This window comes from Dendrobates tinctorius, unplaced genomic scaffold, assembly GCF_039654945.1.
Source record: "Dendrobates tinctorius isolate UK_male_01 unplaced genomic scaffold, ASM3965494v1 ptg000070l, whole genome shotgun sequence".
Lineage (NCBI taxonomy): Eukaryota > Metazoa > Chordata > Amphibia > Anura > Dendrobatidae > Dendrobates > Dendrobates tinctorius.
In genome coordinates this window covers 55,025,783-55,169,961 of record NW_027361738.1, presented here as the reverse complement: position 1 = coordinate 55,169,961, position 144,179 = coordinate 55,025,783, and the positions used below count along the sequence as shown (strand labels likewise).

The 144,179-nt window shown below is 45.5% G+C and overlaps 1 protein-coding gene across 4 annotated transcripts; it reads right to left on the bottom strand.

The window, feature by feature from the left end:
• Nucleotides 1-41,726: 41,726 nt before the first annotated feature.
• On the bottom strand, nucleotides 41,727-124,096 carry CUL2 (cullin 2). Of its 4 annotated transcripts, none has more exons than XM_073581659.1 (21): nucleotides 123,649-124,096; nucleotides 104,708-104,848; nucleotides 96,066-96,168; nucleotides 95,030-95,124; nucleotides 92,953-93,058; nucleotides 91,137-91,219; nucleotides 88,970-89,066; nucleotides 88,746-88,856; nucleotides 87,200-87,362; nucleotides 77,840-77,964; nucleotides 77,063-77,170; nucleotides 74,740-74,799; nucleotides 72,165-72,293; nucleotides 62,370-62,456; nucleotides 61,312-61,464; nucleotides 60,052-60,129; nucleotides 57,956-58,022; nucleotides 57,475-57,677; nucleotides 55,972-56,073; nucleotides 50,340-50,456; nucleotides 41,727-42,414 (listed from the first exon to the last, which is right to left on the bottom strand). In XM_073581659.1, exons 2-21 carry the CDS (start codon nucleotides 104,824-104,826, stop codon nucleotides 42,283-42,285), a joined length of 2,238 nt encoding a protein of 745 aa, XP_073437760.1. In that variant the 5' UTR covers nucleotides 104,827-104,848; nucleotides 123,649-124,096; the 3' UTR covers nucleotides 41,727-42,282. The 4 variants fall into 4 exon arrangements, with proteins under 4 accessions (XP_073437760.1, XP_073437761.1, XP_073437762.1 ...); XM_073581660.1 differs by having other exon boundaries at nucleotides 123,785-124,096; XM_073581661.1 differs by having other exon boundaries at nucleotides 123,789-124,096.
• Nucleotides 124,097-144,179: the final 20,083 nt, after the last annotated feature.

Sequence of the window (144,179 nt, the reverse complement as noted above, 5' to 3'; positions counted from 1 at the left end):
TGTGACACTGCCCTAAGGCCGCTTTCACACTTCAGGCTTTCGGTATCCGGCATGGGGCGGCGAAAAACTGGACTAACGGAGAAACGGAGCCTTCAACAGATCCCATTCATCTCCATTGGACCAAGATGCAGCAGTTTTTCACCTTTCATTGCATAAGACCAAAGTGTTCAATCAAAGATCGTGAATTGATGTCCAGCAGTTTCAGATCGGTCTTGAGGACTTTGGGTTAGAATAGAAAAACAAACTGATACAAGTTAGTGGATTGTAAAGGATGCCTAATAACAACTGCTAACTGTGTGACCGGCACAAGATGATTGATGAATCTTATATTTTTTAGGACAGTTCTTGGGTTTTGGAAATGTGTTCCATTAGTTGTCATTTCCTTACGAATGGATGAGGCTGTTACTGACTGTATGTTGTGATCACAGCATTTATTAAGCTATTATGCAAAAAAAAAAAATGCATGGGCAGCCGTCCACATCAATGATATTTGCAGAGATCTGAACAATTTATTGTTTTTGTATTGGGAGATTTGACAGCTCTTGGGAATCCAGACGTCTCCTCATGTTTTCGGAGAGCCTCCCAGAGATTTGGGGAGAATGAATAAATCCAAGAGCTCTAAGGGATAACGCTTCTCCTTGTAGAGAGTGACATACCGGTTCTGGCATGCCAATGCAAGGAGGCTTATGCTCCTCTGGGAAATTAAATATGCAAATTGCCTCTTCAAAGAGCAAGAGGACTAGAACTCTATAGCGTCACCTGTTGGAAGCAGCAATCCTACAAGTCCCTATCGGTCCTTTAACGAGCCTTGCAATATGACTAATAAGGATAAAAGCCAAAGCAGAATCTCAATTTTCAGATCAAGGCTTGTTAAAGGGTTGATAACAATTTTTAGGATTGCTGCTTCTAGCAGGTGGCACTATAGAGTTCTAGTCCTCTAGCTCTCTGAAGAGGCAATTTGCATATTAAATCCAAGAGAGAATCTTAAACACAGGGAGAATGTAATGGAAACATGTACACTTCTTTGCACACCGCACTCCTAATCTGGCCTCAAAATAATGGTGCAAAATACTGTCCAAACCTGTGTGAACATAGGCTCAGTTATCTGCAAAAAAACAACAACTGAGCTTTACTTAGGCCGTGTGCACATGTTGTGGAAGGTGCTGCTGATTTTTCCGCGTGGATTTGGAAAAATCCGCAGGTCAAAAGACCTGCGGATTAGCCTGCAGTTTTCCCTGCGGTTTGACACCTGTACAATGGAGCTGCAGACTCCGCATAAAGAATTGACATGCTGCGGATTTGAAACCGCAGCAAATCCGTGTGGAAAAATCCGCAACATGTGCACTGCGTTTTTTTTAATTTCCATTGAATACAATGGTACTGTACAACACAGCAAAATCTGCTGCGGATCCGCAGAGCCAAAAACGCTGCGGATCCGCAGCAGAATCCGCAACGTGTGCACATGGCCTTACTCTCCCTGTGGTCTCCCATTATGTTTCTCTGACGCCGCCCTAGATTCTGATGATTGGCTGCAGTGGTGATGTCACATCAACAGCGATTATGTCAAACACTCGCCATCTACATGGGCAGAGCTGCTGACCTCAGTGATTGGCTGCAGTGCTGCTGAAAGGATGTCACCATTGCAGCCGATCAACAGAGACCAGAGCAGCGACTGGACCAAGTTAGGGTTTTTTTCACACATAAATGAGCCTTTGAGAAAAAGTTTGTTAAATGTGGAAGCGTCATCTGTTTTTTTTTTTTTTTTTTATTGGTTAGCACTCGGACCAATGTTATTCAATGGGGCAGTGATGATGACTGATTTTTTTTTTTCAGTGACCAAGTCTATCAGTGGCAAAATCGCAGCATGCTGAGATTTCACTTTGAAATCGGATGCCACTCACCCATTCAAGCCTATGGGTGCATGGAAATCATCGGACTGCACTTGGATGACACCTGAGTGCAGTCCTATTTCCGAGGATTCACAGAATTGAGAAAAAATAGAAATGTTGTTCTCCATCTTCTCCTTACACTCTGACAGGGTTTGATTAGAGCATCATTTGCATAATTGGCCCTATTCTCTCGTATGAGAGAATCTACGGCCGTCTGACCATAGTCTAAAAAGTAAGAGAAAAAAAACCTAGGAAAGCTCAAACCTTTTTTTCTTGTAAAAGTGTCCTGCCTTGATATTTTTTAAGCGTTCTTCTGGTGCTTATTGAAAACCTTACTATTGACATGTCAATTCTTTCTGCGGATTGAAAACCGCAGATAATCCGCGCGGAAAATTCCGCACCGTCTGCATTGCGTTTTTTGATTCCCATAGGGAATCATGGTACTGTACACCGCAGCAAAATCCGCAGCGTGTGCACACAGCCTAAACCTCTTCGTATTTCCAAAAACACTAAACAGTTAAAAGAAGTGATCTGACCATTCTTAAGGCGATTTCCACTTGGAAGATGCTCAATACCAGGGGCGGACATACCACTGATGCAACCTGTGCAGCCGCACAGGGGCCGAAACGGTAAGGGGGCCCATTTCTACCTCCAAAGCGGGTGAAATTTTGCATTTTTAGGAGCTCTTGGGCTGCAAAGGGCCCTTATGTTGTTCTTGCACAGGGGCCCTTTTCTGTCTGTGTCCGCCAGTGCTCAATACTTTACAACAGATGGCAATGGGAGCCAAGTACATGTACTGAAATGCCACTTTTCTTTCTTTTTTTTTTTTTTTCATTTTTGATTGAATACTGCATTGTTTGAAATGATTACTGCACCACTTATATTTTTCCTTGCATGAATCTTATGACAGTTTATCGTATTACATATTCCCTGTGCTAAGTCGCATATTAAGATAATGATGCAGTGGGTGGCTCTCTACATCATTGCGTTTGAGCTGAAGCATACATTAGTAGCTATATTATATGTTTCATTCTTGTCCGTGCTGAGTGTAGATAATTGAAATATAGATTATTCTCCTTTTTAATGTTTTATATTCATGTAGTTTGGTTTGTTAAATGCAGAAAATGGTATAAGATAAAAATATAATAAATTATCCTGTAAATTTACTTTGCTACAAGCTGCTGTTCCCCTGTTTTGTGTGATGTGCTTGCAAACATCGCAGCTGAGGCCAGTGATTGGCTGCAGCGTTCTCGTGAATGATACATACGGTATCATCACTGCAGAACTAGAACTATCTAAATATTTTTTTATTATTTTTTGTAAGACTCTTTCCTGGTTGTGGAGACATGGGGGTCAGCGTGTGCTCTAGTCCACTAACCTGAAACCGCATGGACCAGGGATCATCCCACCGAACGTCCGCTCTCCTCCTTTTACTGTGGGCATAATACTACTCAGACAACACAGCGTGAGGGTAAAACAGTGTGGCAATACTTTATTGAACCACTTAGAACAGTCCCAACAAAATATCCAAGATGGTGCAAAATTGCAGTCTCAAGCTTCCGCAGCCTCGCAGTGATGACAGCAGTTGTGGCTTCAGAGCTTCCAAGGCTGACTACCTCTACCTGTGGAACGCACAGAGAGGAGGTAACAACAAGCTGAGGAAGATGACAGTACATTGAGGTATGAGGCCAGGTGACCACTGGGTCACAATCTGGCCTCTCCGAACGTCTACATTGAGCCAGGTGACCGGCTGGTTCCAATCTTGGCTTTCTCATATGTATCAGTGGGGCTCTGGTGACCTGTAGGTCCAAATCCTGACTACTCCCAACGTATCCATGGGTTCAATGATGGTCAATACAGCAGATATAAGAGGTAAATAACAACCATTCATTAATTCACAAATATCAATTTAACTTACATGAAGAGTCAACATTTCAGACTCTTGACCAGCTGAATAAAGAAACACATACTGTACATTCAAAAGTCAACATATAGATAACAGTCTATTCCGCCTGGCTTACTGAAAATAGATGTCTGGATAATTAAGATAAAATGCTGTTTTGTCACACTGGTCTAAGGCATCTTTCCAACACAGACAATCTCATTTAGGTGTAAGATGGATGAATTCCTAGCATTTAGGGTACATTCCCACGGTCAGTAAATGCTGCGGGTTGGACGCAGCATCCAGATAGATTTCAAGAAATCCCATCTCCACTATGCGTGCTGAGACACCTGTGGAGACGGACATGATCGCAGCATGTCAATTTATCTTGCGGAGACGCGAGTCACCCGATAAATGTCACCCATACAATGTATTGAAAGTAGTTATTCCACACGGCTCAGTGATCACATATGGAATCACCTGTGTTCAAAAGCCGGCAGCGCTTTAGATGCAGCGGACATGTGCTGCGTTTAAAGCGCTACCGATTCCTGACCATGGGCACATACCCTAACAGCTGCGGTCACAATGACGTCTGGAGTTTCATTTTTCTGTTCTATTATAAGAGGAAAATGGAATTATTGAAAAAAAAGGATCCTATGTTAGACATAAACTGCACCAGACAGACAGATTGGACTTGTACTTAGGTAACTGTCATAACAGAAACTGCGCAGCATTCAGTAAAAATGACCGAATCTCCAGCTGACCCTCCTTACTGAGGTTCTAATGCATGTGTGAATCTAGATCAGGGATTGGTAACCATTTTTCTGCCAAGGGCCTTTTAGATATTTATACTATTCCTCGTGGGCCGAACAAATCGCATGCTAACTCCACCCACAAAGTACATCCTGTTGCTGGCACTGGTCTCAGGACGTAATGTTTCATTGCATGCACCTCAGAATTCAGTAGTGAACGCTGTGTGCGCATGCTCACAAAGCAACGAGAAAGTAAAGGACTGGTGGCCGTCAAAAACACAGCTGCCAGCTCAAACACTGCGGTCCCCAGAAATCTGGCCTGAAGCTGCGGAAAAAGTCATTGTGGGCCATTTACCTCCCACAAGGCCTGAGGTTCCCCATCCCTGATCTTGATCATACATTCTTTTAATTGCACTACTAAGTTTTCATCCTTCCAGGGTCATACAAAAGAAATTGAGGGACCATAAGCGAAGGTCTAGATTAGGATCCCCAATGGATCCCCAGATGCCATTAAAGAATCCATCAGATTCTTGCTCAGCTTCTACTGAGTAAATTGTTTACTGCCGCTAAAGTAATGATACCAAGGACTCACTGTCTGGATGGGAAATAATGTGATTTTTGTAAAGTTTAATTGCTCTATTTATGAGCCTCTCCAGAATCTCTCCTTGCACCCAGGCATATGAGAAGAAGAAGACAGACTGGTACGGCAAAGACACGATGTGCAGAACGAGAAGAAAGCAGCTTTTCATGTTTGAAGTTTGAACATGTTACTAAGCAGAGCTCTGCTCCTTTGGCAGCATTGTTCCAAAGTAAAGTTTGTAGAAAAGTTTGAGTTCAACAGCAATAATTATAGGGCGCCAGAAAGCTGCAATAACGCAGTAAAAAAGAAGCAAAAACACAAGCGAAGTCGTGATTGGAAATACATTAAATGTCAGATTAGATCATATATTTATTAATTCCTGATGGAAAATTATTAGTAGATGTTCAACTTCATATGTATAAGTTATAGACAAGAAATGCTATAAGAAATGTCATATTACTAGGAGGAACCATGATTAATTTGGAGGGATTTTGCCATTGGGGTGATTGGTCATGGACACCCAAATGGCATCTATCTATCCTATCTATCCTATCTATCCTATCTATCCTATCTATCTAAACAACAAGCTAAAAAGGGAGTATAGGATTTGATATGTATTAAAAAATATGCTACAATTTGTTCAATAACAATCATATAGAAACATACATATGCCGCGTTAATGCAATACAACATTACAAGAAAGACAAAAAATGGGGAGATAAAAATGCCCAAGCACGATAACCCATGTCCAGAACCAGTGACCAAAGAGGATTTGTCCCAAAAATTGGGGGTAAAGTATCCAATATGGTTAAGCCAAAGAAAGCGGTGTCGTAACGAAAATTGCCAAGTAGAACATACCACATATCCAAGTGGCAAAGAGAGGGCTTACCAAAACGGGCTGGACATGCAAGAGCACGGGGGTTGGGGGGTGTAGAGAGCCCCGACGCGCGTTTCACATCTGTACTGGTCGCTTTCTCAAGGGGAGTATCTATCTATCTGTCTATTATCTCATATCTATCTATATATTATCTATCTATCTATCTATCTGTCTATCGTAAAGCATAAAAGCCCAAACCTACTGTAATGCCTGCTGCAGCGCAGTAGCACACAACCTCCACCAGGGGGTGCGGGTGAAGGAAAAGAGGTACACTCACCGTGAAATCACAGAGCAGCAGGCAGAAGCCACTAGGTGGCGGAAGAGTAGTCAGAAAAGCCGGGTCAGCAACAGAGAGGGAACGAAGTACCAGAGGTCACAGCAATGCACGTGGTCAGAAACAAGCCAAAGAAGTCAGAGCCGATCGGGAGCAGGAAAGACAGAGAAACAAGACTGTCAAACAGGTCAGAATACAAGCCAAGTCAGAACCAGGGAGTCAGCACACTAACTGAGAACACAGAGTCAGGACAGAAATAGGGGAAAACAGAGACACGGGTTCAGAGAGCAAATGCAACAGGACTAATCAGAGCAACCAAAGTCAGCTACACCAGTCCTAAAACTATAACTGACATCACCTGCAGGAAGCAGCGGCGATAAATACTAAACCTGAATCCAGACTGAGGCTGAGACAGGTTAACCCCTTCATGACCAGATCGGGAAAAAGTGAAAACAGGACTCAAACCCCGGTCTGGATCATGACACCTACGAGTGTACTGTTTCTTTTTTTATTTTGATTATAAGAAGGGAGGAGGAGGAAAGTGATGAATAGGCAAAGGAAAAGTAGGGATACATTAAAGGGGTTGTCCGGAACTTTAACTTTGATGGCCTATCCTTAAATAAAAATCCCAGCTTTTGCTAACCATTAAACAGACTGTAGGGATTCAACTCGCTTAAGTGCGATGGGAGACAACCAGGAGGCACGTTCCTTTAAAAGTTCATAGGGTTTATTGCTCCATAACCCATAAACCAGCACATAACATAAGGAATAGCCTTTAGCTCAGGCGAAAGCAAGTATGTGTCCATGATTTCAGGCTCAGTCCTGGAGCCTCAGCAAACACAGGAGGCTTATCCCTCCTCACATACAGCCAATATACATAGGCCTCCCCGGGTAAGCAGCCTCAGCACGGGGTCTTCAGGAAGGTAGCACACCTTCTTCCACCTAGGCCTGCCGGGACCTTCCACATGGCCCAATCAGATCCATGCACTCTCTCTCATGTGACCTACTCTGGTTACCTTATATGGTCCGTAGCCACGCCCACCGGGTCACATGGCTATGACCTCATCACAGGTCCTACAAGCATTCATACACGCTATTAAGGCGTTCTAGACACCGCCCCTAGGTGGGTTTGTAGGTAGCGCTCGCTGACACAGTGTAACAACAGCTCAGCAGTGCCTTTGCTAATCAACACACATATTCAAGCTTCCATCCCAAGGCCACCTACCTTGGGATACATAACGGTCATTCAGCATCCTATACCCATTACCACAATGGATATGCCTGTAGGCCCGTCCTGGGACACCCACACGGCGCCCCCTAGCGGACATAGTGGTCACTACACCACAAGACGTTATGCATGTACTGTGCTATCAGCAAAAAGTCACAGACTTGTGAAAAGTCCAGTAGATTACAAAGTGTACATTATGTGTGACAAACATGGATTGAAAGAGTACCTGTAGAAAGCAAATCAAAATGACTTTGTTCTGATGCAGGGTCTGTAACGCTGATCTCTCTTCTTCTGAAATCTTCTTAGTGTATTCATACCCAAATCAAAGTATAAGAAGTCAAGTTAAACATTTTTTTAACGAAAAATGGATGCATGTACGTACATTAAAGCAAAAGATTCCATATGGTCTACATCCTTTAGGGCTCACTCACACGAGCGTAAACATCGGACTAGTGCTATCCGGGCCTATGTTATTCAATTGGGCAGTGAAAAAAAAACCAGCATGGTGAGCTTTCACTCTGAAATTGGATGCCGTTCACCTATTCAAGTCTATGGGTGCTTGGAAATCATCGTACTCCTCTCAGATGACATCCGGGTGCAGTCTGATTTCCGCGGAATCACACAATGGAAAAGATGGAGAAATTTTGTTCTCCATCTTCTCCTCAGTGTTCTATGGTTCTGTCATATGAGAAAATCGGATCACACTAAGCTGACACTCTGAGTAAACTCTGACCAGAGTTTGAACAATGTCAGTAGATGAGAGAATCTACCGCCGTCTGATTTAAAGGAAGTTTATCAACACAAAATGACCGCTCATATCAAGCACAGCACCTTGTAAGGGACATAGCTCTGATAAAAAAAGATAAAGCAATGGGTTTGGACACTAAAGGTTTTTTCCAGAAATTGATTTTTATTCAAACATGCTAATGAGGCACTTGGTACACCCTTGGCGTGGTCGAGAAGCTTAGGGCATCTTTTCACCACCTTATTTTGTGGAATTCTCTACCCTTCTCTTCTTGATTGACAGTTTTGGCTTTACAGCTAATAATGTTTCCATACAGGCTAAAGGGAGCTTTTGGGCTACGTAGGTTCCAGGACAGGTGTGATTGTAACCCCTGTACCTATTACTTAGTTACTCAGATTGGAAAAAGACCTAGGTCCATCAAGTTCAACCTTTCTCCCCCAATTATACATTTTATCTCTAAATTATTTATAACCCACAATGTCATTTGTACTGAGGAAATCACCGAGCCCTTGTGCTCAGACATTTCACATTCTGACTGCTCTAACGTTGCAGAAACGCTGCAGAAATGTCCGCAGCATTTCCGCAACTCCCTGCCACGGGTAAAACGCATGCGGAATTCGCATGCGTTTTCCCACAAAACACAAGCATTTTGCAAGTGTTTTTAGCTTGCAGAATGCTTGCGCTTTCCAAGCGATTTGAAGCATCGCTTGGAAAGGTGATTGACAGGTTGGTCACACTTGTCAAGCATAGTGCTTGACAAGTGTGACCACCTTTTTACTATTGATGCCGCCTATGCAGCATCAGTAGTAAAAGATAGGATGTTGAAAATAATAATAAAAAAAAAAATAAAAATATGGTATTCTCACCTTCTGACGGCCCCCGATGTCCTCAGCGGCGCTTCCAGTACGTTCCATTCCCATTCTGTGCGCGAAGGACCTTTGTGACGTCAACTCAAGTGATTCGCGCAATGCATTCCAGGGAACGGAAGATACTGGCAGCGTGGCGGACAGGCGGGAGGACTCTGGGGGCCGACAGAGGGTAAGTATATCCCTATTTTTTATTTTAATTCTATTTTTTACAGGAATATGGTACCCAGGGCATGGAGGAGAATCTCCTCTCCTCCAGACCCTGGGTACTATCCGCACATGAAGCGCTCACTTTACGCATAGTGGGCATAGCCACATGCGGAAAGTGAGCGTTTCAATGCAATCTTATGGCGGCGGAATCGCCGCGATTTCTCAGAAATAATGGACGTGCTGCGGATTTTACCGCTATGCAATTCCGCAACAGTAAAATCTGCAGCATTGGCACAGCAACTGCGGAATCCCATAGGATTGCATGGGAATGCGTTTTTAAAGCGTTTCCGCTGCGGCAAAAACGCGGCGGAAACGCATGAAAAACGCAAAGTGGGCACACAACCTAAAGAGCCCTTTCTTATTTAGCTCCTGGGATCGCCTTTCCCCCACCCGTAATGAGTGCCCCTTGGTCCTTACTTACGTCTTTGGATGGAATAAGTCATGTGCCAGTCCTCTATACTCACCACACATATATTTATACATGTAAATGGTATCTCCTTTGAGGCGTCTTTTTTCTAAGCTGAAGTAGCCTAACTTTTCCAACCTGTCATCATATGAGAGGCCTTCCACTTCTGGTAATAATTTAGTTGCCTGCCTTTGTACTGAATATCCTTTTTAAAATGTGGAGCCCAAAACTGGATCCCATAGTCTATATGTGGCCTCACCAGTGATTTATAAAGGGGTAACAATACGGTGAGATTGCAGGATTTTTTCTCTCTTTTTATACACAAATCTTGTTTGCTTTTGCAGCTGCTGCCTGACATTGAGTACTGCTGCTCTGCTTCCTTATAATACTATTATAGTTACACCCCTGGGTAGAAGTATGACTGTCATTCTTAACCCCAAAATGCATCCATGTGTATTCTAACTAGAGGGGATATTCCTATTTTGTGGAACCCTACATGCCCATAAAGTGCCTTATACAGATTGCATTTTTTATCGATGGCTGCTAATAGCAGGTTGTACCAGTCGCACTACTATACTTTACATATGCCTACAGGAACTAATATGTCAAATTATACAAATAAATAGCAATCTAGTAACAATACGGTGACTTATTTATTTATATGGATATCTGATGAGTACTTTTTATATTTTATATATATATGTGTGTCTGGGCACATTTTGATTAGAGAATATTAATATGCAATCTTGACATTAAACGTGAAGGTGACATACAGTATAACGTGGGCATTAATATAGGAGGGACAATAACTTGGCGAGTTACTGCCAAATCCTTGAGCAGCGCAGAGAAATCTATGTAAAGATCGATAGAAAGCGACTAGAGTAGGATCAGCTTCCGCTACAAGAACCTACAGGTGTAGAACAAGGACAACAACATCGGCGACGAAGAGCTGTACACAGTGTGGATGTCAGCCTGGGTCTGGGCACGGATACAAAGAGCCGCACAACTCAGCAGTAATTGTGACTCCATTGCTCGGAGAGACAACATGATGAAGAATACAGCTGCAGAGCGTTTCAGGCCTTGTCCTATATTTAATAGGATGCACTCTGCACTTGTGCCCTAGTTCCCACATCTTCACACTTGTTTCCTTCAACTCAATTGTGAAAGGTGCAATTATAAAGGAGGGAGGAGAAAGTTGTAAGAGTCACAATTTTGGATTTTCACCAGTTTTCTTTATCTAATCTCTGAAGTAATGGGCAACTGTTTCCTTCTAGAATTTTCAGGAACCCCGCTAATGAGCCCCGTATTAGGCAGGGGTATCGCTATAGAGGTTGCATAGGTAGTGGTTACACCTAGACACTGGGGTCTAAGGAAGGCCAAAATCAACATAAGAAGAGCAGTATATTCATTGGGACATTGGTGGTGGAGGCTCAATTACAGGTTCTGTTTAGAGACTCAGAAGCTTTTACAAGTATTCCCATCTCCAAGATCCCATCCCAAAATGTAGTAGGTGTAATAATGACAATATTAGCAAAAATACCTCCCATTGGAAATGTAGTATAGTTCTTCTGATTCACTTTGTCGCTTACCCAATGTGCAGGGCATTGTCGTAGCTTAGGTATCCATGGTTACAATCACTAACAACTAACTAACTGTGAATATATGAGTGGTTATAGCCGTGGAAATCTAAGCTACTGCAATGCCCTGCACATAGGGTAAGCGACAAAGTGAATAAGTAGAACTATACTACATTTCTAATTGGAGGTATTTGCTAATAATATTATTATTACATCTTCGATACATAGAGTATGCTGCATTCTATCAATTCAATGTACCGTATGTCTTTTTCCATTGCCTTCTCTTTAGGAAAATAATGTATGGGACAAAAAAGAAGCCTTGAAAAAGTTTGTAAAAAATGATTGAAGCTCATTTGGTGGTACGGTTGTTTAGGATACTTGTCCATCAATAAAAATTAGGTTTTTTAGAGATCCAATGTGTCAGTCATACAACATTTCCAAATGCACATCAGCCTTTAACAAAGCAATCCAAGTGCATTGACACGCCCCCAGTGCACTTCCAGACTAATTTGCATTTCTCATGACTGGCATGTCAGATCTCTGCATAAAAAAGCCATCATTTTTATTTGGACACGAGCACCTACACATCGATATCACTACTTTCATGTGAAAACGTGCCAACAGATTTTTTTTTTTAAAGGAAGAATTAATATAGATTACAACAGTGTATATTTACCTATCGGCAGTCGTTTAGTGGACGCTGATCAGTCTGAGTAAACAAACCTAAAGTTTTTAGAGTTTTTGCTATGGAGTTTAGGACCTTTAAAGGAAATCTGTCTCCATGTTTATGCTGCCCTATCTGAGAACAACCAAATAATAAATGCCGAACAGATGGTATCACAAAATATAAATTACAGTATCAGTATTAGTCAGTAAAAGGCCTACTACTGAAGGCGCCTGTGTCTGTCATATTAGTACACCAATAAAGCCCATATATGTAATATAGCGCAAATATGTAATAAAAAATAAAAAGTAAAAAAAAAGAAAATTATATCGATGTTAAACTTTAAAAAAAAAAGCCTAAAATGCGCTTTAATATTTTTTCAGAAATCAATAGTAGACGTGAAACTGAGAAACATAATATTTCTTATGAGAGACATTCTCTTCTTTCTCCTCCTGGACTCATCTTTTATTCTCAATTCACTGGTGAAATCTATATTCAGTGAATACAGATTTTCCCATTACTGAGAGAGGAGATGACAGCTGGTGCTCATAAATATTTATGGAAAACTGTAACTGTTGTTTCAGGAGAACTTCAACAAAATTTCTATTACTGTCTCTAGTTCCTCCTCGCCCTCCATTTTACCTTTGCATAGAATTTTAAAAGCACCAAATGTCATTTACTAGATCTAGCTCTGTAATGTGAAAATCTTTATCCACTGAATACAGACTAAGGTCTCGCACTCATCTTTGTAAATAAAATCACTCCATTGCTGTTTTTGAAAAGACAAGTGGCATGCGCAGTGGCGTAATTAGAGTTAGATGTGCCTCGGTGCAAAAGTTGGACAGGGCTCACCCGCCATGTTGGTCAGATGTATGGGCCCCTGAAGTGTTCTAATTCCTAGGTCGAAATTCTATAAGGACTTACGAGTTCCCCCCCTCCACTATTATGTAGCAATGTCATCCTGGGCCCCTTCTAGGTATTTATGCCCCCATCATGGTCCTTTTCCTGTTATATATGTCCCCATCCTGTTATATTGTCACGTACAATGTAGGACAAGCTAAGTGCAACACAAAGGGATAAGGGGAAGGGGGACCCAACACTAGGGAAGCAGGGAGTGGAGTTTACTAGGCAGATGTAACATCACCTTGTCTGTCCTTGGAGACCCTAAATAGGTTCTGCACCTATCGCCGAGCAGGATACCTAGGCCCTGTCAGACCCTTGCAATAAGCCCTGCATAGGGAAGGAAGTGGTAAACGCTGGTCGAACCCCACTAACACTAAAGAAAGCTAGGATACACAAAACAAGGGGAAACTTAGCTTTAGTAGACTCAGAGAGAAACACCGGTGTTCTTCAAACTCAAAAGAGGACGCTAGACGACTGCTGCAGCTCCAAGCCTCAAGAAGGCAGTGCATATAGAAAATATCTACCGCAACTCTCAACAGCAAGTTGGAAGTTATAAACACCCAGATCCAGGTGTGACCATTAGAGTCGGAGAAGGTGGCAACTGGTTGAAAGCGTCAGAAGGACCAGGCAGAAGTCCGCAAAGCAAACTGCTGAGACCTTCTGCAGACAGATGCAGTGCAGCGGTCTGCAGCATCTGACACATTCGTGACAGTAACCCCCCTTCTACGAGTGGCCTCCGGACACTTGACCAGGTTTCTCAGGATAAGAGGTGTGGAACGAATGAACCAGCCTGGGGGTGTTCACCTCTCATGCAGAAACCCACATCCTTTCCTCTGGACCATAACCCCTTCAATGTACCAAGTAATGTAAGGAACAACCTTGGGGGCGAGAATCTCACAATCCTTGAAAGTTGAAACTCTAGGTTTCCATCAACCATTATTTGGGGAGGCAGTGGGGGTGAGGGCTCAAGGGGTTCTATATATCTCTTGAGCAAAGACCTGTGAAAAACATTGTACTGTAGATCTTAAGAGCCTGAGGTAGCTCAAGACGAAACTCTGCTGTAACAATGATGGCGGTTATCTTATCGGGACTAATGAATCTAGGTCCCAACTTCCGGGAAGGAACCCTCAATCTGAAATTCCTGGTAGACAACCACACAAAGTCATTCACATTCAGGTCTGGACCTGGAACATGTTTAATGACAGTCATATGTTTATAGCTGTCTCCCCTGACCTTGTTAGGAACAGATAGTGGCGAAACAGGACTAGATGGATGGGTATGCGTTACCTTAGAATGTGCGCAAAAACTGCAGGAAGCCACTTGTTCAATGGTACATTGGCAATTGCGGACATGGATGTGAGGTTGATGGCAGCTTTGTAATGTCTGCTGACATCAATCCCAGGGGTTAGCAATGGAGAGGCATCTGTCAGAGACCCCCATTACTAAACCGGTAGTCAAAAGAAATAAACACACAGAGATAAAAAGTCCTTTCATTGTAAAAAGCACTCCCCGACAATTACCCTCTTTTGCCCATTTAATACCATAGAAAAAGTGATCCAAAGGGTCTGCTGTAACCCATAATATGGACATCCCGCTACTATCCTCAACTCTGCTACATCCGGAGACTGTGACCGCTCTTCACCGTCGCTGGAACACACCGAGAATAGCGTGAGAACCCGGCTGCAGTGACGAGTGGTGACGTCATTAATGTTACCGCAGGTCACAGCCGGCGGCCTCTGCGTGATCCATCAGCTATGAAATGCTTTAACTGCTGAGATTCAGAAAGTCGTATGGAACCCAAATTTTCAATGACAAAAACTCTGGCAATGATAAAAAAAAAAGCTCTGATAACTATCAACCAAAAAATAAAAGTTAAAATAAAAAAGTTAGTGTTCTTGCACGGTGATTTGTCCTTTTCAGGCTTAATGTCTGTACATAACATATACCAATGACTTTGTCTTCTTTCTATATCATATGTGAAATGTCAGAGCAGTGTAATGACTGTCTACTTCATAAAATGGGAATGTGACTCGTTAGACAGTCACACCGGTGTAATGTGGTGCCGTGCTGCGACATGCAATGCCTGGACTATTCCCTTGGCTCCGTACGCTGCAAGCTGTAAGATTGTATGATTGCTATGTTCTTAAAAGTAAGTGGGTGTTACACTGAAACATTCATACTATGTCCAAATGGAATCGGAGGCTCGTTCTTTCCATAAAATAAAGCCTCCCCAATGCAGTACACCTTATAGGGCTGAACTGTCACGTAAAATCAAAAGACAATACATAAAGAACACAGAAAGGTTAAAGATGTTTACAACAATTGAGGAACTTTTTTTTTTACTTAAATGCATGTATTTGGGTTTTAAAAATAATTTTTGCACCATTTGAGTCTTACAAGGGTCTTTGTGTCCCTGTACATTCAACTTTGATGTGGCCGAAGGTCATAAATCAGCTAAGAGGAACTTCGAAAAAGACAGAAAAAAGTCAAAACACTTATCACCAGATCAGCATAGCAGGCTGACTGACAGATTCTTAGTTAACTCGTTCTGCATCCAGACGGAGCAACACAAAAACTATAGAAGACAAATAAGGCAACATTTTCAACAAAACTTAATGAATTATTTTAGCCCCAAACATACTTTTAAAGAAGTACTCCTCCCATCCAAATTTTTGTCCTCTTAATATATTTCAGTTATCATATTTTATGGAACTGTGGACTTACATTTGCTCATTTTCCCTTCTGCTCCACTAATTCTTCTCTTTTCCGTTAGGTCTATGACATCACGTCATTAATAACTGACTGTCTGACTCCTTCTAAGCTCTATGTAGAAACAGGAGGTCAATTTTCCCTGTATGAATCATAAGTCACTGCAAAAGTCAATGGCAGAGGAGGGAGCAGGTGGGTCAGAAGGTGAAGAGGAGGATGATAAATGCAGGGACAAGAGAATTCATGTGTCTACAGATAAAAGATAAGAATTTTCTGGGTAGAAAGGCAAAATGAGCAATTGTAAGTACACAGTTCTGTATAATATGATGATTGCAATACTCTGATTAGGGTGTAGGGAACCTGTCACCCCCCAGGCGGCTTTAAGTAAAAGAGCCACCTTGTGCAGCACTAATGCTGCAGTCTGTCAAGGTGGCTCTTTTATTTAGCGTCCCTTCCACCGCAGAAATAATCGTTTATAAAATTGGTCAGACATACCAGAATCTTGACCGGGGGGCAGGTCTTTCCCTCTCTGACACCAAAGACAAGAATAGAAACGTTAATGGTTGGCTTAGGAATAATGGCTGTTGGCTAGAGTTGGTGAAAATCGTTTCAGATGATCTGGACTTTCGGCCACGTCAGTAATCTGTTGCCGTTGGATCGGAGCTCTGAGGACCTCCTCCTACTTGACAGCGTGTGTATTCTCCTTTTGATTAGCAGGTCTGGGGTGACATCACATGTTCATCATGTTGCCAAGATGATGTCACGCCAGGCTGGCTAATCAAAATGAAGATCCGCGGATGCTGGGAGGTAGGAGGTGGTTCCTAGGGTTCTCGTCCAGTCACCACAGATTATTGAATGGCCTATGTGCTGGGTCCTGTGAGTTGATGTGCATCAACTTTGGCCAAATGACGCTTCTACTAACAGCTATCCATTGTTTAAGGCAGGGTTCCCCAACTCCAGTCCTCAAGGCCCACCAACAGATCATGTTTTCAGGATTTCCTTTGTATTGTACAGGTGATGCAATTATCACCTGAGCGATACTAAGGAAATCCTGAAAACATGATCTGTTGGTGGGCCTTGAGGACTGGAGTTGGGGAACCCTGCCTTAAACAATGGATAGCTGTTAGTAGAAGCGTCATTTTCTAAGCACTCCGTGTTCAGTAAAGTGATTTTTTTAGGCTGAGTTTAAAGCACATTTGGGTTGTTTGAAGCGAAGGACGCGGAGGGGTCCGATGTGCCAGGTGGCATATAAAGCCTCGCACTTGGTTTTCAGCACAGTACAAATGATGACTGGACGCATTCAGCTGTTCCTGAAATTCTAAACATTTGGCACTACATCTGGTCCGTGTAATCCGGTCCCCGGCGTGCGTGGCTTCCAGTATCCACTGGGTGCGATATACATTGCAGATCACATTCTCCATTCAGATGCCTGGGTATTGAAGGGCACATTCAGGAGATTCTCATTAATCCGGTAGAGTTTAAACTAGAAGGGCAAGTTTCAAACACTATTCACTTAATCTCTTGCATGAATTTCAGGTTCTGCTGCTGGGTTTGGTGGAAAATTAACTTCTGAAAGCTGAGTAAGATTCAGGGTCATGAAGGCTGCTATACAACGTAGCTTCATCATTCATAAATCCACTGAACTTTGTGTTTAGAAAAGTTTTTTTTTTTTTTTTAAAGCCCTCAGAGAATCTTCACCAAGAAATCCACGGCTCCAAAAAGACAACTAGGCGGTTCTTTTAGCATACTTCCAGATAGAAACAACTCAAGGATGGCAATGATAAATTTGTGATCACCCCCCCCCTTTAGCAGTGCCTCCGAAATGTGACTTTCTTAAGTGATCAACTAATGGTGACAGAATCTATTGCCAATCTAATGTGTATGAAGACAATCCATGTCTGTGTAGGAAGAAACAAGGATCAGCCGCTTGTACTTTAATTTGCCTGATCGTTTCTTCGGAGATAAGAGAAGACAGAAAATTTTAAAAAAAAATGTATATTTTTTCCATTTAGCAGTTCAGGCAGATCAATCCAGCTAAAAATATTTGGGAACATCTTGGGGAAACTGATAGCAAAGGTCCTGGGCATGTGCCCATTGTGTCCTCCTTAACATTGGAAATGCTAGTAGCTCTATGTTTAGCCCTATGTTAAGACTAAAATATAGGGTCCATTAGATGATTTTGAAAATAAAACTTGGTTGTGGACTGATAGGGTGGAATTTTTCAAATTCTGCATGCCGTTTGAAAGAGGTGAACTAACAAATCTTTTACCGTGGAGTCATATATGGAGTATGATATGAACCGTCAACCCTAGTTATACTATAGGGCCAGGGTCACACTTGCGAGTGCAATGTGAGAAACTTGCCTCAATACCCGGCACTCGGGATCGGAGTGAGCAGCTGCATGTCTTTCTATGCAGCTGAACGCTCCGGTCCGAACCGCCGGCGGCAGTGCCGGATATTGAGGCGAGAGACTCGCGCGAGTTTCTAGCATTGCACTCGCAAGTGTGACCCCGGCCTTATACTACTTTGTTTACTTCCATGGTTGAAAAGTTTGCTGCCATGTTCTTCATACGACATGTACCAACAGGAAAAAACTGTAATGTACACAGGTATTGCACAATAAATTTGCATCAGGCTTCAGTGTCAGGTGCGGATATCACCAGAATAGGGCGTAATAACCACAGTCATTACTAGATGCAGACGGAGGGGAAGGCTCTCAGATCCTATTTAGTCATAGTCCAATCACGAGAATTCTTGAAATCTGAAGTCCAGTTCTGATATATGCCATAGACAGTTACTAATGTGCATATATAGGGTGTATCATATGAGGATCCAATATTTTACCTCTGACTATTTTGGTGTAAGAATAATTAATGGACCCGAGTGGAGACTTTTGCCTTATATATATGGTTTTACTGCAAACAAAATAAAAACAAAATAAAAACAGACAATGAAACCAATAATATTACATTGTAAATAAGGCTCCGGTCATATTGAGTTTGGGTTTTAAAGTGAAACCTATGTTTATATTTTAATTTCATAAATGAAGATAAGCAACTTTGCAATACAGTATATCTTAACAGTCTGCTACTTTCTTCTCCTGGATTGACCTTTCACTCCTAATTCATGGGTAAAATATGTTATCGGTCAAAACAGATTTATTCGTAACTAATATAGGAGATGATAGTTGGTGCTCATAACATTCTATGGAGGAGGATAAAGCTAAAGGCAGACACAGATATTCTGCTGCAAGTTCACAAAAGTTACACGGAAACTGTCAGCTGATCCACGCTGCCCAAACCGCATGCAGCGTGAATCAGACCCCTGCTGCAAGATTGCCTAGCATAGTCCGGTGCCGCCACTGCCCAGCACCAGGTAATTATAAGATCTCCTGCTATGGAAGAGACATCTAGCAGAATTGGGAGAAGCCAGTTTGGGGCAGTGCCAGACTAGTCTAGTCTCCGGCTATGGTCCATCTGGATCTTTAAAGTATATTTTATGCCAGAGCATTTTACCCGTCTGCAATTTTACAACCGCAGCGGGAGTGGAGTGGCCCAAATGGTGCCTGCTCACAACATGCACCAAGCCTTTGACTTGCAGTTGCTTCCAGAGCATGGACATATAGCAAATGAAGCTGGGGACATCCGGATTCAATGGGAGATAGTTGTCAGCACTGATTTCCTCAGCAATTGGAGTGATGTCGCGGCGGTTCAGCCCATCCATCAGTCTGCATTGGGCGTGGCTACTGTCCAGAGAACTGTGACTGAAACGATTTGCAGCTCCACCCATTTGGCTGAAAACCAGGGTCTGATAGGCAATTGAGTAAAGATCTGAATTTTTTTACTTGTACACTGGGATGATTAGTCTGAAAACAACATGTTAGTGATTCACATTGCAGGACCGATAAGACCTATAAGACATCGGGGGCAGTTTAGTAGGGATAAATGACAGGGCAGGACCCCTATAAAGCTGAGGGTAATACAGCATTCATTCCTGGCAAGGATGCAGATCAATGGTTACTGATGGCATCACATCGGTGGAATATACTTATGGCTTAGGCTAGTTTCACACTAGCGTTTTTGAGCGCAGCGACGGCCTGCGCACGGCCGCCGCTAAGCCCCGCCCCCTGCCGTGCCTACGCCGGTAGCTCCGCCTACCGGCGCATGACGCTGCATGCGCCCTGCGTCCCCTATATTTATCACTGGGGGCGCAAGCCGTGCGCAGTATACGTTTGGCGGCGCATGCGCCTTTTTGACGGTGCGCCGGCGCAACCAAACTGCAGCAGGTTGCGTTTGGTGCAGGTCGGCTCACCGTCAAAAGGACGCATGCGCCGCCAAACGCATACTGCGCATGGCCTGCGCCCCCAGTGATAAAGATAGGGGACGCAGGGCGCATGCAGCGTCATGCGCCGGTAGGCAGAGCTACCGGCGGAGGCGCGGCAGGGGGCGGGGCTTAGCGGTGGCCGTGCGCAGGCCGTCGCTGCGCTCAAAAACGCTAGTGTGAAACTAGCCTTAGCAGTATTAATACGTGCCTAATTAAGGACTTCTTAAAAGGAACTAAAGTAAAGGAAAAACAATGCAGAAATCAACCCTACCGGGACAAGGAGCAGGGGTCACCGATCACTGGAAGTATGTGCAATGTGTTGTAATCGCACCAATATCTCACCTCTCCACTAACTATTCCCAGTACAACATAACACATCAGCCGTGAACCGGCGAGGACACGAGTCCAGCGCTCACACTGCTGAGCCTGTGTGAACATGAGAACAACCGTGCGACCGATATTGTTCCGCAGGTTATTAGACAAGGCGTGATTCATCACAGTGCACACATCGCACCCTGAAATAAAGGACACGGCTGATATATGGGGGTTGTTGTATCCAGCTGTGTTTACACATTGTGACTGCGATACATTAAATTCGGAAATTCTTTCAAGATTACATCACTTCTAATCACTTAGATGACATTTTATTACACAGCGGTGATTGAGGGGTTGTGTGAATCCATAAACTTATTTTCGAATGCCTCTTTAGAGAATTATAAGTAAATGTTGGGGTCTCTCATTCTGGAACTCATCTACAGTGTCATGTAAACATTGGGGCACCGCCATTGAATAAAATGACTGTTATTGTGAACAGTTAAGCAAGTGGAAGATGAAATGATCTCCTTGGTCAAAGTTATCTGAGCACACAAATTTCCAAGGGCGCCACACCTTTTGCATCGGCCCATTTTCCTTTTTTTGTAATTTTTACCATTTAAATAAATGACAATGTATTTTTTTTTTTGCCTAAAATGCAAAGGAAATGTGTCATCTTTAACTTTATCCCTTTTAGAGATCATTTCATATTCAAGTTGTTTAACTGTTCACAATATAGCAGTAAACTTGACCAGGGGTGCCCTATCTTTTACATGCCAATGTATAAGTCAGAATCTTATGCACAAGGGATCCAATATGTCCGTACAATATACAGGCAGCTTGTTGTTTTCGATGAGAACTGTGCAATGCTTAAAGGGACCCCGTCTGAAATCAGCATGATGATGGGACAGAGACCCTGATTCCAGCGATGTGTCACTTACTGGGCTGCTTACATTCATCAGAAACTGAAGTTTAACCCCTTTCCGACTTCGGGCGTATATTTACACCGTTGTCGGACTCTCTCCCTTTGATGTGGGCTCACATCTTTCCCGGCACATATCAGCTGTTTTGAACAGCTCTGTGCACCCTGAGTGTGGCCAAGTCTCAGTGCACTGTTCTGCCCACTAGTTTTGCTAGATCACTACTGATCGATAGCTGTTTACCTGAGCTTTCTTTTCAGATTTTCACTCAAGGCAAACTATTACTGTCAATCACCAGTGAGGGAAGAGGAGAATGAAAAACCAGAGGCAGAGCAATGCACAGAGACTCGGCCACACTCAGGGTGCACAGACTTTCCTAATTAGCATACTTGATTAAACTTTAGCTTCTTTAGAATAGAGGCAGCAATTAGAACAATAAAGGTGCGATTTTTCTATTGGTTTATCCCCTACAGCACATAGCCCGAGGTGTAAGGGTTCTGGATGTTCCTTGGAGTCTGTTTTTGCCCTTGCCCAAGAACTTCCTGTCTGTCCTGCTATTTTAGTCTGGGTCAGGAGATCCTCCTTGCCTGAGTATTTTGTTGCTGTTGGCTCCTGAGCTTCTGCCTGTTTCTACTGGACTCCTTGCTGCTGCTGCTGTGCGTTACTCGGTGCTCTACCTCTGCACGTTCTGCTTCCTTCTGTCCTCTGTGCTGCTCCTTGATCCTGACCAGGATTACCTATTGTCTGGACTTCTGGTGTGGAGCTACTCACCTCTGGAACTGCTGTGGTCAGTAAGAGATTCTGACACCATTATTTCTTCCTGGACTGTGTCTGTTGGGCTGCAGTGCTGGACTTGAGCAGGACTTTTCAGCCCAAAAGTTACATTTAGAGACCTTCTCCTGCTAACGCTCCACCTGTGTATTGCTGGACTTCCATGTTTAAGTGCTTTGTACATTCTCACTCATATTATTGCTGGACTTCCATGTTTAAGTGCTGTGTGCACTCCTCCATCATATTACTGCTGGACTGGTTTGTATTAGCGGTCGCGCCCCGCTATTCAGTTTGCTGAACATTACTATATTGTGCTGTGCACTTTGTTACAATTGCAGAAAGATCTCTGTTAGTTTTGTTTCCACTTCTTACTTTGTAATATACACTCATTTGCTTCAGCTTTGGTCTCAGACTTGTTTTAAAGCACACAATCAGATTCCATTGTACACACATAATTGTTACACCGAGCCACCAGAAGATGAAATCAACCATTATCAAGACGGGCCTATCTTCGAGCATTCTGTATGTCTGAAATGTAAAGTGCTGCGGAATATGTCGGCATTATAGAAATAAAATTTATTATTATTATTAATAAGGTTTTATTATAAAAACACATAAAAATAGAATATAAAGTACTTAAAAAAATTAGATCTAGCCAACCTATTTAACAATTTAAAGTGGTTGTCTAATTTAGAAAATTCATCTTTGCAGCACCTATCACATCCATGTATTACATGGATTTCTCACACTGTAATGCTTCATTTCTCCTTCGGGGGGCGCTGCAAATAGAAAACAACTTCTTTAAGGAGAAATACTCACGAAACAGACACAAGTCGAGCTCATTTCGATGTTCTCCTACCCAATATTTTATGCAGTTTTCCTGCAATATGCATAAATAATTATTGTCTGATGTTGCATCAATAACCAGAACAATCCTTTCTATTCATCCCTGTGTTACAAAACTGATGAGCCCTTCGTCTTAGTTGCCTTATCTGTCTTGCTTAGTGTGTGCCACTTGTAGTTCTAGCCATATTCTACAACTCTCTTCTAATCAGTCTCCCTCTTACCAAACTCTCCCCCCTCCAATCTGTCTTGAATGCTGCTGCCAGGATCATATTCCTCGCCAATCGTTACACCGATGCCTCTACCTTGTGCCAGTCATTACACTGGCTACCCATCCACTCCAGAATCCAGTACAAACATATTACTCTCACCCACAAAGTTCTCCATGGCTCAGCACCACCCAACATCTCCTCCCTTGTTTCAGTATACCATCCTACCCGTGCCCTTCATTCTGCTGATGACCTGAGGTTAGCATCCACAATAATCAGAACCTCCCACTCCCGTCTCCAAGACTATACACGTGCTGCGCCAATTCTTTGGAATGCACTTCCCAGATCAATACGATTAGTCCCCAATCCCCACAATTTTAAGCGTGCCCTGAAAACGCATTTATTCAGACTGGCCTACCGCCTCAACTCATTAGCCTAATCTATCCCTGTGTGGCACAGCCAAAAGTTTTACCATAATCAGATTTCCCGCATCATGTTCCCACATGCTTTATGCATCCATTAGCCCTCTGTGTCTGTACTGTTACACACTTAACATTATGGCTGGTCCATACAATCAGGGCAATTGTTACCACCCACCTTTCGTGTCTACCTCTTTCCTCATAGACTGTAAGCTTGCGAGCAGGGCCCTCACTCCTCTTGGTATCTGTTATAATCTATGTGATTATTGTTATGCTGTAATGTCTATTGTCTGTACAAATCCCCTCTGAAATGTAAAGTGCTGCGGAATATGTCGGCGCTATAGAAATAAAATTTATTATTATTATTATTACATTAATATTTCACACCCCTCTAATACAGCAGCAGAGAAATTGGTGTTAGTACAGATTCCTGGGCCCATCATGTAGGGTCAATAATTAACCAATAAATCCATGGAGGGGGATAAACGGTATTACTGCTCTAATGCGGCTCTGAGTGCATTATTCTCTATATCCTGTTAGCGGGAGGATGCTCACCCTTACATGGGAGAAGATAAAACCTTCCACAGGTCTGAAATACATTATCTCCGTGTCGAGAGCAGACACCCTCAGGCAGAAAAACACTTGGAAAGGAAGATTTTCCATTGTGATTTTGGCACTAACACTGAATACATGAAGGTTGTATAGAGCCATAATTCGTGGGCGAGATTATGGAACAACAAAACCTAACCTTCCAAATGACGTGACTTAAAATTATGGCTTAAAAATGAGGCAAGAAGAGCGATACGGGGGATTTAAGTCAGAGAGTTATAAAGCTACATGTAACTATTCACTGATGGGTAGAGCCCTTAGATGTCCAGATAATCATTTTTAAGACTGGGCTTAAACTCAGAGATGTTGAACCCCCAACAAGAATAAGGGTACCGTTACACCTAGCGACTCACCAGCGATCCCGACCAGCGATATGACACGGTCAGGATCGCTGGTACATCGCTAGGTGGTCGCTAGTGAGCTGCCACACAGGCAGATCTCACCAGCGACATCGCTGGGGACGGGGATCGCTACTTACCTGTCAGACACGGCGATCCTGACGTCCTCCCGCCCGGCTCCACGCGTCGCTCGTCGTCACAGCAGGAAGCGCCGCAGGAAGTGGCCGACGAGGAATGGTCCAGGAGCTTCTCGCGCGATCAGCGATAACCAGCGGGGGAGCCGGTCGGAGGTAAGTATCACATGCAGCGATATCGCTAGCAATATCGCTGTAACGTCACAAAATCGGTGACTTTACAGCAATATTGCTAGCGATATCGCAGTGTGTAACGGGGGCTTAACACCACACAGGTATCTGCTATTCCCAGCATTGAGATTTCCTAGTTCCATCAAGGTCAACATCCAACAATAGTATCACTCCAATAAGGCTACGACTACAATTCCACACTGAAATCGTAGCCACTTGTTGTACCATCGAATGCTGCAACATAGAGTTGCATATGTTTCCAAGTCTGTTGGATTTTCTGCCACCGGTTGGTTGAAAGTTGCACGCAACACACTCGCCGTAGACTTAAACGTAAAGCAAAAGGAGAACAATCGAGAGACAGCAAGTTGCAGACAAGTTTTACTAATTTTTTTTGGTTGCAAGACTTGTGTGAGAACTGCTGTCGCATGACACATGATGCCGTGTAGCCCCGTTGTTGGAGGTGGTTTCCCTTCCTGAATATTTCCTATATAATCAATAACTCAAGTTTGGGAGAATGACAAAGATATTTAATGATAAGTAAAATAAAATAGTAATAAGACAATTCAAACAATAATATAACAATAAAACCTTTCTTCAATGTCCTAGAATTAGATAAATACCAATACAAATATCTATGTAATACAAGTATACTTAGCAATGGTTCTTCATGGCAATAATGAGAGAGCGAGAGAGAGAGAGTGCCTTGATTCTTCCTTCATTTATACCCAGATTTCACATTCACACCCACATACAACCCATGACTCCACCCTTCTTCCGGTATCTTCCTGTAATAGGAACACTGTCATTGGCTGCAGTATTCAACATTTTCCTGCAGATGGCGTCCTTGTATTTAGGATAAAGTCCTGGTGGCAAAAGGCCTGAGGGTATTCAGTTTTAGGCCAAGACTAGATGTCCATCTGATGAACAATAGTTTATCACCCAAGCACCACAGACATTGTGTATCAATATACATATCCATAGGCCGGAGACTGGATGTCTATCTCAGGACCACTGGTTTGTAATGGAAACCCACAGGAGCTGTGTACGTATGTAGATAACAATAGGTCACAAACAGGATAGAGGCTATTCATTCACGACCTCCACAATTTACACCTGTATCTTCTATTATGTTGGAAGGCCAGTATTCATTTCGTATGCAGATGCACTTTTATCTTATGTCTAAAACAAAAAGACATCACACAGGAACATAGGCCTTCTCATGTACATAGTCTTGCATCTGGTTTATCTCATGAATAGAGTCCTGGAATTATTCAGCTCTCATAAATTCAATATAAAGTTCAGTGATTCCTATGATATATATATATACACGTTGTCCATGTCATCTTCCAACACCCGTACTTATGGTGATCAGGTCACTTTTACATCTGATCATTTTGCTCTTTTAGATTTAGTTCATACATTAAGTTTTGGGTGAGTTTTTGACACTGTTTATTTTCGCTGTGTTCTTGGTCTGCTTATTCAACGGCACAAAATTTGCCCAAGTTATGCTTGTGTGAAACTGGTCTCAATCATTTACAGTTGTGGCCAAAAGTATTGACACCCCTGCAATTCTGTCAGATAATACTCAGTTTCTTCCTGAAAATTATTGCAAACACAAATTCTTTGGTATTATCTTCATTTAATTTGCCTTAAATGAAAAAAACACAAAAGAGAATGAAGCAAAAAGCAAAACATTGATCATTTCACACAAAACTCCAAAAATGGGCCAGACAAAAGTATTTGCACCCTCAGCCTAATACTTGGTTGCACAACCTTTAGCCAAAATAACTGCGACCAACCGCTTCCGGTAACCATCAATGAGTTTCTTACAATGCTCTGCTGGAATTTTAGACCATTCTTCTTTGGCAAACTGCTCCAGGTCCCTGATATTTGAAGGGTGCCTTCTCCAAACTGCCATTTTTAGATCTCTCCACAAGTGTTCTATGGGATTCAGGTCTGGACTCATTGCTGGCCACCTTAGAAGTCTCCAGTGCTTTCTCTCAAACCATTTTCTAGTGCTTTTTGAAGTGTGTTTTGGGTCATTGTCCTGCTGGAAGACCCATGACCTCTGAGGGAGACCCAGCTTTCTCACACTGGGCCCTACATTTTGCTGCAAAATTTGTTGGTAGTCTTCTGACTTCATAATGCCATGCACACGGTCAAGCAGTCCAGTGCCAGAGGCAGCAAAGCAACCCCAAAACATCAGGGAACCTCCGCCATGTTTGACTGTAGGGACCGTGTTCTTTTCTTTGAATGCCTCTTTTTTTCTCCTGTGAACTCTATGTTGATGCCTTTGCCCAAAAAGCTCTACTTTTGTCTCATCTGACCAGAGAACATTCTTCCAAAACGTTTTAGACTTTTTCAGGTAAGTTTTGGCAAACTCCAGCCTGGCTTTTTTATGTCTCGGGTAAGAAGTGGGGTTTTCCTGGGTCTTCTACCATACAGTCCCTTTTCATTCAGACGCCGACGGATAGTACAGGTTGACACTGTTGTACCCTCGGACTGCAGGGCAGCTTGAACTTGTTTGGATGTTAGTCGAGGTTCTTTATCCAACATTCGCACAATCTTGCGTTGAAATCTCTTGTCAATTTTTCTTTTCCGTCCACATCTAGGGAGGTTAGCCACAGTGCCATGGGCTTTAAACTTCTTGATGACACTGCGCACGGTAGACACAGGAACATTCAGGTCTTTGGAGATGGACTTGTAGCCTTGAGATTGCTCATGCTTCCTCACAATTTGGTTTCTCAAGTCCTCCGACAGTTCTTTGGTCTTCTTTCTTTTCTCCATGCTCAATGTGGTACACACAAGGACACAGGACAGAGGTTGAGTCAACTTTAATCCATGTCAACTGGCTGCAAGTGTGATTTAGTTATTGCCAACACCTGTTAGGTGCCACAGGTAAGGGTACCGTTACACCTAGCGACTCACCAGCGATCCCGACCAGCGATATGACGCGGTCAGGATCGATGGTGAATCGCTGGGTGGTCGCTAGTAAGCTGCCACTCAGGCAGATCTCACCAGCGACATCGCTGGGGACGGGGATCGCTACTTACCTGTCAGACGAGGCGATCCTGCGTCCTCCCGCCCGGCTCCACGCGTCGCTCGTCGTCACAGCAGGAAGCCCAGCAGGAAGTGACCGACGAGGAATGATCCAGGAGCTTCTCGCGCGATCAGCGATAATCAGCGGGGGAGCCGGTCGGAGGTAAGTATCACATGCAGCGATATCGCTAGCTATATCGCTGCTACGTCACAAAATCGGTGACTTTACAGCGATATTGCTAGCGATATCGCAGTGTGTAACGGGGGCTTTAGTTACAGGTGCTGTTAATTACACAAATTAGAGAAGCATCACATGATTTTTTGAACAGTGCCAATACTTTTGTCCACCCTCTAATAATGTTTGGTGTGGAATTATATCCAATTTGGCTTTAGGACAATTCTTTTTGTGTTTTTTTTCATTTAAGACAAATTAAATTAAGATAATAATACCAAACAATTTGTGTTTGCAATCATTTTCAGGAAGAATCTGAGTATTATCTGACAGAATTGCAGGGTGTCAATACTTTTGGCCACAACTGTACATGCTTGTTTCAAAATTTGTGACCTACTCACTTGTTGCCTGAATGGAGAAAGCAATGTATACAGTGGGGAAAAAAAGTATTTAGTCAGCCTCCAATTGTGCAGGTTCTCCCATTTAAAAAGATGAGAGAGGCCTGTAACTAACATCATAGGTAGACCACAACTATGAGAGTCAAAATGAGAAAACAAATCCAGAAAATCACCTTGTCTGATTTGACAAAATTTAGTTTGCAAATTATGGTGGAAAATAAGTATTTAGTCATTAACAAAAGTTCATCTCAATATTTTGTCATATATCCTTTGTTGGCAATGACAGTGGTCAAACATTTTCTGTAAGTCTTCACAAGGTTGGCACACACTGGTGGTGGCATGCTGGCCCATTCCTCCATGCAGATCTCCTGTAGAGCAGTGATGTTTTGGGCCTGTCTGACACCACTGCCCCTGCCCCCGCTGCTGGTCCAGTACTCACCGCCTCCGGCCCGGGTTCTTCCTGTGAGGGCTCCCCACACACCGCCAGCGGCTCTGGGTCCACCGTGCTCACCGCTCCTGTGCACGCCTCCTGCTTCCCTGCACTCCAGCAGGCCGCTTCCCGGCGCGCTCCTCCTCCAACGTCGGCCACACGCATTGTGCCTCGGCGCATGCGCCGTAGGGCCAGGCCACACGTCCCTGCACTTCTCATGCCCTCTGACGCGACCTGACCCGGCAGCAACCGCGGGCCTATCGGAAGCGTCCATCAGGTATTTCAGGCCACACTCCCCCCAGTGGAGGCGCCTGACTATTGAGTTTGCACTCTTTGTGTTCAGGCCCTGCGTACCCTCCCTAGCCCCGCTTGCCTCTGCTCGCTACCGCTAGTCGCACCCTGCTGCCTCTCATCCCTTCTGTTCTCCGTGTTGCCCTGTCAACTTCCTCTGCTAATCCTGTGAGTGTCTCCTCTGCTTTTTCAGTGCCTGCTCCAGCCCCGTCTGCTTCTGGTCTCCAGCTCCGTTCCACCGTCCTGCCTCCTACTAGCTCCTCCCTCCGGACTCTGGTTACCCTGGACCCCTCTCCGGATTCCCGTCCGCTCTACCTTTCCTGCTCTTCCTGCTGAGCTGACCCCTGGTCCTGGCTGCTGTGGCGCTTGAAGTCGATGAGCCTGCTACCTAACAGTCCCTGTACAGGGGTTGGTTTAGCCTGGCGCGCTCGCTCGGGGAGAGTTCAGAGTCACGGCCTAGTGGGTCCACTCTCGCACCTGTCATCCGAAGCGTAACACTGTCGCTGGGCAATACAGACCTTCAAATGCATCCAAAGGTTTTCTATGGGGTTGAGATCTGGAGACTGGCTAGGCCACTCCAGGACCTTCATATGCTTCTTACGAAGCCACTCCTTCGTTGCCCTGGCAGTGTGCTTGGGATCATTATCATGCTGAAAGACTCATCCACGTTTCATCTTCAATGCCCTTGCTGATGGAAGGAGGTTTGCACTCAAAATCTCATGATACATGGCCCCATTCTTTCATGTTCACAGATCAGTCATCCTGGTCCCTTTGCAGAGAAACTGCCACAAAGAATGGTATTGCCACCCCCATGCTTCACAGTAGGTATGGTGTCCTTTGGATGCAACTCAGCATTTTGTCTTCTCCAAACATGGCGAGTTTTGTTTCTTCCAAACACTTCTACTTTGGTTTCATCAGACCATATGACATTCTCCCAATACTCTTCTGGATAATCCAAATGCTCGCTAGCAAACTTCAGACGGGCCCAGACACGTATTGGCTTAAGCAGGGGGACACGTCTGGCACTGCAGGATCTGAGTCCCTGGCGGTGTAGTGTGTTACTGATGGTAGCCTTTGTTACGGTGGTCCCAACTCTATGCAGGTCATTTGCACAGGACATTAATATTTTCTAGGATTCAATTTTATCATCTAAAGGAGGCATTTTACTTTGTAAGAGGCACAGTGGTGGACATTATTATATAGGGCACTAAGAGAATCAGTAACAGATTTGGGGTATCAGCTGGAAAGGAGTTCGTGCAGGTTGGGGATAGATGGGGACTGTTAGGAATCTGTGTCCTGCCATACTTATGCAGAGATCCAGATCCTCACATTTGTCTCCAGAGGCTAAGTCCTTTCAGCCAGCTTCTGAGCATGCTCCTGGAATGAGCTCCCATTGGAGTTCAAGAGTCAGGTGCTCAGGTCCTGTTCCTGATTCCATTGGCTTAGCTCAGGGCTCTGGAGATTTCTGGCAGGTCCCGTACGCTATAAAAAGCGTGCATGGCCGCTATGCCATGCGCTAGTATTTTCATACTGCTGCTGTATGTATGGTGACGGATGCTTGGACTGGTGACTGACGTATTAAGAAACCCTTTCCCTCTGATAATACGATTGTGGGAGTGATTGGGCAGCCGCCAGTAGCAGCGCCAGCGCGCTTCAGCTATTCCTGTCTCAGCAGCTAGCGTCCTGCATCGATATCGCGGTGTCTCTGCTGAGGCTCCGTTCACACTGCGCTGCGATTGCAGTTCCTCGAGCGTTCGCAGTTGTGACGTCTCGCACCTCTTTTTCACGGTAGGTCTTGTCTGAGTAGTTCTGACATTTAAGACTGCTCCTGTGACCCTTTATTTCCGTGTCACTGTTATTCTGTGGCTTAAACAGACACAGCGTTTTTGCGTGCTTTAAGGTTGCGGCTCTTTGTCTTTAACAGAGCTTGCTTCAGTGCACTCCGGGTGCAGTTAACCCCGTGCACATTAATACCATAGTGCTCTGCCTCTCTAGCAGAGGTCATATCACCTGCGGCACGGTGGACCCTGAGTGGCGAAGGCACTTTAATTATTTATTTTTTTTAGTGCCTTCCGCCACTCCTAACAGGGACTGGAAATGTGAGAAGTCAGATGTGTCTTTGTTGTATTCTCTGTGGCCGAGTCCTGTTTGGAGATGTTGCCATGTCGGTCTGGGCCAGATGGAAAAGACGGGAAAAGTGAGCGACTCCATCAGAAGGAACGTCAGCTGTAAGTCACCATCTATAACTGTGCTGCAATTTCTCATGTGTTCTGCAGCACGGATATCTACCACTATTTGGTCATTATTAGTGACGAGCGAGCGTGCTCGGATAAGGTGTTGTCTAAACGAGCTCGAGTGCTAGTAGAGTATTTTTCAAATCTGACCTGTGCCTCTTTATATGTTAATAACTCTTGATAGCTTAAACATATGCCAGTGATTTCTAGACTTTTTTTTGTGAGGCATTGTACTTTGTTAGTGTTAAATTTAGGTCAATATGTTTTGCGTTTTTTTTATATAAAAATATCAGAAACTTGACAATAATTTCCAAAAATTGCTATTTTCAAACTGCTTATCCTACCCAGATAGTCACAGGACACAACGAAAGTTAATAAATAACTTTTCCCTCATGTCTGATTTACATCAATGCCATCTCTAAAATGTTCTTGGGATGTTAGAAGCTTTAAAATTGTACCAGCAATTTTTCATAAGAAAATTTATAATGTTTTTTTGTAAGTGACTTCGGGGGGGGGGGCTATATATTTGAAAACCAACCTCAAAATATTCAAAACTGCTGTCATGTACTTTATTAACTCCTCAGGTGCTTTTCAGGACTTTATACAGAGTGGCATGACAAGAGATAAAAATGATATTTTTGCCACCTAAATGTTGGTAACTTCTGTACAAGTTACTCCAGCCGGCAGACCCTAAGACCACGTGCACACGTTGAGTATTTGGAACCAGGAGGTTAAACATTCACCAAACTCTTGGGTGCTAGACCTATGGGGCTCTACTATACACTTTAGAGGTTTTCAAATGCTTGCTCCATTGGATGTCCTATCATACTCCTCTGACAGTAGTGCTTCTTGCAGATGATATCTCAATAATATGGTGTGGTAGTAGGGCACCTTATGGCAGCACTTGGATTGCCTACGTGTCTGCATCACAAAACCATAGGACCTTTATTTGCCTCCATAGAGGGTTTGCCATGTTCATGGAGCCCTACCTCTATGGAATTGCCTATAGCCAAATGTTTTGTCCTTTTCTAGACTACTACTATATCTCCTCGTTGGCCCTTCTGTTTTCGTGTCACTTGGATCTAGGTCAAGTTTGCACTTTCTTGCTTTGGTAAATTGTATGAATCCACCTTCACTGGACGTTAAAAAACATTTTGGAAACCACTGTAAGGACGGTGGTAACTGGTTGTAAAAATTGGAAAACTCCACATTTCATTTAGCGCAGCACTGATCTTCATGGCACACATGGACATCTTTGTATAGTCTGAGCATGCCGAGGTTAACATTTTCCTTTACCTCTTTCTACTCTCCTAAATTGTTGTTTAATTTGTCCCTCCTGATAGCCCTGTAAATATCCTGCCTTATGGTGAATAATAGCTGTGCGTTCGGGAATTTCGGCGTATCAACTCCCCCAACTATAAATATATTGGAAAATTTTCAAGAAAACGTCTTTGTAGTCCTCAGTTTGTATACACTGAATATATATTATTAAAACATAACAAGGAAGCAGTGGACACGCGCCAGGAATCCGGCATTAAAAGAATAGCGCTGTATAATGCAGGTGTACGGGTCTCCCGAGAGCCGTGCTGTTCCTGGAGACGGACCAAGATCTCTGCTGCTCGTTTATGACATTCGATATATTATTCCAGCAAGGTTGTGATTAAGTATTCAGAATAAAAGAACGCACAGGGATTGTTCTATTATTTAGGTTAACTTAAAAAGTTCTTGCAATATATTTAATGGTACAACCGTTTTGCCCTTGTCACAAAAAGCAGCAATGCCAAATTCAACCAAAGCTAGTGATCAATGAAGGAAAATAGCATTAAAGTATAGAAGTCATCTAAGAAACTTTTTGAAATTTCATAAAGACCTTGCAGAAATTTTGATTAGTGAGGGTCTGGGTGCTGAGACCACCACCAATCGCTAAAACGAAGGAGAATAAGCGTTCAACCAAGTGCAACTCTCCTCCAGGGCTGGAGGCTTGGTGGAGTCGTCTCATGAGACAGTTTTCGAAAGAGAACAGTTCTCAACCCCCACTGATCGAAACCTGTCATGTGTCACTATGAAGGACACTTATACTTGAAATGGTACAGTTGTGCTCAAAAGTTTACATACCCCGTCAGAATTTTTGCTTTCTTGGCTTTTTTTCAGAGAATATGAATGATGGCACCAAATCTTTTTCTCCACTCATGGTTAGTGGTTGGGTGAAGCCATTTATTGCCAAACTACTGTGTTTTCTCTTTTTAAATCACAATGACAACCCAAACCATCCACATGTCCCTGATCAAAAGTTCACCTACCCTGGTGATTTCGGAATTAAAACATCCACAGAAGTTGACACAAATGGGTTTGAATGGCTACTAAAGGTAACATCCTCACCTGTGACCTGTGACAACTGCCTGCAGGAAAATTGTTCGGGATGCAAAAAAACCCCACAAATCACATCAGCTGAAATACAGGACTCTCTGAAAACCAGCAGTGTGGCTGTTTCAAGATGCACAATAGGGAGGCACTTAAATAAAAATGGGTGTCATTATTTGGTATGGAGGACTATGTGGGGCCATTATTCAGTATGGAGGACTATGTGGGGCCATTATTCGGTATGGAGGACTATGTGGGGCCATTATTCGGTATGGAGGACTATGCCCATTGTACTGTGTGGAGTTTTGTGTGGGGATCATAGTTGGGGCATCATATCCTGTTGGGGTCACCATACTTTGCTGGGGTGGTTGAGAGGGGAGTACAGTAGGTTCAGAATACTGTGCATGTGGAGGATACAGTGGAGGAATTCACTGTGAGGGTATCACACTGTGTTTGGGGGGCACTTTTAATGGGATCATACTTTATGGGGGCAGTGAAAGGGCAATCTAGGGGCTTCAATAGGAGGAAAATTACTTTGTAAGGGCTTTAAAGTTGCGAGGTATACTGCTCTTCTATGACCACTCCGAATATTATGTTTTTGCTATTTTCGTAGGGGGGGTTGGATTCCCGATTATAACTTCTAATATGGGGCCCCATGATTTCTATGTACCTCCATGCCCACGAGGAAATACCAAGTGCTCCGGTCATGTGATCTAACTCTTAAGATCAATTAATTGAGATGTACTTTGTTCATGGGACAACCCCTTTAAGTTTGTTTCTATATAAAAAGGTTCATTATTATATTTGACAAGGAAAAACTTCAATTGTAGACATTTTTTTTTAACAAATATCAAGGTTTGCCCGCGACATAGTCCAAGTTTTTAATTTTGGCTCTTTGTGTATTCAAGTATGACATTCCTGGACTACAGTAAAATTTCTGGTGTAAGGAACACCACAGCTCACCATCAATTAGACGAGCCATGGTTTCACGCCCCACCTATTTTGGTGGAGATGGGGGAAAATTTGTGGAAAAAGTCACAACATTCATCATTATTGTCTAAGGCTTCATTCAGATGTCCGTGAAACACGGTCTGAGAACAACTTGCAATGCACAGACCAGACATGTTCTTCCTGAGGCCAACTTGACAGCCTTGTAGACATATGTGAAGCTGTTAAATCTTACAGCACATTGATGACAAACACTGACATCTGAATAAGGCCTTTATCCACTTTCGCTAAGGCCGGTTTCACATTAGCGCTTTTTCAGCGCGCGCACGGCCGGGGGTAGCTCCGCCCCTGAGCCGGCTCTCTGCCCGGCGTGCCCGCCCCTTGCTTGTAGCGCCGCCTACTAGCGGACAGCGGCGCCTGCGATCGGCGCACCCTATGCTAAAGATAGGGTGCGCCGATCGCAGGCAGATCGTGCGCAGGCCGTGCGCTAGTTGCGCTTTGACCTGTGCTGCGCACTTTTGACGGTGTGCCGTGCGCGCCAAAATCAAACTTTTCGGATTTTGGCGCGCACGGCGCACCGTCAAAAGTGCGCAGCACAGGTCAAAGCGCAACTAGCGCACGGCCTGCGCACGATCTGCGCACCCTATGCTAAAGATAGGGTGCGCCGATCGCAGTCGCCGCTGTCCGCTAGTAGGCGGCGCTACAAGCAAGGGGCGGGCACGCCGGGCAGAGAGCCGGATCGGGGGCGGAGCTACCCCCGGCCGTGCGCGCGCTGAAAAAGCACTAATGTGAAACCGGCCTAAGATGTATTTTGCCAAGAATGGACCCAAAACGCTGGAGAGGTTAACATTTTTCCATCATGTCTTTTATCCAATGAAAAAACAAAAAAAAAACAATGTAAGAGTAAGATGAGCAGTGGCCAATGCAGTTTGTGGTGCAGGCGTCTGGATTACTTCTGCATGGAGCCGAGCACTGAGACGGCCTATATCCTGCAGTAATTGCATACACCGAGCTGGCATCATCATTCATAACGACCAAGGGTCCCATTTTCTGCTTATTAAAGCTGAAGGACGTACGTTTGGCAAATATTAACCTCATCCTCTATAAATCTTGGCTTAAAAGCTTTTACAAAACCTTCTGTGAATAAGGTTCCTAAAAATTAGGAAAGAGACTGAGGCCTGCCAAGTCTAACTCTGAAAATAAGAGTCCAGCGGCACAATACACAGCGGTATGCTGACCACCACATCCATCGCGCAGGTCGCTGTCTGCCAGTAATTACCTCAGTGCTTGAACGCCAAAAGGCCAGGACTCCTTCTCCTGAAGGAAGGGCGTGTGCTGGGATTTCTATGAAGGAGACCACAGAGGCGGCCTAACAAAACACAGGCCGCAGCTACCGACAGGTTACATGAATCAGTCATTCCACTGTCTTCTCCAAATCACTTGTTTGAAAAAAAAAAAAAATATATATATATATATATATATATATATATATATTGCTAACCCCTTCCCTGCCAAGGCAGGAAAACTTTGAAGGAGAGACATCTCATACGTCCGTTTGACTGCACCCTTTGGCTGAATTCAGAGGATGCACTAGGTTGGTATGTAAACTGGACCAGACTGACACATGTAATTTTTTTCCAAGAGTATGGAAAATTGCCCAAGTGCACTGTTGTAGGGATGTGGACTGTCTTGACCCGTTTCTGCCACTGAAGACAAGAGACGCACTGTGTGAATACCTTCGTGCCGTTTTATTTGTGGAAGTAATGTGTGTGTAATCTAATGTATTATGGTGATGTGCAGTATAAGGTATTAATGCATAATGTGAATATAGGATAAGTGTTATGAATGGGTCACCGAGGAGGACAACAAAAAGCCAAGTCCCAGAAAACCAGAGAGGTTGGTAACTATGCAGATTGCAGATCCCTAATCCTATCCACACAACTAGCAGTAGCAGTGGAGCATTCCTACGATGAATTAGACGCCTCGTCACCGCGGGAGGACTACATAAGCCTAAAGCAAGAAAAGGGGAAAACTAACTGCCCCAGAGCAGACCCCAAAGGAATAGATAGCCTCAACACATGTACTGACGGTGAAACAAGATGAAAACACAAACACAGGCAGGAAAATAGGCTGAGCAAACGATGGGGCCCAACCTAACTATAAAGGATAGGAAAGGAAAGACACTGTCTGCAATCTGCCAAAAACCCTACAAAAATAATGTCCAACACTTCTGATAACAAAAGTAACCCTGAAGTCACTAGACTTCTCCCACTATATCAGCACTCTGAAATATTCTGAGATAGAGCAAAAAAAGAGGCCAATCTAATAAGGGACTAAAAAGCAAATTGGCAAATACAGATAAATAAGAGTGGAAATTCAGGACAGCCCCTGCCGGGACTGGCTGAACACACAAAAAACTGAATAGACCAACAAAATCAAGTGTGAACATTAGCAAAAACACTTAGCTTTGAGAAGGCTGGAACAGAGCTGAAAACCAAGACCTCAGAAGCCAGAAGCAATAACCAGCACTGACTTAGGGCGTCGGCTGTCTTAAATCCAGTCTAAGATTCCTGAGGTCCAATCGTCATCCTCATTATCAGGTGGTATTAAATCAGCCTCACTAGCTCCTGTTACCACCAGAGGGAGTCTGGAAGGAGAACTCACTACTGGTTGACCAGAGAATGAACTCACAACAGATAAGCTTAGGACAGCATAGGATATAGGACAGGTTAACATGTAGATAGGAAATTGTTAAGGTTAGGACTAGCTCAGTGGGAGAGCACTAGTGCTGGGGGGTCACTTCCTGGTTAGAGGGAGTTTAGTGTCAGCCAGTGAAGGCCAAGTTCAGGTGGAGTGGGCTGCTAGGGGCAGCATGAGAAACGTTCAGGACACTGGGAGGCCAAATGGAGATCCTTGATGGACATTCCAACAGTGTCTGGAGCGTCGGGCTCGGGTCAAGTACCATGGAGCGGGTCTGGTCTTCCGACATCAGGATGTCGGTGGACATGGAATTACATGAGGGTCAGAAGAATTTAAGACAAAAAAAAAAAAAAGACTGTGGCAAAAGACATTGCAAAAGATGACCAGATAGACAGCAAAAAAAAAGAAACTTCAAGACAAAAGGATTCGGTGGAACCTGAAGAGTACTGCACCTTAAAAACCTACTGAGTTCACACACATCGAAAAAAAAAATTCATATTCACATACGCTTAGGAAGGTTCCACATTGTGTTCCCACAGCCATTCGGCGGCCCTGTCGGGGCTTTTGTCTGAACTCCCAGCAAAGCGGGAAGCGTACGTATTTGCCGAAGGGCCATAGACTGTAATGATGCCGTCTACTACGTCTGGGTGTCTGCCTCCAGTAGGCGTACACTCTCAAAAATTATGCACGGCAAAGCACACATTCGTTCTGCCGGCACCATTATACTCTATGCTCCGGTCAGGGCATATGTTCAAATCCAGTTTTATGGGGCTTCATACATAAGCCCCGACAAGGCCACCCAACGGGTGCCTGAACGCAATGTGAAAGCACCCTTAGACGCAGACAACCCCTTTTTGCACCCCCATATAAAGCTGTCACTCATGGCTGTAATACAGCACATCATACATGCTAGGTAAATGCAGCCAGGGCTTAGGGTTATCAGGATCACAGGCATTTAATAAGAACTCCCATGAAACCAGTAGCCGAAGACGTAAAACCAAGTCTGACTTAATCTCATGAGATTTGAGCTGAGAGCACAACAGAGCCCTCTCCTGCAGACCTAAGAAGGAGCAATAAAGTCATCACAAGAGGCTTACTAAATCCCCTCCAAGACAAGTGAGATCACTTCAGAGCAGGAAGTAACAGTAATACCCATTGTTAGGAGTCTGAGCCATCAATGCCTCCATCCCTGCAATTTCCCCAATTGTCTTCCTTTGACACCAGGAATGAATGGTATCCATGTGAATGACATCTCCTGTGTAATAGATAATATGGCACTAGCTAAACCTCTGTCTGGCTCAATCTAAGGTCTATGGAGTATTGTACAAAGCAGCAAATTTATATATTTAACCAAAACTTAGCGTGAGCCCATACTGAAGTGTCCATGTCTGCCATCTCATAGATGCTGCGGTGTTAAAGTAAAAAAATATGTCCATTATCCCATAGTCTACATCAGGGATGTCAAGCTCAAATACAGAGGGCCAAAATTTAAAAAACTTGGACAACGTCACTGGCTAATTGTGATATTTATTAACCCCTTTCTGACATCAGATGTAATAATCCGTCCATGTGACCTGGGACTACCTGACCAGGAACGGATTATTACATCTGTGCAATCGCCCGCGCACAAGGGTGGTGTGTGGACCATCACTGCCGGGTGTCAGCCGACTCTGACAGCGGGCACTAAGTGCCAGGAGCAGTCACGCACAGCTCCCGGAACTAGCCCCTGAAATGCTGCGATCGAACGAGATTGCTGCATTCCGGGAGCCTGCAGAGGGCTGACAGCCCCTTTGCCTTTGGAACCAAGACATTGTGTGACACGGGGTCCCGATCGCTGCCATGGTGAGATTTTTTTCTGTGCCAGAACAGCTTTTGGGGTTAAACAAATGGAAATTTTTCCAGGCATGCGGTTTCAAAAAACGGAATCAGTCACTGGATTCAGTCAGTGACAGATCCGCCGCCCATAGGCGGCCATTATAGCAAAAGGCGGACGCCTCGGATCCGTCGCGATCTGCCTTTTCGACGCAGTCAAAAAACGTTCCAAAGTCCGTCTACTCCATATGGCGGACGCTGAAATTCCGACGGATCCGTCAAATGACGGATGGAACGGACGACCATCCGTCGCTAATGCAAGTCTATGGGAAAAAAACGGATCCGAATGGCGGATCCGTTTTTTTTTCTCAAAAGGGCGGATTTTGACTGACGCCAAACGACTGAAGTGTGAAAGAGGCCTCAGTAGGAAAGGGTTCTTCACAGTTAGAGCAGTCAGAATGTGGAATTCCCTACCACAAGAGGTAATAATGGCAGACACTACAACAGCTTTTATACAAGGGCCGGATGATTTCCGCCGTACACATAACATTGGGGGTTAAAGATATTTTAGGGACAATGTACAATTGGTGGACAAAGTTTGAACTTTATGGACCGGGGTCTTTTTTTTTCCAACCTATGTAACAGTAAAATGTGCATGCTTCTGTCACACAGTAACTGCAATTCAAGTGCCAATCAGGATGTGTGCAAGAAACCCAAGAGTACGTGCCATAGGAAACTGTATAGTGAGGCCAGCAATGCATATAGAGAATTTCTCTGTAATATGGCACAATCCACATCAACCAGTGGTGAGCATTAGGCTAAAGTTACAAGACAACAGGTGTCATGCAACACTAAAATCGCAGTGTTGCATTGTGATATCGCATCTATCGTTTTACGTTGTGACCTCCTACGGCTGCAACAAAGTCACAATTTGAAATGATTTTCTGTCGCTGGTCGCACATGACTCCACTGCACTGATTAGAAGCACTTTGCCTTCATATTAAACAGTGCAGGGGTAAATGTGTTCAGTTGAGAGCTGCTGGAGCTTTCCTGCTTTGATGCGGTCAGCTGTTCAGTGTTGGCCACTCCCCTCTGCTATATATAGTGGCCTCTGACTAGCAGGAATTGCCAGTGTTAGCTTAATACTGCCTTGCTCTGGAGTTAGGTGTTGGTTGTTAGGAGGCGTTTAGGGTGTTGTTCTAAAGAATGTTGCTTAGTGATTTGTCTCTGTATATCCTCATCCTCTGCTATTTAGTTTTTCCTCCTGTTACTTCCCAGTGGTCCTCTCTGTTATTTGGGAGTGCATATTTATATTATTGGTATTCTCATTTATCCCTGTACAACTTACTATTAAGGCCCCTTTACATTTAGCGATGCACCAGCGATTCCGACCACGATACGACCCGGTCAGGATCGCTGGTGCATCGCTAAATGGTCGCTAGTGAGCTGCCAAACAGGCTGATCTCACTAGCGATGTAGCAGCGGTCGCTCTTACCTTTCAGAAGCAGCGAGGGTGTCCGTCTTCCGCCTGGCGTCCATGGCTCGCTCGTCGGCGCCAGCAGGAAGCCGTCGACAAGAAATGGACCAGGCCGATCTTGCGCGATCAGCGATAGCCAGTGGGGGAACCGGTCGGAGGTATCACATGTAGCGATTTCTCTAGCAATATCGCTGCTGCGTCACAAAATCGGTGACGCTTTAGCGATATTGCTAGCGATATCGCTATGTGTAAAGCCCCCTTTAGTCTGGTTTCTGCATTTATATACACTGCTATGCCCTACTTCGCTGGGTGGGGGAGGGGACAGATAAGGGCCAAGTCAGGAGATCAGTAAGGCACGTGGCCCCGGCGTCTTCACCATCAGAAAGTAATCCGAGGAACAGGAATAGCTAGGGCGCCCCTAGTCCCAAGATTTCTGGCAACTGTGCCGTGACAGCGACATTATGTGCAACTGCCATTTGTCCATTTTTTTTTTTTTTACAGCAAAATCATATCTAGACAATCTCGTGACAGCTAGTGATGGTTAATTGAGTTTGCCTAGGGCGCTGGAGTGACATGTTCGAGTACCTGTGCCCACGTTTCGCAGCAGTTAGTTACAAAACATGAGGGGATTTTCTGACCTACATGGGCAATCCCTGTATGTTTTATGGCTGCCTAACAGATGCAAAACATGCGGGCGTGGGGACTCGAACATGTCACTCACGCACCCACGATACTCGATAGATACCAGAGCACCCTAGGCAAACCTGAGTAACGAGCACTTGTAGGCATTACTAGTGACAGCAAGTCACAGACAAATAGCACAAGTTTTTGGTCTCAGAATTGCCATAATGCAACATGTTGCCACGTAGCCTCCCAGGTAGTCATAGTCTAGTCCTTTTACCTTCTGATACCAGATGTGCATTTACAACTCCATCTTCTGAAATTTTTACTCACTGACTTAAAGAAACGTCAAACATACATGTAAAACATATTTCAATATGTTCTACCCCCAATTACAAGCCGTGTGTGGACAAAGCCTTATAAAGCAGTAAAATCTCCCATTACATTTGCAGGTGAGATTTCAGTGGGCTTGTGATATAAAACAGCATCCAAACAATCTGCAAGAATAGTTTTTTGTATAAAATAAGCGTTATCTAGTGTTATCAATCAGTACATCTATATATATTCTTTTGCAATCGTGTCCTAGTGGCAAGGAGCTGAATCGAAAGACCGTTCCTGGTGCCTGGAGGGAATCCTCTTGGTACACGGTACATGTCTTTATTTTTTAATCCGACAAGCAGCGATATCATGTTTGTTGTTTTGTACATTTTGAAGTAGATACAATTAGGTTATTTGTTTGTTTTTTTTAATATTACAATATTTAGTTTCAACCTTAGGTCCTTTAAGATACGTAAAAAACAAACAAAAAAACAAACAAAAAAAACTGCAATCGTGTTGAGGAAGGTGAAGGGACAGAAAAAAAAAAACAAAAACAAAAAAAAACAAACAAACTTTAAAACAAATTACCCAACTCAAAAATAAAAAAAAATTAATTCCACATTCCAGAAATACTTCACTCATTCCTTTTAGTAGAGTTGTAAGAAATGTTACAATGGCATGAGCTGGAAATATTTATAGGCAATTTTGACTGACGCTCATGACGTGGCACTGGTGATGTTGTAAACAGCAGAAAAACAGGGACTGCCAAGGTGATAAGAGTATGGAGGCAAAGGCCAGCCTCTTCCAACAGGAGCACACCAAAGAGCGATGTGATGACTTCCTCTCACACGCGCCGACGTGATGACACCATCATGCTACGTAGCTGTATTCATCTGCTGACGCTTGGCTGCGCTCTATGTACTGCTTGTCTATGAGGACCTCAATACACTTCTTTATCATACTGATGCTTGGGTTAAATCGTGCTCGGGACTGGCTGATGACCTGAGGAAGGACAGGAACAGAATATTACAGCAAACATTTCACCACAATCACTGTAAAAATAAATACAGATGAAGTTCGGTAGGATCTAGACTTCTGGTTTATAGCTTAAAGCGGTTGTCCACTAATGGCCAGTTGCAGCCAGCTTAATCAATTCAGGACCAATTAAATAAAACCAGTGGACAGTAACTTCCATTAGCAATGCTATTCCCGCGATGTGGTCAGTGCTGCTGTTCCAGGAGACTCGTGCGATTGCTGTGTCGCATACCGGCTGCAATCAATGAGCGGCCACCCGGCAGCTATTTCATCAGAGTGGACATCTGCCCCGATGGGATATAGTTGAGTGGCCGCTCCTTGGCTGCACACACCACATGACAGCCACACGTCACTCACCGGGAACAGCAGCGCCGACAGTGCTGGAATGTGGCCGTCGCAGGAAGAGAATATACATTGTTTTTATTTTAATTGCAATACTGAATTGTTTCCGTTTAGTTTGCCAGTAGTGCACAACTCCTTTAATATATAAAAGTTTGCATAGATTTTTTTTTTTTTTTTTTAATTGTTCTATTGGCTTCCTCCATGCTAAGTGAAGAAACCTTCTAATTTGTGTTTCTTTCAAAATGTTCTACCATTTCAATTTGGCGCTGCAGTATCGCCAAGTGCCTTATGTAGTTAAGTGATGAGCAAAAAAAAAAAAAATACAAATCCATGAGCGGCGCGCTTTGGCTCCGGACGGCTTCCTCTGCTCTCCCTTCTCTCAGTGTTAGATACAGCAGCAGGGATGGGGGCCATACATAGATCCATAGTGCGGACAGGTGAGAAAGCGGGTATGATCGCCGGAAGGAAAGAGACAAAATGCTACAGAGCAGGGTTCCCCAACTCCAGTCCTCAAGGCCCACCAACAGGATTTCCTTTGTATTGCACAGGTGAAGCAATTATCACCTGAGCAATACTAAGGAAATCCTGTAAACATGATCTGTTGGTGGGCCTTGAGGACCGGAGTTGGGGAACCCTGCTACAGATAAGGAAAGTACATAAAAAGGAAATAAATGCAGGGCTGAAGCTGTGCTGATATAGGAGCTACTGTAGACAGCAGCACCCTGGATACACAAACCTCAGATAAAGCATGTATTACAGGCAGGGACAGTCCCACAAGAGAAAAATCTGACACTAAAAATCAGGTTGCAAACTGCACATGAAAACTGGTGTGGAATGCGCACTAACATTTATCACCCATCCAGCGATAGATCAATATTTGATGCTGTAAAATTCCTTAAATCAGACATAAGATCATACTTAAACAATGCAGTTAAGATTCAGGATTGAACCCAAAATAAGAAGATTTGGATAAAGCAAAAATTCAGGAACTTTCCCTTTTTACAAGGTGACTTAAACCAGCGCATAGCGTCCATAATATAAGCACAATATTATGTGAGCACTTTGTGCAGTCCACCGAGGAGAGCAGAGTCCCAGCACACGGCCAGCGAGAGCGCTGCGTGCGGAGTGGCTATGAATGTGCGCGGTACGGGCCGTGGACATGCAGCTGGTGAATATTTGATGAGAGCGATGCTTTGTGACCGGCGTGTTAGAGAGATGGCTTATGTAATGAACTCAGAATGACAGCTGCTCCACAGCATACAGGTGATCACAGCTGAGCGCAGAGGACACGTCACACGGTGGAATCTCATCCAGGAGGAGACGGATCAGCCGCAGCTCCTTACTTTTTCTACTTCAGGACACCCACGGCTTTCCAATTTCTGAATCACCTGAGCCCTACAGGGACATTCTTGTACTGCTAAAGTGGATGTGTCACAACACTCCGCGGCCCCGAGAGGCCGTCTCGGGATTACATATTCATTTACATCAAGTACAAAAACAAGTTTTCACTTGTAATCGTTAAAGAAAAAAAAGTCTCGATATTAAACATCCACATAACATTTGGAATGCTGGTGAGAAAATCCGCTTCTAGTATCCATTCTTATTGGCTGGCCTGGAGAAATCTGTCCGCCACTGTATACAAGAGGGATCCGGGAGTTGGGGCTGATCTACTCAGCATGTGTGACCACTGGAGCTGGACACACGAGGAAGACGCACCAGGGGCAGCCATAACAAACACGGAGCCCTAATATCTAGACACGGGAGCATTTTCTTTTAATACACGTTTTTGTGATCGGATATGTGGCACCGTGCCGAGAGGCACTGTGGCGGCACTTCCATCGTGGATACCACAAGACTGACGTACTCTGTGATGGTTCCCATCTGTCAAACTGCATCTTAGTTTTTTGTTTCACTACTGGCAGCAAATATCCGGGACCATCACAGGAGAAAGTAAGCATTAGGCCGTCCACAGTGCAAGCAAAGAGAGAGAGATTTTTTTGAAGCCCCTCTATAACCCAATATTCACACCACATACTTGTATTTCTCAATAAATATTTTTAAGAATCTTTTCCTAAACCTCTACATTGTTCCTATGCTAGTCCTTCTCCAAAATAAATATATAAATTGACAAGTGGGTGTTACCATTTGGCAAATGGTCGTGTCCATACAGTCATAAATGACTAGACAGTGACCGTGTGTAGGGACAAACTACTGACAAACGTAATGATGAATAAGAAATATGCTTCCACCTCGGAGTCTCTACTTCTCTGCACTGCTTGCCTCCTGAGCTAGATATTTGTTAAAAAAAAAACAAAACCCTAAAAAATACTAAAACAATAGGCACGGTCACCTCACTGAGGGATCAGTTTAGAGCTGTTGATTTTTGATGATTTAGACCAGTGATGGCGAACCTTTCTGAGACTGAGTGCCCAAACTGCAACCTAAAACCCAATTATTTATGACGAAGTGCCAACACATGCCAAATGCCCCATCATGGTCCCCTTCATGTAGAAATATGCCCATTCCACCACCTCCATCATTTCCTTCTCCCCATCATTGTCCCTCTCCCCATCACTCCCATCATTGTCCCTCTCCCCATCACTCCCATCAGTGACCCTCTCCCCATATCACTGGCCCTCACCCCATCATTGGCAAACACACACACACCACAGCGGCCACACTCACCAACACACACACACATAGCTGGCAGCTTCCTCGACTATCGTTTCCGCTCACACACTGAGGCACAGCTGCAGCTGGATGACATCATCATTCAGCTCCACGGCCGTGCCGCTCAATGTGTGAGAGGCAACCAGGAAGCTGCAGCTCTGGATCAGTGAGGCAGTGTGCCAGCTGAGAGGGCTCTGCGTGCCCTCTCTGGCACGTGTGCCATAGGTTCACCATCACTAATTTAGACTATGGAGAGAGGAAGTGAAAGTAGAACAGAGTGAGAGACAGAGACAATGTGCTGCTGCATTCTAGTAAGCGTGTGCCTTACTCCAGTGCTGAATTCACAGCTACACTGCTCAGTACTGGTCTATATCATCCTCCAAGCTCCTGTTTCTTTCGACCATGTCATACACAGAGATAAGTGGGCAGGCATATCTCTGCGTGTGCTTTAAATGGGAGTTAGCTCAGAGGCAACTGAAAATTGAAGACAGAGCCTGCAGAAGGGAAAACTGGTGAGAAACGCAGGATACAAGTCACCTGAAATGACTGCTACACTTTAAAAGGGGTTGTCCAGGTAAAAACAAAAACTCCCCAGGGCTTGGTGTAATAAAAAAAATATTAAGATATAACAAAGTTATATTCATCTACCAACACCCACCTAGATCCAGCACAGGGTGCCCTGTGGGAGGTCTGAGCGGACACAAAAATAAGTCACCCTTCTACTAGCAGCAACACCCGCAGGTGACTTCTGATGACGTGCTGCTCAAGTCGCCTGCCCGCTGCTAATCACAGGGTGCGGCCGTCCTGGTGGAACAATAATGACATCTCGTCCTGTGTCCGCATAGGCAATGGAGGCGCTTATGCTGGATCCAGGTGGGTGCCAGCAAGGGAGTATCACTTGCTTTATTTTTTGACAGCGCCAAGTCCCTGAAGAACTTTTCTTTCTGCCCGGACCACTTTTTTTTTTTAATGTTATACTTTTCCAGGTGTAATAACAGAGGAACAGAACGGGGCAGAGTTTGATAACACGATGCTACAGAAATGGCGTTTCACGGGGAATACAGATATTTTCTAACACATAATATGTTTGTCGATCTGACAGGTCCTCGTCAAGAAACTGACAGAAGCAGACATCATGAATAATTATTTTAGTGGAAAAAAGCTCCATATGCAGAAAAATAAAACCTAAAAGCAAATAACTAGAAACCAGGAGTGCTGTGAAGGAGCCAATAAGTCATATATTTATTCCCTGATCTGCATTTCATCTCCATCAGCACATGCAAATATTTCTAGCAACCACTCACCGGTAATGCCTGCAATCTGTGATCAGGTATGGTGGAAGGAAAATGTAAATGGCAGGGAAGTGAGCGCTGATTATACAGGGTGTAGCCATGCAAGAAGGGAAAGCCAGAAATGTACGGACACAGCCAAGGACGGTGAAGACAGCCAAGCAATGTAATGTGCAAATGGCAACATCTCTCCGAGTAAAGCAATCACTCTCACTGCCCTTGGTGGCGACGATGTCCTTCTGTATTGTACAGCTCATGATACATTTTTCCCGAAAAAAAACCTCACTTTATATATGAAGTCAAACAGTTCAGTTATGAATGGTTATTTCTTGGGTACATTAAAAAAAAAAAACATCATATTTACAACATTCAGTATATACAGAAATAATTGCAGATCTCCATACAAGTCACAAGTGTGCTAACCTCTCGGCTGGCCCATGGCAACTGTAATGGGAAAATCTATAAAGCCATCTCTTAAGAAGGGACGTGTCACGCTCATATTGACCATTAAAGCATAGCTTAATTATAACTTGGGGAAAAAGAGCTAGTGCTTCACCTGTCCCTGGTTGTATTATGACCTCCTGCTGTGAACAGGTAATTGAAGTAGGTTATCTGCTGGAGATAGGCAGAAGGTCTGGACAAGAGGCTGAGAAGTGACAAATCTATCACCTCTGGAGAAAACACGATTGATCTTCAAAAGGAATTAAGCCGGCTGATCTTTATAGAGTAACGGGCATAACAGCTGGGATGACTGAAGTGCATTGTTACTTCCCAATCCTGAGCCAGCTCCGGTGCTGTGATTACAGCTGCAGTGGTCAGTCTCCTAGGCAACAAGCTCTAAACTAAAGAAAAGTGTTAATATCTCTAAAAAGCCGGATGTCAAATCCCGACGCGCGTTTCGCTGGCACAAACACCACCTTTCCCTTCTGGAACGGCTCTCTTTGAGGCTTCTATTTTACTGTGTATCTGTATGAGCACATGTTGATATTTGACCATTCTACTATTTATTGGTGACCCCCATCTATCCGCACGGTCTTGGAACTTGTGTTACTGTAATTTACTGCTTTTATCTATATGTGTGTTTTTGATACTTAATAAAGCGTTTATTGATTTTTAATTATTCTCACCTGGTACTCCATTTCCTCTTGATTTCTTACGTCTTTTGGAGTTGTACATATCATATAATCCACAGAGTAAGAATACTACCTTCCAACAACAATGTATTTTAACAAAATCCCACACAATATTATTGTAGGAAAAGAAAGGATAAGCCAAAATATAAAATAACAATTTATTGAAGATAATAAAATTGACAAGACAAGGAAATTTCCAAAGAACCACCACGATCAAGTAGTTACACCAGAAAAGTCAAAACACTGTAATGTAATCTTTTGACAACTAATTTATGTAGATAACAATGAATGTGAACAGTTCATATTCACTGTGTCTTTCTGCACATGTATTTTGCATATTTTTAATTGTTATTTACATAAATGTTATGGCATCTGATACTATTTTGCAAAGAATTTTCTATATACATCTATAATGATTGATATAAATGCAATTAGTTGTCAAATGATTACATTACAGTGTTTTGACTTTTCTGGTGTAACTACTTGATCGTGGCGGTTCTTTGGAAATTTCCTTGTCTTGTCAATTTTATTATCTTGAATAAATTGTTATTTTATATTTTGGCTTATCCTTTCTTTTCCTACAATAATTTTGTGTGGGATTTTGTTAAAATGTCTTTTGGAGTTGGTAGACAGAGTGTGGGTACCCACTGGTGTTCCCTCCCTGGCCTTCATTCATGCAGTTGGGTTTGTTATTATAAATTTGAACAAGCAGTAAATTGCAAATCTGATTGCCTTTACAAGCACTATCTGGCTTGTAAAGACAATCAGGATGGGAATAACCCTTTAAAGTTGGCCAATTTCAGGTGTAAAAGGCAAATCATGAAAGGGGATGGAAGTGGAACTTTTGATTTGATCTTTTTTGCTTTCGCAGGAGACAAACCACCATCAGAGATGTCTGGCAGCTGCTTTCTCCATTAAATGCAGGTGAACATAGTGGGGTTTTCTCTAGAAATGGGTTGTCGTAACCTTCATATTTGTAGACGTCTCCACTTGTGCGCTTCAAAGACTAAGCTGAAAGAGTCACAGGACAGGACTGTAACTAGCTCTACATAGAAAAGGAAATGGGCATGGCATTCAATTATTCTCCTGATTAAAGACAACCTCTCCATAACCATCAAACAACAGTAAACAGTGGTGGCTCTGTGGTATAATGAGAACATCATGGCATCTCAAGTGGAAAACGAGGTTATGTTAATTCTTAGATCTGCAGAAATTGGGGTCAGGACATGTTTTTCACATTTTTATTTCCCCCATCTAACAATGTGGAACTTTCATGGATGTCATCCCCTCGGCTCCACTCATGCAGATGTGGACACAAAGACTCTGGTAGGACAGCCACCTTAGTCCTGTGTAGTGTAGTGAAGCAGGGTGGGTGCAGTGTGACAGGCAGGGACCACAGGGAAAGTTCACAGGAAAACATGTTTAATGTCACGCACTCACACAAATATACAGCATTCAGCATCCTCCGGATCGTAGCCGGGAAAGGAGACAGTCCGTAAATTTGACCGGTTGCTAAGGACGATTGTACCACCGTATGTTGCAGTGGGGTGCCAGGAGTTCGCTCTGCTTGGCTTCGTGTTCCCTCACACAGGTTGAACTTTTGCAAAGCCTTCCCCTCTGCTTGCTGCACACTACTCACTGACACACCCAAAACCCTTTCTGCAGGGTTTTTCTCTAAACTGGAATCTGTGGCCATGGGCCACTTGCAAGACCTGGCCTGGAGAAAACAGACCACACCGCCACCTTCCTGCAGTGCGTTTCAAAAACATAAGCCCATACTGGGTTTTCCTAAACAATTCCTTGGCCAAATAACTTGACCAGGTCCATGCTTACTTTTATTCTGCCTTCTGACTCACAGGCGTCCTGCTGAGACCACAAGGCACTCCAGCGAATTAATACGCTTCTGAAGGCATCCTGGGGGACACATAGCGACCCTCGCAAATAACACCAGTCGCTGCCTCACAGTAGTTAAAGTGCAGCTATGAACAATGGATTTTGCACTCTAAAGCTGATAAATTCCTGATTGCACATAAAGCAATAAAACTGCTTATGTGTCCCTGGCGATGCTTTACACTGCAGCTGTTTTTTTCTGACTGGCCGTATATCAAGAACACACCTATCACAAAATTAATGTACGGAGAGCAGATTTTGACAAAAAATTTCTAAACAACAGATAACCCAACCTAATTGTAAATTACCAGTTATACGGACGCAAGACAGTATTGGTTAGGTGGAATTCTGCTTTTAAAAGCCAAAAAAAAGTAGTAATGTCACTCAAAATACCTTAACTGGAATTTCAGTGATTGGCGAGAGAATTAGAGGGAAAAAAAAATAAATAAATAAAAATGTGCTCATAGTAACCAGCACTGTCAAGGAGAGTTTCACTGACCACCACCATGAGGACACCCCCGCTCTGTGGAGCACAACGTGGCTCTCAATGTCAATGACGAGTCCTTACCTCCTGTATCAATGTGTTATGTCGTAGTATTTTGCGGGCTTTCATGATACGGACTATAGCAGCTTGAAGATACATTTTTCGGTCTTCATCTACAGCACTTCGGGTCTGTTCCACTTCCTATAGACACAAAGACAGTCAATTAGGCAGAGTAGTGACGGCTGCACTTCATCCTTCTCAATACATTCACCTTAAGGAGACATCCCATTGTGACCCTGAAAACGATATGAAGTACAACCCACACCCTATTGGTGATACTTCATTTATATATATTTTTTATAACTTCGAGTTTAACACCAGACTGAACTTTGAGAGCAGATCTCATGAATCCACAGTGATGTGTCCATGACTGCGTCACTGAAAAAACTCCTTTCCGGGGCGAAGCAGGCATGGTGCAGCCATGAAGCGGGTAAAAAGAAAAACCTTTCACTGCTGCGGGGAATTTTTTGTGATTGTATAAAAAGCACATCACTTGATTTTTCGGGGGAATGACCATTTGAAATGGAAGTGTCAAACAATTTATTAATGAGCAATTTGAAAACTTCAGCAGTATAGGGCAGCATCATAATCGCACCCAAGCCATAACCCACCCGCTCTAATTTTTTTCTAAAGCCCTCGATGGACTTTTAATGGCGGCAGTTACTTTGCCCGTCTATGATACAGAGGAGCCCTTGCTTTGCTGAGCACTCCCGAGTTATCCATGAGAAAGCCGCTGCTAGACATTTCTGTCTTTGGCTTATCTCAGAGAGAAGAAAAGGATAGTCAGTCCGAAACCGGATATGCCAGGTCCTGATCTCCCCTGATCTCATCTGTTCAGGGCCCCCACACACATTAGTGACTGGTTTTCCCTACAGTCTATCAGTAGGTTCAGATGATGTTAGTAAGAATAAAAGCTCTGCATACACATTAAGCTGAAAACGATGCAAAAAAATCCAGGAAAAAATCAAAGGTTAATAGATAAACTAGGTCACTAGATGTGTGATTAGAGGGCAGTGAGCGGCCAACAGCCAAAAGTAGCTTCTGGGTTAATATAAATCCACATGCCGGCCATCAAACCCTGCGCGTCGGCAGTCACTAAAAATCTGGTGTAGTCATATGAAATAGATTATCTGTGATTACAATTAATCCAGAAAAATATCACAGCTTCATTTCTAAGAAATTAATCAAAGTAAATGACTTAATAAAGCATGGACACTGGACAGTAAGCCATTATATCAACTTCATTGATGTGGTATTTCCATCTCATACATTTATGGCAAATCCATAGAATAGGTCAAAAATATAGAGCTGACACTAGTGATGAGCGAACGTGCTTGGATAAGGTGTTATCTCTGCCAACCGAGTGACTTCAGAATTTTGTGAAGGACATAAAAAAGAGGAGATCTGTAATTACAGTATATTAGGATCAGTATAACATGGATTCTACTGCATTACTGTGCATCAGGTGGAGATGCAAGAGGCTAGAAGACATTGAGGTAAAACATGTCACGGCTACTCTGTGTGTTCTGTGTGTATATTGAGAGAAAATAAACCCTTTAGAAGTAGTTATGCCCTCATCTAGTACATCAACCATTTATAAGCAGCCATGTCCTTCTCTTGCAGATATTATTGGAAACAACTTATCTATGCAGCGTATAGGTGATAATTTGTTGATCACAGTGGATACGACTACTAGGATACGCAGTGATAAGCAGTATAGGGCACTTAAATCCCCATTACAGTGAAGTAGCTCCATTCATTCCTTATGGGGTGGTCAAGAACTGCACTCTGCTTTTTCTAGCAGCCCTATAGAGAATGATCGGAGTGGCAGTCAGGCATCCAACCTGCCAATTTATTTTGTAGAGGGGATAAAAGTGCCTTATTGTGCCTAAACATTTCCCATTTTGTTACTCAGATGTTGTATTGGATCACCTTCCCTTCCCACAAGGAAATCTCACCAGATTTGATGCTTATGCCGGTAAAATGAAAGTAAAACTTGCACCACTGTAATACTGAATGAAATCATCCGATTTGCCAAGTTCATGCTTTTGAGAAAAGTCTTATATAATTTCATATTCTGTCTCTTTTTTAGTCTTTTTTCTCAGAAGTGATAATTTCCCTTTAAGTTGCACCATTATTCTTTGCAGATTTTCCAATCCAGCTCTACTCACTAGGTCAGTGATGGCGAACCTTTCTGAGACCGAGTGCCCAAACTGCAACCTAAAACCCATTTATTTATGACGAAGTGCCAACACGTGCCAAATGCCCAATCATGATCCCCTTATGTAGAAATATGCCCCATCATGATCCCCTTCATGTAGAAATATGCCCCATCATGATCCCCTTCATGTAGAAATATGCCCCATCATGATCGCCTTCATGAAGAAATGCCCCATCATGATCCTCCTCATGGAGAAATATGCCCCATCATGATCTCTTTCATACAGAAATATGCCTCATCATGATTCCCTTCATGCAGAAATATGCCCCATCGTGATCCCTTCATGTAGAAATATGCCCCATCATGATCCTCCTCATGGAGAAATATGCCTCATCATGATCTCTTTCATACAGAAATATGCCTCATCATGATTCCCTTCATGCAGAAATATGCCCCATCATGATCCCTTCATGTAGAAATATGCCCCATCATGATCGTCTTCATGAAGAAATTCCCCCTCATGATCCCCCTCATGGAGAAATATGCCCCATCATGATCCCCCTCATGGAGAAATATGCCCCATCATGATCTCTTTCATGCAGAAATATGCCCCATCATGATCCCTTCATGCAGAAATATGCCCCATCATGGTCCTCCTCATGGAGAAATATGCCCCATCATGATTCGCTTCATGCAGAAATATGCTCCATCATGATCCCTTCATGCAGAAATACGCCCCATCGTGATCCCCTTCATGCAGAAATATGCCCCATCATGATCCCCTTCATGCAGAAATATGCCTCATCATGATTCCCTTCATGCAGAAATATGCCCCATCATGATCCCTTCATGTAGAAATATGCCCCATCATGATCGCCTTCATGAAGAAATGCCCCATCATGATCCTCCTCATGGAGAAATATGCCCCATCATGATCTCTTTCATGCAGAAATATGCCCCATCATGATCCCTTCATGCAGAAATATGCCCCATCATGATCCTCCTCATGGAGAAATATGCCCCATCATGATTCGCTTCATGCAGAAATATGCTCCATCATGATCCCTTCATGCAGAAATACGCCCCATCGTGATCCCCTTCATGCAGAAATATGCCCCATCATGATCCCCTTCATGCAGAAATATGCCCCATCGTGATCCCTTCATGTAGAAATATGCCCCATCATGATCTCTTTCATACAGAAATATGCCTCATCATGATTCCCTTCATGAAGAAATGCCCCATCATGATCCCCTTCTTGTAGAAATTGCCCATTCCACCACCTCCATCATTTCCTCCTCCCCATCATTATCCTCTCCCCATCATTCCCATCATTGTCCCTCTCCCCATCACTCCCATCATTGTCCCTCTCCACCTCTCCCCTTCATGCAGAAATATGCCCCATCGTGATCCCTTCATGTAGAAATATGCCCCATCATGATCTCTTTCATACAGAAATATGCCTCATCATGATTCCCTTCATGCAGAAGTATGCCCCATCATGATCCCCTTCTTGTAGAAATTGCCCATTCCACCACCTCCATCATTTCCTCCTCCCCATCATTATCCTCTCCCCATCATTCCCATCATTGTCCCTCTCCCCATCACTCCCATCATTGTCCCTCTCCACCTCACTGCCATCACTGGCCCTGTCCCCGTCAATGTCCCTCTCCCCATCACTGGCCCTGTCCCCAACACTCCCATCATTGTCCCTCTCCCCATCACCGCCATCACCGGCCCTCTCCACAAACACAGGGTCACACTCACGACACACACACACACACCAGCGGCACACACAAACACCTCTCCAGCAGCGTCCTTCCCTTTCACACATTGAGAGACGCGGCCGCGGCTCAATGTGTGTGAGGAAGCTGCAGCTCTGAACAGTGAGACGAAGCCTTGGCCGCGTGCCGAGAGGGCTCTGCGTGCCATAGGTTTGCCATCACTGCACTAGGTCATGGAGTGGTGTACAATTAGATCAGCCTGCGAACCAAGGAGAAGATAAGTGAGTGTGCTGGCTCTCTTATGCTGTAAAAACAGGATTTTCTTTATTGACCTCATTAAACCCTCGTACAGGAAAGCTAACACAGTGCAAGACTCCTGTATATGTATTTAACGCGCTCGATAAAGACATGGTCTGATGGATTTGGAGTGCTGGCAATTCTGTCGCGACTGCCTTATTAAGATGTGGACATATAACTAGTAGTTTCCCAGTTAGATAAAAATGGCTATAATGGCTTCTATCCTCAGAAGTGGAGACTGAAGTTTGAGGACAGCGAGGCAGCCGCAAAGGGCCATACCGCTCACAGTGGAGGCGGTACACTGCTAGTGGCGGACGTTGTGCCTGATGATATATTATGTATTCTCAGAAGAACGAACGGGTCAATTAAACAACTTTATTTAAAATTAAAGGGGTTATTCAAAGAACCAAAAAACTTTATCCGGGATATGAACAGGGAAGGAAACCGGCAATTGCAAGAAGAGAGGAGGCGCCGGATCAAGACCAGGGACGCCCATTAGACTGGACCGCACTGTAGGTGGGTATAATAAAAGCTATTTTTTTTCCTTGCAGAGTGGATTGGGGACGTATACACAGCATTCCAGAATGCGATATATGAGGGCGTACAAGTGCTGGCCTTACATTATATGGAGAAAACCTCGTGACAGGCTCCATTTAATCCCCTGTATAATAACCTGCAATACTTCTATACTGTGGTGCATTATGCCCGTTACTGTGACAGGCATACATGTAGTGTCAATGGCTGATCTGGCAGACATTGTCAGGTCCCAGAATGCCATAGTAACACATAAGCCCGCTGGCATCTTCTTCTGTCTTTTTTTATTTTAATATATTTATGATGTGTCTTTCTATTCCACACATGGGCTCACCGAGTGGTATCTATAGGAGAACAGAGAAAACAGCAGCGGCAAAAAGAAATGATCGTCATTTCGCTACTCAATCACGTGGGCAGTCTGCTTACATCTACACTCCTCAACATTGACACTACACCAAGAAGGAAAAAAAGTCGTGTAATTATGGAAAGCACAGGATTGATAGCCGCATGTTGCTCGTGCCTTGGTGTGCACCCTGCATGGCCTAAATGTTCTACAATAGTCTGCAGAGTTTCTGGACTTGCCTACCGTTGAGATCATCATTGATTGGCAATTGCAAAGGAAGCTGCCAGAAGCGGATCTTGATGATTTCCGTGCCCAAGTGTATTTACATATTTATATTTCTTACATTTACACCCACGTCTACATGGTCTATAACTATCCATCAGTGGTCCATCTGTTTTGATGGGACAGAAATGTCCAGAAGGCCCATTAAAAAAACAAAACAAAAAAACACCCCCCTAACGATGATCATAACATATCAGCAGTCTTCTGGTAGATATCACTAGGCAATAAATACTGTTTTAGCACACATATGTGAAAGTTCCACAAATTAGATGTGAACGAGAACTAGGTGACCCACTGGTGAAAAATTAAACTTACCTGTGGAGTATCCTTTTGCATTGGTGTAGTGATTTTGAATTTCGTCCTTTTACTGCTGAAATTCATATTTAATGAAAATATTGATTCGACGTCCACGTCTTCCTGCAGTGGGATAAAAAAAAAAAAAAGAAGATTCATGGATTTCTTTTTTATAGCCTTCAGTCTAAAACAGAGTCATGTATAGAACGACATCACAGCAGAGACCCGTAAGTAAGGAACCTAAGTGTGGCATTCAGTGGGATAAACTAGAATCAATCATAACTTGTCCCGATGCCCAAGCCTTCATCTCTACCTGCGTCAGATTAGACCATAGCAAATCCAATAGAAAGTGGAGGATAAGTAGGCATTCCTTTTTTTTTTTTTATTCCACCTCAACCATGGATTCCAAAATAGGTTTTCAATTCGGGAAAGTAAAATAAGGCAAACTGGCTGACCATCTAATGTGTATGTGGGTGTATGGACTTACCATTGAGGACAAAGGTCAAGGGAAAAAAGTTGAGTGCTGGATACCTGGACAAGGTAAAGGGGTTGTCCTGTTCAAAAGATTATTGCTCCTGGGTCCATCACCGCCTCTGTACAGTCCTCCACTCTTTGTTAATTGGCTGCAGTGTCATAACTCTGATGTCAGTTTGACAGCACTGCAGCCAATCACTGAGCTCAGCGCCACTGTCAATGTAGCTGACTCAGTCAAAAAAGACTGCAGCAACGATGAGAGGCAACGCTGTACCCTGGGAGGGTGAGTAATAGCTCAGATTGGTTTAATGCCCCGTGGAGTCTTTTGAGAATTAATCTTTGCTTATAATATACAGCATAGGTGAGAATTAAAACGTAACTTTTAAGAAGCTCAGTAAAAAAACAACAAAAATAGTGTCACCCTCAGTGAATAAAAACCAGAGGGAATATATTAAGGTTTCAGTCAGACATCCATATGAAACCCGAGACAAAGAACCCTCTAAAGGCCCCGTTACACACAACGATGTCCCAGCGATGCCACCAACGATCCGACATGATGGGATCGCTGGGACATCGTTAGACAGCCGCTCCAGCGATCAGGACTAGCGAGCAAGCTGGTATCCAACGTAAACTTTGGGTTTCTAAGAGATCAACGATTAAAAAAGGCCCAGGACGATCCTGCACGATCAGCGATACCCGGCGGGGGGGGGGGGGCGATCACTGATGGATGTCACACACAGCGAGATATCGCTGATGCGTCACAAAATCAGCGATCTCGCTGTGTGACGGGGCCTATAGTCCTTCCACTCTCTATGCTGCTTGCACTAATCTTTGCACCAGTAAAACCCCTTTAAGCAGATGAACATACAAAAATGCACAGATGGGTTTTGAACTATAAATCAGTTTGTTGACAACAGCCTAATGTCCATGAGGGCAGTTAAATAGCCTGTCCTATCGGGAAAACGTAACACTGCAAGAAACTAGGATTCCAGTTGGTGACACAAGTGATCTTCCTCTTAAACTCGACATATAACATCATTAAACTCAAACCTTGTCAGAATCGTGGTTTAACATTTTCACATCCAGCAGAGATTTGATGGTCTTGGTCAGCTCCTTCTCATTCATCTGAGTGCTGTCTTGCAGCTCCTTATAGGTGACTGACTCGCTGTTGTTGAAGGCAAGCAGGACGGCCATTTGGTATGTAGTGACCATAGCTACGTAAGGTTTAGACAAGTAGTTCATTTTCACTTCACCTGCACAAAAAGGAAACAAAAGTCGATTAAATGTACATTTAAAAGATATACATTCATCTCTATGTGACATGCACAACCACTCGGCCATTACAGAAAACGCTTGTATGTACAAAGTCTAACAGAACATGCCATGATTTGTCTTGGTTGTATCTGACCCATCGATAGTCACTCATTATACAAACGCACAACATTACTAACTTTGCAACACGTAGTGATGCAAATACATATATTCCCCATTGCCAAGTCCCCGCTTCAGCACCACCTCCTATCCATCTTACCTGTACACAGATAGTGCAGCCACGTCAGCTTCCTGCCGCTGAAATGCTGGTTGTAAAATGATTCAAACTGAAGACAAAAATAAAAAACACATGTAAGGCATCAATCACAGGGAATTTCTAGCAGAAAATAAAAAAAAAAAAAAAATTAAAAAAGTGACAACACAAGTTTGACAGCATGTGCGGGAACTATCTGACTCTACCCTTACAGGAAATGTTGGGAGTGAGGAATAAAAAAGAATCTCTTATTCTCTTGCCGCAAGCTTTGCTGAGCAGAAGGTACATGATTATGGGGGGGGGGGGGGGGGGAGTATGCAGGTAGTAAGTGATCGCTGTAGGAGCCATCACTGGGGGGGAGGTCACACTAATCATAGGAACAGGGGTCCCAAATGCTGTTTGAATGGAGTGGTTGCACGTGGCTGCTGTCACTCACAGACAGGCAATCTCTCCCTGCATGTGCCGCGGCTGTCAAACATGCAGCCGCAGGGACTCAAGCATAATATTCCAGCACGCTGAAGATACTCTATTAGCACCCGAGCATGCTCAAACAACACTTTATCCCAGTACGTTTGCTTATGACCACTCCTGTGCTCTCTATGAGAGAGCGATGGCCGATCATCTCACAAAAGAAGCGGCAGTCAGATGTCGGACAAGCCAGATCCTTATCTCCCCAACATCAACTTAGGGTCCTGTCACACCAAACGATGCACCAGCGATCCCAACAACGATACGACCTGGTCAGGATCGCTGGTGCCTCGCTACATGATCGCTGGTGAGCTGCCAAACAGGCAGCTCTCGCCAGCGCTCAGGACCAGCGAGGACGCTGGTATCCAAGGTAAATATTGGGTAACTAAGTGCGCGCGTCGCTTAGTTACCCGCTGTGTACCTTGGATAATAGTGTGCTCGCGCTGGGAGCTGGTATCCAAGGTAAACATCGGTAAGGCTGGTTTCACATTAGCGCTTTTGTGCGCAGCGCATCGTGCGCACCCGTGCGCATGCGCACTGCGCACCTATACTTAACATGACGTGCGCATGGTCTTGCGCATACTTGCGTTTTCGTGCGCATGCGTTTTTTTGTCTTTTGCGCCAGGCGCGCCAGACGCAACATGTTGCATTTTTGGTTCCGCCCTGTCTCGTCAAAAAAACGCATGCGCACGCTTGCGCACGGAATGCGCAAAAACACCACATTGGAGCCTATGGGAACGCATGCGTGCGCATGGTCTTGCGCACGCTTGCGTTTTTTTGCGCATGCGTTTTTGAGTTAAACAAGTCTAGAATGTTCTCTAGACAATGGAAAAAACGTCACACTTAAAAACGCATGCGCATAAAAAACGCCAACGCATGCAAAAAACGCATGTAAAACGCAAACAACGCTGCGTTTTTTTTACACATCAGCGTGCGCATGACGTTAAAAAAACGCGCGTTTGTTTTGCGTTTTTCTTTGCGTTTTTTATGCGCCCGATGCGCTGCGCAAAAAAACGCTAATGTGAAACTAGCCTAACTAAGTGCGCGCGGCACTTAGTTACCCACCGTTTACCTGGGATACCAGCTCGTAGCGCGAGCACGCTAGTATCCAAGGTACACAGCGGGTAACTAAGCGACGCGCGCACTTAGTTACCCAATATTTACCTTGGATACCAGCTCCCAGCGTCTGCTAACAGTGCTGGGAGCTTGCTGATCGTTGGTCTCCCGCTGCCACACGCAGCGATGCGTGCTGGCCAGCGGGAGACCAACGATCAAAAAATGGCCCAGGACATTCCTGCACGATCAGCGATACCCGGCAGGGGGCGTTCACTGATGCGTGCCACACACAGCGAGATTGCTAGCGAGATCACTGTTGCGTCACGAAATCAGCGATCTCGCTGTGTGTGACGGGGCCTTTAGTCTAATATGTATGGGGGCTTTTAAGGAGTGTCAGAGATAGCCGAGCGTCACTCCCAGCTACTTCCCATCAGTTCCAGAGACTTTGAATGTAGTGTCAGTGTGTCTAGTAGACCACCAATCCATTCATACAAGGAAAACCCCCAACAATCAAAACTGATCCTTGAGGTGATCCTAACCATAAAAAAATAGCAGAACTTCTAAAAGCTGGCACTTACCATCTGAACACTCTTTTCCAGTTCCTGAGGGATGGCAAATGTGGAGGATGGAGCCTGAGTCAGTGGCCATGCACCAGCCTGAAAGAAATGTGCGCAGGAATTATGCATTGTGCATTAAATTCCAATACAGACAGGTGGGACACTGCCCACCAGGCCTCATGCAGATGCTTTTTCTTGCACGTAAAATCAGACCATTTTTCATCATTGTGACTGCTGCTTTTCTCCCCCCATCATCAGTGTTTTGTCTGTGATTTTCATCCATGTCAAAAGACAAAAAGCAAAGCTTCGCCCAGCCATTACAATATGAATAATGGATGACATCAATGCACTGTGACATTCACCGAGCCATGGACCAATTTTGATCACTGACTCGGACCAAACATGCACTTGCCTCCGTGAGATTTTTGTAGACACATGGTCAGCCAAAAAAAAACATGGACATGTGAACAGCTCCAGACTATGACGACTACATATTCCATCAGTGACAAACAGAAGTAGAACATATAAATGAAAATCCTAAGTCTGAATGGAGCCTTAAGCCCCCTTACACAGACTAACATTGGCCGGTCCCAATGTTAACGACGGGTTCGTCAGACAGGCTAATGTCTATGGGGGGCACTGGATAATTGATTGTTGAGAAAATTGCAGTGATCACATGTTCGTCCGGACCGAGTCGTTAGCACAGATAAGATACAGCCAATCACTGGCCACAGCGGTAACACAGTAGCAGGTAACTTGTTTTACTAGAATTGCTCTGGCTTCTAGGGGAAGGTCCGGAGTGTAATGCACTAGCGCTGTGCGACCCCGAGCACTACAAATGCAATGTGTGAACCTGCACATACACATCATACTAACAGGCCAAATATGTACAAAAAAGACAATCATCGCTGCATGGTGGGGAGGAAAGTTTCCAGCAGTTCTGGTGCACATCCGATGGTGGAGCTTACAGGTGATGACAGATTCGCATTGTGCGGATGTTATTATGGGTGAAGTCACCAGAGCTGTCACACCGGTGCGTCCGTCTATTTGCCAATCACCCAGGTTCAAGACTACAAATACATCGTGAGCCAGGGCTGTGCCGCCAGTACATAGATTATGTTATCAAGCACACAAGTCAATTAATAACATTTTAAATAAAGCAGAATTTGTCAGAAATCAGCAAGATCTAAAACCCTGGATAAAGAGGCGGCATTTAGAACAGGAGCCACCTTAAAAGGTGCCGCCTCAAAGTCATTCATGAAATATGAGTAGAATATTTACCTGTAATACATAGATCTGAAAGCTGATGCCCAGATCTACCACGGTGTCTTGGTTTCTGATGAAGTTGTTAAACTTGTTATTTAGATCGGCACTTACGCTCATGTCCGTGTACATTCGATGCAGCTTGCTGGTGAATTCATACCCGCATGCTTGCTGTAACAAAGTAGGTAATACTCATTAGAACAACTCCTGACCAGGTGAGAATTACTTCTCATGTCATCAAACCACTAAAAAGGTGTTCGCTGGGGGTTCTGACCTGAGTCGCCACCTTTCTAAAAGACATGAGATCCCTGCAAACTTCCCATCACTGAATGTCTTTTTGTCTTGAAGAGCTTAAAACTCTGGTCTGAATAATTAACTAATTTGAGTTATTCATCACTACAGTAAATGGAATCCGTCACCAGCCTGAAATAGGGGCAGAGACTCTGATTCCAGCAAAGTGTAATTTACTGGGCTGCTTGCTGCAGGTTTGATGAAAGTTTTCTCCGCCGCTGATCTCCCAGGTATCTGATTGCTGGGCTCTATATATCCCCGCCCACCCCACTGTGCATAGGCAGAAAGCTGACAATTAATGGTGAAGATGGGGTAATAAAGAGCACATGAATATGGAGGATTACATGGCAACAGGTTTACTAATCCAGTAGTGATAATGTCCTGCTGATAAAACAGTGATCAAAACTACAGCCCAGTAAGTGACATCTTTGGAATTTGGGTTTCTGCATTATGCTGCTCTCAGATTAGGTGGTAAAATCCTGTTGACAAATTCCGTTTAAAGGGTTACTCCGATCACGGACATATATTACATATCCACATAATATGCCATAAATGTCAGATAGATGTAGGTCCCAGTTGTGCAGCACAGATTGGCCATACACATGCGGCGTGGTTTAGTAACACCAATAGTAGTAAATGCACTACTCCATCCTTATGTGCGTCCATCTCTCCATTCTCGGCAGAGCAAGACAGGGCTCGCATCTCCAGGAGGAGGTGGGATGCACAATCTTTATGGTTTTGACTATGAAATGCTGTTTGACTAAAGAAATGAAATCTAACATTACCTTTAACTTATTGATCATAGTTTCTTCGGAGTCCATGGACATTGACAGGCCGTGAATCAGTCGCTTTGCCAGCATTCTAGCATAGAACTAAGTAGTAAAAGACACAAACACATATTACACCACGCAGGAAGGAACAAACCATCGAATGAATGGATGAGATTACACATATCTTAGAAACCAGACTGAAAATGTTCTGATCCTCACAATGTCTATGAGCGGAAGAGCTGGAATTCCAGAGCATGTGTCCATTGTGTAACCAGGGTGCGATGACCCAAGTACACAACATATCTGACAGCTCAAGCTCAGTCATCATATAGATAATGATGCCTCTCACTATTAATATCAAATTTAAGAACCCCCACTTTTTGCAGAACAATGGGAGTGACGCTGGAAAACGATGAAGGCGGCGGCAGGTGAGCATCAGAGAACTTACATTTAAAGCGCCACTCCAGTGGTACAATAAAAAAATACAACGGATTGAAGCTTTAAATGAGGTGAACCATAGAATGTTAGAGTTGGAAGTAACCTCCATGATCAGTGTCCAACCCTCTGCTCAATGCAGGATTCAATAAACCATCTCAGACAGATGTCTGTCCAGCCTCCATTGAAGGAGAACTCACCACCTCTCGTGGCAGCCTGTTCCGTTCATTGATCACCCTCACTGTCAAAAAGTTTCTTGTAATATCTATTCTGTATCTTTTCCCTTTCAGTTTCGTTCCATTGCTTCTCATGTTTACATTTGAGATCGGCAAATCACGCAGAGAATGGATCCCATTGCAGGCATAATGAGGCAGATTCATCAAGATTGGCTTAGTGCAAATTTACGCTATTCCAGTCTTGATGGAGCACAGGGGACAGGAGTATAATTTCAGGTGTGGAAAATGCTTGCATTTATTATGAATTCAATGGAGGCCATTTCCTTTGTATGTAGGAAAAAAATCAAAAATCAAAATTGGACATAATTTCAGACTGAACTACAAACACGGGCAGGACAAAATTCTTGGCACCTTTCCAAAATTATGTGTAAAACAACTTTATTTCAAGCATGTGATGCTCGTTCAAACTCAGCCGTGGCAAGTAACAGATGAGGGCAATATGAACATCACACTTGAAACCAGATAAAAATGGGAGAAGTTGACTCAGCCTTTGCACTGTGTGTGCCACACTAAGCATGGAGAACAGTAAGAGGAGAACTGTCTGAGGACTTGAGATCCCAAACTGTTGAAAAATATCAACAATCACAAGGTAACAAGTCCATCTCCAGAGCTCTTGATGTTCCTTTGGTCCCAGTGAGCAACATAAGAAGTTTATAAGCCATGACACTGTAGCTAATCTACCTGAATGTGGACGGTAGAGAAAAATTGATGAAAGGTCGCAATGCAGGATAGTCCGGATGGTGTATAAGCAGCAGCAATCAAATTGCAGAGAAATGTAGGATGTCCTGCAGGCTCAGAGTGCAACAGTGTCAGAGCAAACTTTCCATCAACATTTGAATGAAAGGAAACATTATGAGGACTCAGAAGACGCTGGACTGCAGTTTGCCAATATGTACTTGAGTAAGCTAAAATCCTTCTGAGACCAAGATAGAGGTTTGTGGTAAAGCACATCATTCTACTCTTTAAGGAAAACTGAATGAGGCCTACAAAGAAAAGAACATAGTACACCTACAGTCAAATATGGTGGATGTTCAAAGATGTTTTGGGGTTGTTTTGCAACCTCTTGCACTGGGTTCCTTGATTGTGATGAAGGCATCATGAAATCTGAGGATTATTTTGGATCACAATGTAATGCCCAGTGTCAGAAAGCTGGGCTTTTATCCTAGGTCATGGGTCTTCCAGCAGGACAATGACCCCAAACATAATTCAAGAAGCACCCAGAAATGGATGGAAACAAAGCACTGGAGAGTTCTGTCGTGGCCAATAAGAAGTCCGGATATTTGTTCAACCAAATATTAAGGAAATCAACAATTTTGTCAGGCCCATTTTTGGGGTATTGTGTGAAATTATGTCCAAGCTGCCTTTTATTCTGCTTTTTGTGTTGTTTCAATACACACAAAAGGAAATTAACATTATATATATATATATATATATATATATATATATATATATATATATATATATATATATATATATATGAAAAGCATAGTTACTTACTGTTAACGGTATTTCTCTGAGCCCATGACGGCACCACGGAGAGAGGGTATCCGCCCCACGGGGACAGGAAACCTACAGATAAAAAGGCGGTACCTCTCTCTCCCGCATCAGTTGTTTTACAGAGCATCAAAGGAACTTCAGCCTAATACTAACCAACAACTTAAAGAAAAAACAATTTCTATCATCATTAAACTGCGTAGAGGAGACACCACGTGACCATTTCATTAGACTCTATTTACAATAAGTGCGCACCCCACGCGTGTAGGGAGGGAATATACGGGTGCCGTCATGGGCTCAGAGAAATACCGTTAATGGTAAGTAACTACGCTTTTCCCTTTCCCCCCATGACGGCACCACGGAGAGAATTGCAGAGTATCTATTAGGGGGGGACCACTGCCTCCAGCACCCTTCTACCAAAGGTTAGATCTGAGGAGGTGGCTAGGTCCAGCCGATAGTGGTTAAAGAAAGTTGAGGGAGATGACCTAGTGGCGGCTCTACATATCTGCTCAATGGAGACGCCTGCTCTCTGCCCAGGAAGTTGACACCGCTCTTGTAGAATGGGCTGTCACTCTGTCTGGGATGTCCGCGCCCTGCGACGAGTATGACAAGGTGATGGCGTCTCTTATCCATCTCGTCAGCGTGCTCTTTGTTGCCTTCCGCCCCTTCCTTGGCCCCTGGAAGCAGACAAAGAGAGACCTATCCTTCCTACACTCCCTGGTGGCCGCTAGGTATTCCATTAGGCATCTCCTGACATCTAATGTGTGTAGAGCTTCTTCTCCCGTGTTTTTGGGATTGGGGCAAAAGGAGGGGAGGGAGATTTCCTGGGTTCTGTGGAATCGGGATGCCACCTTCGGTAGGTAGGCCGGGTCTGTCCTAAGTACCACCCTGTCATCCAGGATCTGCGTAAATGGAGGGAAGGCTGACAGGGCCTGGATGTCACTGATTCTACGGGCCGATGTTAGGGCTATCAAGCGATATTAGCTTTAGTGGTGCTTCTGATAAAGGTTCAAAGGGGGGCTTGGTCAGGGTTGAGAGCACAAAGTTTAGATCCCAGGGAGGAGTGTTTAGAGAAGACATGGGCCACTTGCTGCCTTAATGAACCTGGAAACCCAACGGTTCCCTGCCAAGTCATAGTTGTATAGGGCCCCTAGGGCCGCCACCTGAACCTTCAATGTGCTGGTAGCCAGACCTTGCTCTAACCCTTTTTGCAGGAACTCGAGAATCTTAGATAGGGGTACTGTCACGGGGCAGGTGGGACAAAGCAGGAGACGTGGAACCTGGGCCCCTGAACTGCCCCTAAGGCTAAGGGGGTGCACTTGAAGGTAGTGAGGCCCAAGTCCAGGACCTGTCCCTATCTCCTGTTTAGCCCTGAGCTAAACCACCAACCCCCTCCCCAGGAGGTAAGACAGGGAATAAAGAGAACTGCACCCAATAACTCACAAAGGAAAATAAAACAGACAACACGGGGTTAAAGCAACTAAAACCCAAAACTTAGCTTTGCTCTGCTGCAAATGCTCCAAGCAACAGAGTAAGGTTCCGATCAGCATCCAGCAGCAACTCCACTGCTCCAGATAAGCTGAACCCCCTCTCCACCAGGCAGGTCCAGTCTTCACTACGGTTGGATAACAAATTAATAATATTAACAACATTGATTTACTGCACATGACAACCTTTTATAGGAAGGAGGGGGGAGTAGTCATCACCTGTTGGTTAATTCAAACGTGTAGTAACCCCAGCGGCCACCGGGGGCAAAACCAGCACCAAGTCAACTACAGTTGTAGTAAACCCCAGCAGCCACCGGGGGAAAAAGGAAAAAGGTTTCTATAAGAATCCACATTCTGCCATGGCTCCAAAAATGGACCGTGACAGGTACATTCCCACCCGAGCTTGCCCCTGATACTGAAAGAAACTTCCTCCAGATCCTACCGTACAATTTAGTGGTTACCGGTTTTCTGCTCCGTAGCAGGGTAGATACTAAATTTTGGGAGAAGCCCCTGTTGCTTAATAGGGCCCTTTCAAATTCCAGGCCGTCATATGTAGATTCTCTACCTGCTGGTGAAGTATTGGCCCTTGTGAGAGTGAGTCCGGGATATCCGGGAGAACCCAAGGGTTGGAGATGGACATTCTCCTCAGCCAAGAGAACCAAGTCCTTCTTGGCCAGAAGGGAGCTATTAAGATCACCCTTGCTTTGTCCTCCCGAATCTTCCTCAGAACTGATGGAATTAAGGCTATCTGTGGGAACGCATATGCAAGGGGAAAGTGCCAGGGGATCATAAGGGCGTCCAGGGCTATCAGGTTCCCGGAGGGGTCTATGGAGCAGAATGTTTTCACCTTCCGATTCGTCTTGTTGGCGAATAGGTCTATGTTGGGTTACCCCCATAGCTTTGTGATGATTGAAAACTCCCTGGTTCAACTCCCACTCGCCCTGTCTCAGCTGTGTGCGACTTAGGAAGTCCGCCGTCACATTGTCTGACCCTTTTATGTGTAATGCTGTCAGTGAGTCTAGGTACCTCTCCGCAAAGAGGAAAATTGACTTTGTCACCTCCATAAGGGTACGGGATCTCGTGCCCCCCTGATGATTCAAGTAAGCGACTACAGTGCTGTTGTCCGAGAAAACTCTTACGTGGTGGGCCCTGAGGGAGGAGTTTAGAAAGTACAGGAGGGCGCACTTCACCGCTAATAGCTCCTTCATATTCGAAGAGGCTGCCTTTTTATCTTCTGTCCAGACCCCTTGCGCTACCTGGTTGTCCAAGTGAGCCCCCCAACCCCTGGGGCTTGCATCTGTAGTAAGAATCTGAGAGACCTGTATCACCCAAGGGACCCCCCTGGATAGGTTGGATGGTTTCATCCACCACTGTAGCGAGCGAGCTGTTACGGGTGAGATGTCTAACCGCCCTTCTAAATTCCCGTGAAGAGAAACCTTTGCCGCTAGTATCTACCACTGGAGATCTCTTGTATGAGCTTGGGCCCACTGGACAGCTGGTAGGCAGGCTGTCATTGAGCCGAGCAGAGACATGGCCTTCCTGAGTGTCATTCCTGTCCGTGTTATTGCTCCTGCTGCTAACTGTTCTATGTGTAGCCTTTTCCCTTTCGGGAGACGGCACTTTTGCCTGAGGGAATCTATGGTTATGCCCAAATATTCTTGCACTTGGCTCGGCATCAACCGAGATTTCGGCAGGTTTAGCAGCCAACCTAGGTTGGACAAAGATTCCATAGTCCAGATCAACTGGTCTCTGCAATGACAGGGGGAGTTGCCTATCACTAGGAAGTCGTCCAAGTATGGGACTATCAGGACGTCTTGCTCTCTCAAGTGTGCCATGACCTCTGCTATGATCTTTGTGAATACTCTCGGGGCGATAGCCAGCCCGAATGGGAGAGCTTTGAACTGATAATGCTTTATTTCTCCTCCTATGGTGACTGCTATTCTGAGAAATTGGCAGTAGTCCGTGTGTATGGGGACGTGATAGTACACGTCTTTTAAGTCGAGTACAGTCATGTAACAAGAGAGAAACAGCATCTTTACTGCGGATTTTAGGTTTTCATTTTGAATGGCTGAATCACCAGGCATTTGTTTAATCTTTTCAGGTTCAATTATCGTCCTGAATGTCCTATCTGGTTTCTTCCGCAAGAAGATAGGGGAATAGAAGCCTTCTCCTTTTTCTTGGTGGGGAACCTCCTGCAATACCGACTTCTCCACCAGGGTCTGAATCTCCTGTTGTACCGCAGCTTGCTTTTCTATCGACTGCCTCTGTGGGGTCACTACGAAAGAGGTTTTGGGTGAGGTGTGAAATTTTAATTTGAGGCCTGTTTTTACGATGCTTAGAATCGAGGAACTTCTTATCTTTTCCCAGGTTGGGAAGAAGAGGCCCAATCTTCCCCCTACCTGGGAGACACCTTCATTGGGGTTGCTTCTTGTCTGCTGGCTTCCCGAACATGAAACACTTCCCTTTGCCTCTTCTATCTTCCCACTTATCCTGGGAGTTTTTAGGTGGCTTCCTCTGGATAAATTTCCTGCTCCGAAAACACTTGAAGGGGAAATTGGATGGGTTAGGGAAAGACTTTTTTATCCCCTGCTTTTTCAAATATATCGTCCAGTGTGGGCCCAAAAAGGTATTCACCTTCACAGGGGATGGAGCACAGTTTTGTTTTTGTATGCAGGTCTCCCGTCCAGCACTTGAGCCATAGAGCCCTTCTAGCTGCGTTCGAGAAGGAGGCTGCCCTGGCTGTCAACCTGATCGAATCTGCGGATGCGTCCGCTAGGAATGCCGCTGCTCCTCTCATTAATGGGACGGAGTCCAGAATTGCGCCTCTTGGAGTTTTGTTCTTTAGTTGATCGTCCAGCAACACCATCAGGGCTCTAGCTGTGCAGGTGGCGGCTATGGCAGGTTTTAGTCCTCCTCCGGCTGCCTCCCAGGCTCCTTTTAGGAATGTATCCGCTTTTTTGTCCATGGGGTCCTTTCAGTGTCTCCATGTCCTCAAATGGCAGAGAGAATTTTTTCGAGGCTTTTGTTATGGCTACATCCACCTTCGGTGCTTTATCCCAAAACGAACAGCTTGGCTCCTCAAAGGGGTATTTCCTTTTTGGTGCTAGGAGGCCCTTTTTTTCTGGCCTTTTCCACTTCCTCTGTATGAGCGCCTGGATTTTGTCGTTCATGGGAAATTACCTCCTCTTCTTCTGCTCTAACCCGCTGAACATGGCATCCTGAATGGTCCTTTTGGGCCGGGTGTCTACTAGTCCCATAGTGGTTCTGACTGCCTTTATTAAGTTATCCGTTTCCTCTATAGGGAAACCGCTGCGCCCCTCCTCCGCAGAGGACGAGGAGTCGGATGACGGGCTAGCTGTGCCTGATGAAGAAGATTCGCTCTTCCTATCACTATGATCTGATTCAGGTTCCTTTCTTTTGGGCTTCTTATGCTTTTTGCTTTTTCCCTGTAGGGTTTTGAAGGTGTTTTCTACTTGGTGGACAATTATGGCTCTAAGGTCCGACGCGAACCCTGGGGATTCCTTGCATATTGTATGTTCAATGCCGGATTGGCAGAGCCTTTTTCCCCACGCCGTGGGGAGCTCCTCCTTACAAAGTGGGTAAATCTTGTGGTTGGCCTTCTGCGTGCACTTCTTCCCCTATAAGAGAAGGAGGACAGGCCCTAATTACGGCATATACGTTCACGTAGTCCACTTACCCACCTGACCGAAGGATACCGAATCAAAAGTGGGCCCCGGATCTGCTCACAGCTTGTCTTTTGGGACCCCTGCCCCACCGAAGTCTTTGCTGCGTTGGGACTCCCAGCGGCTGCTGCTTTGTCTAGTCCTTGGCCTCCTTCTTACGGTGCTGCTGCGGTGATTTCCGCGCTGGCTGCTGGTGTCCTGTGTCAGAGGACACGTCCAGCAGCTGCTGCTCCTCTGAAGGCTCAGTGCTCATGGTGCCAGTAGCAGGCAGCGCTGTGCCCGCTGCACGTCTTTAATCAAGTGGGGGGGGGGGGCCTGTTTTTTTTTCTTCTTCTCGGGGTGAGCGACGCCTGTGCATCTCTAATCCCCCCCCGAGCGCGCGCACTGCCCGGCCTACACAGAGATGCCTTGCGACGTCGATTAGGCCGCGCTCCGCCCCGCGCGTGCGCACTATCGCCGTCCCCGTCTCCCAGTCCTGCATTGCGCCGAGGCCGGCGGCGTCTCCCCAAGCTGCCGGCGCGCGTGGGGATACCTGCGCCCACTGGCGCTCTCCCACCCCGGTACCTGCTGCGGCCCAGGGCCGCCCCGGCCGCACATGGAGGACGCTATTCCGAGAGAGGCGGTCTTCTGGAAGCGCTTCTGCCGCCTCTTCCCCCCGCACACCCTGGAGGCCCGCTGACCCCAGCGGTGGCGCCTCAGGTAACCGCCCGGTTCCCGCTGACATCTTCCAGACTGGTCGGCCCCGGCATCCGATGGTAAGTCTGTAGGTTCCCTATGGGGACAGGAAACCAACTGATGCGGGAGAGAGGTACCGACTTTTTATCGGTAGGTTTCCTGTCCCCTTGGGGCGGATCCCCTCTCTCCGTGGTGCCATCAAGGGGGAAAGAGAAAATTTGTATAAGGATACTAACAAGACAGCTGTATAACTTGTGTGAAGATCGCATCGCAATCCTCAGACCTTCTGTCTGCTCTCCTGACCAAAACATGACAGCGTGATGTATTTCTTTGCAGCTGTCAAGCTCAGATCAGGAGAGCAGACAGCCAGTCCGAGGATTGCGATGTGATCCTTGTGCGAGTTATACAGCCATCTGTCTGCGCCCTAACTGCAATAATTTTCTAGGAGAAATACTTAATTTTCTGAAACAATTTTAAAGGTGCCAACACTTTCAGCCATGATTGTATAAATCATTACTATGCATGAAAATAAGGAACTTCGTAATATATCTTAGGCCTGTTTCACACATCCGTATTTTACCATCAGTCAAAATCCGCCGTTTTGCAGAAAAAACGTATCCTCCGCTGATATGCCTGGACGGACAATGCAACGCTTTTTCGGGCGTCCGGATCCGCATTTTACATTACAAGGTTTTTTCGGGCGACCGGATCCACATTTTACATTGCGCATGCTCGGAGGACTTGCCTCGGCCGAAAATTTAACCCTAAACTCTATTTCCAAGTTCCTTATTTGCATGTGTGTTACACATTTATGAAATAAAAATTAAAACGACAGTTACACTTTTCAGAAAAAAAAAAAAAGACTCACCATGTCATGTTTCTGATGCCCCGGATGAAAGATAAAATAGGGACAGAGGCCCCGATTCTGCGGTGTGTCACTTGCTAGGTTTCTTGCTGTAGATGTAATGAAATCACTGTTTTATCTGATGTAACTCTGCTAGTCCTCTTAGTGATGAAGTTTTTCTATACAGTCCACATTATTCATGACCTCTGACGATACCCGCCTGATAGGCAGCTTCCTGCCTATGCAAAGTGCACGTAGAAAGCTGTCAATCAATGATGTAGGCGCAAGACTAGCAAAGCTTCAGCATATAATACAGTGCTATTAGCAAAACTACAAGCAAGGAGTTCAGTAAGTGAACCAGCGCTGGAATCAGGGTCCCTGCTAGTGATGAGGCGTTATCCGAGGACGCTCAAGAGTTAATAGAGCATCTCGGCGTGCTTGAATACTATGCCCGAGTCGCCACGGCTGCATGTCTGTTCAAGAGCTGCAACATATGCAAGCATTGTCTAGCAGGCAGGCAATCCTGCGAAACATGCAGTCGCAGCGACTCGAGCAGAGTATTGGAGCACGCCGAGCTGCTTTACTAACACTTGACCGTGCTTATCCGTTCACGCTCGCTCATCACTAGTCCCCGCCCTTATTTTATGCTGCCCTTAGCATGAACCTGATGACACATTCCCTTTAACCTCTTTGGGACCATGATATTTTTAAGCTTCATCTTTTCTGAAAGACGAACTGTATTGTTTTGGGGAATGTATTGGATACGGTTAATAAATAAATTACTTTTAACAGAATACTTGTTTTTTCTATTCGATAAATGGCCTGTTGTTAAACATAAGTCTTTACTGGCGTGGCTCTGCCTCCGTTCAGGACATATAACTACTCCAGTAGAAAACATTACAGAATGTGAAGAATGGATGAAGATGGCTGTTTGGTTTCGCCGATTGTGCACATACCTTCTGGAAAACGTCTTTATCATCTATGTACTTGAAGACGGTAATGAAACTTGTTAGCTTGTCTTCCACCTCATTCTCCGTCATTCCTTTGGCCGATTTCTTCAGCATGTTATCACAGTATTTGGCCAGCTGCGTGGATTATGGAGACATGGATGACACAAGGCATTAGTCTTACACTGCAGATGACGGCTGCTTGGTTTACAGAGAAAAAAAAACAACACACTCATTTATTTTACTTTATTGTTCTCTGTTCCACATTTGGGGCCACATTCATATAGTACATAAGAAATCACTCTTATGCCCCCAAAGACCTTTCATGAGGTCTCGTCTTTAATCCCCCAAAGGATCAGCCAATTTTCTGTTTTTGTGCTTTAACCCCTTCCTGACATGATGACTTTCCGTTTTTTTCCCTTGCCTTCTTCCAAGAGCCATAACATTTTTAGGCTTCCATCAATATAGCCAAATGAGGGCTTGTTTTTTTTGTGGGATGAGTTGTACTTTTGATTGACACCATTCACTCTTCCACATAGTGTACTGGAAAACAGGAAAAAAATTCCAAGTGCGTTGAAATTGCAAAAAAAGTGCAATTCCACAATAGATTTTTTTATTTTTTTTATTTAACATATTCACTAAAAGGTAAATCTGACCTGGCAATATGATTCCCCAGGTCAGTACAGGTGTGCAAATACCAAACATGTATAGTTTGCTTTTTGTTGAGTGGTGAAAAATAAATACTGAAATTTGTTTTTAAAAAAATTGCTTTTGTCGCCATTTTCCAAGACCTTCAATGGTTCATTTTTTGGGATCTGGGGCTGTGTTAGGGCTTACCTTTTGCACCCTGGGCTATCGTTTTTTACAGATACTATTTTGGGGGAGATACGATGTTTTGATTGCCTCTTATTGCAATGCTGCGGTGGGCAAAGAAACAATGTGGCGTTTAAATTGTTTTCTTGTTACGCTATTTACCAAATCAGACTAATTTACTTCATATTTTGATAGTTTTGACTTTTACGAACGCAGTGACACCAAATACGTGGAGCACTGTATATACTCGCGCATAAGCCGAGATTTTCAGCCCAATGTTTTTGGCTGAAAGTCCCCCTCTCTGCTTATACGCAAGTCATATACCAGGGGGTGGGTGGGGGAGCGGGGGTGTCAGAGACCATACTCACCCCCTCCTGGCACGTCTCTGCAGCCCCTGCTTCTCCCTCGGTCATCTTCTTCCTGCGTTCAGCGGTCATGTGGTATCGCTCATTAAACTCATGAATATGCACATATTTATGAGTTTAATTAGCGGTACCACGTGACCGCTGAACGCAGGAAGAAGACGACCGAGGGAGAAGCAGGGGCTGCAGAGAAGACCATGCGCCAGGAGGGGACGAGTATGACGGTGGGGGCAGAGCAATATTCACCTGTCTCCGTGTCCTCCTGCTGTGACGTTCAACAGAGGGCGCGATTACGTAGTTAGTGCGCGCCCTCTGCTGAACGTCACTGCAGAGACCTGGGAGACACAGCGGTGCTCAGCAATGGAATGGGGACCGGTAAATATTGCCAGTGCCAGGGGCTCAGGACACCGGTACCTGGCCCCAGAGACGGAGAGGTGAGTATGTCATTTATTTATTTATTTTTTTAATTGCAGCAGCAGTGGCAGCATATTATGGGGGGTATTTATGGAGCATCTTATGGGGCAGCATTAACCCTTGTGCAGCAGCATATTATGGGGGGTATTCATGGAGCATCTTCTTGGGCCAGTATTAACCCTTGTGCAGGAGCATATGGGTTTTTTTTTTTAATCTATGGAGCATCTTCTTGGACCACCATTAACCCTCGGCTTATACATGAGTCAATAAGTTTTCCCAGTTTTTTCGTTGCAAAAATAGGGGGGGTCGACTTATACGTGGGTCAGCTTATACACGAGTATATACGGTATATTTTTTTTTTTTTTATTGTTGGTGTCATTGAATTTGTACTTTTTTAAAACTTTTTTTTAATAACTTTTTACTGTTATTGAAAAGGTCGGTGCAGATGAGCGATTTTTTTCAAGCACTCAATCTGCATGTGCAAAAAAAATAAAAATGATGACAAGTGAGAAAAACATGGACTTTACTGGATGATTTTTACACGCTCGTGTAAATCTGGCGGCCTAACAGAAACCCATTAGGCTACGTCCACACAGTCAGTAATCGGCAGCGCTTTGGACGCAGCACATGTCCGCTGTGTCCAAAGCGCTGCTGGCTTTTGAACGCAGGTGATTCTGCATGTGTTCACTGAACCGTGCGGAATAACTGCGTCCAATGCATTGGATTGGTGAAATTTATCTTATGGAAACTCGCGTCTCCACAAGATAAATAGACAAGCTGCGGTCTGGAAAGACGCACCGCATGACCGCCTCTCCACAGGTGATCAGCGAGTGCCGATGCACGCATATGGAGATGGGATTTCTTGAAATCCCATCCACTATGCTGTAACATCTGGATGCTGCGGGTTGGACGCTTCAGATGTACGCAGAGTCCAACCCGCAGCGTTTACGGACCGTGGGAACATAACCTTATTGGTTTGGGATCAGCGCACTCACCAATTCAGGTGCTTTGCAGACGGATTTGGGCTCTTTATAGTTGACAACACACGTAAGAGCCTGTATAGAAAAAACATCAAAATATTAATCCAAAGGCAATGTCCGTGTCACAGCGAGATCTTTGCGCATCGCTATCATTTCACCCAGTCTAGCAGCTTTTCCAACCATTTTCCATCACAGCTTTATATCTTAGCTGATATTTTGACACTAAAGCTACATTTACACTGTTAGGCTAGTTTCACATTAGCGTTTATGGCCGCAGCGTCGGGCTGCGCACAGCCGCCGTTAAGGCCCGCCACCTGCCGCGCCTCCGCCGGTAGCTCCGCCTACAGACGCATGACGCTGCATGCGTCCCCTATCTTTAGCACTGTGGACGCAGGCCGTGTGCAGTATGCGTTTGGCGGCGCATGCGTCCTTTTGACGCTGCGCCGAGTGCACTAAATTGCAACCTGTTGCGTTTGGCGCTGGTCGGCAAAATGCATACTGCGCACGGCCTGCGTCCCCAGTGCTAAAGATAGGGGACGCAGGACGCATGCAGCGTCATGCGTCCGTAGGCGGAGCTACCGGCGGAGGCATGGCAGGGGCGGGGCTTAGCGGCGGCCGTGCGCGGCCCGATGCTGCGGCCGTAAACGCTAATGTGAAACTAGCCTAAGACAATTGTGAATGAGCATTCTTAAGTAGTCTCGTCTCATGACTATCTTTCAGTGTAAGCAGGCTGCCGATCAGCTGTGTGACCATAGGGTGAAATTATTTATTCTGCAACACAAATACAATCATTCTTGGCCGCGCACCATCTTGTGCACACAGGACTCGTGCTGCAGAGAACAATGGCAGCCTACGTGCACTTAGCAATCTATTACTGGTCATTCAGTGTGCATCGCTCATCGCGGCCTGTCTGTGTAACAGCGCTATTATATAGCGACCACCGATGGGTATATATTTAGCGATCGGTAGTCAGTCAGTCCGGTAGTCGGTCAGTTCGTGTCGACAGAACTTTAGCCTAAAAGTCTGCCTAAATTACACCCCGTTTGGTAGAATTGGATTGATTGATATGGCCATTGATCAAGGATCAGGAACTGGGCTGTGGAGATAAAAAAAATATGGCAGGTGATGGCAAGAGTCATGGCTTTGTGTTATACAATCAGGCCGGGATCACACATACGAGAAACATGGCAGAGTCTCGCATGTTAATACCTGGCACTGCCGCCAGCACTCGGATTGGAGCGTGCAGCCGCATAGCAATACATGGAGCTGAACGCTCCGCTCCCAAGTGCCGGCAGCAGCGCTGGGTATTAACATGCGAGATTCGGCCATGTTTCTCGCATGTGTGATCCCGGCCTTAGTGTTTTATCTGGTGGCAGCCCGATGTATGCACTAACGACATAAAAAACACTTTTCTACAGGTACAGGAGAGAGAAGTCAGCTTTGAGACACACAAGAAAATAAACAAAGTGGTACTTAGCACACAGATGGGGCGACTCTTCCCTCTGTCGGGTAAATACGGGCAATAAAACAACCAGTAACATGAAAATGGGACTAAAGAACAGTAAAATATGATGGAAGATCAATAAGATTCTCATTTCACCACCATATTTGCTGTTCTATTCATTGTCTGTGGGACTGCGAGAGAAATCTCTGCACAGTGCAAAACAGCCGCGCGACATTCTGACAGAGCCCCGTTCTCAGGATAAGTCAGGGTCCCACAGAAGCCGGACCACCACTGATCAGAAAGTTATCACCTTTCCCTATGGATAGGTAATATCTTTCAGTGCTGGAAATGATTCTTTAAAAATAGTTGTCCAACGAAAACAAGGTATCTTCTATCTGCAGTATGGGGATCTGACCACTGGGACAGGCACTGATCAGGGAGCTTTGTGAGGTGGTCACACAAGTGTGCAGCTGGCTTCATTCAGTTTTATGCATGCAGTCAAATATTTGGGCTTTTCTGTAACTTGCATAATCTACAATGGAGATAGCTGCTTTCACACATCAGCTCTTCCTTTCTGGATGGCAATCAGGAGAAGAGATGAAGCAGAGGACCGCCAGTCTACTGTCTGGTGAGATTCCTGAAGATGCAACTAGCACCCGAAACAGTTATGTTCGACACACCATGAATGTCTTACTGCGGATAATATCGCTGTCCATTTATTAGGGCCCTTGGGATTAGTTCAACCTGAAAATATGGCCATTGGACCAGAAAAGGTGCTGCTTCCCGGCTCTACCATTATGTGACCAACGTTCACATACGTTCTCCATCTTCTCCGCTGACTACAGTCACGACAAATGTTCAGTAACTTGTCTCTATACTTCTAGTTTAGCGTACCTTGTCTAGTGCGCTCATAAAATGTTGATCTCCGTTTAAAACTGTGTTGACGAGCTGGACAAATTTACCGTGGACCTCTAAGACAGACTCCACAAACAGGGTTGGCATCTGGAAGCGAATAAAGGCAGGAGAAAAAAAAATCAAATACATACTTTACATAAAAGCATAATATCGAAATCTTTATTAACCTATAGAACAAATAACACTTTCTTAAAAATCTGTTTTAATTTTGTGTGTCTACAGCTCCCATGCATCTCTCTATGGTTACAGACAACAAGAAACCCTGTGTAGTCTGATCCTCACTCCGCGTGTCCCCTACTTGAAGCTTCCCAACACCATAATTACACCATATAAGCTTTGTTTGTAGCCCGTTATATAAACTATGGGTTTCCTATTTAATAATATGCTGGATGTTAGGCAGGTGGTACACAAGAGACCATGACCGGTCAAACGCCTGCCCTAAAAAGAAAAGGATCAAGTGTCGGAATACCGACTGTCTGATACGCGTCTACCCTGACAGTGTCTGTTGGGGGAAGAGTTGGGAGTCCCCCAAACATCAGGTGGGTTCAGCCTTTTTTTCATTCAATGTGTATAGGGGTCTCTACGCTCATTGAGCTGTGGGAGTAATTCCCCCAGGAAGAATACAGATATTTTAAGATCACTGCACGTTACATGTTTATCTACCTCCCTTCCCCCAAAAATCCTATAAAGTAATACGCACAAGACAAGAAGGTCTGATCAACATGGATAATATAAATATGCTTCAGAAATACTCACATTTTCCTGAGAAAGATTACTAACAGCTCTAAGGCCCTCGTCGTGGATATGGTTTTGCAATTCCTGAATCATGTGAGGTAAACCATTAGATACAGCACGAAGAAGGGTGTACATATTGGCCATGTCTGAAAATAGGAAGAATACACCCGTGTTACTCTCATGAATCACATTTATGTGATGTAGGGGCCACAAGAGATAAACACGGGGACCCATAAAGCCAATAAGTGTCGTTCAAAACGGTCACATTCCCAATGAGTGAGGGCAACAATAGCCCCAAATCTTAATAGGATTCACATTCTCACCCATTGGATCTATATGAGAAATATTTTGCTTGACATAGAAAGTTGAGTAAACACAATAATTATTTTCCTGAAATATGTCCACATTTTTGTGCTGATTATGTTTTAAAATCTTTAATTCGGGCCCTTAGTGGTTCAACTGCTCCCCTACATTTACATCACTAGTCATGGGCCATCACAGAGGAGGAGACCCCTTTTTTGTTAATGAATAGTAATGAGCGAACGTGATGGGATAAGTCATTATCAGATCATGCTTGGGTGCTAACCGAGTGTCTTCGGCGTGCTCGAATAATATGTTCGAGTCCCCGCGGCTGCATATCTCAGAAGCACCTATAAAATAGGGATTTTTGTGTACTCACCGTAAAATCCTTTTCTCCGAGCCAATCATTGGGGGACACAGAGACAGTGAGTGTTATGCTGCTGGCCACTAGGAGGACACTAAGTAAACCAAAAAGTTAGCTCCTCCCCTGCAGTATACACCCTCTCGCTGGCTGAGATTTCTCCAGTTCGGTGAAAAAAGCAGGAGGAGCATAAACAGTCAATAATAACCATAACCAAGTCAAAGCCTAAGAATGCTACAGTGAGCCAACAGGGTGGGTGCTGTGTCCCCCAATGATTGGCTTGGAGAAAAGGATTTTACGGTGAGTACACAAAAATCCCCATTTCTCCTACACCTCATTGGGGGTCACAGAGACAGTGGGATGTCCTAAAGCAGTCCCTGAGTGGGGAGCATATCTGCTAATACCCCATGTACCTCTGAGTCAACAGTGAGGTACTGCCGATTGCAGGCTGCATCCGCAGAGGCCTGAGAATGAATTAGGCAACTTTGTAAAGGTATGCAGGCTGGATCAAGTCGCAGCCTTGCGGACAGGCCTGAGAGTGAAATTGGTAATATTTTGTAAAAAGTATGCAGACTGGACCAAGTCGCAGCCTTGCAGACCTGTTCTGCCGAGGTCTGGTGCCGAATAGGCGCCCACTGACCAGGTAGAGTGCGCCTTAATCCCCACTGTGACAGGCGCGTTCTTGATACAGAAGGACTACTAAATCGCCAGGGGAATCCACCTGGCTAGCGTTGCTTTGACACGGCTAGACCCTTCCTATGCCCCTCTGGAAGCATGAACAGGGCATCTGACTTGTGGAAGGGAGCCGTCCGCGAGATGTACCGTCTCAGCGCCCTAACCACATCCAGGGTGTGGAGGGCCTTCTCAATGCGATGGACTGGCGCCGGACAAAAGGAAAGGCAAAACAATCTCCTCGTTGAGATGGAAAGAGGAGACTGAATTGGGCAGGAAGGATGGGGACGTCCTGAGAACTACCTTTTCCTGATGAAAAATTCAGGAACGGAGAACGGCAGGACAGCGCTGCCAATTCCAAAACTCGTCTGATTGACGTAATTGCCACTAGAAAGACCACCTTCCAAGAGAGGATGGACAGTGACACGTCCTGCGGCGGTTTGAAAGGAGCCTCCTGTAAGGCCCTGAGAACCAGGTTAAGGTCCCATAATTCCAATGGCCTTCTATAAGGAGGCGCCACATTTGGAAACTCTCTGAATGAACGTCTTGACCTGAAGTTTGGTGGCAATTTTGCATCGGAAAAGCACTGACAAGGCCGAAATTTGGCCCTTGAACGAGCTAAAGCACGACGCCTGATTTTAAACCAGATTGTTGGAATTCCTTCAATATGGCTGGAATGTAAAAAACACCAGATGTGATCGACCATGATCCTTGCACCACGAAAAGAAGGTTTTCCAGGTGCGGTGATAGATGCACATGGACACAGGCTTCCTAGCACTTATCATGGTGGAAATCACGTAGTGAGATAACCCAGCCTGTGCTAAAATCCAGGATTCAACGGCCATGCCGTCAAAGTCAGGGCCCCGGATTTAGATCCATGCGATCTGGAAGTCACCAGGGGACGTCGGCAACTAGTTGTATTAGTTCTGCATACCATGCTCGGCGCGACAAGGATCACTGGTTCTCCCTCCGCTCTGATCTTCTTGATGACCCTCGGAAGCAAGGGAAGAGGAGGGAAGATGTACGGGAGCCGGAACCGGTGCCATGGCAGAACTAGGGCGTCCGCTCCGATGACGCATGGATCACGCGATCGGGCAATGAACCGAGGAACCTTGTTGTTTAGTCTTGAGGCCATGAGATCCACATCCGGAGTCCCCCAACGATGACAAATCTGTTGAAAGACTTCCAGATGAAGAGACCACTTCCCCGAGGCAATGCCTTTGCGACTGAAAAAAAATCTGCTGGCCAATTTTCTACGCTCGGCCCAATGGAGGATGTGACCCACTTCGTGCACAGCCATCCTGCTCCGGGTACCACCCTGGCGGTTGATATACGCTACAGACGTGGCGTTGTCGGATTGGATCCTGATGTGACCTGCGAGAAGACGGTGGAAACTCCATAGAGCTAATCTGATCGCTTGCATCTCCAAAATGCTGATGGGGAGACTGACTCTCGGGTTGACCAATGACCCTGTGCCGTTAGGCGACGAAAGACCGCTCCCCAGCGGAAGAGACTTGCGTCGGTGGTTACTACCAACCATCTTACTGGGAAAAAAAACCTCCCTTGATTCAGGGAGGACCTCAGTGTCCACCACCTGAGGGATTGCCTGACCCGCAGGGACAGAGGGATCCGACGGTCCAGGGAGAACGGATTCTTGTCCTAAGCTAACAGCAACGCGTGTTGTAAGGTAGAACTGTGCAAATGGAACTACTTCCATCGCTGACACCAACTTTCCTAGAACACTCATGCCGAAACGAATGGAGTGAGAAAACAGTTGCACTGCCTGTTGTAAGGCTTAGGTCTCTCCTGGAGGGAGAATGACCAACCTGCGGGAAGTGTCCAAGATCATCCCTAAAAGGGAAATCTGCTGAGTCGGTTTTGGGAAAGACTTTTCAAACTTTATCCTCCACCCCAGGCGAGAAAGTGTATTTACTGTTATCCATGGATTCCTCACAGGCTGGAAGGGACGGACCCTTGATGAGCAGGTCGTCCGGATACGGTAACACCACCACTCCCCGAGAGTGGAGAATGGACATGACAGACGCCATGACCTTGGTAAAGACCCTGGGGGCGGTGGCGAGTCCGAAAGGCAAGACAACGAACTGGAAGTGTTCCTTGTGAATTGCAAAACGCAGGAACGGGCAGATCGGAATGTGAAGGTCAGCGTCCTTGATGTCTATGGATGCTAGGGACTCTCCTTTTTCCGTGGAAGCGACAACTGATCGGAGAGATTCCATTCGGAATCGCCATACTCTGACAAACTGATTTAACAGTTTGAGATCCAGAATGGGTCACATTGTCCCGTCCTTTTTTTGGAAACACAAAAAGGTTTGAATATAATCCTCTGAACCTTTCGTGATGAGGGACCGGAATGATGACTCCGATCCTTAGCAGAGCCTGAACAGCCCGAAGGAAGGCTCTTGTCTTTTTCTTGGGGGGAGAGGAAAGGAAAAACCGAGTTGGAGGGGGAGAAGAAAATTCTATCTTGTATCCGGAGGACACCAACTCCCTGACCCACTTGTCGTCATTGGGTAGATCTATGAGATTTGGCTCCCCTAGATCCAGAAGCCCTAGGCCTGGGTTTCCAAGAGCGGTTAGGTCTCTATGAGACCTGGGAGCCTCTGTCTCTGCGCAGGGACGGACCTGATCCAGAAGAGAAGGTAGAGAAGGACCAAGCGGAATTGTTGCGAGAAGATCGAAAACTCGTCGGCTGTTGGTTGCGAAATGGTCCAACAGCCCCTATTGTTGAGGAAGGAATTTACTTTTTCCCCTGGTAGTATCAGAAATGAGTTGGTCCAGTTTCTCTCCAAAACAACGACCCGTTTGAAAAGGGAGAGAAGACAACGATCTTTTAGGTGTGGCATCTGCCCGCCAGCCGCAGAGCCATGGGGCTCTTCTAATGGAGATCGCATTAGCGGCAGTTTGAGCCGCGCAATTGGCAGCATCAAAAGAAGCGTCTACTAGAAAGACAGCTGCGTGAATTATCTGCCTGGCGATAGTGGTTGCCTCCGGAGGAAGATTGGTGCCTTGGAAGGAAGTAACCAGAACTTCTGCCCAAGCGGCCATTGACTTAGTGACCCAAATTGCTGCGAAAAATCGAAAAAACGCTGCTCCTGAAGCTTCAAAAACTGAATGGGCAAGGTAGTCAATTTGACAATCGGAGGGGTTTCTGACTGAGGAACCCTCAGAAACAGATAGGAGCGTTTTAGAAGCAAGAGGCGATACAGGAGGGTCCACCGGAGGGGACTGTAACCAATCCTACATTAGGTCTGGATGAAAAGGGTATTTAGCCTGAGTAGACTTTTGCCCTGTGAACCGCTCATGTGGCCGATCCCTATGTTTCTGGACGGCTGGTAAATAACGTGCGCGCACACACTAGGTTTTCTTAAACGAGCTAGGGTGTGCTGGAGCGGGAATATTTTCCTCATCCAACCGCAGAATCCTGTTGACTGATTCTGTAAGAGAATCAAGCGACTCTTAATCGGTCGGGAGATTCTGAGGGGCTGACGTGTCAGATTCGAATTCAGAGCCGTGCTCGCTGTGAACCTCAGGAGAGGGCGAGCGAGAGACAGGAGTCGCCGATGCTGAGGCGCTGACCGTCCCTTGGACGAATAAGGTCCCTGCTGGGGGACGGTTCCCGGCCGATGCCAGAGCCATCCTCGGGAGGTAAGGACGTTTTCTGCCTGGGTCAGAGACTCCACCGACGGTGACAGGGACACAGCCCACTCAGGGTTACTAAACGCAGGAGGCCCATCAGCAGCTGCGGCGAGGGACATTGGAGTGCAGGTCAGGGCGCAGTTTGGGTCGCAGTCTGTGCATAACGGATTAGTCTGTGCACTGGGTAAGGCAGACTTGCAAGGGGTACACACGGTAAAAAACGCAGTGTGCTTTTTAACAGCCTGTTTAGCCTTAGATTGAGGCATAGCGCTCCTGAAAGGGTTAACGGCAGAATCTGTCTGCAGCTGCAGGGAATGTGCCGTGAAGGGGTTAAGATTTAATCTGAGGGCAGATGCAGCTTAACCGGTCCTGTGCTGGGTTCCCCGGGAGGAAAAAAACGGTGGCCTTGTGGTGTCACCCGGTATCCGGCTGTCCAGAGCAGGCATAGCGCTCATGAAAGGGTTAATGGCAGCTGAAGACATGGCCCCTGAGAATAGAATTGCACGTCTCGTAAATAATGAAAGGCACCAAGAGGAGGGGGCGGCGACGTTAGTGCGGGCGGCGCTAAACAAATTGCAGCCTAGTTAGGCCGGAAAAGCCGGGGACTTAATTTTTGGCCTACCCACGGTAGGCGCCGGGAGCGGAGAGAGGGCGGCGCCATTCAAATTGTGGCCTAGCAGGCCGGAAAAGCTGGGGACTGAATTTTTTGCCTACCCGAGTGCCGAGAGCGAAGGGGGGGGAACCCGATGGAGCGCCGGTGCACCGCCGCTGACGTTAAGTTGGCGCTTCTCCCAGGGGGCAGGACCCGACCCCATACCTCCACTCCTGTGCTCAGGCAGGTCGTTGCTGATCGGGGTCAGGGCATTTGAAAAAGCGCTGCTCAAGTCCTTCTCCATGCACTCCTGTGCTACATCCTGTTGCGCTTGCCCTCGTAGCCGTGGAGTACCGACCGTAAGGGAACCATCGTCAGAGGAATCAGCCCCATTTGTCGCAGGAAAGTGTACAGGGAGGTATACGCGTGCTTGCCTGTTGGTTCGGGGGAGAGCGGGCCGTAGAAAGGAACTGACGCCCCCTTCACTACGTTAATTAAAAAATAAAAATTTACAGAAAATTCAAAAATAAAAAAAAAACGGTGCGGTCTGAAACCAGACCCAAGTGCCTCCTACAGACACTAAACAAGAACTGGAGAAATCTCATCCAGCGAGAGGGTGTATGCTGCAGGGGAGGAGTTAACTTTTTTTCTGGTTTACTTAGTTTCCTCCTAGTGGCAAGCAGCATAACACCCACACTGTGTCCCCCAATGAGGCGTAGGAAAAATCAAGACTTATTGGTTCTGAATTGTAAATTGGCACGTAACCTACAGAGACTTACCGTATTTTTCGGATTATAATTTGGAGGTAAATGGGGGTGCGTCTTATAATTCGAATATACCTAACCGGCCGCGGTGGAGCAGGGTCCCAGGGTCGCTGCTGGAGAAGGCAAGAGCGGCGTGTTGCTGCAGGCTGGGGATGAGGGGGTGTTTGGAGGGGCTCCGCTGACATTTTGTGCAAGCCCGGGACTCGTGCACTTCCATGATTTATATTACGGTAGACTCTGGGAAAATGGCCGCGGGGGGAAGCGCATGCACAGATGCAGACCTTGGCACCAGGATCTGTGACCGATCCTGGCACCTAGTGCTGGATGTCAGCTGTGAGAAGCTGACACTTGGCGGCGATCCCCCGTGTACATGGTCGATCGCGATGACGTACTATTCCGTCCATTGTCAAATTGGATTTTGTCGCTTTCATGACCCACCTTGATAATGTAATAAAAAAAAGTAAGGCTCTATGCCGAAACGCGTAGGATCGTCTATGCTACATGCGGCTAACTAATGTTCGCTCTGGCCGTCTGCACACCTGAATTTTTTAAAATGTGTTCTAAATCAAAAAATTTTTCTGAAATTTTAAAATAAAGAAACACTTGCTTTTTCGAGCGCTGGATCCACCATTTTTTATTCCATATTCCTGCCTGGGCAGCTCCGTGCGCTGGGTGTGGACCCATAGGTTTTCCTCAGAACAAGGCAAGTAATGAGCAGAGCTGGACGAAGTTGCATGGAGCATTTCCTTACATCTCTCAGGAATAAGGTAATCCCAACTAAGCTACGCTGGATTACAGTCCGATACGGTACAAGCAGCCAGGAGACCATCTCTACACTGAGGGGACAACTCCAGGGTCTGTGGCATAAATGGTTTCCCTACCGAGGATTGCACAGATAAGAGTTTTACAAGGATTAACAACGCTGTGGTGCCCATGCCGACCATCTGGTTTTCCAGCAGACTGCTTTGAAATATACAAGTTGGCAAAAAATTTTTTATCTCTTCTCTTTTGCTACCTTGATAATGTCCAACCCTTAGTTAGCTTAGATGGATATTACAGGAGATAGCATTATATTTTTAGTCTAAAGTTTTTCTGATTTTGTCTTAATCACTGAACTATGACTTATCACCTGTATATTTGTACAACACACTGAGGTTTGCTTTATTTTTTGCAAATTTGAGAAAGAGTCGGGTCGAAACGTTAAGGATGTGTGCACACGTTACGAATTCTGCTGCGGAATTTTCTGAGCGGATTTTGCAAAATCCGCAGGTCAAAAGACCTGCAGTTTTCCCCTGCGGTTTGACACCTCACAATGTAGCAGGTGTGAAACCGCTGCGGATTCCGCACAAAGAAGTGACATGCTGCGGATTTGAAACCGCGGAAAAATCTGCAGCATGTGCACTGTGGTTTTTGTTTTCCATTGAAAAGGTACTGTACACCGCAGCAAAAACTGCTGCGGATCCGCAGGGCCAATTCCGATGCGGATCCGCAGCAGAATCCGCAACGTGTGCACACACCATAAGAAATCATTTGGAAAACTTTTTTTTTTTCTTCAATTTTTGTCATTTATCACTGTGGTGAACTTTTGTGCAAAATAATAAACACACATTTGCTTCAGTACCTGGGATTGATTCCAGTCTGGCCAACACCGATACCTGTTTTTGATTGCGCATCTTTACTACTATCTCTAATGACCAGTGTGAGCATGCGCCTAGATTTTGCATGCAGATCAACTTAGACTCCAGTTCATTTTTTTTTTTGGTTACGTTTCATGTTTCTGCTCTCCGTACAGATAAGCCTAAGGGAGATTACTTTTATATAGCGCCCCACTGCTAGGTATCCATATTGGGGACCCGGTCCTGCTTGACCCTTATTCACGTTGATGTCACTTGGTAAGGGGTTATTCCAAGCTCTGCAGCACAGAAAACCGTGATTCTTTCACAACTGCTGCAGCCAGTAAACTAAATGACACATTGCTGGAATCAGTGCAGGAAAGGAAAGGTATGGCTGGTTAGGGCGCTCAGACCAAGACAGACACTTGTTTTAGATAGAAAGGAAACTTCTTTACTTGGTCATCATCTCCTCACAAAGCTTTTCAGCGGTAAATCCACCTTCATCAGGATCACCTAATAAAGAAGTTTCCTTTCTATCTAAAACAAGTGTCTGTCTTGGTCTGAGCGCCATAACCAGCCATGCCTTTCCTACATTGTGCACCCCTTTGGGCGGGCGGCTTGGTGCAGCACAGACCCAGCAGACTATCAACCATTCTGCAGGACCTGAAAGACAGAGGACCTGCGGTGACATCAGCATCACGTGACGATCCACGTGACCGGGAAACTTCTGAACCCGGAAGCGGGGACGGCGAATGGTGCACAATAAGCACTGCAGGCTCTGCAAACGTGGTTATGCCGGCGGCATAACCACGGCAGGTTAGTGTACTTTGTTCTCAACCTCCTCCATTTGACCACCAAATATCACACCAGGAGCGCCCCCTTCTCTCTCCTATTTTGTTTATACATTTCTGGAATCAGACTCTCTGCCCCTACATCACGCCGATTACATAGCAAAAACCTGCTGATAAATTCCATTTAACAGAAAGATCTCTAATAATGGCAGCTTGCCTTATGGTTTACATCTGGGGATCAGAAGCTCTGACTACAGCAATGATACACTGATCTTTCATTCTAGAATTTTGGATTGGTAAACGATTGTATAATAAAAGAGGATCATGTAAAGGGCTGCTGCCAATCACGGCCAATAGGCATGCGACTGCTGCCGCCACTGATTAGTGACTGTGCCGTGATCAAAGGTCCATGATTTGGGACAATATCACCGTGGCAGGAGGTATGGCGCAGCAAGGGAATTGTCAGCATTAAAGCACAGGCGTAGGTCACAGATGAGGTGCAGATTGCTCCTTTTGTATATTTTTAAACCTATTTGAACTTTCGCCAAAAAAAAAAAAAAATAAACAAAACAACAAGTTACCTATTGGACAACCATTGCTAACAATGTAATAGCACACATAATCCACTTACCACTTCTCCTTTCTTGTCTAATGATATTGTGACATTCTGCATGTAGGAACTGCAAGTGGTCGGCGACCATTCTCTGTTGGCATTCATGAATCACTTTAGTATATGAACTGGGGTTTAAATACTTTCTACATCGAATTTCTTCATCTTTTAATCTACCTAAAATCTAAATGGACATATAAAACAAAAAAAAAATCTCATCACAACAAACACAGATCAATTTAATAAATAAGTTCATAAAAAGGAAACAACGGCTTTTGTGTTGTTAAAGGGGTATTCCCATCTCCCAGGTCATATCCCAATAAGTAGTAGGTGTGATAATGCTAGCAAATACCTCGAATTATAAATGTAGTATAGTTCTCCTGATTCGCTATGCTACCCCATGTGCAGGGCATTGCAGCAGATTAGGTATCTATGGTTACGACTAGCAACTAAGTAACTGTCACTATATGAGTGGTTGTAACTATGGATACCTAAAGCTACTGCAGTGCCCTGCACATAGGTTAAGCGACATAGTGAATCAGAAGAACTATACTACATTTCTAACTGGAGGAATTTGCTAATATTATTATACCTACTACATACTGTGATAGGATCTTGGAGATGGGAATACTCCATTAAGTTTGCATTCCACATTCTCCATTTAAGGGGTAGTTGGGAAGGTCGCCGCTAACAGACTGGATTTATGTGCCCAGCAAAACTGTCACAAATTTTCAGATTTTGTTTTCCTAGTCTGGATGACTCTTGTGACCATTTATGGTTAGCTGTAGCCTTCAGATAATTTTCAAAATTATAAATTGATGTGCTGTATGAGCAGTTTAAAAAATGTTTATTTCTAAAATGCCATTAAATTGATTTTCTGGCACTTTAATACTGATAACCGATCAATATGTGTTTGATTCAAGTCGGACTCTTCGCACCTCCATTGATCAGTCGATTGAAGAAACCATGACACAGCGCAAATGGCACAGCTCCATAGAGTATGTAGTGGCCATGAATGGTACTGCAAGCTCTTTTTCCATGCAAGTGAACAGGGCACAGCAAGCAGTACCACTACACAACATATACAGCTGTGCTACTACTGGGGCATCACAGGCCCTTATAGCAGTTACCCATCTACAGAAAACTCCTGTATCCAGTATGGTTTGTTTTCCGAAAACAAACTGTGCTTTACTCAACCTTCCTCGGTCCACAGTCAACTCTCCACTGCAGCCAATCAGTGAGCTCGGTGGCTCTGCCTGAGTAGATAGCATAAGCCGGTGACTTCACAGACTGGCTGCAGTGCAGTCCACACGACACCAGCGCTGCGGACAATGACAGGCAACGGGAGCAGCGGTGGAAGCTTAGTGCTGGACCCAAGGTGGGTGAGTGAAGCACTTTAAAAAAAAATTGTGCCTGGGGACAAGCCTTTTTTTTAAAGTGGAAAACCCCTTTAAATGAGCTGATTTGTATCAGTAGTCGGACATCCACCAATCAGAAAAGTATAGGTCAAGATAAAATCCTGTTTACATGTCAATAGTAATAATAAAAGTATAGTAGTAATACCTACTTTTTCCATATATTGTGAGCAGTTTGACTCTTGTAATAAATTTGAAGCCTCTTGTTTGTAATACTCCCCTGTTTCAGCCAGAAAAGGCCACTCAAAAATTTCATGATAAAACTGAAAAGAAAAAAAGTAAAAAAAAAAACGCAAAACAACAGGTAAGATAAAGCCATAAACTGGAAGAAACACTGCAAAACAAACACAAAGCAGAAACCTACGAGATTCAGTACCTTTAAGGGAAATTTTTTCTTATACTGTTCAACATGAACAAAGGAGTTGATAACCCCGTGGATTACTTTTTGATTTGGGTCTTCCCCACATCGATCACTGAAAATTAAAGAAAAAGAAAAAGAAGAAATTGTGAAAAACAACAGACTTGACAAAGCAGAAAATCCCCAAAATTGCTCCCAGGCTAATGCATATAGGATCGGTGTTAAGTCGCTGATCGCTGGGGGTCAGGGCTCTGGGAATCCAACAGATACAGAGGACGGAGCGGTTGTGTCCCCTGTAGTCATGCATGTGCACCCCTGCTGCGTTCATTGTCTGGGGGCGGACGGCGCTACCCCTCCTCTGGACTCTCCGTCAGCCCCATATATAGGGCATGGCTCTGTGGCGGCGTGCGTAACCATCACTCATGGCGGCGTGTGAGTGACCATCGCTCCATTCACATGAAAATAGTCCAGCAGTGTATAAATGAAATGTACCTTCTTTCCAAGACAGGAAGGGAAGCTCATCTGCAGCAGTGACCTTCATTTTGGTGAGGTATAGTGACGAGCGAACGTGCTCCAATAATATGTTTGAGTCCCAGCGGCTCCATGTCTCGTGGATGTTCGACAGCCACAACACATGCGGGGATTGTCTATTTAGTTAGGGGATGTCCACTTAAAAGTGTTCTTAAAAAGTGTCAAAGTAATCTCCAAATCATGTGAGAGGGAACATCTTCTTGGTCGCTGGATTTCAGATTATTGGGACCCCCACTGATCCTAAGAATCGGGGATCTGAAGAGCCGCGTGTGACTGGAGCAGTGGTATGATCAGGCCATGCTCCTGCACGGTGAGACACAGCCATTACACAGCAGGGGCACATTTATAAGATTATCTCAGCACAGGAACATTTTATTTAAAAGCATCCAATCGTGGAAATTATTATTCCAAAGTCTATGGAGTAAAACTTGTTCATGAGAAAACCCCTTTAAGGATGGTCTGCTCGGAAGCAGACAACCCCTTTAATAGTGTGCTTACAGACACAATCTTCAGAGCACAATTATGCCAGGAGGAAGCGATCTAATATGTTAATAAAAATATCTACTGAAGACTTCCAGACACAAAAGTTGGCTGAGACAACTGCTGATGACTAAAGCGGGAGTCACACATAGCAATCTTGCTAGCGATATCGCTGTTGAGTCAGAACTTTTGTGACGGAACAGCGATCTCACCAGCGAGATTGCTGTGTGTGACAGCGATCAGCGAGCGGCCCCCCTGCCGGTATCGCTGATCGCTGTAAGAAACCTCTGGACATATTTTTGGTCGCTGGTCTCCCGCTGGCCAGCACGCATCGCTGCATGTGACAGGCGGGAGACCAGCGATCAGCTGTAAAAAATAGAATTAAAATAAAAAATATTGTTATTCTCACCTTCTGACGTCCCGCGCAGCATTCCCGCCTCTCTCCACGCTCCGGTCCCAGTGATCCTTTGCACGAATGACCGCGAGACTTCGCGCCCCGCGAGACCGTGACGTCTCGCGGTCATTCTTGCAAAGGATTACTGGGACCGGAGCGTGGAGAGAGGCAGGATGGCTGAACGGGACGTCGGATGGTGAGAATGACAATATTTTTTATTTTAATTCTATTTTTTACAGCGATGGCCAGCGATGACCAGCGATGTCGGGCGCTCGGCATCGCTGTGCTGATCGCTGGTGCAGCTGTCTGTGTGACAGCTCACCAGCGATCACATAGCGACTTACCAGCGATCCTGACACCTTGATATCGGTGTCGGTATCGCTGGTAAGTCGCTATGTGTGACTCCAGCTTAAGGACAGGATAAAGCTGCAGGACCTCGACTTTTACAGGACGCCTCCAACCACTGCTCTTAACTTACCGTAATCATACAACTTGATTTGGCTGATCTCCTGCATTATTTGCTCGGTGTTCGATTTTTAGCGCCCCCCCCCCTCCCCATTTATATTATTACATGTGTTGCAGCTGGGCATTTTTTTTTTTTATTTTAAAAAGGAGTCAAATTTATGCATCTCCGAAGTATAAAAATTGTCCCAGCAGCTGAAGGGTTATTCCAAAATGGCCACCAGGAGCGGTCATTCAGGCCACCCGGGCGAAATGGTCAAGAGTGCAAAATAAGTATCTCTGGAGTGAGTCGGCAGCTCAATCACGGATCTTACCTACCTTTTAATCTCTTTCAGAAGCATTCGAAGGAGGGTTTCCTGCAGTGGCTCAATCATCAGCTTCCTCCACATATCAAGGGCTAACTGCAACATTCAGGAGATCCGCTCATCAGTCAGATTTATTACACAATGTATTATATAAAGAAAATGTGGTGATTAGTGACGAGTGAGCGTGTGCTGGGATCAGGTGTTATCTCAGCATGCTCGGGTGCTACCCGAGTGCTCGAATAATATGTCTGAGTCCCCGAGGCTGCATGTCTCACGGCTGTTCGACAGTCGCAACACATGCACACTTATTAAGCAATCCCTGCATGTGTTGTGGCTGTCTAACAGCCATGAGACATGCAGCCACAGGGACTCGGACATATTATTCGAGCACTCAGTTAGCACCCGAGCATGCTGAGATAACACCTGATCCGAGCATGATCGCTCAGCACTAGTGGTGATGTTCAATGAGTTGTTTTGAGACAAAGGCGACTACAATCATGAAATAGTGGTCAGTCAAAAGATCAGAACCAAGTGCCCTATAAGAAACTGTGTCTGGTTTAGGATAGGTGTCATTTTTTGTCCATGGGCTACGTCTAATCCTCACTTGAAAAGTATTAAACTGCAATACCGGACAAAGTATGTGGACAAGATTCACCGTTTCTGCAAAAATAATAAAGTCCATTTTTTCTAAATCTTGGTAAATACAAATCAAAATGTAACTGTATTAATTGCAAAATAATGAAAATATTAAAAAAAAAGGTTTTCCACTTTAAAAAACAAACAAAACAAAAATGGTCTCAATGCTTTTATACTTGTAAAATAACAAGAAGAGCAGGCACATCACCACTGCAGCCAATCACTAAGCTCCACAGCTTGTGCAATCTTCATTGGCATAGCCGCTGAGCTCGGTGATTGGCTGCAGTGGTGACAGAACGTCACCACTGCAGCCAAAAAACACGGAGACTGGAGCAGCATGGAGAGTCGGTGCTGGACCTACGGAGGGAGAGTATTTTCTTTTATTGTTATTTTACAGGTAAGAGTGTTTGGGGACCACTGTTGTTTTTATGAGTGGAAACCAGTTTAATCTGTATTCATATCACGTTTGTGACAGCCGCCTAGCGCACAAGCTGAAAACGTTGGCACAAAGACAAAAATAATGGAGCGATTTGTCAAGAGGCCGGTCTTGCTGGAGTAGAATTCGAATAATATTGCAGGCCCCACTTTTCAGTTTTTAAATTTCCACAAAAATTTAAAATAACCAATAAATTTCGTTCAACTTCACAATTGTGTCCCACTTGTTGATTCTTCACCAAAAATTTACATTTGGTGTCTTTATGTTTGAAGCATGATATGTGGGAAAAGGCTGAAAAGTTCCACGGGGCTGAATACTTCCGCAAGGCACTGTATATTTATCTACCATCATCTTCCATGATGTGAATATTTTTTATTTATGTGAATTTATTTATTTTCGCTCATGCTCCTGTTTTGTGCGTCCTTGCCTCTTTTCCATCACATGGTTGTTTGTCTCCATCTCTCCCAACCCAGATACCCAGATTTTTCTACCAATAAAAACTTGTGGCATTTTTCAATAATATTTGGGACTGTTTTCTGCTTTTCAATGTCTCCTTCCATGAGGATTGTCCCTATTAATCACAAGTCCTATTATAAGTGGATATGTTCTAATATTGTCCGATTGCATGTTGGACAGAATATGACCATACCAGCTGTGTAGTGGAGCGGCCATGATTCAGCTGCCTGCCTTCTGCACAGACCCCGGGGTTTTCATCCCGCCTGCGGTCATTGCTCGGGATGTCTAGTACAACACTCACCTCCCCAATCTCCATCAGCGGCTCGTTCATGTCCACACCGCCGTAGCCGTACTGCAGATCTGCTTCCGTCAGCTTGTTCTTTTTTATGAACTGTGTGTTGAGATACCTGTGGAGGAGAACCCATCACCATCATGAGACCATGGCGCTGCTGCTCCCGACCAGATGTCGGCCATTATTATTATACAGCATCGGAAAATGTGCTGAAGAAGTACATTAGGAGAATATGGTCCCAGAAGAGATCTGGAAACGACAAAGGCTCCGGCTCTGACAATCCTCAAAGTGGAAGGTGAGCTGCAACATCTAAATCGATTTCAGGCTTTTTCATAGATACACTGTCAACAGCTCTAAATTTTCTCACTAATAGTTTCCACCTTTTTATTGTGATGTGGTTTGTATTTTGGTTAAAGCTTTCTTTTCTCTTACTGTTTTACTTTTTTCAGTTTATTTTAAACACTCTGCCCACCCATAAAATCTTAAAAACCCTTGTGGGAACATTTTAACATAATACATTCTTTTTTTATTGCCAATTTCCTCTGTGACTGTGGCAGGTATAACAACCCTAGTTGCAGTGAAACTTCAGCCTCCCACCTGCCATACCCGAGCTGACAGTCTCCTAAGACCTAGTAGCTCCTGTTCTTGGGTCCAACACCCAGTGATCACAGGATAGTGCTTCCTCCCCTGGACCCAGCTGTCAGTGTTTCCCAGTCGGTATACACAATACTGGTTTAGTGCTGTCTACAGAGTGATCAGACAGGCAAACAGTAATAAATCGTCTCTGCCTTCTGTATGGGAAGTCTGGTTGTGTCTGACAGCCAGCTCCCTGCCCCCACAAAGACACAATCTTCTGCAAGATACTTACCCTACACTGACATCTTAGGCCGGTCCAAAAGTAGGTAAAAGATTATACATTACTCTTCCATACCACTGGTGGGGACACAGGACTATGGCTTATAGCTGGCAGCCACAAGAAAAAGGAACCCCCCAAAAAAGTCACCATACATATTAGACCAAGATAGACCAAACCCGCCAATATTGGTAGGCTTGGCCGACAGTCTAATGTGCATGAGGGCCACCCAATGGACGATTTTCAGAAGAGAAAAGAATCCAGCATGTCCGATTTTGGACTGCCAATCCTTTTATTCTCATAGAGATGAGCCAGCACCAGAGACGTCTGGCAGCGGCTCTTTCATAGAGAACACAGCATTGCTAGGTAGCGCAATGGTAAGATAGCGGCCACCAGAATCAAAGTTGAACCGACAGCTATTTCAAGTGTATGGGGGACTTAAGTGGCTAATGGGATGAAACTGAATGGGAGGAGACACAGATTAGATATTAGAAAAAACTTTTTGACAGTTAGAGTGATCAATGAGTGGAACAGGCTGCCACGAGAAGTGGCGAGTTCTCCTTCAATGGAAGTCTTCAAACAGAGGCTGGACAGACATCTGACTGGGATGATTTAGCGAATCCTGCTTTGAGCAGGGGGTTGGACCAGATGGCCCAGGAGGTTCCTTCCAACTCTACGATTCTATGATTCTAAGTCTGTCTCCTATTAATACTAAGCTAAAACGTTTTGAGTTCAGGCCCTGTAGGAGGGGTACAGCTGGTGAGTGAACACTACAGTTTTACCTTACAGAGTAAAAAAAAAATAAAGCCACCTGTCTGCTATAGCCAATCCCAGGCCAGGTAAAGGGGGTGTCTCAGGACCTGCACTCCATTCTGTCACCCTGCATACAAGCGTAACAGAGAGGAAGGCTTTCCCTTCAGAGTAGGTAAAGCACTGGACAATGCCAGTAGCAATGTATGCTGGGAAATGAAAGGACACTTCAGCACCTATTGTGCTGGAAGAATGTTGATTAAAATGAGCTACCTATTCAAAATTGGTGAGGGGTAAGTTAAGTAACAGGCATAAGAATAGTTGCTGCACATATAACGGATTTTGGTGCACAGATCAGTCTTATAAATGGATGTTGGGGACAAGGACAGCAAGGCCATCCTTTTTTTTTTTTTTTTCTTCTTTTCAAATAAAAAGGACAGGTACCCATTAAATCAGGATAACAAACCCTAATCTATTCCTTACCTATATAGACAGTCCAAGTAGTCGGCTCCTCTACTGTATTCCTCCCATGACCGGTGATAAACCACCAAAACTTGTTCTGCAGACTCCAAAACTTTCTGTTAAATACAAAGTAAATTATTAGTGATGAGTGAACGTGCTCGAGTAAGGTGTTATCACAGCATGCTCTGGTGCTCACTGAGTGTCTTCGGCGTGCTCGAATAATACGTTTGAGACCTCGCAGCTGCATGTCTTTGGGCTGATTGACAGCCGGACCACATTCAGGGATCGCTTAGTAAGCAGACAATCCTTACATGTTGCGGCTGTCAATCAGCCGCGAGACATGCAGCCGCGGGGGTTCGAACCATCAGCAGCCACTAATTGACTAGACGTCACCGCTGCCACCAGAGGAGAGGGCAATAAGACCGCTTCTTTCTGCACAAATAGAACATCACCGCTCTTGCCAATCAGTGGCTATTGATTGGCAGCAGGGCTCCCAAGTCGTCTCCAGCTGGAAAGTGAAGAGACTGGCGGGAATCAGGCAGGGTGCAGAAAAAGAGCACGGGTCCGGTAACTGAATATTCTGTGTTTGACTACTATGGGCCCTTTTAATAATAATAAAACTCCTTTAAAACTGTCACCATAGATCAGAGCTTTCTATTATCTTCCAACACTCTAAGGTGCGGTGGCAATAACATGCTGGTGACTTATTGTGGGAGACAAATGATCGGCCATGCTGGAATTTATTATTGAGCCTTCCGGTGATATCACTCCCCCATAGATACATAACGCGTGTTAAGCCAAGATGAAAGGTGCGTATTAATAAAAGGACAAGGTGTGATGGCAAAACCATTTCCACCCTGCGTGACAACAGCCAGTGTACCCCCCGATGTGCTGGCAGACCCCCGCAGGTACCAGGGTCGATGGGGAGCTTAGTAAAAACATTCTATAGGCTTGTGAAGTGAATGGTGGTGGCAAATAGGGGGTCCGAGGGGACACGGCAGGCCAAGATTATACACTAGCTGCAGCTTTATACACCAGGAGAGTGAAGGTCTCTTACCGCATGCAACTGCAAGACGTGATTCTCCAGGAAGGTCTTGGTTTCTGAGTACAGCTTTTCTCCAAGAGGTTCTGGATAGGCGACGCAGAGGGCATAGATATCGCTGAGCGGTCATTAAAGAAAACAGGTAAAGAGCAAATACAGACCCGGACGGGTAACAGTCCGGCATAGACACGGATGAGTACCTCTAATCAATGAAGGCGGTAAAGAAAGCGTCTTTATCTGCCCTCCCAAGTGGCAGCTGAAGACATGCCTGCCACCCTGGCTCCTTCACTGTAAGGCAGCTTATCCATCTGTGACCGTAAGTGTTATCATAGGGAATGTTTACAGATCTGACAGTATGGAGTACACACCCGCTGCCTGCAGCGTATATAAAAGGTTTCCTAAGGTACCAGCGAAGCACTGCCAATAATAACCCTCACCACCGTGCCAGCATGCCCACAGGCTAAGAAACGACAGATACGCCAGTCTGAAAATAGGGCACGCTGGCACCGTGCTAGAGCTCAAAGCCGCCCAGGAAGAAGGCAGCATGTGCAGCTCCTGCCAAGCAGATCCCGACCGAAGCCACAAACACACAGATCCTTCATCATCTGCTATCAGACCCGCTCCAGGTGGCCACTGTACGGGAACGGTGAGGCTTCTCTATTAACAAGTGCTGGCAACCGGACGGCGGAGCCGCTAGGCGCAGCACGTGACCATAACCTGCCAGCAAGAGGCCGACACAGGCTGGGCGGTAATGGGAGAAAGATCCACAGGAGAGCAGGTGTAATCCACACTCGAGGTCTCACCAACAACGAGGCGAATTTACAGATTTCTCAGCACTTGTTTCGCTCCCTGCAAACGTGAACACTTATCGAAATACTGATTTAGAAATTCTAGAAGCCCACCGCGCTACTCAGTCGTGGTTTATTCTCTCCAGTAATGGGGTGGGCGGTAGAGTGATTTGGGGGTGACTTTTTTTTTAATGAAACCCCTCTTTTTTGCATTTTTTTTATGTTGGGTTCTTGGTTGACTTTTTGATAAAAAAAAAAAAAAAAAAAAAAATAATATAATAATCTGGTAACTTTCCAATCTATCTTTATTGCGGCTATGTGGAACGTAACCTGACGTCATTCTCAGATAGTCAGAATGATCTGCATGCAATTTATTACCAGACGCGCTCGTCTTAAAGGGAACCTGTTATATTCAGGACCGCTATATAGTCACAAAGGGTTAATTTACAGATAAAATGGCATTACAATCCTGCCTGCCTTAACTAGAGCAGTGTCTAAAGAGAAAATTAACTTAACTTGTACTTCCTCCCTGCGTCCCCTCACTTCCAGTCATCGGGGGGTGCAGGGAGCAATTAGTCTCGCGGCACGCCGGGGCCGACGGCCCTTTCTGCATTGTGTGTCCAGTGCGCAGAGTTGGCTATCAAAGTGTCAGGGAAGGGGAGAAAGGCAATTCCACCCGCATTCACTGTTTAGTAAGAGGTGACAGTAGTCGCTCCCTGCATTGCCCCGATGAATGCACATGAGCGGCTGCAGAAAAGATATAAGTTCTTTTCTCCCTGAAGCCGCTCTTATAGTAAGGTAGGCATGATTTTTGATGCTATTTACTTGAAGATTAACCCCATATATGCAGGTAAATATCGTTTCTGGACATGACAGGTTCCCTTTAATAATTTTGGTGCATCTGGGACAGACCGCAACGCAAACTAAAAGTTGCGCCACTTTATTTATGAAACTAAAAGGATCCAGCCACGTGAAGACCACACTCACTTTTCAAAGCCATTTTAAATTTTGAGCGAAGTCCCAATTTTTGTGCAAATTTGATGCGTCTAGGTTTCCAACAAGATGGATTCAATCAAGTGTCAGGAAATCCTAGGAGAAAATGTCATGTCTTCGGTGAGGAATATGAGGCTTGGTAATCATTGGACCTTCCAACAAAAAAAATTATCCCAAGCATCCCTCAAGACGAAGTCCTGGAAGATTCGTCACAGTCGCCTGACTTAAACGGTTGGTGGGATTGGTAGAAAATGGTCGGAGCACATGACCCTAACAATATTAGTGAACTGGAGGCCATCGCTCATGAGGGCTAATATTCCTCAGGAACACTGCCGGATGCTGATGTCTCCTTATACATCACATCAGCAGCAGGTCATAACAGCCAGAGGTCCTCTAATATGTACCAGACGCTTGTCATAAAAAGGTTAAATAATTGTGAAACTGCAGTATTCATTAAAAGTAGCAATTTGAGCAGCATTTAGACCAACCCCTCGTTATATCAATTGCATTGAGCTACAGTTGTGGCCAAAAGTATTGACACCCCTGCAATTTTGACAGCTAATGCTCAGTTTCTTCCTGAAAATGATTGCAAACACAAATTCTTTGGTATTATTATCTTCATTTAATTTGTCTTAAATGAAAAAACACAAAAGAGAATGAAGCAAAAAGCAAAACATTGATAATTTCACACAAAACTCCAAAAATGGGCCAGACAAAAGTATTGGCACCCTCAGCCTAATACTTGGTTGCACAACCTTTAGCCAAACTGCGACCAACCGCTTCCGGTAACCATCGATGAGTTTCTTACAATGCTCTGCTGGAATTTTAGACCATTCTTCTTTGGCAAACTGCTCCAGGTCCCTGATATTTGAAAGGTGCCTTCTCCAAACTGCCATTTTTAGATCTCTCCACAGGTGTTCTATGGGATTCAGGTCTGGACTCATTGCTGGCCACCTTAGAAGTCTCCAGTGCTTTCTCTCAAACCATTTTCTAGTGCTTTTTGAAGTGTGTTTTGGGTCATTGTCCTGCTGGAAGACCCATGACCTCTGAGGGAGACCCAGCTCTCTCACACTGGGCCCTACATTATGCTGCAAAATTTGTTGGTAGTCTTCAGACTTCATAATGCCATGCACACGGTCAAGCAGTCCAGTGCCAGAGGCAGCAAAGCAACCCCAAAACATCAGGGAACCTCCGCCATGTTTGACTGTAGGGACCGTGTTTTTTTCTTTGAATGCCTCTTTTTTTCTCCTGTAAACTCTATGTTGATGCCTTTGCCCAAAAAGCTCTACTTTTGTCTCATCTGACCAGAGAACATTCTTCCAAAACGTTTTAGGCTTTTTCAGGTAAGTTTTGGCAAACTCCAGCCTGGCTTTTTTATGTCTCGGGGTAAGAAGTGGTGTCTTCCTGGGTCTCCTACCATACAGTCCCTTTTCATTTAGACGCCGACGGATAGTACGGGTTGACACTGTTGTACCCTCGGACTGCAGGGCAGCTTGAACTTGTTTGGATGTTAGTCGAGGTTCTTTATCCAACATCCGAACAATCTTGCGTTGAAATCTCTTGTCAATTTTTCTTTTCCGTCCACATCTAGGGAGGTTAGCCACAGTGCCATGGGCTTTAAACTTCTTGATGACACTGAGCACGGTAGACACAGGAACATTCAGGTCTTTGGGGATGGACTTGTAGCCTTGAGATTGCTCATGCTTCCTCACAATTTGGTTTCTCAAGTCCTCAGACAGTTCTTTGGTCTTCTTTCTTTTCTCCATGCTCAATGTGGTACACATTATCTAAAGCTGAAAATGAATTGAGGCTTGCAAGAGATGTCAAAAGCAATAATAAAGGATTTTGGGGATATGTCAAAAGTAAAAGAAAAGTCAAAGATGCTATAGGATTTTTACAGGATGAAAATGATGAAATGGTAAGACAGGATGTTGAGAAGGCTGAACTTTTAAATTCCTATTTTGCATCTGTTTTCTCTCAGAAAGGAAATGTAACATCAACTGTTATTCACTGTCCTATTAAGGGAATAGAAGAATCCAGGATATCTATAAACAGAAAGATAGTGAGGAAACACTTAGCTAGCCTAAATGAATTCAAGTCTCCAGGTCCAGATGAATTACACCCCAGAGTACTGAAGGAGATAGCAGAAGAAATTTTTGAACCCCTCTCTATAATCTTTGAAAATTCTTGGAGAACAGGAGAAGTGCCAGAAGACTGGAGAAGAGCAAATGTTGTTCCTATCTTCAAAAAGGGGAAGAAGGTGGACCCAGGTAACTATAGGCCGGTGAGTCTGACTTCTATACCAGGAAAGATCTTTGAACAAATTATTAAACAACATGTATGTCAATACCTGGATAAGAATGAAGTGATTAAACAGAGTCAGCATGGGTTTGTAACTAATAAGTCATGTCAGACTAACTTAATTTCCTTCTATGACGGTATCACTGATTGGGTGGATCAAGGAAATGCTGTAGATATAGTATATCTTGACTTCAGCAAAGCATTTGACAAAGTCTCTCATACAATCCTTATTGAAAAAATGATTAAGTATGGAATGGACAAGGCAACTGTTAGGTGGATTCATAACTGGCTTAGTGATCGGACCCAAAGAGTGGTCGTAAATGGCTGCACATCCAGTTGGAAGAATGTCTCAAGTGGGGTACCACAGGGCTCTGTCCTGGGCCCTGTATTGTTCAACATCTTTATCAACGATTTAGATGAAGGAATTGAGGGTAAACTGATTAAATTTGCTGATGACACAAAGCTAGGAGGGATAGCTAATACTAGAGAAGAGAGAGAGAGGATTCAAAAAGATTTAAATAAACTGGAGAAGTGGGCAGCAACTAACAGAATGGTTTTTAACAGGGAGAAATGCAAAGTACTACATCTGGGCAATAAAAATGGAAAAAGCATATATAGAATGGGAGGAATAGGGCTAAGTGACAGCACATGTGAAAAAGACTTGGGTATACTAATAGATCACAGACTGAATATGAGTCAACAGTGTGATGCAGCAGCAAAAAAGGCAAATGCAATTCTAGGATGTATTAACAGAAGCATACAGTCTAGATCACGTGAAGTCATTATTTCCCTCTACTCCTCTTTGGTCAGACCTCATCTGGAATATTGTGTCCAGTTTTGGGCACCACATTTTAAAAAAGACATCAACAAACTGGAGCAAGTTCAGAAAAGAGCGACCAGAATGGTGACCGGTCTGCAAACCCTGTCTTATGAGGAAAGGTTGCAGGATTTGGGAATGTTTAGTTTGCAAAAGAGAAGACTGAGAGGAGACTTAATAGCTGTCTACAAATATCTAAAGGGCTGTCACATTGTAGAAGGATCAACTTTATTCTCATTTGCACAAGGAAAGACTAGAAGCAATGGGATGAAACTGAATGGGAGGAGACACAGATTAGATATTAGAAAAAACTTTTTGACAGTTAGAGTGATCAATGAGTGGAACAGGCTGCCACGAGAAGTGGTGAGTTCTCCTTCAATGGAAGTCTTCAAACAGAGGCTGGACAGACATCTGACTGGGATGATTTAGCGAATCCTGCTTTGAGCAGGGGGTTGGACCAGATGGCCCAGGAGGTCCCTTCCAACTCTACGATTCTATGATTCACACAAGGACACAGGACAGAGGTTGAGTCAACTTTAATCCATGTCAGCTGGCTGCAAGTGTGATTTAGTTATTGCCAACACCTGTTAGGTGCCACAGGTAAGTTACAGGTGCTGTTAATTACACAAATTAGAGAAGCATCACATGATTTTTTAGAACAGTGCCAATACTTTTGTCCACCCTCTTTTTTATGTTTGGTGTGGAATTATATCCAATTTGGCTTTAGGACAATTCTTTTTGTGTTTTTTCATTTAAGACAAATTAAATTAAGATAATAATAACAAAGAATTTGTGTTTGCAATCATTTTCAGGAAGAAACTGAGTATTATCTGACAAAATTCCAGGGGTGTCAATACTTTTGGCCACAACTGTATGTACATTATTCACATTTGATTGATTTATTGCAAACAGCAGAAATTTTGTCAACTTTGACATGAACCCAATTTGCAATGGAGGTTTGTATCATTTTGATTGCAACTGTAGCCGGATTATACTGCCATTTTAGACGCAGATTTTCACAGTAAATATGCCAGCCTCATCAGGTCTGTTTAATAAAGCAAGTATTGTAAAATCTGGCAAAAGATCCACATTCCGATCAATTTTTCCATCAGATCAGATTTTGCATATCATATTTTTAGCTTTACAACCTTGATCTAACTTACAAACTCTGACAACTAATATTTTTTTCCCGCTACAGAGGGTGGTAAAACTTCCAAACGAATAGTTAAAAAAAGGAGCATTCAGTCATTGTTTGTGAACAAGAGGAATGAATTAAAGCAAAAGTATTTACAAGAATGATTTACTTGCCAAGATTTCTACCACTTTGGCCGTGTCTCAGAGAAGTTCTGCCAGACGCCGTGTTCAGCGCTCCGCAGTTCCGTGGATGTAGGCCAAAGCCTACAACTGAGATGACGTAACTCGCGACCTTACATCCGCATGTAAAAATCCAAAAAATAAGGAAAAAAAAAAAAAAAAGACAAGCAGCACACTCCGTTTACCGTATCATAGAAAACCTAAGTCTTTTATTTTAGAAAAGTATACATGGACAAGGTTTGTGAGTGCAGGCAAGAGACAGGACTACGGCCGTTGCTTTCACTCTGCAAAGTGGTCGCTGACTCAGAGTCCGCCCACTCCACCAGTGAGTAGACTGTTTCTCAGTGCCATCCTATTTTTTTCTTATCATCCTCATGTAAAACATTACAATCACTTTCAAGTGAATATCCGCGTTTTAACAATAAGTCGATTTTAAGTCCAAATATCTGTGCATTATTTTATTTTTACATTATTTTGTTTTACAACCCATTTGTTTTTCATATGATGCTCCCAATTCTCTGCAGTCACCCCCTTCTTAAAAATACTATTTTCTCCCTTGTATAACTAGAAATACCTCAATCACCTCCCGCAACGGTGTCGTTACAGCGATGTCGGCGTCGAGTCTCCCGAAGGTCTTGTGCTATTGTTATGCTGTGTAATAGCTGCTGTTGCTAACGGGTTGCGGAGCTCACACTTCTTTCCTCTTCCTAGGGCGTCGAGGGGAAGAGCACAGCAGTTCAACAGTGGCCGCTATTTGGCTACAGGACACACACAGCATAATAAGGTCACACAAGCCTTAGGAGAACCGACTCCAACATGGCTGAAATAATGCCAGTACGGGAGGCAGGTACAGAGTATTTTTATTTTACACTGGGGAACATAATGTTTAAAAAGGGCTTATTTGAGTGCTGGGCAACCCCTTTAAAGTCAATCTAAAGCCATCTAGTCTTATTGCTAGCTCCTCAGTGTACCGCCTCCCTGCTGCAATCTCACACAGTTCAGTACAAGCTGCAGGTAGGCTTGAATGTGAGAAAACCCTGAATAATCTAGACTCATTATTTTCGTACCTTTGCTGTCTTTACAAAATGCTCACTTAAATACCAGGATTACACAGCCATTCTAACATGAATTTTCAAAATAAGTACACCAGTCTCATCAAGTGTCAGAGCTAGGGTAAAGTAAAAAAAAAAAAAAAAAACTTCTGAGAAATCTCAACATGATCTTTCTGTGTCTCCCTCACAGACTTCTCAATGTGATGACAGTCCATCATGTTTTCACCAAGATGGAATTAAAGAGAATCTGTTACCTTGGGAAAATGCCATTTGCATACAGATATAGGGTTAATCTAAAGGTAAGCAGAGTTACAATGCCTTGCTGAAAGTGTGGCTACTGGGAGAAAATGAACTTATTTCCGCCTGGGAGCTGCTGGCTTTCAGTCATGGGGGCGGTGCACAGAGCGGCTCCAGTCACCGATTGCTATACTATGAGCAGCAGCGCTGCACCTTGACAGCCTGCACTGCACAGATGCACCACAGAGCAAGCTATGAATCAAAGTGACAGGGCACGCGCCTACATCCACCCCTCACAGCATAGCAAGTGGTGACTAGCTGCTCCATGCAGCGTTCAAAGTACAGGCGCTCGGTGCACCATGGCGGGGACAGGCTTCCCACCTGGTTGGTTTCGCTCAATCTCCACCCTTCTCTTCTATGATTGACAGCTCTTGCTTAATAGATCCAAAGAAGGGCGAAGATGATAGAAGCAAGCAGGTGGGAAGGTGCACTTAGATGTTTGGCCCGGCCATGATGCACCGAGCGCCTGTGCTTGGTTTGAACAGTCATTCTGTGCCGAGACTGCCTTTAAAGGGGTTGTCCTTTCAGTGTACGTGCTGGGGGGGATTCATAAGTCGGCAGTCACACACACACTGAGTGCAGACTTATCGGTTTTGACCGGACAACCCCTTTTTAAAGGAAACACGTCACCTTGGAACACACTGTTTGCTTTTCAGACTACAGGAGGCGTTCAGGAGGCGGAGGATGAGAAAGAAGGAGAATTCCCAGATAAGATATATTACAAAGTTCCTTATAGTCGTCTGAACTATTGATTTATGCAACGTTTGCTCAAAGTACAGTTCCCATTTTTTAGTAAAATTGAGCAGAATAAAATCAGGATAGAAAATTATGAACCAAAAATGTGAACATATGACAACGCTCAATAACTTTTGCTGGAGTAAAGCCTTCAGTGCCTAAATGTCCACAGGAATATTTGCCTTTTGAAAGGACATGTTCAAAAAGGTAAATATTTTTGAGGGTGTTTTTTTGGGGGGCATTTTAGTCAAATTCTTGCATGGCCACATAAAGAAAAAGAAGTATCAGTCTATAAAGAAAACAAAAAACAACACAGTCACACCCAACTCTATAAAACCATGAATGTTATAGGAAGGATACGAGAAGCGGTCATTCCACGTTGCCCTCTCGACGTAATCCAACTTGACGACGGCGTTGATTGTCGTTAAAAGCTTGTTCCATGTCTCATCAAAATCCACGACTCGTGGCTTCAATGACATGGTGGGGTTTTAGTGTTAAAACCTGCAAAAATTAAAAAAATAAATAAATTAGAATCCATTCCATCACCCACATATTTTTTCTAGTCCTACTTAGGAGGTGGTTTCTCTCTTCTAACTTTATCCTGCCGGACGCCCCCTTAATGAATCGACTGAGGACTCTCTGGCTGCTCCTTCGGCCTTAGCTGTGAAGCACAGATAGTCCTCCGCGCCGAGCACATGATGCGGCTGTATCGGGCTTGTGATGTCGTATCCCGGCTGGTTCGTCGAGCCAGAAGGCCTCTCGCAGTAGAGAGGATTCACCCTGTGCCTCTTGAACAATAAACAGCATGTATTGCGCTGAAACCTCTTTATGAAGTTATTTCTTAGGTTCCCCTTTTGGATACCCCCTGCTTGTTAGAGAGGATCCTTGACATTAAGGTGTTTACTAAGTGTTCTCCTGCTGGCACGCTCAGTCAGCACCTTTATTCTGTGGGAAAAGTTTGCTCAAAGTGTTTTGTGTCCCTACAGCTCCTCCGCAGGGGAAATGGAGAATTACACCACGGCAGATTCAAATGGAATGCGTTGTTTGCGTAATGCAGGACAAGACCGGTCCTCCAAAGCGAGAGATGCTCTTTTTATCTGTTCTCCACTATGGCCAAGAGATGGGGAGAGGACTCCCAACACCTTAAAATAGCTCCACATTGCCCAATAGTGTATATGAAGATGGGTTTTATTCACCAGACAACTCTACTAAGTAGTCAAACAAGGAGGAAATTCAATAGAAATTGATAATAGAGCTGGTGCAAACTAATTGGCAGGACCATCTGCCATATTGGTAATCTGTGTGGGTTGGACGAGAGCCCTGAGGACGGTGACCTATGTGATGGCATCCAGGACTCTGCTTTTGATTAGCCGGGCCTTGTGGAAAGTGACATGCGCTGTTCCACCGCAATGATGATGCCTAGCCAGGCCTACTAATCAGAAGCAGAGCCATGGATGCCGTCCGGTTAGACTCAGATCACAGGGCTCCCATCCAGCCGACAAAGAAAATATCCTACAAAGTTAGACAATGGTGACATATTCTCTTATGTGTTAGTGACTTGGCTGCTCATCATGCTCTGGAACAAATGCAGCGCTAAGTAAAATTGTGAAATCTCTGCTCATTTGTTATTCTGTCCTGGGTGAAACCTTATAAAATATTCACCAGGCAAAGATCACATGCACACAACTTAAAGGGGCAATCCTACCTCGAGAACCTGAAAATGTAATATGCCAAAATAAGGCATCTGGAAGTTATATGGAGGGGGCTTTTACTATGTGCCAGGACAGAAGGCCGACGCACTGGCAGACTTGGTGAATTCACGCATTACATACAGTAGATGGCCATGACATTGGCACATAACGTCACTCCTGTGGGGAGATGCGTTACTGGCCATGGTGATCACACCTGGGAATAATGGTAATATGCGATCTGTGAGAGGTGCAAAGACCAAGACACTTAAAGAACTGACATGAGTGCCGGTCATGGTCATGATAATGGCCCCGCGGGGGCGTGGCCAGCATGCAGCCAGAGAGGCCACATAACTCACAGGCTCCTGCTTCTCCGGACTTAAACCAGCACTCTACATTACCTCTCCTCCTCCCTGTGCACAGAAACGGCTCCTGGAAGGTCCTGGGCACATGATGACCCGAGGGAGAGCGCAGAAACGCAGTTCCCCGCCGAAGCTCCCGGACTTCTTCCCCCAAGGACAAACTGCACATGCTGCAGGTACAATGGCGGCGGCTTCCCCCTCAGCTTCCTCCCGCTCGTTGGGTGGCTCTGGGGGGAGGGGGGCATCTGAGACTCACAGCAACTTGTCTCCTATTACTAAAGGAGACATGAGAGACTTTCTGGCCTCCATTCGTGCTTCCCTAAAGGAAGACATGCAGTCCATGCTGCAGGAGATTAGAGGGAAAGTCTCGTCCCTGGGGGAGAGAACTGCTCATGTCGAGAGCAAGATGGCTGAATATGCCAAGACTATAAATGCACTAGTGGATGAGAACGAAGCTTTGAGAGAGGATATGGCTGTGGTCCAGGATAAGATGTATGACCTAGAAGACAGATTACGGAGGAATAATGTGCGTGTCAGGGGCATACCGGAGGACATTCCAGATAAGGATCTGGCGGACTTTTTGCTTAAATTCATGCAAACTGTACTCCCAACCTTGCTCCCCAGGGATTTCCTGATTGACAGGATACATAGACTCCCCAAACCCCGGCATGTGGACCCAGCCTTGCCCAGAGACACTTTGGCGCGCGTCCACTTCTATACTACCAAAAACGCCTTCATGCAGGGGATGAGGAAACCCCCTGAGCTCCCTGCTGAATACCAAGGCTTACATCTTTGTTCCCAGATTTATCAGCGTCCACGCTGGCAAGGATGCGAGAATTTGCTCATGTTTGTAAAGCACTAGGTGATGTTCATATCCGATACAAATGGGGATTCAATCCTGTCAGGTTGATAATATCTTATGAAGGTCGTGGTGTGGTCTGCCAATCTCCCAAACAGGCTGAGAACAAGCTAACCGACTGGAAGATTTCCTTTGCTCCCCGCGAGAACCCGATGGGAAAGAAAATTGTTCAGGACTGGATTCAAACTTGAAGAGGAGGATGAGATGCTGTCCGGATGCAGGACTCTGCTGTGAAGGTGCAACGGATTTTGTCACCATATTTTTTTTCTTTTTGCTCCAGCACCCCGTCCAAGATAACTCCCGGTTATTTTCCATCTTTTTGGGAGTGAACCTTGGAACTGCCCTGAGCTGGCATTTACCTGCGGTCTAGGACTGACCATTCACTGCCTGACTAGCCTGGCCTTTGGCCTAGTGGCTGCATGACTTTGTGTTTAGAATTTTTTTTACTTTTCTCTGTGTTTTGTTTCCCTTGTCTCCTGTTTTTTAGGTGCACCACCGAGATGGGTCTTTTTAATGTGGTTACTGTGGTTCTCTATGTTGCCAACACACGAGCCCAGATGCAGGTGATATGGGTTCATGCAGATGTATGTGTGATAGCAAGTTTTATAATGTATAATTATGAGTGTTACCATTATGTCTTTAAATGTTAGGGGGTTGAACTCCCCCTGTAAGAGGTCCATCCTATGGAAAGAGGTGAAATAATCAGGTGCGGATATTATCTGCCTGCAGGAGACGCATCTGATAGAAGCTGATAATTTTAGGCTGCGTCACCCACAGTTCTCTAATGTTTACTTTGCTAATAATAACACTAAAAAGGCTGGGGTGTGCATCATCTTTAAAAATACATTAGCCATCAATTGTATTCGGAAGGTAGCGGATCCTGCGGGCAGATTTCTGTCCCTCATATGCACATTGAATGGCGAGTTGCACACTATCACAGTCATCTACGCCCCAAATCATTCGCAACAGACATTTATCCGCAAAGTACTACATAGAGTGGATGGTCTGGCGCAGGGTGAAAAGATATACTGTGGAGACTTTAATCTTCCCATGGACAGGGATCTTAACTGCTCACGAGGTGGCATTCGGCCTAGGGGGGAGTTGAAAGGCATAGCCAAAGAATATCATCTACACGATTTCTGGAGGTACTCCCACGCGAGTGAAAAAGATTATACCTTTTATTCCTTCCGACACCGTACATATACTCGGATAGACCATATTCTGGTGGATACTTCGGTTCTTCCTAGGTGCGTCTCCTCCAGCATAGGATTAATTACCTGGTCTGACCATGCTCCCATTGTGTTACAGTTAGCGTTAAAACATCATGTGAACCCTGCTTTTCGGTGGCGTCTGAACCCGTCTCTTTTACTAAATGAGAGGGTGACGGGTGGTATCTCTACTGACTTGACTCACTACTTCCATGTTAACGATAATGGGGAAGTTTCAGATGAAACGCTATGGGCTGCACATAAAGTGGTTAAACGGGGATATCTCATACAACAAGCCTCCATACTGAAGCGTAATAGAGGGATTTGGGATGACCTCTTAGCTAAACTTGACCAGTTGGAATCACTGAATAAAACCTCACCCTCGCAGGCGGTGTCGGATGAGATATACGGGGTTCGCTGTCAGTTGCGGGAGGTTTTGCTTTCTGCCTATGCCCGTAATTTACGTAAGCTTAAAACTCACTTTTACGCCACTGGAGAAAGGGCGGGAGCGATACTGGCACGTAGGGTACGTAAACGAGAGGCTAAATCCAGAATAGATGGTTTACAAGATCAGAATGGGTGTCTGGTTAGGGATCCGATTGACATCGCGGAGACATTTGTAAAGTACTACTCCCATTTATATAACTTACATTCTGACCCGCAGACCCGTCAACCTACTCAGGTAGCAATCGATTCATATCTGCAATCAGTTAATTTACTGCGTGTATCCCAAGAACAATTATTATTGTCAGACGCCCCATTTACAGAAGAGAAGATCAAAAAAAAACTATTAAAAGCAGTAAGCTACACACCGCGCCTGGTCCAGATGGACTTTCAAATGAATATTATCGCACTTTACAGGAACTTCTGGTCCCATATCTATTGAGGTTGTTTTCAAGTTGGCGGGATTCAGGCAAAGTTGCTGCCCCTAATTTGGAAGCTACTATTACCACTCTCCCTAAGCCAGGTAAGACCCCTGATAGTCCTGAGAATTTTAGACCCATTGCTTTATTGAATTGTGATTTAAAGATATATACCAAATTGCTAGCCTCCCGCTTTCATTTGATAATCCCCTCTCGTCTCTCCTGACCAGGTCGGTTTTGTGGCTGGCCGGGAAACCAAGGATGGTACCCGCCGAATGTTGAATCTCATTAGGGTGGTGGAACAGTCGGGCCTTCCCAGTGCATTCCTGTCCTTGGACGCTGAGGAAGCCTGACAGGGTGCACTGGGGATATTTGGGAAGTGTTCTTAGGAAGTTTGGTTTGCAGGGCCCCATCCTTTCGGCGATTTTAGCCATATATTCCACCCCATCTGCCAGTCCTAGCCTCTGGGTTTGTATCTATCCCCTTTTTTGATCACCAACGGGAAGCGGCAGGGATGCCCACTATCCCCCATTATATTTGGATTATGCATGGAGCCACTGGCGGCGAAAATCCGTCTTAACTCTGATATCTCAGGTCTGATGGTGGGCCCGGCTGCTCACAAGATCGTTTTTTACGCAGACGACGTTATCATAGCCTGTGTGGACCTGGAGTGGTCGTTTTCGGCCGTCATGGTTGAACTAGAGGAGTTTGCGTCAGTATCCTATTACAAATTGAATGCATCCAAATTACTGGTATTCCCTGTGGCGGTCCCTTTGGTCACCAAAGCTGAATTACCTTTCGTTGGACTGATCAGGGTATCCCTTACCTTGGTATAACGCTTACACACTCTCAACATATTATAGAGGCGAACTATACTGCTTTATTCAGATAGATAAAGACTGAGCTGGACACCTTACATCTGTTTATGACCTCCTGGGTGGCTAGAATTAATATTTTCAAGATGAAAATTCTCCCTAAGATATTATATTATTTCAGATGTCTCCCTTTGAGGGTCCCAAGCAAAATCATAAACCTTCAGCGCTTAACAAATACATATGGGCCCACAAAACTCCTCGAGTGGCCAAGTCCCTTTTGTATTACCCTTATGATCTGGGGGAATGAGATTGCCAAATTTGATGGCGTATTATAAGGCCTCAGTGGTAGCGGGGCTGCGGGATTGGTGGCAGCTAGATAAGGATCATAGATGGTTGCAAATCGAAAATTTCTATGCGACTAGAGGCTCCACCCGAATTTATGTTAGAGCCAAGCTCTGTGTGCTCACCCACATCACGATGGGTGTTGGAGCAACCAAGCCTAGCTCCGTGAGCTCACCAACATAGCGGATGGGTGTAGGAGCAGCCCAGTCAAGCTCCGTGTGCTCGCTCTCATAGTGGATGGGTGTAGCAGCAGCCCATCCTAGCTCCGTGAGCTCACCAACATAGCGGATGGGTGTAGGAGCTGCCCAGTCTAGCTCCGTGAGCTCGCTCTCATAGCGGATGGGTGTAGCATCAGCCCAGCCAAGCTCCGTGTACTCGCTCTCATAGTGGATGGATGTAGCAGCAGCCCAGCCTAGCTCCGTGTACTTGCCACATAGCGGATGGGTGTAGGAGCAGCCCAGCCTAGCTCCATGTGCTCGCCCACATAGCAGATGGGTGTAGGAGCATCATAGCTTAGTGTGCTTGCTCTCATAGTGGATGGGTGTAGGAGCAGCCCAGCCTAGCACCATGTGCTCGCCCACATAGCAGATGGGTGTAGGAGCATCCTAGCTCAGTGTGCTTGCTCTCATAGTGGATGGGTGTAGGAGCAACCCAGCCTAGCTCCATGTGCTCGCCCACATAGCAGATGGGTGTAGGAGCAGCCTAGCTCAGTGTGCTTGCTCTCATAGCGGATGGGTGTAGCAGCAGCCCAGCCTAGCTCCGTGTGCTTGCTCTCATAGCGAATGGGTGTAGCAGCAGCCCAGCCAAGCTCTGTGGGCTCGCTCTCATAGCGGACAGGTGTAGAAGCTGCAAAGCCTTGAAACGCACTAGTCTTGCATGAAGACTGGTCCAGATTAGACCAGGGGTGAGCAGTTTTCCTGAGGGGCCACATGAGAGGCCGTGACTGTTGTGGATGGCCGAAACAAGGATTACATTTATTCTGCTCAATATTAATTTGATATTAATTGTATCACTTAATATTAAGAATAAAGTATGCTAACATCCTCTATATACAGTATGAGCCCGCACACTGTCCCTATATATCATAATAGTCCACACACAGTCCCCTACATACAGTATGAGCCCCCATATGGCCCATCCTGAGGATGAGGAAAGAGGTGACAGCGGGTGGTGGAGTACATGATGCTAGTTCAGCCCTTTGGCTGACTCGGTGCCTGGCCCGGACTGGAATAGCCATAGGGCGGTAAGTGGCCTTCGGGCCAAAGTTTACCCAGCTCTGCACTGGAGTATACTATAATTGATTCTGCGCAAACCTTAAAAGTCGCTCATGTGAACTAGCTTGTGTCACAGCTCACCTTTATCCTCTCCCTACAAAGCTCTCACAGAGCATGCTCAGAACACTTTCCCATAGAAGTCAATGAACACATCCAGATGTTGTCTATGGTTCATGTGGCTGCTGTAAAGAACAAATATTTTAGTGCCGATAACAGACAGGAATTCAGGCAGGATGACTGTCCTCAATGTACAGAAAAAAATGGAAACAAATGAGCAAAAATAAAACGAGTTATCTACCTGTAAATTTATAAAAAAAAACAAAAAAAAAACACCTAAGTGATAAAGTGGTAACTAGTTTTCCACGGTCAAGTGCAAAAGTCAGGTCTGGGTCCTGCTCAGCCCCCCTTCTATTTTGAGGCTTTCTTGCACATAGCGAGGTGAACTACAAGAGTTAGGGTCCGTCTCAATTGGGTACACCTTGTCACGTGTACTTACACACTGCACTTATACAAACGTGGGCTCCGGCTCACTTCTTTGGTTTTGCTACGTTGCATATTGCGCCACCACTGACACTACAACACAAGTTAAAACGACAATGATCAGAAAGGGTTAGTACTGCAAAGTGCCTGTAAAAACAAGGAAACTTGGCAAATTACTTGTTATTAAAAAATCTCTTCTCAAGATTAGTTTTTTTTTTAATTTTAGAGATTACGGCTTGTTGCCTCTTTTAGGCAAGGGCTGGAGCCCTTTCAGGAAGACTGTAGGCACTGCTCCATAGCTGGACAGACTGATGCATCCAGTCAGATTCAGTCTGCCTGCGCTCCGAAGATGCGGCGGAGGAAAGCTGCCATTGCTTACATCAGGCATGGCACTGCCCTGCAGCACAAGAATGCCTCTGCTGCAGACTGCTATAGAGGAGAGCCGCAAGCTGGGAGGCTGAAAGTCAAGAAAACCCCTTTAAGGCGATCTGTCCAGAAGATGAAAACAGGACTAAAACCGTTTTTTGTGTATGCACTTAATGTGAAGAATCCACACGGTTCAGTGAACACGTGCGAATTCACCTGCGTTCAATAGACGGCGACGATTTGGAAGCAGCGAACACGGGATGTGTCCAAAGCGCTGCTACTGCCGGATCATCTGCACCCGGCCTGAGCCGTAACCACTTTTGTAGTCAGCATTATTATTACATTCCCTGCCATTTCCTTACATGTATTTCTTTTTACTTTACGTCTTATGACGTCTAGTTTGGGAGGAGTAGTGCTGCTCACCATTATTGGCGCCCATTATTTTTTTCATAGACTTCCTTTTGGAAGTGCATTGAGCAGCAAGGTGGTGTGCTGGTAAAAGGGGAAAAAAAAAAAAAAACTCTTTTAAATCTTCTTCCTGAGCGAGTGTGAACGAGCTGAGTGTGACCAGATCATTAGTGCGAACTGTGGTAAGTGTGTGACTTGAAATTCAGTGACTTTAGATTCAGGGAGTTTCCAAGGGAGGTCTTACTGAATTGCTGTTATATTAATACTTTTTTTTTTTTTTTTATTTATTTTTGCTTATCTTATTGTCTGGTGCAATCCCCATTAGGATGTGCTCCACTATTGCCAATGCCATCCAGTGCACGTCTTGCCGCATGTATGAAATCCTTGAACAGCCGGTCGAGGGTGCATACTGCTGTGCAAGATGTGAGCACGTTGTGCATTTGGAAGCCCAGATACTGGATCTAAATGTGCAGCTGGCAACACTGAGATCCATAGACAATATGGAAAGGAGTCTTCTGCTCACTGAGCAGACGCTCAATGGGATAGATGAGGGGGGGGGGGGATGCTAGGTTGGAGCTGCAGGACAATGAAGCAGCTAGCTGGGTGACAGTTAGGAGGCAGAGTAGAGGGAAGAGCACCAGGGAGGCTAGTCCTGATCTGGCACACCCCAATAAGTTTGCTAAGTTGGCAGATGAGGGGAGTGTTAGTGCAGGAGTAGCACTGCTGCAGCAAGGCATGTCCTCTGAAAGCCGGAGGAGTGTCTGCTCCAGTAAGGGGGGAAATAGGAGAGCAGGGCAGGCCAGACAGGTTCTGGTAGTGGGAGACTCAATTATTAGGGGAACAGATAGGGCAATCTGTCACAAAGACAGGGATCGTCGAACAGTGTGCTGCCTACCTGGCGCTCGAGTCCGACACATCGCTGATCGGGTTGACAGATTACTGGGAGGGGCTGGTGAGGATCCAGCGGTCATGGTGCACATTGGCACAAATGACAAAGTTAGAGGTAGGTGGAAGGTCCTTAAAGATGATTTCAGGGAATTAGGCTGTAAGCTTAAAGCAAGGACCTCCAAGGTGGTATTTTCGGAAATACTTCCTGTACCACGTGCCACGCCAGAGAGGCAACGGGAGATTAGGGAGGTTAATAAGTGGCTCAGGAATTGGTGTAGGAAGGAGGCGTTTGGGTTCCTGCAGAACTGGGCCGACTTCTCAGTTGGCTACAGGTTCTACGCTAGGGACGGGCTGCACCTCAATGGGGAGGGTACAGCTGTGCTGGGGGAGAAAATGGCTAGAAGGTTGGAGGAGTGTTTAAACTAGGGACGGGGGGGGAGGGTATTCCTTTTACAGGAGGGGAAGACCGTGCAGATAGAGACCTGGGCACAAAAAATGACATTGGGGGTGGGGGTGGCACGGGGGGTGGGGTTAGAACAGTTAATAATTTAAGAAAGAATAGAGGTACAGAGAGATACATAAAGTGCATGTATACTAATGCCAGAAGCCTCGCCAACAAAATGGAGGAATTGGAGTTAATGTTGTTGGAACATAATTATGACATGGTGGGGATATCTGAGACATGGCTGGATGAGAGCCACGACTGGGCTGTTAATTTACAGGGCTATAGTCTGTTCAGAAATGACCGTACAAATAAGCGAGGGGGAGGCGTGTGTTTATATGTAAAATCATCCTTAAAATCCATCCTTCGTGATAATATATATGAATCTAATGAAAATGTAGAGTCCCTGTGGGTAGAGATAAGGGGAGGGGGGAAAAATAATAAATTACTGATAGGGGTTTGTTATAAATCTCCAAAAATAATGGAAGCTACAGAGAATATCCTCATAAAGCAAATAGATGAAGCAGCGACTCAAGGAGAAGTCATTATTATGGGGGACTTCAACTACCCTGAAATACATTGGGGAACCGAAACCTGCAGTTCCCACAAAGGTAATAGGTTTTTGACAACTATGAGAGACAATTACCTTTCACAACTAGTTCAGGACCCAACAAGAGGGGGGGCACTGCTAGACCTAATATTAACCAACAGGCCAGACCGCATATCAAATGTAAGGGTTGGGGGTCACTTGGGTAATAGTGATCACAAATTAATAAGTTTACATGTATCCTTTAATAAGATGTGTAGTAGAGGGGTTACAAGGACACTAAACTTCAGGAAGGCAAATTTCCAACGGATGAGAGATGATCTTGGTGCAATTAACTGGGACGATATCCTGAGACATAAAAATACACAAAGAAAATGGGAGACGTTTATTAGCATCCTGAATAGGACCTGTGCACAATATATACCGTATGGGAATAAACATGCGAGAAATAGGAGGAAACCACTATGGCTAAATAGAGCTGTAAGGGGCGCAATAAGGGACAAAAATAAAGCATTTAGAGAATTACAACAAGTAGGTAGTGATGAGGCATTAAATAAATACAGAAGATTAAATAAATTCTGTAAAAAGCAAATCAAGACAGCAAAGATTGAGACAGAGAGACTCATTGCCAGAGAAAGTAAAAATAATCCCAAAATATTCTTTAACTACATAAATAGTAAGAAGCTAAAAAATGATAGTGTTGGTCCCCTTACAAATAGTCTGGGTGAAATGGTGGAGGAGGATGAGGAAAAAGCCAATATGCTAAATGACTTTTTTTCAACAGCATTTACACAAGAAAATCCCATGACGGATAACATGATCAGGGATAAAAATTCTCCATTAAATGTCACCTGCTTAACCCAGCAGGAAGTACGGCGGCGTCTACAAATCACTAAAATTGACAAATCCCCGGGCCTGGATGGGATACACCCCCGAGTACTGCAGGAATTAAGTACAGTCATAGATAGACCACTATTTTTAATCTTTAAAGATTCCATAATAACAGGGTCTGTACCACAGGACTGGCGTATAGCAAATGTGGTGCCAATATTCAAAAAGGGGACAAAAACTGAACTTGGAAATTATAGGCCAGTAAGTTTAACCTCAACTGTGGGTAAAATCCTGGAGGGTTTTCTAAGAGATACTATACTGGAGTATCTGGAGAAGAATAACCTTATGACCCACAAAGCTCTCCACTGTTCTGCACCGCCTTATATCTCCTCTCTCGTCTCTGTCTATCGCCCTACACGTGCCCTCCGTTCTACAAATGACCTAAGACTAACATCCCCCGTAATCCGAACCTCGCACCTCCGTCTCCAAGACTTCTCTCGTGCTGCTCCAGCTCTCTGGAATGCACTTCCCCAGACGATCAGACTGATACCTAGCCCTGACCTATTCAAGCGCGCTTTGAAAACCCATCTCTTCAAACAAGCCTACCACATCAACTACTCAGCAAGCTAACTTTGCCCTGTTCCCTACTTCCAAATATTATTCTGAATCTGCACCCTACTATTCATCTGTCTCCACACCCTTCATGCACATGATAACTGCATTTGATACTTGTCTATTGCACTTAAACACACGGGCTGATGACCGGATCATGCAGCTTTATATGAAAATCCCTATTATAATTGCCAGACCTGAATTAACAAGCATTTCTCACCTACTGTGTCCCCCCATTTCCTTGTAGGTTGTAAGCTTGCGAGCAGGGACCTCACTCCTAATGTCACTGTTTGAATTGTCTTAACTTGTATTTAATTTATTGTCTGTACATGTCCCCGCTTAATTGTAAAGTGCTGCGGAATATGTTGGCGCTATATAAATAAAAATTATTATTATTATGACCCAATATCAACATGGGTTTACAAAGGACCGTTCCTGTCAGACTAATCTGATAAGCTTTTATGAAGAGGTAAGTTCCGGACTGGACCAAGGGAATGCAGTGGACGTGGTGTACATGGACTTTTCAAAAGCTTTTGATACGGTGCCACACAAAAGGTTGATACATAAAATGAGAACAATGGGGATAGGGGAAAATATGTGTAGGTGGGTTAAGAGCTGGCTCAGGGATAGGAAACAAAGGGTGGTTATTAATGGAGCACACTCGGACTGGGTCACGGTTAGCAGTGGGGTACCACAGGGGTCAGTTTTGGGCCCGCTTCTTTTTAACATATTTATTAATGACCTTGTAGGGGGCATAGAGAGTAGAATTTCAATATTTGCAGATGACACTAAACTCTGCAGGGTAATTAATACAGAGGAGGACAATTTTATATTACAGGAGGATTTATGTAAACTAGAAGCTTGGGCTGATAAATGGCAAATGAGCTTTAATGGGGATAAATGTAAGGTCATGCACTTGGGTAGAACGAACAAGTTGTATAATTATGTGCTTAATTGTAAAACACTGGGCAAAACAGTCACTGAAAAAGACCTGGGTGTATGGGTGGACGACAAACTCACATTTAGTGGCCAGAGTCAAGCAGCTGCTGCAAAGGCAAATAAAATAATGGGATGCATTAAAAGAGGCATAGATGCTCATGAGGAGAACATAATTTTACCTCTATATAAGTCACTAGTGCGACCACACTTAGAATACTGTGTACAGTTCTGGTCTCCGGTGTATAAGAAAGACATAGCTGAACTGGAGCGGGTGCAGAGAAGAGCGACCAAGGTTATTAGGGAACTAGGGGGTCTGCAATACCAAGACAGGTTATTACACTTGGGGTTATTTAGTTTGGAGAATCGAAGGCTTAGGGGTGATCTTATTACAATGTATAAATATATGTGGGGACAATACAAAGACCTTTCTAATGATCTTTTTACTCTTAGACCTGTGACGGGGACAAGGGGGCATCCTCTACGTCTGGAGGAAAGAAGGTTTAAGCATACTCACAGACGCGGATTCTTTACTGTAAGAGCAGTGAGACTATGGAACTCTCTGCCATATGATGTTGTAATGAGTGATTCACTACTAAAATTTAAGAAGGGACTGGATGCCTTTCTTGAAAAGTATAATATTACAGGGTATATACACTAGTCTCCTTAATATTGCGTTGATCCAGGGAGCTAGTCTGATTGCCGTATGTGGAGTCGAGAAGGAATTTTTTTCCCCAATGTGAAGCTTACTGTTTGCCACATGGGGTTTTTTTGCCTTCCTCTGGATCAACATGTTAGGGCAAGTTAGGATAGGATATGGGTTGAACTAGATGGACTTAAAGTCTCCCTTCAACCTTAATAACTACTATAACTATGTACAATGTCTTCAGAAATAAATGGAAATGCACCAAAGTTATATCCTCAGGATTTTTTAATTCATGATTCAAAGTAATATAACAATAAAACATTGTTTTTCAACTTAAATGTTGCAATTTCAAAGAAGAAACAGAATAAACAGCATGTGCAGCAATAAAGCCACCCCTAATTCATACTTGGTTGCACCCCCTTTGTCATTGATAACAGCCTCCAAACGTTTCTGGTAGCCATCTATAAGCTTCTTGCACTTCTCGGCTGGTATTTTATCCCACTCTTCCTTTGCAGTTTGTTCACGCTCTTGAATGTTCGCAGGGTTCTTTTCCCAATGGCAGATTTCAGCTCACCCCAAAGATTTTCAGTGGGACTGAGGTCAGCACTCGTTGCAGGAAATTTTAACGCAGCCCATTTTTTTTCTTTTTCAATCATTCCTGTGTACTTTTGAACGTGTGCTTCGGATCATTGTTTGGCTGGAGGACCCATGAGCTTCGACTCAAACCAAGTTTTCTTACACTGGGTAGGACATTTCGCTCTAAAATCTCTTGATAATTCTCCCATTTATTGATTCCTGTGATACGGTCAAGGCCTCCAGTACCCCATGAAACAAAGAAACCACACAGAACTATGGATCCTCCACCATGCCTATCTGTTGGTAGGGTGTTATTTTCCTTATAAGCTTCATTGCGCTGTCTGTAAACAACGGTTGCTTTGTATTGCCAAAAAGCTCTAATTTTGTTACATCTGTCCACACAACAATTACCAAGCAGGATTGTGGTTTGTCAAGGTACTCTTTGGCAAAGATCAGTTGTTCCTTTTTATGTCTTTTCTTCAGCAATGGTTTCTTTCTTGGCCTTTGCCCATAAAGTGCTGCTTTGTTTAGTGGGCTGTGTACTGTACTTGATGAAACCATGACCCAAAACTGTTCCAGTTTGGCCTCCAGGTCTTTGGATGTTTGACGTAGTATTTTTTCCACCGTTCGCACCAACTTTCAAAGACATCTCGTCAATTTTACTCTTTCCGCCATGCCCAGGGAGGTTCTTGATGCTTCCATGCATGCCAAACATAATAACATTGTGCATTGTTGAAACTGAACTAGGATACCAATGTCTCTAGAGATGTCCTTACACCATTTGGAAGTCTTGTGTTTGCTAATAACAGCAGTTCTGATGTCCTCAGGCAGCTCCTTTGTCTTCACCATTGTGACAGGGTCTACCATGTGGCTTTTTAAAATACTCAACTCATCATTCATTGGCTAATTCATGTCACATGGGCACCAACAATCACAGGTGATTCTCATTTGTAATTTACCACAGGCGAGTCAAAATGTGTTTCCATACTAATTTAATGTATTGGGTATCAATACCAGTGTCACGGCAAACTTTAGGTTTTGCCATTTTTCTCTCCCATTGGTTTTTTTTCGTTTTAAATTATTGTTTATCATTTGCTCTTTATTATTTAACAAAAGTGCTCTATGCAAAAAAACACTTTCACTTGATTCAATTTTTTTTTCCCGGAGATATTTCACATTATGTTCTTACACTTCATTGATGCCAATAACAATGAGCAGGACTGTAACAGGAGGCTGGCACTGCACTCTCTTCCCTCTAGCTCCTTTCCTAAAACAATAAGTCATCATGGAGAGCGGTGCTGCAGTTACTTTCCACAGCTACCGTCATCGCTGTCCGCTGATGACATCCTGGTTTGGTGGAGGTGATTGGGACGTGACCACATCTTCAGTCGCCGCCACTGTCACAGCTTCTAACAACGCAGTGTCTTTCCCTGAAATTAATCATCATCAAGGGTTGGTGATAAAAGAAGGGTGAGTGACAGGCAGCAGCGCCGCTCCACAACTTCTTTCACTATCCTCAACAGAATCATCACCAGGAGACGACGCTGCTGTCACTCACCCTGCTTCTATTACCGTTCCGTGATGACAACTCATTTCCGGGAAAGAGATTGCGGTATTAGAAGCAGTGACTGTGACGGCGACTGTAGGTGTGGGACACTTCTTGATCACCTCTACTAAAGCAGGATGTTCTCAGAAGACAGTGATGACAGTAGCTTTGTGCTGTTTCAGAAGGTGTGACAGAAGCTGCAGAGAAGAGAGTGCAGTGCCAGCCTCCTGTGACATCCCATTGGAGACTCCACTCAAGACTTTCACTTACAGGACGTAAAGTAAAAAACAAAACAAAAAACACATAAGGAAATGGCAGGCTAGGGAGACGTTCAGGGAATTTATTAACAAAGATAATTGCAAAAGTGATGATATAGATATATAAAGATAGATGTGTGTTTATCTTTATAGGTATTCCAATACTTGGAATGCTAATATATCTGCAATGCAGTCACTATTAATTACATGATTTGTCCAATTCAATCTGAAAATATAAAGGATGAAAGGGTCTTCTTTAAAGATTATTATCAGAACAGACAGCAGATATCTGGTGAGTAAGGGAATCAAGGGAGGCTCTACTGCTCTCTAAGCACAGAGAACAGGCTGCCATAAACAGCCGCAGCCAATGAGAACTTGAATTGACAGCAACCTGCACGGGACACACACACAGTAACTCCAGAGACAGAAGGAGCACCGGCCTCTGCTAATTCATAAAAGAGAAAAGGAGTGCAGCTCCAGGGGTGTAGAGGCAGCAGCTGCCCAGTCCTGGTGCACACTTACACCCATCACCTCTCTGCCATATAAGACGACAACAGCTTCATAAATGACACGTGGTGGATGAGACTCCGGTTACAGAATTTGTATTGGGGTCTAGGAGCTTCCAGTTACGCATCTGTCATTAGATGGTTCAAGCTTCAGATTGCGAGGCCTCACGGCCGACTATTAACCAGGTAACCGCCCTAGATGCAGACACACCAAGGACAAGCAACTCAACGGCTAGACAAAACACAAGGAAGGCTTTGGACACCTTCATGGGAATGTTTTTTTTTTTTCTTTTCCTAAAATCCATGTTTGACTACAAATCATTTTTGCAGTTGGGTTTCATTAATGCCTTTGATAGCCTTGGTGAGCGAGTGATCTGAGAATCTCTCAGTGAGCTGATGGAGAGTTTGTAAGTTTTTTACCTTTTTCCAAGTTCCTCTCTGCTGACTTATGACTAGACCACATCTCAGATAAACAGATAAACTTTCACGGTTATAAATATGCTCAGAGAATCTTAGTATAAGGAATCGTTCACACCAGCGGATACATTGGACGAGCGCTGGCCAATGTTTTATTGGCTAGCTCTCGGACCAATGTTATTCAATGGGGAAGTGCTGAGGAGCGAATTTTTTTTCACTGACCGAATTGGTCAGTGAAAAAAAAAAAAAATGATTTCAACGTGAAATTGGATCAAGTCTTTGGGTGTGTGGAAAACATCGGGCTGCACTCGGATGACGTATGAGTGCAGTCCAATTTCCACAGTCTCTCAGAATGGAGAAGGTGGAGAAATTTTGTTCTCCATCATTTCCCAGTGTGCTCAGATTCTCTTGTCTGACAGAATCCGTGGACACTAAGCTGAGACACTAAGTAAAATCTGATCAGAGTGTTATTTGGCTAATCGGCCCGATGCTCTAAGATGACAGAATCTACGTCCATCTGACCATAGCCTCGGACAGAAAAAAAAAAACAAAAAAAAAAACAAACTCAGAACTAGCTCACTGACTGATCCTCGGTTAACTCATACAGGGGCAAGCAATGTGAAGGGAAACAAACTGAAAGAGACAAGCGGTGCAACATTTTTTTTTTAATGAAGTCCAATTGCAAACATGATTTTTTTTTTTTTTTTTTACAAAAAAAACAAATCCATGTATTTGAAAAATTAGTAACTCTTACACCCCAAGTGTTCATACACCATAAAGGGGTATTCCCATCTCCAAGATCCTATCCCAATATGTAATAGGTGTGATAATATTAGCAAAAAACCTTCAGTTAGAAATGTAGTGTAGTTCTTCTGATTTGCTATGTCGCTTACCCCCCCCATGTGCAGGGCAACTAGCTAACTGTCACTATATGAATGGTCATAACCATGGATATCTAAGCTATTGCAATGCCCTGGACATGTGGTAGGCAACATAGTGAATCTGAAGAACTATACTACATTTCTAATTGGAGGCATTTGCTATTATTATTCCTACTACATAGTGGGATAGAATCTTGGAGATGGGAACATACCTTTAAAAGGGGTTGTCCGCTACTTTTACAATTTTACATTGATGACCTATCCTAAGGATAGATCATCAATGTCTGATAGGTCAGGGTCCGACACCCAGATCCCCTCGCCAATCAGTTATTAGTGTTGGCAGCCCCGGGCCGGAAGTAGTCACTTGCCAAGCTGCTCCGTCTTCTGATGGCCACAGCAGGGTACTGCACATCTGCCTCCTACTTGATTGTGCAGTACCAATCCGAGGCCACTACCAGAAGATGGAGAAGCAGGGGAAAGCAAGTTCTACCGGCCAGGGGCTGCCGACACTAATAACAGCTGATCAGTTGCCGGGTGTCAGACTACACCCAACCAGACATTGCTGACCTATTCTAAGGATGCGGGCACAGGCCCATCGGTGGCACTGCCCGCTGCCGGTACGTGGGCACAGACCCATCGGTGGCACTGCCCGCTGCCGGTACGTGGGCACAGACCCATCGGTGGCACTGCCCGCTGCCGGTACGTGGGCACAGACCCATCGGTGGCACTGCCCGCTGCCGGTACGTGGGCACAGACCCATCGGTGGCACTGCCCATTGCCGGTACGTGGATGCACAGACCCATCGGTGGCACTGCCCGGTGCCTGTACGTGGATGCACAGACCCATCGGTGGCACTGCCCGGTGCCTGTACGTGGATGCACAGACCCATCGGTGGCACTGCCCGATGCCAGTACGTGGATCCACAGACCCATCGGTGGCACTGCCCGGTGCCGGTACGTGGGCACAAACCCATCGGTAGCACTGCCCGGTGCCTGTACGTGGATGCACAGACCCATCGGTGGCACTGCCCGGTGCCGGTACGGGGATGCACACCCATCGGTGGCACTGCCCGCTGCCGGTACTTGGGCGCAGACCCATCGGTGGCACTGCCCGCTGCCGGTACGTGGGCACAGACCCATCGGTGGCACTGCCCGGTGTCGGTACCTGTAGCACTGCCTGGGGGCAGTCACACTGATGACGTCCATGTGTCCGGCACATCACACGCAGGCAGCACATGTGCCAGCGCTCATTAGTAAGTGCCCCCCTCACATGTGGAGGCCGGGGGCATTGTGAGCGGGCAGTGTTACGGTACATGGCCTCCATACTCCGGCGTGCTGGGCCCTGGCTGACAGCCGGTATTCCCACAGGGCCCTCACAGATACCAGCCGAGGGGATGGTGCCCGCACAGCCCTAGGACAGAGGCCTACACATGTGTGCTGAGCATGGGCCGGTGAGGAGCTGCCGGCTCCCCGAGGGATCCACGGGAAAACTCCCGCCGCAGAGAGCCAGCTGCTCCGGGGAGGAGGGAGGAAGAGAGGCGGCGGCCGGTACCTGTCACTCGGTCCCTGGGAGTCCTCCGGGGGAGATCATCAGCTGTCACCGACGCCGCTCACTCAGCTGCCATTACCTGGGATGCCGGCATGTACCATCCGCTGTGGTCATGGAGGGGGGGAGCAGGCACACTTACTTACTGCACCACCAGCCAGATGTGCCCCGTTCCATGTCCCGGGCACAGACTAAGGCCCTAACTGCTCCCCGCCAATCACCGGCAAGGAGTCAGTCTAAAAGGCGGGAGGACGTGCGCGGACGAGGGCTGCCTTGTCTGCCGTCCCCCCGTCTGCGGAGTAGACTGGTCCGAAGTACGGGAGCTGTGGAGGCTCAAACAGCCTCGGCTCCATGCCCTGATGACAAGAGGGAAAGGGGAAGCCCGTGGTGGGCGGCTCCAGTGCACCACGGACTGTGGAGAGCGGCTCCCGGGAACATGTCCGCTCGGACAGCAAGGACTGCAGCACTGTCTGCGGCAGATAATAAAGCTACGTGTGCTGGAATCACTGCCAGTGCTGCAGTCTGTGGCCGCTGATGAGGTGTGACAAGGCCGGCACAGTGTGTACAGGGTCAGACAGGGATAGGACAGCACAAGGCCGGCACAGTGTGTACAGGGTCAGACAGGGATAGGGCAGCACAAGGCCGGCACAGTGTGTACAGGGTCAGACAGGGATAGGACAGCACAAGGCCGGCACAGTGTGTACAGGGTCAGACAGGGATAGGGCAGCACAAGGCCGGCACAGTGTGTACAGGGTCAGACAGGGATAGGACAGCACAACGCCGGCACAGTGTGTACAGGGTCAGACAGGGATAGGGCAGCACAATGCCGGCACAATGTGTACAGGTCAGATAGGGATAGGGCAGCACAAGGCCGGCACAGTGTGTACAGGGTCAGACAGGGATAGGGCAGCACAAGGCCGGCACAGTGTGTACAGGGTCAGACAGGGATAGGACAGCACAAGGCCGGCACAGTGTGTACAGGGTCAGACAGGGATAGGGCAGCACAAGGCCGGCACAGTGTGTACAGGGTCAGACAGGGATAGGGCAGCACAAGGCCGGCACAGTGTGTACAGGGTCAGACAGGGATAGGACAGCACAAGGCCGGCACAGTGTGTACAGGGTCAGACAGGGATAGGACAGCACAAGGCCGGCACAGTGTGTACAGGGTCAGACAGGGATAGGACAGCACAACGCCGGCACAGTGTGTACCGGGTCAGACAGGGATAGGGCAGCACAAGGCCGGCACAGTGTGTACAGGGTCAGACAGGGATAGGGCAGCACAAGGCCGGCACAGTGTGTACAGGGTCAGACAGGGATAGGACAGCACAAGGCCGGCACAGTGTGTACAGGGTCAGACAGGGATAGGACAGCACAAGGCCGGCACAATGTGTACAGGTCAGATAGGGATAGGGCAGCACAATGCCGGCACAGTGTGTACAGGGTCAGCCAGGGATAGGGCAGTAAGGCCGGCACAGTGTGTACCGGGTCAGACGGGGATAGGGCAGCACAAGACCGGCACAGTGTGTACAGGGTCAGACAAGGATAGGGCAGCACAAGGCCGGCACAGTGTGTACAGGGTCAGCCAGGGATAGGGCAGCACAATGCCGGCACAGTGTGTACAGGGTCAGCCAGGGATAGGGCAGCACAAGGCCGGCACAGTGTGTACAGGACCAGCCAGGGATAGGGCACGAAGGACGGCACAGTGTGTACAGGTCAGACAAGGATAGGGCAGCACAAGGCCGGCACAGTGTGTACAGGGTCAGCCAGGGATAGGGCAGCACAAGGCCGGCACAGTGTGTACAGGGTCAGCCAGGGATAGGGCAGCACAAGGCCGGCATAGTGTGTACAGGGTCAGACAAGGATAGGGCAGCACAAGGCCGGCACAGTGTGTACAGGTCAGACAAGGATAGGGCAGCACAAGGCCGGGACAGTGTACAGGTCAGACAAGGATAGGGCAGCACAACGCCGGCACAGTGTGTACAGGGTCAGCCAGGGATAGGGCAGCACAAGGCCGGCACAGTGTGTACAGGTCAGACAAGGATAGGGCAGCACAACGCCAGCACAGTGTGTACAGGTCAGACAAGGATAGGGCAGCACAACGCCAGCACAGTGTGTACAGGTCAGACAAGGATAGGGCAGCACAACGCCAGCACAGTGTGTACAGGTCAGACAAGGATAGGGCAGCACAACGCCAGCACAGTGTGTACAGGTCAGACAAGGATAGGGAAGCACAAGGCCGGCACAGTGTGTACAGGGTCAGCCAGGGATAGGGCAGCACAAGGCCGGCATAGTGTGTACAGGGTCAGACAAGGATAGGGCAGCACAAGACCGGCACAGTGTGTACAGGTCAGACAAGGATAGGGCAGCACAACGCCAGCACAGTGTGTACAGGTCAGACAAGGATAGGGCAGCACAAGGCCGGCACAGTGTGTACAGGGTCAGCCAGGGATAGGGCACTAAGGACGGCACAGTGTGTACAGGTCAGACAAGGATAGGGCAGCACAAGGCCGGCACAGTGTGTACAGGGTCAGCCAGGGATAGGGCAGCACAATGCCGGCACAGTGTGTACAGGGTCAGACAAGGATAGGGCAGCACAAGGCCGGCACAGTGTGTACCGGGTCAGACAAGGATAGGGTAGCACAAGGCCGGCACAGTGTGTACAGGACCAGCCAGGGATAGAGCACTAAGGACGGCACAGTGTGTACAGGTCAGATAGGGATAGGGATAGGCCAGTAAGGCCGGCACAGTGTCTACATGGTCAGACAAGGATAGGGCAGCACAAGGCCGGCACAGTGTGTACAGGGTCAGCCAGGGATAGGGCAGCACAAGGCCGGCACAGTGTGTACAGGGATAGGGCAGCACAAGACCGGCATAGTGTGTACAGAGCCAGACAAGGATAGGGCAGCACAACGCCGGCACAGTGTGTGCAGAGCCAGACAAGGACAGGGCAGCACAAGGCCGGCACAGTGTGTACAGGTCTGACAAGGATAGGGCAGCACAAGACCGGCACAGTGTGTACAGGGTCAGACAAGGATAGGGCAGCACAAGACCGGCACAGTGTGTACAGGGTCAGACAAGGATAGGGCAGCACAAGACCGGCACAGTGTGTACAGGTCAGACAAGGATAGGGCAGCACAACGCCAGCACAGTGTGTACAGGTCAGACAAGGATAGGGCAGCACAACGCCAGCACAGTGTGTACAGGTCAGACAAGGATAGGGCAGCACAAGGCCGGCACAGTGTGTACAGGGTCAGCCAGGGATAGGGCAGCACAAGGCCGGCATAGTGTGTACAGGGTCAGGCAAGGATAGGGCAGCACAAGGCCGGCATAGTGTGTACAGGGTCAGACAAGGATAGGGCAGCACAAGACCGGCACAGTGTGTACAGGTCAGACAAGGATAGGGCAGCACAACGCCAGCACAGTGTGTACAGGTCAGACAAGGATAGGGCATCACAAGGCCGGCACAGTGTGTACAGGGTTAGCCAGGGATAGGGCACTTAGGACGGCACAGTGTGTACAGGTCAGACAAGGATAGGGCAGCACAAGGCCGGCACAGTGTGTACAGGGTCAGCCAGGGATAGGGCAGCACAATGCCGGCACAGTGTGTACAGGGTCAGACAAGGATAGGGCAGCACAAGGCCGGCACAGTGTGTACCGGGTCAGACAAGGATAGGGTAGCACAAGGCCGGCACAGTGTGTACCGGGTCAGACAAGGATAGGGTAGCACAAGGCCGGCACAGTGTGTACAGGACCAGCCAGGGATAGAGCACTAAGGACGGCACAGTGTGTACAGGTCAGATAGGGATAGGGCAGTAAGGCCGGCACAGTGTGTACATGGTCAGACAAGGATAGGGCAGCACAAGGCCGGCACAGTGTGTACAGGGTCAGCCAGGGATAGGGCAGCACAAGGCCGGCACAGTGTGTACAGGGATAGGGCAGCACAAGACCGGCATAGTGTGTACAGAGCCAGACAAGGATAGGGCAGCACAACGCCGGCACAGTGTGTGCAGAGCCAGACAAGGACAGGGCAGCACAAGGCCGGCACAGTGTGTACAGGTCTGACAAGGATAGGGCAGCACAAGACCGGCACAGTGTGTACAGGGTCAGACAAGGATAGGGCAGCACAAGACCGGCACAGTGTGTACAGGGTCAGACAAGGATAGGGCAGCACAAGACCGGCACAGTGTGTACAGGTCAGACAAGGATAGGGCAGCACAACGCCAGCACAGTGTGTACAGGGTCAGCCAGGGATAGGGCAGCACAATGCCGGCACAGTGTGTACAGGGTCAGACAAGGATAGGGCAGCACAAGGCCGGCACAGTGTGTACCGGGTCAGACAAGGATAGGGCAGCACAAGGCCGGCACAGTGTGTACCGGGTCAGACAAGGATAGGGCAGCACAAGGCCGGCACAGTGTGTACAGGACCAGCCAGGGATAGGGCACTAAGGACGGCACAGTGTGTACAGGTCAGATAGGGATAGGGAAGTAAGGCCGGCACAGTGTGTACATGGTCAGACAAGGATAGGGTAGCACAAGGACGGCACAGTGTGTACAGGACCAGCCAGGGATAGGGCAGTAAGGCCGGCACAGTGTGTACAGGGTCAGCCATGGATAGGCTGTGCTGCAGTATTCCCCTACATCCAATCTGGCTCTGTCCCATGAGCAAAAAGATTCTAATTTGCATATAAAAAAATCCCAGAATTGCAAGTGAACATGTGACATTGCTGTCGTGATGGCAAAGTTGTTACCAAACATCTTGTGATGTCGACTGGTGCTAAACGGCCACATTGACGTTGATTAAAGGGGTATTCCCATCTCAAATATCATATCCCAATATATAGTAGGTGTAATAATAATACTAGCAAGTACCTCCAATTAGAAATGTAGTCTAGTTCTTCTGATTTGCTATGTTGCTTACCCCATGTGCAGAGAATTGCAATAGCTTAGGTATCCATGGTTACAACCACTCATATAGTGTTAGTTGTCTTAACCATGGATACCTAAGCTACTGTAATGAGGTATGCGAAACAGCAAATCAGAAGAACTATACCTCATTTCTAATTGGAGGCATTTGCTAATATTATTATTATTACATGTACTATATACTGTATTGGGAGAGGATCTTGGAGATAGTAATACCCCATTAAGGCCCTTTCACACTGCGTTCTTCGTCACCTTCAGTGGTCCTGTCAGGGCTTACATCCGAACCCCCTCCCCTGTAAAATGGGATTTGGGTGTACGTGCTGACGGGGCCATAGACTGTAATGGTGCGACCAATGCACCCATCAGAGGGCTATGTTGGGGGATTTCCTGCAGGATTAAAGCACCAGAACACTGACTCCACACTCTGGGCTCACACAGCAAAACTGCAGTGTGCACGCAGCCTTAGATCTTCAGTGCGTCCCTGTCTGGAGCTGCGCTGTTATCAGGATGGATTCACATAATGTACATCTGAGCCTAAGGCTATGTGCACACGCTGCGGATTGTAGTGCGGATTTGGCCGTGCGGATTTTGTAAAATCCGCAGGTAAATCTGCAGGTCAAAAGATATGCAGTTTTACCTGCGGATTAGCCTGCGGTTTTGCCCTGTGGTTTATCATCTCGACAATGGAGGAGATGTCAAACCGCAACGGAATCCGCAGAAAGAATTCACATGTCAATTCTTTCTGTGGTTTTGAAACAGCGGCAAATCCGTGCGGAAAATTCTGCAGAGTCTGCACAGCGTTTTTTTTTTCCCATAGGTTACAATGCTACTGTACACCGCGGCAGAATCCGCAGCGTGTGCACACACCCTAAGGGTATGTGCACACTTTGCGGTTTCTGCAGCGTTTTTGGCTCTGCAGAAACGCAGCAGATTCTGCTGCGTTGTACAGTACCTTTATTTCCTATGGAAATAAAAAAAAGCTGTGCACATGCTGCGTTTTTTTCCGCGCGGTTTTGCTGCGGTTTTCAAAACGCAGCATGTCAATTGTTTGGTGCAGAAACGCTGCAGTTTTACACCTCATCCATTATGAGGTGTAAAACCGCAGGGCAAAACCTCAGAAAAAACGCAGATAAACCGCAGAAAAACTGCAGCACTTTGTCCTGCGGATTTCCTGCAGTTTTCTCTACAAAATCCGCAGAGACAAAAAACTATGTGTGCACATACGCTAAGAATTAAGCTATGGGCCGATGTTCACACAGCAGGGTTTTTTTTGTTGAACAGATTTGCTTAATAAACTCCTATTAATTATTATGGGAAATCCACTTTGCTGCTCATATGAGTTTTTAGTCTTTTGTTTTTTTCCCCTGAAGGGGTTTTGAAAAATGTCTGGTGGGGAAAAAAATAAAAACCTACTTGTCACTTCGGAGAATCGGCTCCTGAAGACATCTGCTCCAAATAGGCTTCGGTAAAAGGGTACGAAGAGAGGGGTTTTTTATGAAGAGAGGGTTTTTTTATGAAGAGAGGGGTTTTTTATGAAGAGAGGGGTTTTTATGAAGAGAGGGGGTTTTTATGAAGAGAGGGGTTTTTATGAAGAGAGGGGTTTTTATGAAGAGAGGGGTTTTTATGAAGAGAGGGGTTTTTTATGAAGAGGGGTTTTTTATGAAGAGAGGGGTTTTTTATGAAGAGAGGGGTTTTTTATGAAGAGGGGTTTTTTATGAAGAGGGGTTTTTTATGAAGAGAGGGGTTTTTATGAAGAGAGGGGTTTTTATGAAGAGAGGGGTTTTTATGAAGAGAGGGGTTTTTTATGAAGAGGGGTTTTTTATGAAGAGAGGGGTTTTTATGAAGAGAGGGGTTTTTTATGAAGAGAGGGGTTTTTTATGAAGAGAGGGGTTTTTTTATGAAGAGAGGGTTTTTTATGAAGAGAGGGGGTTTTTATGAAGAGAGGGGTTTTTTTATGAAGAGAGGGGTTTTTATGAAGAGAGGGGTTTTTTATGAAGAGGGTTTTTTTATGAAGAGAGGGGTTTTTATGAAGAGAGGGGTTTTTATGAAGAGGGGGGTTTTTATGAAGAGAGGGGTTTTTTATGAAGAGGGTTTTTTTATGAAGAGAGGGGTTTTTATGAAGAGAGGGGTTTTTATGAAGAGAGGGGTTTTTATGAAGAGAGGGGTTTTTATGAAGAGAGGGGTTTTTTATGAAGAGGGTTTTTTTATGAAGAGAGGGGTTTTTATGAAGAGAGGGGTTTTTTATGAAGAGGGGTTTTTTATGAAGAGAGGGGTTTTTTTATGAAGAGAGGGGTTTTTTTATGAAGAGAGGGTTTTTTATGAAGAGAGGGGGTTTTTATGAAGAGAGGGGTTTTTTATGAAGAGGGGTTTTTTATGAAGAGAGGGGTTTTTTATGAAGAGAGGGGTTTTTTATGAAGAGAGGGGTTTTTTTATGAAGAGAGGGTTTTTTATGAAGAGAGGGGGTTTTTTTATGAAGAGAGGGGTTTTTATGAAGAGAGGGGTTTTTTATGAAGAGAGGGGTTTTTATGAAGAGAGGGGTTTTTTATGAAGAGAGGGGTTTTTTATGAAGAGAGGGGTTTTTTTATGAAGAGAGGGTTTTTTATGAAGAGAGGGGGTTTTTATGAAGAGAGGGGTTTTTTATGAAGAGAGGGGTTTTTATGAAGAGAGGGGTTTTTTATGAAGAGGGGTTTTTTATGAAGAGGGGTTTTTTATGAAGAGAGGGGTTTTTTTATGAAGAGAGGGGTTTTTTATGAAGAGAGGGGGTTTTATGAAGAGAGGGGGTTTTTATGAAGAGAGGGGTTTTTATGAAGAGAGGGGGTTTTTATGAAGAGAGGGGTTTTTATGAAGAGGGGTTTTTTATGAAGAGAGGGGTTTTTTTATGAAGAGAGGGTTTTTTTATGAAGAGAGGGGTTTTTTATGAAGCGAGGGGTTTTTTATGAAGAGAGGGGTTTTTTATGAAGAGAGGGGTTTTTATGAAGAGAGGGGTTTTTTATGAAGAGAGGGGTTTTTTATGAAGAGAGGGGGTTTTTATGAAGAGAGGGGTTTTTTATGAAGAGGGGTTTTTTATGAAGAGGGGTTTTTTATGAAGAGAGGGGTTTTTTTATGAAGAGAGGGGTTTTTTATGAAGAGAGGGGGTTTTTATGAAGAGAGGGGTTTTTATGAAGAGAGGGGTTTTTATGAAGAGAGGGGTTTTTATGAAGAGAGGGGTTTTTATGAAGAGGGGTTTTTTATGAAGAGAGGGGTTTTTATGAAGAGAGGGGTTTTTTATGAAGAGAGGGGTTTTTTATGAAGAGAGGGGTTTTTTTATGAAGAGAGGGGTTTTTATGAAGAGAGGGGTTTTTATGAAGAGAGGGGTTTTTTATGAAGAGGGGTTTTTTATGAAGAGAGGGGTTTTTTTATGAAGAGAGGGGTTTTTTATGAAGAGAGGGGTTTTTTATGAAGAGAGGGGGTTTTTATGAAGAGAGGGGTTTTTATGAAGAGAGGGGTTTTTATGAAGAGAGGGGTTTTTATGAAGAGAGGGGTTTTTATGAAGAGGGGTTTTTTATGAAGAGAGGGGTTTTTTATGAAGAGAGGGGTTTTTATGAAGAGAGGGGTTTTTTATGAAGAGAGGGGTTTTTTATGAAGAGAGGGGTTTTTATGAAGAGAGGGGTTTTTTATGAAGAGAGGGGTTTTTTTTACGAAGAGGGGGTTTTTTTATGTGGATTTTTCTGTCTGAAAACGCCATGTTAAAAATAAAATAATTTGAGCTCGTTATTTATTTTATTTTTTACCCAGAAGCAGAAAAGTCATCAGCCAGGCCTCTTTCCCCATGTGGGAATAAGCAGCACTCTGTGCACTATGTGCGGGTTTTTACATTGCGATGAATAGGACACCTGCTTACAGAGCATCGAGACCCTTCATCAATTTTTTTTTCCTGACGGTCAAAGAAGCCGAGATTTTTTATTTTCAAGCGGGAAAAATTCAGGAAACGTTTTCGTGTTTTTTGTCCCAAACTATTTTCCTTAACACTTTCTGTTAATTTTTTACAGCTTTTTTTAAGCATTTTATGGGCTGATTACCTCACGTTTTTTAAATACATTAAGTCTGGAAAAAAAAAAAAAAAGTTTTCTCATCGTGCCAATGTAGAGCACATGACGGCGCACACAGGCTGCAGTGTAATGACGGCTCTGCAGCTCATGGAGGGAACTACAAGTCCCAGCAGATGTCACAGCGGCCACCTGCAGCCCCGGCAACCATGGCAATAACCGACGCCATGCCCGAGCAGAGGCTGTTAGCGGGCTGGTGCTAGGAGAGAAACCGCTGTCACTGCAGGACAGATAACCGCAGGCTCCTAAAGAGCAGTGGCGTTAGCCAGCCCCCTCTCCAGAGGACACAGCCCTCCAGCTGACGTGTGTGTGACGTATGACAAGGCCGGTAAGTGCCTTATACACAGGGAGCGGGCGGCTGCAGTGTTACCATTGCTCCACCAGAGGAGCCATTGCTGCCTGACACCTGCCGCTTTGCTATACAGAGTATATATATATATATAGTGTGTGTGTATATGTATGTACTATAGCTTTATGTTTCTGTATGTGCCTGGATATGACCTGTTATGCACCAGGACATCATATGTGGGTCTATGAATCACCACAGAGAGATCAATGGATTCTCTACCGTTTATTCATCGTTGTTAACATTAGGGAATGCTCTACTGGGAACAGACTGGTCACACACAATGATTGCTGCCCAGACTCCCCACATAACTACTCCGCTTTTCAGACCATTTCTCCCCCACCCTGCCTTTGGATGATGGATAGCACAGAGGTCTCCAGCATCCCGCGTAAGACATGCAGCTTGTTGGAAGGCTTTGGTGCGGTCCAGGAGACTTGTGAACGGTTGTTCTGACTCTGAAACGCATTAATCCAACTAATGGCGCAGTCAGACGGCCATACAACATGGACTGCGATCGCATTGCAGTGCGCGGACTGGCCGGCGGCTCTCCTCACCCAAGCATAATAGCCTGTGTTTCTATGAAGCTGTCAGGCTCGGGTGAGGAGAGCCGCCGGCCAGTCCGCGCACTGTGATGTGACTGTCGTCCGTGCTATCGGCCGTCTAACTGCGCCCTAAAGGCTCATTCAGACGCAAGAACGAGAAAAGCGGAACTTGAAAACCCATCTCTTCAAGGAATTTTACAGCCAGCACGGACCCCACTGCCACCTCACCACCACCGGAGCTGCCACAACCCCCTAACCCACTGTCTCCTTCTCCTTCATCCTGTAGACTGTAAGCCTGCAAGGACAGGGCCTTCTCCTTTCTGTACCAGTCTGTCACTATTACTTTGTTCTCTGTCATTTGTAGTTGTGTTTTGTATGTAACCCCGCTCATGTACAGCACCATGGAATCAATGGAGTGGCAGAGCACCTGCATACACACTGTCAGTGTGTGCATAGTGTGTGCAGGGGCCGGGGACTCAGACCCCCTCTCCTGTGTATTGTGTCCATTCACTACACACAGGATTACAAAGCAGCATGACAGGAGAGGGATAAGAACAAGTGATGAGCGAGTATACTCGTTGCTCGGGTTTTTCTGAGCATGCTCGGGTGTCCTCCGGATACTTTGACGTGCTCGGTGAGTTAGTTTCTGTCGCCTCAACTACATGATTTGCGGCTGCTGGACAGGCTGAATACATGTGGAGATTCCCTAACAAACAGGCATTCCTCACATGTATTCACGCTGTCCAGCAGCCACAAATCATGTAGTTGAGGCGACAGAAACTAACTCACCGAGCACGTCAAAGAACCCGGAGGACACCCAAGCATGCTCAGGAAAACCCGAGCAACGAGTATACTCACTCATCTATTTATATAATTACCTTGTAATGTTTTCATTTCCTGTTCTGTCCAGATGTCACCGTATCCCAGAATTCCAAGCAGACGAAATTCACCGACCGCCATATTGGGACACCCAAGTGATGGGTGTCTCAATATGGAAACTGCTGCTGGTACCAACCTATTGCGCGGTACCCCCAGCAGAACACCAACACACTACACACAGTCGCACACACTCACGCTGACACACACACTCACTCTCACACACACACTCACATTCACACTCAAGCAGCTTCTTGCACGGTACCACCAGTGGAACACCGTCGCACTGCGCCTGCGTGAATTCCGCTCAGGCGCAGTGAATCATTCGGCTGATTCCGGTGGCAGATGCGCAACGTGTCTACAGGCAGAGGAAGCCGGTCACATTAAAGGGGTTTTCCCACAAATGAAAGTTCATTTTAAAAATCGTCTGTGTCTGACCATGTACGGAGCATACCACATCTCCTGGGCAGGGGAGGAAGCAAAAGACAATACTGATATTACAGCAGGGGATCACAGAGGATTCATTTTGTGAGGTAAAATATTTCACTGATTGTTTTTAAACAATATTTTACCTCACAAAATGTATCCTCTGGGATCTCTTGCTGTAATGTCAGTATTGTCTTTTGCTTCCTCCCCTGCTCAGGAGCTGCGGTATGCTCTGCACACGGTCAGACACAGGGGTGAGAGAGACAGAGCACAGGGGGGAGACAGCTCAAATGGGACAGCACATGAGGGAAGAACACAGCACAGGAAGGAGAGAGACAGCAGACAAGTGGGATAGCACATGGGGTAGACAGGTCAAAGAAGAGAGCACAGACGGGAGAAGTCAGCACATGGAGTGTGGATAGGTGGGTGAGCACATGGGGGGAGAGATTCTTAACGCTGCAAAGCCTGCCCCCATCGTGACTTTACTGCCCTCCCTATGCGATAGCATCGGGCCTCCATCTAGTCACTAATAAGAACGTGCACAATGTGAGCGTATGCATGCTCTCATCTCCCTCTACTATATATAGTGTCCTCACATAGCTGTCAATACTGGCCGCTGCCGCAGCATGCCCCGTAGTTCTGTACTAAAGATACTAACCTACTGTTACAATTGTTATAATCAAGGAAAGAGCAGGAGCTAAAGGAAAAGAATGATAAAACCAGAGAAGTGTCATGTATAAAAACATGATGCATACAGAATCATAGAATCATAGAATCGTAGAGTTGGAAGGGACCTCCTGGGCCATCTGGTGCAACCCCCTGCTCAAAGCAGGATTCGCTAAATCATCCCAGTCAGATGTCTGTCCAGCCTCTGAAGACTTCCATTGAAGGAGAACTCACCACTTCTCGTGGCAGCCTGTTCCACTCATTGATCACTCTAACTGTCAAAAAGTTTTTTCTAATATCTAATCTGTGTCTCCTCCCATTCAGTTTCATCCCATTGCTTCTAGTCTTTCCTTGTGCAAATGAGAATAAAGTTGATCCTACTACAATGTGACAGCCCTTTAGATATTTGAAGACAGCTATTAAGTCTCCTCTCAGTCTTCTCTTTTGCAAACTAAACATTCCCAAATCATGCAACCTTTCCTCATAAGACAGGGTTTGCAGACCGGTCACCATTCTGGTCGCTCTTTTCTGAACTTGCTCCAGTTTGTTGATGTCTTTTTTAAAATGTGGTGCCCAAAACTGGACACAATATTCCAGATGAGGTCTGACCAAAGAGGAGTAGAGGGAAATAATGACTTCACGTGATCTAGACTGTATGCTTCTGTTAATACATCCTAGAATTGCATTTGCCTTTTTTGCTGCTGCATCACACTGTTGACTCATATTCAGTCTGTGATCTATTAGTATACCCAAGTCTTTTTCACATGTGCTGTCACTTAGCCCTATTCCTCCCATTCTATATATGCTTTTTTCATTTTTATTGCCCAGATGTAGTACTTTGCATTTCTCCCTGTTAAAAACCATTCTGTTAGTTGCTGCCCACTTCTCCAGTTTATTTAAATCTTTTTGAATCCTCTCTCTCTCTTCTCTAGTATTAGCTATCCCTCCTAGCTTTGTGTCATCAGCAAATTTAATCAGTTTACCCTCAATTCCTTCATCTAAATCGTTGATAAAGATGTTGAACAATACAGGGCCCAGGACAGAGCCCTGTGGTACCCCACTTGAGACATTCTTCCAACTGGATGTGCAGCCATTTACGACCACTCTTTGGGTCCGATCACTAAGCCAGTTATGAATCCACCTAACAGTTGCCTTGTCCATTCCATACTTAGTCATTTTTTCAATAAGGATTGTATGAGAGACTTTGTCAAATGCTTTGCTGAAGTCAAGATATACTATATCTACAGCATTTCCTTGATCCACCCAATCAGTGATACCGTCATAGAAGGAAATTAAGTTAGTCTGACATGACTTATTAGTTACAAACCCATGCTGACTCTGTTTGATCACTTCATTCTTATCCAGGTATTGACATACATGTTGTTTAATAATTTGTTCAAAGATCTTTCCTGGTATAGAAGTCAGACTCACCGGCCTATAGTTGCCTGGGTCCACCTTCTTCCCCTTTTTGAAGATAGGAACAACATTTGCTCTTCTCCAGTCTTCTGGCACTTCTCCTGTTCTCCAAGAATTTTCAAAGATTATGGAGAGGGGTTCAAAAATTTCTTCTGCTATCTCCTTCAGTACTCTGGGGTGTAATTCATCTGGACCTGGAGACTTGAATTCATTTAGGTTAGCTAAGTGTTTCCTCACTATCTTTCTGTTTATAGATATCCTGGATTCTTCTATTCCCTTAATAGGACAGTGAATAACAGTTGATGTTACATTTCCTTTCTGAGAGAAAACAGATGCAAAATAGGAATTTAAAAGTTCAGCCTTCTCAACATCCTGTCTTACCATTTCATCATTTTCATCCTGTAAAAATCCTATAGCATCTTTGACTTTTCTTTTACTTTTGACATATCCCCAAAATCCTTTATTATTGCTTTTGACATCTCTTGCAAGCCTCAATTCATTTTCAGCTTTAGTTAATCTGATTTGTGCCCTGCAGGTTCTGCAGACAGCATTATATTCTTCTTTAGATATGCCTCCCTCTTTCCATTTTATAAACATTTATTCCATTTTTTTTTATAAGCCCCATTTTAATAAATGTTTCCTGCTGGGCTACAAGTACATGTAGTATAAAATGGGTTCTCACAATGCATTTCTGTCAGAAATTAATGATTCCTATGGTAACAGTGGTTTTATTCTTGTGTGTCAGGCAGTACGCAACAAAACAAAGACGGCACAGACGTGATTCTTTTTCCAGCCATCACGGTCTGGAAGAACGGCATGAAAAATATATACTGTATCTATTGAATGAAAATGCATTGATGAAATTGGCGGTTTGCATGTCAGTTTGATTTGCCCTACCCTGGTCGGACGTCCAGCCTGGTCCTCCATAGCGGCTGGTCTTCACTTCTGAGCTTGGCATTCTCAGCCCGACATCTTGGGCACCTCTGGAGCTTACTAGGCCCAGCAATATCACAGGGTAAAGTAAGTGCCATGGGAGTCCGGACAGGCAGGCCAAGGATGCCTGGAGAAGAAATGGAGACCGGCTGTCACAGAAGACCGGACAAGGATGCTGAATCTATTTGTTCATCTTTAGAGTCTGTGGCACAAAATTACCTATTTTTTTGTATTTTCACATTTCACCAGTTTTGACTTTCGCCACGTGCCCTCAACAGAGACTGACACATACTGTTTCTCAATTCATTATCAACATTGATGGAATTAGAATAAAAAAATAACACCTAGATATAGAAAATCCAGTATCTACCACTCGTACTGGTCACAGCTCACCTCACCCCCTCCCTGCACAGAGCATGCTCACAACACTTTCCAAAAGAAGTCAATGAGTTGTTTTATGACTTAGGATACTTATGTCCATGTGATCACAGAGCAAAGCAACAGCTCAAGAAAAATGTTGTCCTCCCATAATCATATACACAAAAACGAAAAGTGGTTAATAATAGACATTTCCTTTAAGGCTATGAACACCTTTGATTTGAAAAAAAAAATCAAGTTAATGTAATTTTATTAATTAAAAGTAATCACTAAGTTTCAATCTGCAATCTTCATTCATTTTCATTCCTCCTGAAATGCAGTTTGCAGTCTGATCCAAGATTCAGATTTTTCACTTGTGAGTGTCTCTCCCAGTAATATAGGCTGGATGTAGCGTATGTGTGTATGATCAGTACTGTAATTCCTCTCCATGTGCTTTCCTCTTTATGTGCAGCCTGTTTTCTGTGCCCTCCTAGATATGCTCCCCTCTCTTCACTGCAGGTCTGTGTAAAACCTCCTCCCTTCTGCTATCTCTAACAATAAGAGAAGGGAGAGGGAGAGCAGAGAGAATGGCAGAGAAAAAGCAGTAGAAATGATGGACTTGTAACAGTTTTTCAAAAGCACTCAGCTAGATAAAGGACATGAAGACACTCTGCAGGAGAAAGTTGCTTATCTTTGCATTTAGGAACCAAATGAACAATAAAAATTTTTTTTAAAGGGATTGTCCTGGCTTGACACAAAAGTCTGCAGTCATTCTATGATAGTGAAAATTTCTGAATCGTGACAACGTGCTATGTGCTCACTATCAGGATTTTCCGGTATTGCTGGAGCGAGTGGCTGGTCACTTGACCCTAAGTATGCTGTAAGGCTGTGACCGGTGTTACATGTAGAGGTCGCTGGGTGTTCCCCCTAGGATGCGCATAAAGGCGTATTGAGGCCATGGAAGTGCATTGCAGTCACAGACGTCGCTGTGATTGCAATGCGGAATAAAAACTGAGTATAGATATTGGACATGCTGGTTGCCCAAGGCAGATTTAGGGAAAACCTGCTCTGGGCTTTTGTGTTTTAAAACAGACTGCAGGATGGTAGTGGTACAGTCCGTTTCATTCCTGGCTGGGTTTTCCATGTGGCTGAAGCCACAGATTACAGTTATAAACCCTGCAGTAAAGGATTTGGGGGTGTCAGGTTCAGTGTCAGTCTGATGTTGGCAGGAATACAGAGCAAGAAGTTCTGCAGAGCTCCACCTGTGTGAGGCAACACTGGCATCCACAGCTTACTGTCACGCCGGCGCCACCTGTCAGGCTCCCCGCTCCAGCCGGCGCGTGGCACCCCGGTCTTCTGTCCTGCAGCTCTGCACAGGGCTTCCTCCTCTTCCTCTGCTCCTGTCCCGGGCATGCGTCTTAGGCCACGGGTGCACGCTCTTCCCCTCTCTTAACCCCTTCTGCACCTTCCCTGTGGAGCACTTGCCAATCAAGCTCCAGCACAGGGTATATCAGGCGGCTCCTCCTTCATGGAGGCGCCTGATTATCATGTGCCTTCCGTACGGTACTCTGGCCCTGTCTGGTCACTCCTGTCTCCAGTCGCTCCTGACTCCGGTCACTTCTGACTCTAGTCACTCCTGACTCCTGTCGCTCCTGACTCCTGTCACTCCTGACTCCGGTTACTCCTGACTCCTGTCACTCCTGACCCCTGTTGCTCCTGACTCTGGTCACTCCTGACTCCGGTCACTCCTGACTCCAGTCTCTCCTGACTCCAGTCGCTCCTGACCTTCTGCCTTGTCTGTCTCACCCGCACCTGAGCCGCCCCTCTTGGTATCAGCTGTCACGGTATTCGACTTCTTCGAGCCTGCTCCTAACGGTCCCTGTATAGGGGTTGGCACCACCTGGCCAGCTCGCCCCAGGGATCCCGGTACCGTGACCCAGAGGGTCCACTCTTGCTACTCATAACAGTATAATCAGGCCATGGACCCCGCTGGTGCCTCGGCAACCACCCAAAAGGATCTACTCTTTTTGCGGGAGAATCAAACCCGGATTATGGCTTTTATAAAGTCCATGGGCACTCGGTTATCCGCCATTCAAACCTCCGATCCAGGGAGCGCCCCTCTGCTGGCGGGACTCCAGCAGGAGCTCGCACAGCAGCATGATATTCAGTCCCATATTCTAAATTACATGGCGTCTGTTGATGACCGTTTGCAGTCCCTGCAGTCGTCCGCAGCGGCCTCTTCCCCGCCCCGCGACCCTGCACCTCACCCACCGCCACGTTTGGGGAAGCCTCCTAGGTATAGCGGGGATCCCAAATTATGCCGGGGGTTTCTTAACCAGTGCCGCCTACATTTCGAGCTGCTGCCCCAGCAATACCCGTCTGATAGGGCTAAGGTGGCATTTATCGTGTCCTATCTCGAGGGGGGAGGCCTTGGCATGGGTGAACCCCCTGTGGGAGCGGGATGATCCAGTGGTAGCCAGCCTACACGACTTCTTGGATAATTTCCGCCGGGTCTTTGACGAGCCCGGGCGTCTGGCCTCCACAACGGAGTCCCTTTTCAATCTCCGACAGGGAACTCTTACCGTGGGACAGTACGCTATCCGCTTCCGGACCCTGGCCTCAGAGCTTGGGTGGAATAATGAGGCGTTGGTAGGGGCCTTTTGGAGGGGGCTTTCGGGGAAAATCAAGGATGAGCTTGCTCGTCGGGACACCCCCACCTCTTTAGAGGACCTTATATCCCTGGCTACTCGTATTGACTTGCGGTTCCAGGAACGCTCCTGCAAGACAGTCAGGGAGAGAGGCCCGTCTAGGTTCAACCCTGCCCCCAGTCCTCGTTCGTTCAAGCCTGCCAGTAGTTCTGCCCCAGAGCCCATGCAGGTGGATCGCGTTAAGCTATCAGAGCTGCGGCGCAGGGAAAGGTTAGAGCAAGGTTTATGCCTCTATTGTGGTGGAACCAACCACTTCCTGCGTTCCTGTCCTGAGAGGCCGGGAAACTCCTCCGCCTAGGCCAGGTGAGAGAGGCCTTCCTAGGTGACTCTGTTCCCTCTCTACCCCTTACTATCTCAGCTTTAATTCTCCTAGGTCGGGAGCGTAGATCTGTGGAGGCGTATGTGGACTCGGGCGCGGCGGGCAACTTCATTCGGATGGAAGAGGTGGACAAGTTTCGGATTCCTGTCGTCACCCTTGAAGAGCCGCGTGTGATCATCTCGGTGGATGGCAAGCCATTACCTGTTCCCGTCACCACGGTCACTCTCGAGCTGGAAATGCAGATCGGAGCCCTCCACCGGGAGAGAATTGCTTTTCATGTTTTGCCTAATTTGTCTCACGCTCTGCTCCTTGGCCTGCCCTGGCTCAGGTCGCATGAGCCAGTCCTTGCTTGGCGGTCCAGGGAAGTCCTTTGCTGGGGTCGCTCTTGCCAAGAACGTTGTCTGCTGCCTGTTACCATACCAGTCTGCACCAAGTGCCCGCGGACCTTCCGGGGCTTCCCGTGACCTACCATTCGTTTGCGGATGTCTTCAACAAGAAGGAAGCTGAGACCCTTCCTCCGCATCAGGCCTACGATTGCCCAATCGAGCTAGTTCCTGGAGCTACTCCTCCAAGGGGAAGAATATACCTGCTGTCGCCTGCAGAAACCTCAACCATGACGGAGTACATCCAGGAAAACTTGGCCAGGGGCTTTATCCGGAAGTCGTCTTCTCCAGCAGGGGCCGGGTTTTTCTTTGTTCGTAAGAAGGATGGATCCCTTCAATCTTGCATTAACTACCGAGGCTTAAATAACATCACGGTCAAGATTAGGTATCCTCTACCACTTATCCCCGAACTGTTTGACCGCCTGCGTGGTGCCCAGATTTTTACCAAACTGGATCTACGGGGGGGGGGCCTACAATTTGGTCCGAATACGTGCCGGAGATGAGTGGAAGACCGCCTTCAACACGCGGGATGGCCATTATGAATATTTGGTCATGCCCCTTTGGACTTTGTAACGCCCCAGCGGTCTTCCAAGAATTTGTTAACGACGTCTTCCGGGATCTTCTATACTTGTGCCTCGTGGTGTGTTTAGATGACATCCTCATCTTTTCACCAGACCTGTCCTCTCACAGGAGGAGTGTTCGCCTGGTCTTGCAACGCCTGCGGGAGAATCAACTTTATGCCAAGTTGGAGAAATGCCTGTTCGAGCAGACCTCCCTACCCTTCTTGGGGTATATCATCACGGGCTCGGGGTTGTGAATGGACCCAGAGAAATTGTCCGCGGTGCTCAAATGGCCACTACCTGCCGGAGTGAAGGCCATTCAACGGTTCTTGGGCTTCACAAATTACTATAAGCAATTCGTCCCGCACTTCTCTGCTTTAACCAAGCCTATTGTTGCCCTTACCCGGAAGGGAGCAAGACCGAACATCTGGCCCTCGGAAGCTGAAGACGCATTTCTCGCCCTGAAGCGGGCCTTTGTCACGGCTCCGGTTTTGCATCGGCCAGAGGTCGGCAAGCCCTTTCTTGGAGGTAGACGCATCTTCTACTGGGGCTGGGGCGATTCTTTCCCAAAAGACGTCCACTGGGCGCTTGGCTCCGTATGGGTTCTTCTCCAAGTCATTTTCACCCGCAGAGTGTAACTACACGATTCGGGATCGAGAGTTGCTGGCCATAAAGATGGCGCTGGAGGAGTGGCGTTATCTCCTGGAAGGGGCAGTCCATGCCTTCACCATATTCATTGACCACAAAAACTTGGCCTATCTCCAGTCGGCTCAAAGACTTAACTCCAGACAAGCCAGGTGGTCATTGTTTTTCTCTCGCTTCGACTTTGAGCTCCACTTCCGACCTGGTGACAAAAATACCAAAGCAGATGCCCTCTCCCAGTCCCTGCAGTCACCCGAAGTGGAGGAGGCTCCATCGCATGTTATCGATCCAGCCCAAGTTATCACGGTAGCTCCTGTGAATCTTCATTCCGTGCCGCCTGGCAAGACCCTCGTCCCGCAAGACAAAAGGGCAGAAGTACTATTCTGGGGCCACTCCTCCAAGATCACTGGACATGTTGGCATCAAGAGGACCCTTGCACTGGTTTCCCGTTATTACTGGTGGCCTTCTCTATGCCAAGATGTGTCAGACTTCGTGTCCTCCTGCTCAATTTGCGCCAGGAACAAGGTACCTAGAAGCTGGTCCTCTGGCCTCCTTCAGCCGTTGCCTGTTCCCGAAGCTCCTTGGCAACACATCGCCATGGATTTTGTTACCGACTTACCCCGCTCTTCTGGATGCACGACTGTTCTGGTGGTAGTCGATCGGTTTCCAAAATGGCCCTTTTTGTCCCGTTACCTGGCTTGCCCACGGCCTCCGAATTGGCTAAAATCTTCATTCATCAGATTTTCAGATTACACGGACTTCCTCAGCGAATCGTTTCTGACCGCGGGGTACAGTTTACCTCCCGCTTCTGGAGAGCACTCTGTAAACTCTTGGGCATATCCCTGGATTTCTCTTCCTCTTATCATCCACAGACCAACGGGCAAGTCGAACGGGTCAAGCAAGTCATGACCTCCTACCTGCGGAACTTCTCTAACACCCATCATGACAATTTGGTCGATCTTCTTCCATGGGCAGAGTTCGCCCATAACAATCACTCCAATGAATCCACCATCAAGTCTCTTTTTTTTGTGGTCTCCGGTCAGAATCCAGGTGTGCCTCTTCCAGTATCTTCATCCTCCGGTGTACCCGCCGCCGATACCCTCTCCCAAGAGTTTTCCCAGGTCTGGAGGAAGACCAAAGAGGCTCTTATACAAGCCGCGGCCCGGATGAAAAACATGCCGACAAGAGGCGGAGGGATCTCCCACCATACCATCCAGGAGACAAAGTCTGGCTGTCGACCAAGCACATCCACTTGAAAATCCCTTCATATAAATTGGGCCCCCGGTACATCGGTCCCTTCAAGATTCTTGGACGCATCAACAATACGGCCTATAGATTGAGGCTGCCTGCTTCAC

Excerpts from the sequence above, each read along its gene's own strand:
- CUL2 (XM_073581659.1), bottom strand. The coding sequence starts at position 104,826 with ATGTCATTGAAGCCACGAGTCGTGGATTTTGATGAGACATGGAACAAG. Across the intron at positions 72,294-74,739 it reads TCTGCAAAGCACCTGAATTG|CTGGCCAAATACTGTGATAA; the intron begins GTGAGTGCGCTG and ends TAATCCACGCAG. Across the intron at positions 61,465-62,369 it reads CTATGATCAATAAGTTAAAG|CAAGCATGCGGGTATGAATT; the intron begins GTAATGTTAGAT and ends ACTTTGTTACAG.